The following is a 144,179-nucleotide window of genomic DNA, read 5'->3' as shown; positions in this document are numbered from 1 at the left end:
ATCAATATAACCTGACTGTTCTTGAGGCATAATTTACAAAAGGAAATGTGTCTCCTCCAATCCAGAATTTACAGTTTTAATTCCTCAAAATTTGCAATTATGCGTGTATGTCCGATCCAAAAGCGAAATTGTGTGAAAAGCTTGCCTTTATTCATGTTTTATTTATGCAAAAGTGAAAAACAAAAGAGATTAGCAAATAAATCTATAAAAACTATGTAACAAGACGATCCAGGTATTTGTTCCTTATAATTGCCTACCAGTATGATAATTTATGCTTTAAACTAATTCATCTATAAATATTGTTTTTATGAATGCTAGTTTACATTAAATATTTTTTTCTTCTTCTAATATTTCCTATGAAAAGTAAAACACATGTCTGTATATAGGTTTTATTAATTTATTTTGCTTTATTGCATTGTCGTATTGTGCTGACATTTTTTTGTGTCATGACAATATTAACTTATATTTTAAACAGGATAAAATGATGATAAAATCACACACATATTAAGATGTTTATGCGGGAGGGGTGTTGGATGCTACAACAGCCTGAGCCTTAAAAACTTTATAAGTTTTTTTTTTTTAAATGGGGTGGGGGCGTCTTACCCTTCTAACAGAAAACAACATAATCTGTAGAAGATATGTGTAAAAATTTGTATTAATCCTTTTTAACTACTATATTAATTTCATATAAAAATGTATCAAGAAAGTTTGGTACTGTATTGAAGCAGTAATAACAAAAATAAATTGAGCTGGTTACTGGTAGCGGTAGCAATGTTATTTATATTCTATATATTATATTTTTTATAATTGCTACCAAAGGAGTCTGATGTTTTATCAGTGAAGGAACTTACAATCAATCATCGTATCTGTACTATAAATATCGCTTCATATATGTATGAATACGATTTTAAATAATAACACAATGGAGTTTCCAGTTTCATATCTGTGGAAATAAAGCATTCCATAATTGGTTGGACATGTTCTTTATGTTTAGGCATAGAAAATGTATTTCATACTATTATAATTTATTTTCTTATATAATGAAATAAGTTCACATTTTTTTAGCATATAGCTATCCTACAGTATATACATTGTATGTGATGTCCTTGTTTCAAGTCATTGGCCTCTTGCTGTTGTATTGGAATTGGAGATTGAAAATGAAATTGGAGATATGACATACTTGTCACAGACAACTAGTGACAATACTTGCTGGCTATTGCATGATCATCCATACCATACATATATAAGAATTATGTATACTTTGAATATGTACCTTACATCTTGTTATATGGCCTTGAGGTGCAATTATCTGCAATATGCTCAAACCTTATGAGGTCTTTACAGATCCAAAAAGCAGAATTTGCACTGCATTCTAAAATAATAAACATTGATAACATTGCGAATAAGAATACATAAACAAATTAGGACCTTAAACCTTGCTTGTAAGCGGCTACCCTATTCTGCCGACGTGCGGCAGCGGTAAATTACAACCACAAAATGTCCAAATAAAAATGAGGTGGAAAGGGTCAGCGGAAATAAAACATCGTGTAAAAACATTTAATTGTATACAATTTGATACATTTAATTTGTTTTGTGCTTCTTTCAGGCAACTTTTCTTCCTAATGTTAATACTGGGAAAATATCAGCTGACTGTAATGCGGCAATATAATGCGAATTATATTGTAAATAAGACGCCCAAACATGCCGTAAAGTGGTATAACCTATAGTTGCGAGGGTCAGGGGAGTAGTCGTATTGTAAGAAATTGACATGTCACAGCGTCATCTGTTGTCAGAATAAGGCATAATTTTATGCTAACTTCCGTGATACTAACTTGCAACGTGCTTGATGCTTACATTATAATCATAATTTTAGAAGGTGCAATCGGTGTAACTTGTGATATAGCAAGATTATAAATAGAAGATTAAAATTTATAATAATTGACATAGCATTTGCCACACGGCAAACTACAGAATCAATTCAGTAGTTGGCAAATTGCAATATACAATGACGCAGAAGGAATGTAGATGTAAGCACTAGCAAGCAGCCATTACAGCTTGCATCAATGAAGAAGAGAAAATTCATTACTAGAATTATGAATGTAGCACTTGCAAGCAGCCATTGACAATAATGCAGATGGAAAGTAGCACTTGCAAACTGCTACGTGCATTTTGCATCAATGAAGAATACAATATACGAGGATAGCATTATGAAAGTAGCACTTGCAAGCAGCCATTTACAAGGATGCATAAAGGAGGAAGAACTGAAAATACATGTACATGCATAGAATTTTGTCGGTAATTCCCCCCTCCATACATCTAGAGATATGTGTGTATTTTTGTCAACGTTTGCCGATGTGATTGCAAACATACCACGCACTAGGGGTGAGATCACAAAATTAAACCCCGTCAAATTACCACTTTAGATATTGTTACTTTTGTAGATTTGTAAACACAACAATATAAGTAGCGAACAATAAAAATAATATATATATATATATATATATATATATATATATATATATATATATATATATATATATATATATATATAAAATACGTTCTGCTGTGAAAAATCATCATATCAATATTCGTGGACAAGACAGTGTTAGTAGCAGATATGCAGGAACGTCATTGGGGGGGGCAAGGGGGTCATTTGCCCCTCCCCCTGAATTTGCATGTGCTGTAAGATTGCTGTAGCCTATATACGACAATTAACAAGCCCGTCAAGTTTTGCCCCCCCCCCCATAATGTTCTCCCTCCCCCCCCCCCCCGAAAAAGTTGATATGGCGTCCCTGGATTATGTATTGTGTGGGAAAGGTATATTGCTTAGTGCATCTGGGAAAGTAAAGTACGATTTTGTAAATATTTATACGAAGCTGATAAAAATTTGTGATGATAAATGTTCAGTTTCAAGAGTATAGCAACGTGGATTATAAAGTATGTGCTCAGATGTAATTCACTGTCAAAAAATGAATTTTTTGTTGTAATAATTAATAACAATCTGTTGCAACACTAACTAGCAACGTGCGATAAGCAATATCAATCTGTAAAACTTATTAGGAAACTGTTTGCAACACTTAATAGCATCCTCTAACAATTATTAGCAATATGTAATTATCAATAATAATATGTAATAGGTAATAGCAACCTGTTGTAACAATTAATATAAATGTGTTGTAACAATTAGCAGCAAGAACTATACATGCATTTTAATCTGAGCTGACATTTTTCGTGAATAATTGTCATGCCAACTATAAACAAACAAAAACAAAAAATACACACAATATGCGATATTAGTTATTCATCTGCTTTAATCTTTAAAATTGTATACTAATTTAGAATTGTATACTAATTTAGAATTGTATACTAATTTAGAAGGTTACATAATTAAAATTTGTTGGGTTGTGTACTAAATATAAATCACTTGTTTAATCGCAACTTTGATATTTTTCATACGTTTACCTTCATTTTCTTCAGTCTACAACATTTGTTTACTGCAAAAAATTTATTGGAAGAATAAACAAAATAAATTACTTTTCTTAAAGCTTTCCTTGACATAGTATAATTATTTTTATATCCATTAATATCAACTGTTGTATGAATATAAAATGAACTAAACGATGATATTATCTCATTACAGAGATTATGCCAAGTAAGAGTATGTATGTATGTATGTTATGTATGCATGTATGTATGTATGGTTTTATGTATTTATATAAGGAAACTCATGTATTTATGTATGTATGTATGTATGTATGTATGTATGTATGTATGTATGTATGTATGTATGCATGTATGTATGTATGTATGTATGTATGCATGTATGTATGTATGTATAGAGAGATAGATAAAAATTCTTCTATGTATGTATATATGTGTGTGCGCGCGTGCGTGCGTATGTATGTATGGTTTTATGTATTTATATAAGGAAACTCATGTATGTATGTATGTGTGTGTGTGTATGTATGTATGTATATGTGTGTGTGCGCGCGTGCGTGCGTGCGTGCGTATGTATGTATGGATGTAAGGAAACTCATGTATTTAAGTATGTATGTATGTATGTATGTATGTATGTATGTACGTATGTATGTATATGTGTGTGTATGCGCGTGCGTGCGTGCGTATGTATGTATGAAAGGAAACTCATGTATTTAAGTATGTATGTATGTATGTATGCATGCATATATGTATGTATGTATGTGTGTGTGTATGTATGTATGTATTCATATATGTATGTATTCATGTATGTATGTATGTATGTATGTATGCATGTATGTATGTATGTATAGAGAGGTAGATAAAAATTCTCCATAGATTGATTGACTGATTGATTTACTTTACATTTTCGCTATTTTAAACCTTTATGGAAAATGTGAAAAATAAGTGCCTACAATGTCCATTCTTTCATTGATAGCCTGGATTTAGTAATGCAGTATCATGTCTGTAGTGAGAGTTTTACAAGGTTATGTTTTTGAAAACTTTTTATCATAAGATATGAAATATTCCCCGAACCTTAAAACAGCTTTACCTCTGACTCTTTTAGTTTACTCCATCAAGTCAGAAAAATCTATTTGCAGTCCCTTAACTATCCCATCTTTCAGGTTAATTGCGCTAACAAATAAGTTGAACGAAGCTGTCAAGAAAATCATTAGTGTCCCTGATTTATGGCCGGTTTTGCGAGCCCATTTTCAACACTGCTCGGCAATTAGGATTTCTCGTCACCAGTGACTAAAAACCTCGAGTTTGCATGATGTCTTTCTCTAATCAGAGGATACATCTGGATATGGCTTCAAAGGTTGCCGAACTTTGATGTCTTCTCATACGTCCGCGCACCTTGGTGGTCCTTGCCCATCTTTAGCGCATTGGACGAACTAATGATACTGTACACGACGAGAAACGATACGGCACGTGAGCAAAGACCGTTAGCGTATTGTTTATTGGATGTGACAATCAGTTAACGACCCCGTTAAAACCAATTAAAGATGGTATATTCGGTTACATTGTATGAACTGATAACAACTCACTTAAGAAGAAAACCATTACAGTTTTGGACGTAACAGATGGCCCGATACCAGTATTTCACACGTGGTGTGAAATCGCTGGATGTATGTTCTTGGGAGGCAAAACAAAAGACGTTTTCAAGTACATATTTTAAAGCACACCTGGAAAAATGATACTGATTTAAATAGACACTTTTATTAAGAATCTTAAATAACTCAATAAAATAATTGCTTCTTTTCGCAAGCAGCTAATCAACGGCGTTAATATATGTCTCGAAACTGTCAGGCATAAGTTGCAACAGGTATGTATGCATGTATGCATGTATGTATGTATGTGTATGTATGTATGAGTGTATGAGTGTATGCATGTATGTATGTATGTATGTATGAGTGTATGAGTGTATGTATGTATGTATGTATGTATGTATGTATGTATGTATGTATGAACATACGTACGCACATAGGTATTAACGTTTAAAGACACTTAGGCACAACAGTGTGCATATGGTGCCAGTTAAAAGTATTAGAAACGTAGCAAACTGCACAAAAACATAAGGAAGATAAACCCTTCCAAATAAATGTAAACATGAATTACTACAAGATAAACAAGAATAGATCCATATTGTACATCTGTTAAAGGCATATATAGATGAAGGTTAAACATGTAAATCTTTAAAACATATGGTCAAAAGTTTATATAAACCAAATTCCCTAAAAAAAGACTTGCTCTTTGATATATTAACATGGAAATAGCCATACAAAATTATTATTGTGAGGTATACGCAAACGCTACAAGCGTAAAATATCAAAATTACAAAATTATTTCAGTACAGACACTGTAAGCAAGTGAGAAGATACATTTCTGGCGGCTAAAAGGAGACCAGAAACTCTAGGGTTACATACAACACATCTGCTACCAAATGAGAGACCCTAGTGTGGAGAAATGTTGAATGATGTAATGGGATATATATATATACACTTTAACATATTTAAGCACTATCACACGGTGGGCCAGGAACGTTGAGACTACATCTAAAAGGGGAAGAACCACTTCTAAAATGGATACACTAAACGTTAAAAAAGGAAAATCCTAAAAGCAATTGAGGCTCTTGGACCAATCACAGTAAAATATCTTTAAATACATCTAACATGAATGCCATCTGAGATTCTTATAGAGGCGGCGCAAGAAAGATTTCAAGAAACATTCGGCATCGTAGTTAAAGAAGTAATAATAGAATCATACAACTTGTTTGCGACATTACAAAGAAGAGTCAAAAGGGGATAAAAGACACACAAAAAAGACAAGAAAAAAGTAAAATCACATCTAAATCTGAAGATGTCCAGAAAGATGGCGACACAGCTGGAAAAGAATGAAGAAATCATAAACAAGCAAAACCAAAGAAACTTAAGGAAGTGAAAAGAACTTTGGACTGTGCGAAATGCCATCTTACAAACCAAGATCAGTGAAGTCCCAAGCGCAGACAAAAGTAAACAGGAGACAAGAATGGAATCATATCTAGATCGTAAAAGAAAAGAAAAACTAACGAGAGAGAAGAAAGTATGAAAAATGATGATGAGAATATATATATATATATATATATATATATATATATATATATATATATATATATATATATATATATATATATATATATATATATATATATATATATATATATATATATATATATATATATATATGTGTGTGTGTGTGTGTGTGTGTGTGTGTGTGTGTGTGTGTGTTAAACCCGTTATAAAAGAACATACATCATATTATTGCTTTAAAGACCATGGTATAGTCACTTAGAAACTCACATAGGGAGGAACTGCATGAAAACCATACCAACAGGACGAAGTACCTGAAGGGAGGGGAGTACCTATCATTGAAACCCGAAACACAAGAAAATTTGAGACTTGGGAACATACAGAAACAGAACAACCTCACAGAATTAACATTTTGTGGAACAATTCAAAAACAAATTATTACAAGTTAAACATAAATATGCCTTTTGAATCCTATTTGAAAAGTCTTTTGGTAAGAATCGAATAGAACTACAATTAACTATTCAAAAAGCAGGCTTTAAAATAAACACAATGATGCCTTTTTTAAACTAAACCTAAATTCAGAATTTATATCTAAAGCAGTTCGGTAATTCCAAAGTTTATATGAGGGGAGATCTCTAAAGATCCAAACAGACATATATGCTTGGACAGACAGTAGCGATGTCTACAAAAACACAGAAGAAGGGTAAAACGGGGGTCAAGTGTTATATATATATATATATATATATATATATATATATATATATATATATATATATATATATATATATATATATATATATATATATATATATATATATATAAAACGTTAAAGTGGGTTCAGTAAATCCAACCCAGTTAGTGAGCGTGTGTTTCGGACACATCAAAAGAGCTGCCACTATATAACATAGACTGTAAGTAAAATGAGTGAAACAGTGAAATACATTGATGTTCCTGCGCGAAGACAAACTATCTGGGTATGACATAATTCATAAAACTATTAATATAATACTCGATCTGTCACCACTTCTTCTTTTTTCTTTGGATCCAACTTGTCATTCATTGTTTATCAATTCCAAATTAATATTGTGTGAATATTTATGACAAGTAATAATTTTCCAATTAAATTCATTGGATTTGATAAATCTGAAATTTTGTCCTTTTAGTGTACATCTATAAACATAAATATAAGTTTCCAGATAAAATCTAATACTTCACGACCTTTTTGTTTTCTTCTTGTGTTTGGTCTTTTTTAATCACAAAAACTTATACAAATGAAACTAAAATCTACTCACCTGTTATTTGGTATTTCCTTCAGGTTTATGTTTGATTCTGTCACACCTTCTTTTTATAGTTCCACAGTTGGCTAAATAGAACCAATTTTCCTGTTTCTGACTCAATCATTATTATCACCCACTCTGATTCACGTGTTATCATAAACACCACTTGACTTTTGCGTCGTAATTGCATTCTGTGTGTCCATCCCCAAACCAGAAATAAAAAACTGACGGCTCTGTGATCTTGGCCTTTATAAAAGATGGTGGGCGCGATGAAGACTATTACAAACCCAGGATGCGAGAAAAAAATTCGTTAAAAATGTCTTAATAGTACCAGCCTCAAAGACGACGGTATCAAAGGCTTCTTCCTCAAGGGGATGCTGAATTACCGTATACATACGGTTGTAGACCGGACTGAATGTGGATAGTATAAGCACAGATAATCCGTCGGAATTAATTTGGGATTTATATATATATATATATATATATATATATATATATATATATATATATATATATATATATATATATATATATATATATATATCATCTCTCAATCAGATGGCGGTGAATGCAATCTAGACCAACTCGTAGAACAACTTAGTTTATTCGATAAAATATTTATCTAGCGGATACGATTGATTGTTGTTAATTAACACAAAATTAAACAAAACTCCGGCTCTCTCTCTCTCTCTCTCTCTCTCTCTCTCTACTCTCTCTCTCTCTCTCTCTCGTGTTGTGCCTTTTCTGAATTATTTGTGACCATGAGACAGTGTCGTAATCCAGTCTTTTTGGAAGTCTTCGATTCCATGGCGGTAGGAGAGCAGTATTAAACCTTCCTTAATCACAACGACCGCAATCTCCAAAAATTCTCCTCTATGGGGTAATATTAAACGCTAATGAACTATAATGAATCAGTTTAGGATATCTATGGGATAAAAAAAAATCGGTTGAATCAGATTATGTGTCCATTAAAAGGTCAAGCAATTTCGTGGAACTCCTACAAATAGAGACTGTAGTTCTGGGTCTAACCAATAAAATTAAGGCTCAGCCTGTCGGCTGGCATGTATGGTAGCTTTCTGGTGGATACGATGAAATATTGGAACCCTATAAAGAAGACTGACTCTGTTTGGTTCAAATAAACATCCTCTTTTACGAACAGTATAACTTTCATGTGTAATATGATCTAACCGTTGAACTCTTTGTGGATGAAGAGAAGAAAGATTGTATTTAATGTCTGGAAAATGTATTCAGTTAATCTAATGATACTCTCTCTCTCTCTCTCTCTCGCTCTCTCTCTCTCTCTCTTATGGAAAATCGTCCTATATTGTAAAATATCAATGTTCCTGAAATAACGTTATATAATAAGCCCACGAAGACTCGAAAGCATTTTCTGTTATTCTATATGAAACCCATATTGTATTGTTTATTCTTTATTATATATATATATATATACATATATATATATACATATACATACATATATATATATATATATATATATATATATATATATATATATATATATATATATATATATATATATATATATATATACATATACATATACATATATATATATATATATATATATATATATATATATATATATATATATATATATATATATATATATATATATATATATATATATATATATATAATGCTATTAACGTTAAAGAGATATAGTTTGAAATACAGTGTAATAATTACAGACGCACTTACAACTATAATTATGGGAGGTTAGAAATGTTTAGAACAAAAGCACGCAATTACTTCCTGAGGATAACGTAATATAAAGTTCACACTGCAATTTAACATGGAACAATACATCGTAATCTTTCTGTGTCCGTGGGAGTGTGTGTGTGTGTGTGTGTGAGAGAGAGAGAGAGAGAGTGAGAGAATAGTATCATGTCGGATAGAGTTATATCTCATGCCCTACTTGGGATCGAAACCGGATTGGCTAATTATTATGGTCATTACCTTGCCTGATCACACCAAATTCCATAACCTTTCTACTATGCCCTAAAGATGGGTGGAATGGCCGTGATTATGGGTATTCATGCATAGCAGACACACACATCTGGCGGTAGTTAACTTGCTTCTTAATAGACCATCAAATTTCTTTGAGAGAAATCAAGGCATCTAGAAGTTATTATCGTAACTTACATATACTGAACATAACGTTCTAACCCATGGAACCTACAGAAGGGAGCGTGATATATGAAGTGATCAGCACAGAAAAAGAATATGATCATACTGGGTTTTAAGCGATAATTCATGTCATGCTGGGAATTGAAGCCGGGTGCTTGAGTTAATCACTCGTCAGTTTGCCTACACGCACAATAACCATACCTTCTCGACTAAGTCAGCATGCCCCAAAAGGGAAGGGTCTTGGTCGTGAACGTAGGCATCCATTTGTAGACGATGGGAAAGAATCTCTCTCTCACTCTTATATATATATATATATATATATAAGCTCATGCGATGAAAAAAGAAAACGTTAGCAGGTCAGCTTTTTAAAGATAAGGAAAGAGACATTTTTGCGATCTTGATATAACGTCTTCTTCAAATGATATGATATTTAACCGCTTTATTGTGAAGTAGGTGTTAACGGCGTGTTACTATGACCTTTATAAATGGAATACAGCATACGTTATTCATTGATAGGCCCTGGGAATTCAAAGGTGACTTCATACGAATATCTGAAAGGAATTTTCTCGGACCTATCCTTCCAATACAAATAATACATGTATCATTTAGTGTATCTGGCGATGAACTCATTTTGTACGCCTTGATGATCTGATATCGTCCACATTAAATATGCTGTGCAAATGGGAGACTGGGGAGCCGGAAGAAAGTCTTCACTCCAAATGACAGACGAGGAGCCCGGATGAGGATTAAAAGCCTGTGACATACACTCATTAAAATTCTTCATGGTATGCTTGTAACGAAATATATATATATATATATATATATATATATATATATATATATATATATATATATATATATATATATATATATATATATATATATATATATATATATATATATATATATATATATATATATATATATATATATATATATATATACACTTTATTAGAAATACAAACAACAAGAACAACGAGAATGTGACAATAAACAAAACAAAACAAAACAACAACAACAACAAATACCCCCCCCCCCAAAAAAAAAATCCACAACAACAATCGGTTGAAATGAATTAGCATTACAGGGCCGGTTCAAGTCAAGTGTAAGGGGGGTGGGGATTGTGGGTTGGTTGGTTCCAAAATTTCAAAAGGGTCCTGACATTCCTCAAATGGGCAACAGACTATGTGTATTTTTCACTCATAGTGTGCATAAATGTTTATAAACGTGCACAAGAATAAAACGATTGTCAAATTTTAAGTGACAGGTGGCTGTAAGTGTGTGTGTGTGTGTGTGTATTTTTATAGTTTGTTTGGATTGTTTGGGCGGAGTGGTAGCTTGGGAGGTCGGGAAACCCCGTCCCCTATGCGGCCCTGGCATCGATACATATTTAATAAGCAACTGAGATATTGTTTAGTATTACAATAACCTATGCCATTGAAGTCTAAGTCACATTTATAGAAATCACTATTAATAAAAGCATTAAATAATTCCAGAGGCAGACCTGAATAACTCCATACTATAGGGTATGACAAAATGACAATCTAGAAGTAAATGAAGTATGGCGATTGTGACGCTATTGTTGTTCACCAATTGTCAATCAGTTTCTTCTCATATCTTTAAGTTTATTTTTTTTAAATTTGGATCAAGATTGTGTGACTAGGTATCCGATAATCCAGGTTATTCAACGGCCATGAAACTCTTCATAAAACATGATGCACGTATGAAATATCAATTTAAAAAAGAGAACAATGATATCAATTAAGTTTTAATTATTTAAATATGTGTTAAGAGTTATTTAAAAAAGTAAGTTCCAAATATGTATTTTAGCATTTTCTTGTTCCATTGCAGACCCACGACAGACGACGGAGGATTTCCGACTCATTAGGTACATATACTTTAGAGAAAAATAAACGCAAAGTACAAAATGGTGGCCTATAATGTACATCAGCGGAAAGTGCCAGAGGCTTGATGCCTTTCTGACAATAGTAATATTTATTTCTTTTGTTTCAAGACAGGATAATGCCGCAGTCTGAATTACATAAGATGATTGAACGGAAGATAAGTTATAAAATTTATAAATTCCACTCCATTATTTAGATACTTGAGTTATGCCCTTACTTTGTACAAACGATTTACAAGACAAATATATTAACATACATCAAAGAAAGAAAGGAAGGAAGGATAAATAAATAAACCTAGACAACAGTTTACCATGCCTACTAAATTATTAACTTTGTTAAATTTCCAAAAAAAGGGCATACGATGCTCACAGAAATCATAAAGCGTGGATCATTCAAGGGAAGTAACCAGTGTGTGACTTCCAGAAGACTGAAAAAATCGTTTTCCTCTCTTTGAAAACTGAAGGAAATTTTAATTGTAATTTCATTCTAGGTAGAAAATGGAACTGTGAGATGAATGCAACGACAATTAAAATTCACAATATGTAAAATTTTCAATCATTCGTCTGATATAGTAAGGAAAATGTTGCATTGGAATCGTCTAAACACATGTTTCAAACGTGGCGCATGTGCGACCATTAGTCATTCGTCTACAGGATATGGATATTTGTCTGTGGGATATGAGTGAAGTCAGTTTGTCTTTGGGCTATGAGCAATTGCATTTGTCAATGGGCCCTGAGTAAGTACATTTGTGAGATATGAATAAGTACATTTGTCTCTGTGACATGAGAAAAATACGTTTGTCTGTGGGATACGTGTAACTATGTTTGTCTGTGGGATACAAGTAAGTATATTTGTGGGATACGAGTAAGTACATTTATTTGTGGGATACGAGTAAGTTCGTTTATCTGTGGGACATAAGTAAGCACATTTGGCTGTGTGATACGAGTAAGTAATTTTGTCTGTTGGATATAAGTAAGTACATTTATATGTGGGGTATGATAATTACATTCGTATGTTGGATATGACCAACAACAATTGTCTGTGCGATATAAGTACAATCGTCTGTGGGATATAAATAAGTACATTGGTCTGTAGGATATGTGTAAGTACAATGGTCTGTGGGATATGTGTAAGGACATTGTTCCGTGGGATATGTGTAAGTACATTGTTCCGTGGAATATGCGTAAGTACATTGTTCCGTGGGATATGTGTAAGTACATTGGTCTTTGGGATATAGGTAAGTAGATTGGTCTGTGGGATATGTGTAAGTACATTGGTCTCTGGGATATAGGTAAGTAGATTGGTCTGTGGGATATGTGTAAGTACATTCGTCTGTGGGATATAGGTAAGTACATTGGTCTGTGGGATATGTGTAAGTACATTGGTCTGTGGGATATAGGTAAGTAGATTGGTCTGTGGGATATGTGTAAGTACATTCGTCTGTGGGACATGTTAGTACATTGGTCTGTGGTATATAGGTAAGTACATTGGTCTGTGGGATATGTTAGTACATTGGTCTGTGGGATATGTGTAAGTACATTGGTCTGTGGAGTATAAGTAAGTATATTGGTCTGTGTGGTATAAGTAAGTACATTGATCTGTGTGGGATGTTATAGAAGAAGTATTAAGGGTATCAGTACTCGTAATAACGACATTATTTTCAGCAATGAAAGGAAAGTGGAATTATATATATATATATATATATATATATATATATATATATATATATATATATATATATATATATATATATATATATATATATATATATATATATATATATATATATATATATATATATATATATATATATATATATATACATACATATACATACATACATACATACATACATACATACATACATACATACATACATACATACATACATATATATATATATATATATATATATATATATATATATATATATATATATATATATATATATATATATATATATATATATATATATATATATATATATATATATATATATATATATACATACATACATACATACATACATACATACATACATACATACATACATACATACATACATACATACATACATATATATATATATATATATATATATATATATATATATATATATATATATATATATATATATATATATATTATATATATATATATATATATATATATATATATATATATAATCCTTAAGTTTTTCATGGACACGAGTTTTATGATGTGCCCTATGATAACATTAATAGTATTATTTTACTGTCGTAAAGTATTCTTGAATTTATTATTATTATTATTATTATTATTATTATTATTATTATTCACGATTTATGTAGCGAATTTCTTTTTTGGCGTATTTGGAATGGGATGTGTGTGGCATGAATATAAAGTGTTGCATTATATCCTTGAGCAACAACATTTTACAAATGTTAGCCTTACTTACTTGCGGTTATTTAGAGCTTATTGAATTTTGTGGCGTAAATCCGTGTGCGCATTAATCTTTAACTAAGTTTCTAAATACAGTGTTATTAAAGCCAGGCATGGGCACAGAATAAAATTTTATATATATATATATATATATATATATATATATATATATATATATATATATATATATATATATATATATATATATATATATATATATATATATATATATATATATATATATATATATATATATATATATATATATATATATTAATATTATATAACTTTGAACCCTGTTGGCCTTAGAGACTCACTGGAAACAAACTACTTTTAGAGACTGGTGTTAATCTCCTGAACAATCGGTATCTGAGTTGCACAATGCCGAAATAATTTACGGATTGAAAATCTCCATGAAAGCAGTTTTATTTATAAATAAGACCTCCTACCTTTTAACTTCTCTTAAGGGTGTTTTTATTTTATGAAAAGTGTTTCTTAGACACGTATAAGCTATAAACTTCTTGTCACATTTAAATAAGATAGGCTTAGTTCCCTTTTTCATAAAACCAGGTTATAAGCAAATAAGGCTTTCAAAAAGACACTGGTGAACAGAAAACCCCTCAACACCCCAAGTATCTCAAATAAATGGGCTGGGTGGATGGTTGGAATAGATAGAAAATTTGAATTCCAGCTCTAACCACTTTAAGCCGGATTAAATATTTTTTTTAAAAGAATTCCATCTTACTAACACATGGCCCTAGCATTATTTTCAGTTTTTTTCTTCCTCCAAAATACTCGTCTAGGGGTATGCTTACTAGTTTCAAATGTTATTGTTGCAATAACGTTTCTCATCAAGATGTAACCATCCACTGTTTATAATTTTTAAATAAAGCTGGTAAGAAAAGTTTTATTATTAAACAGATCTGGCTCACAATGTTTAATATATCGACACATTTTTCTGAAAATATGTCGTAAATAATTTGATCAAAAAGAGAACAAGTTCTTAAGTAACAGGTAATATTAGTATTCATAATATCACAACCATTGATATCGGATAAATAATTCGGATGCGTACACGAACAGAGATTATTTATCTACCAGCAGATAACTGAAAAATTAAAGCAGCACTGTTTTATGCATACTGTACAACCAGGAAGAGAAAATTGGTATTCACATGCTTTCTAAATTATATTAATAATAACTGACTAAAATAGCCCAGATGGTACAATCGCTGGATTTCTAAACCAAGGATTGAGAGCCGCGATATACGTTCCAAATAAGATGAAAACATTATTCAACTAAGAAACGAGAAATGATACTTGGAGTTGTATTATTTGATCACAAGTCATTCTTAGGATCAGATATTGAATTGAATACCTGTTGCAATTCTATTGTCTTAAACTAAGGAACAGAGAAATGCGAAAACCATCATGTTTATTGAATTTTAACTAACAATTTATTTCCCTAGAATATAACAGTCACAACATAAATGTAACTTACAATATTATGAATTAAATGTCAGATAGTCCTAAAAGTTGCATTACAAGTCAATAATTATAGAGTGTTACGAAAGAATTTAAATGTTGTGAATTCCAATATTTGACGCGAGGATGTGTCAGTAGTACTAAATGTGATGATATGCTAATATATTCATGTATACAATGATATAATAGAGAATGTCCCTGAATGAATTCACAATAATCCCAAAATAGTGATTTAGTCCGAAAGGATCAATGAGTACATTGCAATTTCAATGAATAATTTAAATAAAAATATCCTCTGAAATTATAACTGAACACAACTAAAAGACTGATTCCGCTTTACAGATTTGAAAATAAATAAATAATTATGTTGACCACAACTTTTATATAGAAAACCAAAGAAACAATAAGAGGATGAGGATGTGGCTCATTTTCCCATGAAATTTGTAAACGAGGTTAGGTTCACTTACTTAAAGTTTAGCAAACTACGCGGCAAAGATCAGGTAGGCCATGGTTTCTTCTAGTGGAAAACCAATGTCCTGAACTCAAATCCAAGTAAACATGTTTACAAATATCATCTTAAAGTATTAATCTACAATGATGGACAGAATTTAACTGCGTAATATGCTGCTTACAAATCTACAATCATGGACTTAAGTTAAACACACAATATAGATATACATAACATACCAACGTAAGACAAAAGAATGCACTAATTTTGAAATAAATTTCTTTACAAACATGAATAAATTAGTCCATGGAAAACAACTGGAATTCTTAGAAAGAGGACCAAAGTAAGAATGGAGAAAACCACCCTAAAGTAAAAAATATTGTTCCTTTGTTTGACGAAGTATAATATGTGAGGATAGGTTAGTAGAAATGAAGAAGAATAAAATAACAGTAGTGAACAAAGCTAATTTATGATGGCTTTATTATATTAAAAGTAAGAATATGGCAAATGCATAACATCTACTACAGCAAGCTGCAAAACCAAAAATGGAGATAAAACGAAACGGTTACTGATGGATACGAATTATTTTCTACTTATTTATGTGATGTGAGGTGATTTGGATTTTTAACGTAGCTTTAACAGTTTTTCAGTCATATCGCAACGATGTCTGCAATGTGGCAGTTTATAGTGATGTCTAGCACTCTTGCATCATGCTGCATACATGTAGCACGATGTCACATTATTCTGACACCAGGCCAACCAGTCCTAACACTAACCTCTTAATGCTGAGCGCCAAGCGAGGCAGCTGTTAGTACCATTTTAGTAAGTCTTTGGTTTGACTCGGTCGGGGATCGAATCCACGACCTCCCGCATCCGAGGTGACGCTCTAACCACTAGGCCACTGGAGCGGTCACTTGTTCATGTAGAAACGTGTAACTTTACTACGCATTTAAAGAAGAACAATAAATTGGACGGTATATGTGATTACAAAAAGATAACGTTTGGCATCCCAAAGTAGATTTAAGAATACTAGGCTTAGTTACCAAGATGAATTGAATTGTAGTTCAAAAGTGGGTGATGAAAAAGAATATAAAAATTGAAATCCACAAAAATCGTTTATTTAATCAAACTATAAATTATCAAAGAATACTTTAATAAGATCCTACCATCACATGATATACAATATTACTTAAATATATGCATCAAAGTTTTATGGCTACAAGAAATATTTCATGGATAAGATTTTAAAAAAACCCCACTTCTATTTAGTTTCTTTCAATCACCTTGTAAACAAAAAGATATTTCAAACTCATTAACAGTTTGTTTATTCTATTTTTCTTCTAGCATTTCAACTCTTTCATCTTTCATCACTAAGGACGACATTATTTTCCGCAATAATATTTTCCCCCAAAATGGCGCTAAAAGCAGTAATTTTCGAAAGTCTTTTATTACTGAGTTGTACGTTTGACCTATTAACAACGCGTATATTCTATAGTATCTATCACTTGTTTGATAGTGTTTGTTACCTTCTATTTTGCAATGTCAAACTTTGTGCAGCCATCAACAGAAAATAAAGTATTTTTCCCTGATAAACATTAATTAATAACTCGCACCATTTTTCTAATTATTCCAGAGGATGAATTAGTATATGATTGTGTCTATCGAACCATTTTGAAAGAAATGCTTGTTGCAAGTAAATGTTTGATAATAATAATAATAATAATAATAATAATAAATATTCAGTCTCTCTTAAATCTACTGAATAAGTTGGTTCGCAAATTTCGTAAATCATCATATTTTTATGCTCTGAAGGTCGCTCAAGTACACTGTTTATTTATGAGAACAATTAGTGAGATAATAAGGCAAGTTCGAAAGAATTTTAGAGAACTAGTGAAATTAGTTTGATCTGCTCATATATAATTTCAAATCTCTATCTTTCTAGTTCTGTCTTTTGGAAAATAAAGAAATTCTTACCAGATATATTGGTTATGATTTAATGTTTAATGATATAAAAAAATTGGGGGACCTTAAATTTAGCTTCTACTAGATCCTAAATATTAATATTAAAAGACTGCATCGGTGCTAGATTTTAGGATTTTTGTATTGTAGTTTTGTTAGTTAGCCAATAGTTTAAATAAATTTACCACTATAATATACGATCCTTGATCAAGGTCTTTTCTTCCCCTCCCCAACGCTTTTGATTTGAAATATATTAATTTACCAATTATACTAAGCTTTTTGTCTTCTTTTTCTCCTAATCAATTGTTATTACATATTGTACACTTTCTGAATATCGAACGTGAGACCAAGTCATCGAACCTTTTCTCTCTGACACTTTATCTATATATTAATATTGTTAAATTTTACATAGTAATTTGTTACGTGCGTGCTCGTTATACACGTTCACCATGTTGTCCGCTGTAGAACTTAAGGCTTGCTAGCTTTGCGCTCTTTCGCTTCACTTACTAGAAGATCACTTTTGTTATTGTTGTTCTAAATATTTTTCCCAGCATCAGAACGAAACGAATATACATCTTCCGTGTGTCTATGTTTAATGATCTTTATTGCATGTGCGTTCCTTGTGGGATATTTGATAATTTGTTCTCTTTCATGTAATATATCATAACCATAAACAAGCATGGTGGTTATAGTCGATGTGATATTACTGATCTATGCATGATTCTGCTGTTCATCAACGAAATATCTCTTACATAATCAAACTGTTGGCACAGTTTATACCACTGTGAATAATTTATCTTTCATTACCCTTCCACAGGTATCAAGAGTTCCAATACTTATCGTGATCTGTCAATATTTTTACTACGTAGCATCAATACGCTTTTAAAACTCTTTCTTGGCAGATCAAATAATTAATTTCTTAGAATTGTATTAGCAGACACTTCCATATTTCTTTTCTTGTATAGTGTTCATTAAAGAAAGAAAGACCTTTTTTATGTTTTTGTTGTTGTCTTGGGTATAACGCCATTTTTCAGCAAGCGATACATGGCCAGCATAACTGGTGAAAGAAGACTTGGGGAAAACCACGGTAAGAGCCACCTACTCACGGAAAACTACTGGCTAGCTTTCTTACATACCCAAATTGCCCAAGACCGAGACTCGAACCCACGCCGACAAGGGTGAGATAATAATAATAATAATAATAATAATAATAATAATAATAATAATAATGAGGACTTTGTATAGCGTCTAATCTTTAGAATCTCTAAGCTCGCGCCTTACAACATTAGACAACACCTATAAGATAAAAAACATATATAATGATATGATTACAAAAACAAACACTATGAAATTAGAAAACATATTAAACATACTAAGAATATTTAAGGTAGGAAACATTATTAGGTCTTTAAGTTTGTTCTTGCAGTCGAAATAAGTGAGTTTTGAGGGCACTCTTGAATTGGATCACTGTGTCTTTGTGTCTAAGTTCAGTGGGCAATTCATTCCAAGGTGCTGGGCCCTGGTATGCAAAAGAACGTTATCCATATGACTTTGTTTTCATAGTGGGAATAATGAGTATATGATTGTCAGAAGAGGAGAGTAAGTATCGTGCTGGTGTGTACACATGGGTGAGGTCAGATAGGTATGTTGGACTAGAGTCCGACAGTTAAACGTAGCACAGAGAACAAATTTTGTGTTTGATTCTGGATAGAATGGATAACCAGTGTAGGGTACAGAGCAGTGGAGAGGTGTGCCTTGATCGTGGTTCTCTAAGTATGATCTGTGCAGCTGTGTTTTGAACTTTTTGAAGTTTCTGGAGTAGATATTGAGATGAACCAGACAGAATTGAGATGGCAGGGATTGGTATTCTCGAGAGATTTAGACCGCTCCGCCACCCGGGGAACAACTTTTTCTATACTTTTTGTTAATAGAGGTAGCTATTATATCGAATTTATTTGTATCATACGGAACCAAAATATTCTCTTGTTTCTAATCCTGGCTAGCACTAGATTCGTACATAAGAAAACAATGAATTAATGAAGATGATTTACACCGTGTAAGTTTAACATTTTACATATGCCGACATTACATGTTAGTTTTGCTTCTGTTTATTTAATGAGACAAGCTTCATTTTTGTATAATGTTACATGTTTAGGCTCTTTAAAACAGTAACACGAAAAGAGTGAAGACAACAAGGTTTGTAAAATTTAACAAATAATTTTCTTCCCTTGAAATAAAGGTGAAAAATGAGAAAAAGGCTTTACTGTTTTACGAATCAAATCCAAAAATAATCCAAGAACTAAAAAATAGAAGTCCTCGTAATAAAAAATCCTAATGAAACTGAGTTCGAATCCCGATGAAATCCAAAATGGAAGGCGTTGTACTGATGTGTCAACAGTTCTTTTCTTTTAAGCACAAAAATTAATATTGAAGTGTTTGAATTCCTTGTGAATTTCAATAAATGTCCTTGTCCAAGAATTCTTTATGAGCACATATATATTTTCAGGGAAAAGAATCACTCGTAATCCACAAAATAGAATTTCAACTCAAACTGGTCACAACAAAACACATTTAAGTGTCAATGGTTTACAGCCCGAATGCCCAAAATGTTCTATAGAAAACAGTTATACACTAATTTAAGACACAAAACAGATTCCCGTATGAGGGTCACATGACCACCCTTCTATGACAACATAGAAGGTTTTTACATGCTTAACAGCACGTACTCCCAGTATGGCCTTGACTAAAACAAATGATTTTTACTCTGGGAAAGAATTTAAAATTGTTTACTTCAACTGTTATTGGTTCAAAATGAAAGTCAGGAACTAGGTCAGCATTAGATAAAAAGTTTTTATTATTAGTTGCTTACGAAAACAGTCGGATCAAATAGAACTGAACTGAATTTCTGGACAATATCAAATCCAGTAAATAAAGTTACATTACAATAGCATGTTATGGAGTAAAAACAAATTAAAACTAACAAACAAACAATTAAATCAAATATAAATTAAATCAAATATACGTATCAATAATAAGAACATATATAATTTACCCAGTGTAAACGCTAGTTTCCATCCATAACTATTCTGCTTATAAAAAGGATGGCAAAAATCACGAAGGTTAGGTTGTCTAGCAATATTTAAAACAGCGTGGGGATCAGTGATAGAAGGATGTATAATCATTCAATTTATTTCTTGAGTAACCGGTCTTTATTGTTATGGTCTGAAACCATGTAACAGAAAGAAGCAGAAACAACTAGTTTAGCCAAATCCACAAATAACTTGTTCTCTAAGTTACAAGAGTGAAAATGTTAGAGACACTTGCAATATTGTGAGTTGAATCCCGAATAATACTAAATGTCCTATCAGATGTTTAAAAGTATGGAATGTTCTGAATGAATTCAAATAGTCTTGAATGTCCTGATCTATGGCAACGAATGTCTTTGAATGAGTTCTCAATAATCCCAAAGGAATGGTTTAGTCCAAAAAGTCAATGACTACTTTGTAATTCAAATGGATGATAATCCCAAAGCAGTTATTCAGTAAACAAATCAATTAGCACTTTATAATTCAAATGAATAATTAAATTTGTCTTTACTAGCAAACTATATCTGAGCACAACTGTAACTGATTCCACATAATGATCATAAAACAAGAATAAATAATTGTTTATCAAACCTTTAGTTAAACATATTTCACGTGGCATTCGTCGAAATAGAATGTACTGAAAAACAAATAATTTCCATGGAAAAATCCACTAACTTTAATTCAAATTCTAGTAAACATCATGTTTGCAACTTAAAATTTTTACAAAAGTCAGGTAGGCAAAATCTATATTCCCAACCCTCAATAATGACAATCATGACAAACGTTATGTATGCAAAAAGTTTATCCACTCTATCTATCCACAACCATCAATCACGGATAAAAGTCAAACACACAATATAAATTAAATATGCGTAAAATTTCATCTAGTGATATTGAGAGAGAGAAAAAAAAGGGTCGATGTTCACATAATGATGAGCCAGCTTTTAAATAGCATGTAAAAGTAGTAATCATACTCAGTCTTACTGCAATAAGTAAGATTTAATGCGAAATCATCAATCATACACTTACTTAGCATTTTCAGTTTGGGCTACTTCTTTGGCCTACTCATTGGCGAGTGTTTCTGAAATTTCTCTTCATATGGTATGAATGTAATATGACGGTGCGATAGGGTTTTTGGAAGAACGAACATTTACTGAGCTAGAATTTGAATTTTATTTCTACCTACTGGTTCCTTTAAATGCAGTAATACATTCACTAGGACACACTGAGGCAGCGGACCCAAGCTAGCCTAGCGATGCTTGGATTACGAGTTTGATGCAATTCAGACTGTGTTACTGCAATTCTACATTTCAGTTCAAACTAAAAAAGAATTAGAAGCTTTTGGGAATTCAAACCTAAGGATAGTACAATTTTTTACAAAATGAAAATCTATGTGTTTATGGTTAACTTAGATAAATTTAGACAGTCTTACTGCAATAAGTAAGATTTAATGCGAAATCATCAATCATACACTTACTTAGCATTTTCAGTTTGGGCTACTTTGGGCTACCTTGGGCTACTTTGACTACCTTGGGTTACTTCGGGTTACTTTATGATATTGATTTCCAGGCTTAAGAACATGTACGGGTACCTTTTTAACTAAATTTAATTTTTTTGTTAAGTGATCTCTCTCTCTCTTTATATATATATATATATATATATATATATATATATATATATATATATATATATATATATATATATATATATATATATATATATATATATATATATATATATATATATATATATATATATATATATAACCACAGTTCTTTTCTCTGTAATACCGGTGCAAAATCTCAACTACAACAAAGAATAGCTAATGTATTATCTATACTTACGTGGCATCCATAGCTTCATTCAGACGTATTTACTCAATATTCAATCCTACTCAAAGAGTCTCAAACTTCCTCTTCAAAGCGTGTAAGAACTTACATAAACCTAATATTTGGGAAGAGTGAGTTTATGTCAATAAAACTGGTTTAAACGCTCTTGATGGCATCAGATCCTATTGACCATATTTCTCATAATATTCAGACATCTTTTCAATGATCAACTCTGATACCTCTACTGTCAGCATGAAAAGTTTGTATTTTCATAACAGATCTTAACGGTTGAAAAACAACTTCAATTTCATCTGCATCTGTGCCGAAAGCACTAGTTACAGCCTTTGTTACATTTTCCAATACTATCATTGGTGGTACCATATATTCTTTCACCACACTAATTAGTTTAGTACATCACATTGCCGGATTGAACCCTGTGGGACCCTTAGACCCTTAGGCAGTCGAAATCTTGCCACCCCCGCCTCGCAAATTATATCCTAATACTTTTTATCAATATTATTTTCATCCGTTGTCGCGCCCCTAGGCTGGTGCCCACTCTGCCTTTTTGGTAATTCGGCACTGGTATACCAGTACTTCTATTATCCGATATCAAATTTTCCGACACAGAAACCTTCATTCTCTGTTTTGTAGTTTTCAACACTGGTCCGCGTCAACTTCTTTCGCTTCCTACATCAATATTATCTTCATCCGTTTTAATAGTCAGCCCTATAACTTTCTTCACTCCCCAAATTATCATTTCGACCGAATCATAGAATATGAATTACACAGAAGCAATCTGTTCTACCACTAATAGCACTTGACATTTCGAATTCCACTATCTGTCCTATATGATCAAATTTGACCAATAATAAATAATGTCAGGATTAGAGTTACTTCAGCTTGAAATATTGAAGTATTTGTTCTTTATTGTCAACATCATATAGTTTTCTCTCTAACCCAATAGGCGTCAGTGTCAACACCATACAGTTTTCTTTCTTACCCAATAGGCGTCTGTGTCAACATCATACAGTTTTCTCTCTAACCCAATAGGCGTCTGTGTCAACATCATACAGTTTACCGTTTACCCAAATATGCGTCTGTGTCAACATCATACAGTTTACCATTTACCCAAATAGGCGTCTTTGTCAACGTCATAGAGTTTACCATTTACCCAAATAGGCGTCAGTGTCAACATCATACAGTTTATCATTTACCCCAACAGGCGTCTGTGTCAAGATCATACAGTTTTCACTTTTCCCCATTAGGCGTCTGTGTCCACATCATACAGTTTATCATTTACCCCAATAGGCGTCTGCGTCAACATCATACAGTTTACCATTTACCCAAATAGGAGTCTGTGTCAACTTCATACAGTTTGCCTTTTACCCAAATAGGCGTCTGTGTCAACATATAATTTCCATGTACACCAATAGGCGTCTATGTCAACTTCATACCGTATCCCCCTTACCGGCAATAACCATCTGTGTATACACCCGACCCCAATTCTTAATGTATAGGCTTGAGCCTTAAACATGACTTCATTAATTAATTATTTGATTATTTGTATAAGCAATAAATGAATTATATAATAATTATGACGAAGTTAATTCGTAATAAATGAGTGTATAAATTCTACCTAATAAAACTTGAAACACGTTGGTTGGGTTGTTGAATAAAATATTTAATTTACGCTCGAACTGAGTCTTGTCCGAAGCGAAACCACCCATATATTATTCATCATATGTCCCATCGACCATTCGGTTTCCCTGTTTCAGAAAGTTTCTCATTAACAAATTCTTCTGTCATGGACAATAAATCCGTAAATGCGTAAGTACACTCACGTCAGTTCATGCCACGTATGCTAATTGGACAATGAACAATTCACAGACCCGGACGAATGTACAAAGTTCTTGTGTTATCCCCATCATACTGTTCCTGATCATTATGGAATCAGTATGAAATGGTAAAATATATATTGCGTGTACTAAGGCTTCTCAAGCTTTAATCAGAGGAATTCCATAGGACAATACAATAACGTGACTTTATATTAATGTTTTGCATAGTGTCACAATAATGTTCTTCGCACGTGTAAAAGAAGTCTTTCTACGTTGCATGGAATATTATAATTCCTTCAATGCATATTTATCATATTCATATATTAAAGTCGTAAGTTTATATAAAGAAATATTTCGTTTTTTCTTGCTTGTTTGTTTTGAAATTCGTACTCGCTACTTAAGTACTATACGCAGTTAATCAGTAATGAAGTTTGAGAGAGAAAACCGGAAACAAAGGCTTTTCAAGAGGACCTTTCTACAGATGTACCACGTCACCATAAGAGCTCACTGCGCTCGTTATTATTATTGAAGCCATTTTTCGCAAGGACGAATATGCTATAAAGGTCGTTAAAAAAATTAAAATATATTCTAGTAAGAAGAGTTTTACTTTCGTTATTTTCTTTATTTACCCTTTTGATTTTTATGTTTGTCTAATGCTTTACCGTGTTTTGCAGAGTTAGAATTTATCTGTTCTCACCCCTGAGGACCATAACAGTGTTGAACATATATTTACAGCAACAGTTTGCTATGTGAGGAATGCATCTTGATTTTTTTTGTTCATTCCTTCAGGTGTCGGAGTCTACTTATTACTGCAGTCTATTTGTCGTTTTGTGTTTCGATTGAACATTTGCTGCAAATAATAAGTGGTTTGCAGGTATCTGTTTCTATCATTTTCTGCAACAAAATTATAGGTAGTTGGCTCTCTAAACAACACAGGCGATACAAATTTGGAATGGTTAAAAAATCACGTCATGGAAAAAAATGAAAACATTCCTCCTGAATTACACAAGATTGCATACCACCTTCGACATAAAATTTAACAGTTTTATCCATGTTCCAGCATAGCGTAATTTCAAAAAGAGTATTTCCTTGCAAAAAAATTCTCCTTTTTGTCTCAAATATCTCAAAGCACAAAAGATTTACGTCTGACATTTGCTGACTAGGAGAACAAAAAAGTTGGCGAGTATTGTCCCTTAAATACAATACACGATTATCAGATACACAAAAAAATCATCTAAAAAGATACTGCTGAGTGGAATATTCACGAAACACGGCTATTATGTTCCTCTTGTGAGGACGGTACGTCCTTCTTCGTTTCCGTCCCTTGTTTCTATTGGAGGGTGTCAAAGGTCAAATGTAGAAAATATCAATTTAAATGTCCTTTTTTTCTAAATATTGTTTTTTCACCAGACTTTATATTTGGAAGTTCTAGCTGGAAGACGCATGAGACATATTTGACGCATGATAAATATTTGACGCATTTCGCAATATGTCCTATGTGTCGCTGTCCTTTGACGGGTTTGATTACTTGGGAGCAAACGGTGTATGCAGTAAAAAGTATGTGAACTTGCGATGTGGAGCCTTTGTAGTTGCTATAAAATTTGTTTAAATTATTCGGCTGGATCTGCAGTCTGTTACCAAAATAATGAATTTAGTACAGGTGAAATGCCACAGCTCATAAATCTAAACTGGTTTTGAATTTATGAACCTTTTTCAATATGGAGTCAGGCATTGGAAATGCATATAACGTTTTGTCGAAATGATTCTATAAGACATTTAAATTTGAAAATCAATACATCATTTTTGTTTGAAAATATTGTTTTAAATATCAAGCAAACATTGATCAGAAGCTTATATGTGATATTCACTACATATATTATTTGTTATGATTCGTAATTTGATTGTATTAAATATTAATTAATTTATAATATTGACGTTACCGGTACAGGTAATTACTTTTTGTCAGGGCTTTTTGTATCAGCACTGGAAGTCAACATTATCTTCTCTCTTTCAGGTCTTTTAGGATATAGAACATCTTTTGTTTTAAAATATTTCCAATCTCTTTGGCCAAATTTCTACTCACTTTTGTACAATTCCATCAAGACTCAATTAACACCTTCTTGTAATCATATGCAAAACTTATTTATAAACTGTTAGGCACAAAATATTGATTCCAAGAGTTAATCAGTCGGCTTGATTTGTTACAATAATGACAATATTTGACTTGGTAAGGCAATTCTGGGGCACCTCTGAGTTAGTATGGTAATTAGAGAGGTATCTGAGTTGGTTTGGCAAATATTGATATTTTCTGTCATATGAGTGGGTATGGCAATTAAGGAAATCTTTTGAGTTGATATGGAAGTTAGGGATATCTTTGAGTCGATACGGCCGTTAAGGACATCCTTGGGTTTGTATGGCAATTAAGGGACATCTTTGAGCTGATAAGGCAGTTAGGGGTTTCTTTGAGTCGATATGGCAGTGAAGGACATCCATAAGCTGGTATGGCAATTAAGGGAATCTTTGAGTTGATATAGCATTTATGAATCTTTGAGTTGGTATGGCAGTTAAGGATATCATTGAGTTGGTATGGCAATTAGGGACAGCCCTGAGTAGGTATTGCAGTTAAGGACATCCTTGAGTTGATATGGCACTAAGGGGCAGCTTTGATTTGATATGGAAATTGAGGACATCCTTGAGTTGGTATGGCAATTAGGGCATCTTTGAGTTGGTATGGCAATTAAGGGCATCTTTGAGTTGGTATGGCAATTAGGGGCATATCTGAGTTGGTATGTCAATTAGGGGCATCTTGGAGTTGGTATGACAATTACGGGCATCTTTGAGTTAGTATGGCAAATAGGCTGTACAAAATATATCATAAATTGTTTTTAAAGCAATTACATTAATCAATATTTGCGTTTGCATCTTACGTGGCAATTTGGAACGATGAGGACTTCCCAAAGCCGTGCTAGTACATCGGTCTTTCGTTGTTATCATTTCAAATTTCATTTATGAGGTGGAATGGAAATTAGGGGCATCTTTTTTCATTTGTCATTGTAATCTTCTTAAATGAATATTTCGGAAATTTAATGATGCATGAACCTAGCGAAAATCTCGAACGATTTCTTCTCATTTGCATCATGTAGTGTAGTTACAATAGCTGTGTGCAATATATCAAGTGCGTTTGATTGTTTCTAGGTACGAAGGAGGCCGACATATTACTTAGGTTAAGAAATTGCCAGTCTATGAGGAAATGTGCCTTTCTCGCTCTTCTAATAATCTGCCTTAATTCCCATAGCTTTGATGCGTTTTTGATCGTCAATGTTTTCAAGTTTCATCCTTTTGTGATTTAGATTGTTCCGTTTCCTCTCCTACACCCTTTAAATAAATGTTTGGCCTTTTGAGATTGCATTGCACGCTGTGCAGCTTATTCGATTTCTTAATAAGTATATCTCATAGGTTGCATGTCTTCTCTGGCAAGAATTATTTGTTACTCTTTAACCCGTTTTCCCTTCTTCCCTTATTACATAACAATCTGTAACGTACCTCAAGATGAATTTTGTTTTGTGCAGTCTTGTGTTGTCTTAATAAGCCTAGTCGTTATATATCAGTTTATGTTCACCTTATACTGCCGATAAAATACGAAAACAAAAATCAATTATCTTCACGTCAAATTTCGATATTAATTGATATTCTGCATTCACGTCTTTATCAAACGCAGGATATCACGATGGGTTTTGTGGTTTTTGTAAAATAAATATATTACATTAATTAATATGTACGGTTACATCTTATGTGGCAATTTTTAACGATGAAGACTTCCCAAAAGTCGTACTATTTCAGAACAATCTTGTCGGTCTTTCGTTGCTATCATTTCAAAGTTCAATGACATGTTTTTCTTACTATTACCATCGTTGTTTACTATCAGAGAGGTTTTTCAGTTTGAGCAACCAGCGAAATGTAAAGTTTCGTTATGTATTTCTTTATGGGGCCCCGGATGGCTAAGTCTCGGGTTCGGCCAATGCGGGTATTTGAGAAAGCTGCCAGTAGCCTCCTGTGGGTCGGTCGTTCTAATCGTGGTTTTCCAGGACTTACGGTACTAATTCATTTCTCATAGTAAACCTATGCAACCACTATGATATTAAAAATTCAATAACTTAAACTTTCTGAGTGTTCATGATCAAACCCATATTTATTAGTATAGATGAAACCTGGATGTAAGCTTCTGTGTTGAGGAAAGGATATGAGCAGCGGGAATAGCTGGACCTGCATGTATTTAAATCACGTGCTTTCATTCCGCACCAAAGAGTCAGGTGCCAATTTTAGTAATGAGTATTCCAAACTCAAGACTATTATATGACTGAAATGCCATAAATAAAACAATGTCTCTGTTGTTTTTCACTTACAACTAGGATAAACTCTCAAAAGATTCTTTTTCCTAAAACATAACTTACATTATTAACCAATCCTGGTCAGACAAATCCATATATGTTCTATTTTATGTTCACCCATTTCCAGTCTGGTTCCCATTTTTCCATATCGTTAGTACCGTGTGTCATCCAGAGTTCTTCCTCCACTAGTTACACTGGCCGCCATGTATAGCCTATCTTGCCCTGAGAAATGACATTAAACCAAAAACATCAACAGCAATTCTTTAGACACTAAACATTTTCCATGCAAATGTTTGCTTTCGAGGTTTTACGCTGTGTATAGACCATTAGACTAAATAGTTTCAGGGACGTATACTTTATTAATAGAATGTTTTAACAAGATGCAAAACCTAGTATTTCTATTACTCTTCTAATGAGATTGTGTCGATAAAGCTTTGCAATTATGTACAGCTTTAAATGTCAAATTCGATCTGAAACTGTAGACCGTCAGCTCATCATTTGCAGCACCTCGTGACGTTTCTGCAAAATTCCATCTTGAAATACTTCGATGGAGATGATGCAGCAAGAAAAGAGGAAAATCGCTGGAAGCAGGCGGAGAACTCAGTAACACAGTAAAACAGTACCATGTCTTTACAATATGATGGAATCAGTAATAATAATAATGATAATAATGATAATAATAATAATAATAATAATAATAATAATAATAAACTATCTTTAACGAGGATAACACATTTGGTCATGCTGACCCATCTGTCATGTGGTCCTCAGTTTTTGTAATAAAAAATAAAAATAGAAAATCATGCACATAACCATATATCGTCGCACACTCATTCGTACATATTTGGCATGAATGACTATGTGTGACTATACTGGGAAACATACAAATATGTATTAATTATGGATATGATTTTAAAGTTTTCTATTCAGAGCTTTTAATGTGTCATTCCAGCTGGTCTAGAAGGAATTTCTTTAATGATATTTTAAAAGAAGCAAGGGAAGTTGAATTACGTATCCTCATTGATAAGGAATTCCATACAGTAGGTGCTGATACAGAAAATGAGCTTTTGTAATGATTGGTTTTCGACCAAGGAATCTGGAGATCGTTGTTAGTCGTCGATCGGAGATTACGCTCAGTATTTGATGATCTTAGTTCAATTATGTTAGATATATAATCTGGAGAAAGACCGTTTAAAGACTTGTATGTCATGATTCCTTTAAAATAAAGAATACGTTTTTGTATAGGTAGCCATTTCAGACGTGAAAACAAAACATTTGAGGGAGTCATAACAGGAAGTTTCAGTATTATTCGGGCTGCCCTTTTCTGGAGTCTATCAATTCTGGACAGATTATAATTGATGTGTTTCCCCATATGGGTGGTTATCAGAGTTTAGTGAACCATGCATGCTGATAAGAAACAACCAAGATTAAAACTCGTTCTAGTTTAATCATTAGCTTGGATCTGGAGAAAATACAGCTTCACATTTTTTAATGATCTTTCCAAGTCTCGTCTATTGACTTTGACTCCATTGATGTTGAGCTTAGTTGGAACGCTCTTCCATGTCCCATAGATTGATGACTTACAACTATCAAAAACAAGTTTGATCTCTTCCATGTCGCATAGATTGATGACTCACAATTACCAAAACCAAGTTTGATCTCTTCCATGTCCCATAGATTGATGACTCACAATTACCAAAACATGTTTGATCTCTTCCATGCCCCACAGATTGATGACTCACAGTTACCAAAAACAAGTTTGATCACTTCCATGTCCCATAGATTGATGACTCACAATTACCAAAAACAAATTTGATCTCTTCCAGAAGAATACAAATCCTAAAAGATACGTACAATTTTTATGTTCATCTTTAGTTAATAAAAACGTATCTCAGATGTATTCAATACTCTACTATAATTTCTGCTTTTTTACTTAAATTATATTTCATTCTTCTGGCTAACTGATATTCAAAACAAAACCCTAGCACCATCTTTAAAAAGTTACGTAATAATTTTATCCTTGAAACGACTCCAAGCTTGGTATTAAAACGATTTTAGCTCATGGTCTTCCATCGTTAATAACTCATGGTCTTCCATCTTTAATAGCTCATGGTCTTCCATCTTTAATAGCTCATGGTCTTCCATCTTTAATAGCTCATGGTCCTCCATCTTTAATAGCTCATGGTCCTCCATCTTTAATAGCTCATGGTCTTCCATCTTTAATAGCTCATGGTCCTCCATCTTTAATAGCTCATGGTCTTCCATCTTTAATAGCTCATGGTCCTCCATCTTTAATAGCTCAAGGTCTTCCATCTTTAATAGCTCATGGTCTTCCATCTTTAATAGCTCATGGTCTTCCATCTTTCATAACTCATGGTCCTCCATCTTTAATAGCTCATGGTCCTCCATCTTTAATAGCTCATGGTCCTCCATCTTTAATAGCTCATGGTCTTCCATCTGTAATAGCTCATGGTCTTCCATCTTTAATAGCTCATGGTCCTCCATCTTTAATAGCTCATGGTCCTCCATCTTTAATAGCTCAAGGTCCTCCATCTTTAATAGCTCATGGTCCTCCATCTTTAATAGCTCATGGTCTTCCATCTTTAATAGCTCATGGTCCTCCATCTTTAATAGCTCATGGTCCTCCATCTTTAATAGCTCATGGTCTTCCATCTTTAATAGCTCATGGTCTTCCATCTTTAATACCTCATGGTCCTCCATCTTTAATAGCTCATGGTCCTCCATCTTTAATAGCTCATGGTCTTCCATCTTTAATAGCTCATGGTCTTCCATCTTTAATAGCTCATGGTCCTCCATCTTTAATAGCTCATGGTCCTCCATCTTTAATAGCTCATGGTCTTACATCTTTAATAGCTCATGGTCCTCCATCTTTAATAGCTCATGGTCCTCCATCTTTAATAGCTCATGGTCCTCCATCTTTAATAGCTCATGGTCTTCCATCTTTAATAGCTCATGGTCCTCCATCTTTAATAGCTCATGATCCTCCATCTTTAATAGCTCATGGTCCTCCATCTTTAATAGCTCATGGTCCTCCATCTTTAATAGCTCATGGTCCTCCATCTTTAATAACTCATGGTCTTCCATCCTTAATAGCTCAAGGTCCTCCATCTTTAATAGCTCATGGTCCTCCATCTTTAATAGCTCATGGTCCTCCATCTTTAATAGCTCATGGTCTTCCATCTTTAATAGCTCATGGTCCTCCATCTTTAATAGCTCATGGTCCTCCATCTTTAATAGCTCATGGTCCTCCATCTTTAATAGCTCATGATCCTCCATCTTTAATAGCTCATGGTCCTCCATCTTTAATAGCTCATGGTCTTCCATCTTTAATAGCTCATGGTCCTCCATCTTTAATAGCTCATGGTCTTCCATCTTTAATAGCTCATGGTCCTCCATCTTTAATAGCTCATGGTCTTCCATCTTTAATAGCTCATGGTCCTCCATCTTTAATAGCTCATGGTCTTCCATCTTTAATAGCTCATGGTCCTCCATCTTTAATAGCTCATGGTCATCCATCTTTAATAGCTCATGGTCATTCATCTTTAATAGCTCATGGTCTTCCATCATTAATCTCTGTTCTATTCCAAAAGCTTGCTCGAAATCAAATTGCTGCCTTTATCGACTTCTAGAACGATCTATAAGCGTGGAGTAGCATGTGTTACTCGAGGTGTTAGCCGATATGTTTACTAAAGGAACATAAATAGCATTGAGGAAACATATTCAAGATGTGGATAAAATAATTCTAGGAATATTGTACAGATGAATTTAGCTGGTACAGATAGATACAAATGACTTCCATGGCTTTTGGAATATTTGACATGACCATCTGACTATAAAGTATTTTTTTGTTAACTGCAACTGTTTTTTTAATCCATCTGCCTGTCTCTCTGTCAAGCTTTAAATGATGCATAGTTAATTGAAGACCTTTGATGCCCATGTCTACGAGATACATGATTACAGTAGATTCGTTTAGAACAGCCATCCATATGGTTACCAGACCGTTCCAGTAGCTTTTGGGTTTATAGCGTCCGCTTCGGATGCGGGAGGTCGCGGGTTCGAACCTCGGCCGAGTCATATCCAAACACTCATAAAAAATTATACTAACAGCTGCCTCGTAAGTCGCTCAGCATTAAGAGGTTAGTGTTAGGACTGGTCGGCCTGGTGTCAGGATATTGTGACTGGGTGGGACATCGTGCTACATGTCTGCGGCATGATGCCCCAATGCTAGACATCACGATAAACTGCCACACTGCAGACATCGTAGCGATATGACTGAAAATTGTTAAAGATACGTTAAAAATCAAAATCACACTCACACACACAAATCCTATGGTTGCCCTATATAGATATACATTACATGTACAGTACACCGTACCATCACTGTAGGGAATTGTGATGAAAATGGCATTTACAAACATGAAATAATTTGTCCGACCTTGATGAATACAGTTATGTTCTACCTGCATTAGCACGTTGATCACGCATATGTACAGCCCACTCTGTCTCAAAATTTTACTAGAACCCAAATCTAGCTCGAAAATATTCAAACCAATCAACAGGTTGAACTCGTCTGTTTCGAACAAGATGTTTCATCCTGGAGAAACAGTTGTAACTCGAAATGATGAGCAATGTTTTGAAATGGTGTGTGTCTATGAGTACCGAGGCGGGTGGGGATAAGGATGTTTTATGATGGTGTGTGTGTGTGTGTGTGTGTGTGTGGAAGGGTGAGGTGGAGATCGGAAATGCGCTTCGTTTCGTTTACAACAACACATTATGCTCAAGACAAGTTCATTCAACAAGGCTGTTCGATATCTAGGTCTTGTGAGTGAACAAATATCCCATTCCAACATACATCACGTGATCAGCTTGATAGTGTTTTGACCCGTTTCAGATTTTTGATATTCTAGTGTGTGAAGTACTGCGTATTACGTCATACACTGTAAGCATGTAATGTAAGCAGCACATGATGGAATTTCTAACACAACAAATTAAATTTTTAAAATCTGTGTTTAAAAGTACTCATGCACTAGAAGGATTAAATACGTCATAATTTCAAACGTAACTCTAATTAGTATTTGTTGAATAATTTAAATGTTTTACTCGTAAAAGATAGACATTATTCAACTTGTTTTAGAAGTGTATTTTGAAATGAGGACTCATGCAAGATTGTCTAATGATGATATATCTATCAAATGAGGACCGTATGAAACTCTAATGACGAAATATTTTTAATCGAAGACTCTTTAAAAATCATCTAATGATGTCACACCTTTCAAATGAGGACTCGCGTAAGATCCTCCGATTATTATATGCCTTTGAAATGAGGACTCTTGTAAGATCCTCTAATTATGACATGCCTTTGAAATGAGGACTCATGTAAGATACTCTTAACGTCTCGTTTGAAACGAAGAATCTTGTAATATCTTCTAATGATGATTAACTATTCCCAAGGAGAATATGAATTCAACGTATATTCATATCCCTTCTGGACTCAAAGATGTCTTGCACGAAATTCTAGTTATTTTCATATCTCATTTGTCAAATGGTATCCACGGCATGCCGTGTGGGGATATATTGCGACACATGCCACGTGGGTATGAATCATGACATATCCTCTTGGAGATGTTTATGAGGAAAGTCGTGACAGTTAGTCCATTTCTATCTTTACTTCTTGTTTAATTTTCAGTCTGTAGAAGTATTTAATGCCGTGTTTTGATTCATATGAGAGGAATCGTTTATTTTAATTATTCATTGGGATTACAGAGTGCTCACATGACTGTTTGAACTAAGTAATATTATGGATTACTGTGGATTCATTTAAAAATTTCTTGCCAATGCCATTGTGATACATAAAGACTGTTTGCAACCGATCACATTCAAGGCTGTTGATTCATCAGCACATTCAAGGCCTTGAATTCATTCGGAACATTCATTTTGTTTTGACTTGTAATATATTTTTTATCATTATTTTGGATTTTTTATGTTCCTCTTATATTTTTATTTTAGAACTTACAGAAATAATTTTTTTAAAAGTTTTACGACATTTGCTGTTTTTGCCTCGTTTTTTATTACTTCATTTAAGACATATATTCGTAATATTACTAAGGATTTTTGTGGCCATCGTTAAGAAGCTTTAAATTTATAGTTCCAAATAAACTCCTGACCTTGGCCTCATTTATTGCACACATGACATAAACTCAGGAAAATAGAAATCAATGCCAGGAAAACAGAGAAGGTGAAGTAAAATTTTCCTATACTCAGTCGAGCGTCACTAATCTAACTTTTTTTCCCTGTACAATTAGATAAGGCATTTTCTTTGTAATATGTTTAAGTATCTCATTATTTGGAACGGTATCAATCACTTGAGAAAAGTTTGCATGCCACGACTTTTCGTTTCATGTATTTACATATTGCATGAATTCCTGTTATTATGTGTTACATCATTTACACAAAAGTCTTAAAAATTCTGAAATCTAATATTAAAATTCATCACATACATACATACATACATACATACATACATACATACATACATACATACATACATACATACATACATACATATTTAAACAAAAGTCATTTTCCTATTTTCATACATACATACATACATACATACATACGTAAGTCCACGTTTATTTACCGGGGTTGGTATTCATCATTTGTACTTTCACATATATTTGCCTCGTACGTCGTACGTACGACTGTTATACTCTTTCTGTCTCCATTAGCGGGCACGAAATCTGTTTTGCTCAACCTCATTCGTTTAAATTTTACTTCTTTTATCGCGTTTATGCTTAGTTTTTCAATGCTCATCTTACCACGCTTGGCTGCTCAAAAGAGAAATATTCTAAATGTCTGTGACTAACATGTAACCGTTGGTGGGCTTGCATTTATTTGACTTTTTCAAAATCATTATAATGAAGATTGCACTTAGGCTCTTCAATAGTACGGTGTCTTACCCATTTCTATATCAAAGGCCTGTAGTAGCTGTTTTCTGACATCAAAAGGAGTCTTTTTTATGGTTTGTAGAGCTTCTCTTAGTCCCGTTTCTTATCCTGTGTAGAGGCTAGAAGTAGAAGTTTCAACGGCCCTTCACACAATAACAAAAAGACTTAATTTCAAAAAGATTCTCTCTTTAGTGATAGAACCTTTATGATTTCTGAATGAGTTTATTTAAGGCCAAGCAGGTGTTGACGTTATTGATAAATGTTTACCCATTGAAGAATCTGTGGTTATGATACAAAGAAAACGGCGTCAAACATTGGAATGTTACACACTGTTATTATTATGTGATGAATAGGCAATCGATTGCTAAAACAACATTGTAACAATATTCAACAACTTTAGTAACAGCACTGATTATAATTGATTTAAAGTCGCTTTAAGCTCTGACGGACTAAGGAATGCACCGGAAAGGTCGCGATACTTGCGAACGCCGGAATTGCGTCTGGGGCTAGTCTAACTCAACTCGGGTACCTTACTCGATTGCTATTCGATCCACTCATCACAAAGAATCAGGGTATTTGTCAGTCTGACTAATTAATTCATGGCGTTTAGATATGGGACCGTTCGATATGCAGTCATTCATAATACATCGGCAGTGTTTCCAGACATCAAAGACATATACCAGCGACTGAGACGATTCCGGTTTTGACTTATAGGATGGACATATATCATCCTTTCATTGACTGATGAATGCGCTCTTGTGTATCCGACATCAGGATGAACACCGTGAAACGTCGTTTCTAATTAACTCATATACAACGACCATTCAAGTTCCATTCAACATCAAAGACTATTATATCTGGCCATTATAACGAATATTGAGTCACACCCATATAATTGCTATTATTCGGGATCTACCTCGAAATCTCGCAATCCCATTTGTCGGGTAATTGGTGAACAACAAAAGGAGGAATATGTCATTGAACATTAATGAGAATATACACCAAGGAATCGCATGTCAATTGACAATCATTTTCGAATCGTTCACATGGATAGATTGTTACACGGCGAATGTCACAAGGAATGGATATCGTCACAACATGACGGTAAGTGACAAATTGTTTCATTATTTTTGCTTATAGTTTCGATTTTTTAAATTAGTTTTTTAAAAAAAATATTTTCACTTGCTTTCACCCATTTTTTCTTCATAATTTCCAACACATACAAAAAAATCTATCAATTCATTTTTAAGGAATATATCGTGCTCTCTATCCACGCACGATACTTCGAACTATATATTTGTATTTTCTTATCTACATATTTCGGTTTCAAAATTTGCTTAAACGTCAAAGGTGAATATACATATAAGAATGTGTGTAGATTGGATAAAAATAAGCTATCTCAATGGGAAGCATTCTTTGCACCTGTTTAAAAAGAAATACAAATTCCCCAAAAAGCTTTGAATTTTAGGATGGATGCGATTCTTCATGATAAGGATTTCACAATTTACTTTACATTAGTGACGTGATACTATACTTCCACAAAAGATACATTCCATTTACTTGCACAGTTTAGTGAATGTAATGCTGCGCTTGATTGTCATACATGCCTGATTCTCTTTGCACAAAGAAACAAACAGATACAGCATTAAGCGTAACACACGTAATAAGCTATATACGATATTTTTCCTGCAGTTGTAATATCGTTGCATAAATGAACTGACTCGATTTAATTATTTCTCGGCTATTCATACATATTTTAATAGTTATGAGGTGTTCTAAGCTGGTGATAACTCTTTACCATGAAGCTTAACTACGCGATGAAGATGACGATGATGACGATTTTGATGATGACGACAATGATCATAATTAGGTTATTAACTCTAAATAGATCTAAAATAAGTGACACGGTAAATAATAATTTTAAGTTTCACTTTCATATTTATAAATCACTCCGTCTATCTTTGTTTCTGTCTGTCTATTTGTCTGTCTGTCTCTCGCTTTGCTACTATGTTGTTTTCTGTCTCAAATATTTGGTCGTTTCAAGTGTTCGAGATTGCAGGAAATATAAGGTCATGCATCTGTTTTCGTATTCTGGAAACTTCGTGAGTACGAAATTCTATCTCACACTATTCTGGAAACTTCGTGAGTACGAAATTCTATCTCACACTATTCTGGAAACTTCGTGAGTACGAAACTCCAGCTCACACTCAAAGTCCAAATAATTTCACAATCTATAACACATGCTTTTTTTTTCCAACTCGGACCCATCTAATGTAGCTCCGAATTTCCATGACATATGTGAATTCAGAGTAGTTTTGCACTTGAACTGTTGACTTAGTAGCTCATAATGTTTCAAGACTACTGGTTCTGAATTGTGTGTCATTCCAGTCATGCATATTACTCGAGTGATCAATGTATGTCGTTTCAAGGATTCATTGTATCTCACGTGTAGTTTCGAGGATTCACTATATCTCATGTGTAGTTTCGAGGATTCACTATATCTCATCTGTCGTTTCGAGGATTCACTGTATCTCATCTGTCGTTTCGAGGATTCATTGTATCTCATCTTGAGCAACGTTTAAACATCTTAATTTAGTTTCTGTGGACGCTCTGTATATGAAATATTAGATCGGGACTGTTGTCTGTTTATCACAGTGTGTTGTATTTTTATTTCATTCTGCACATTCAAATCGACGAAGAAATTATGTGCCTATTTCTTCGTTAAACAAGAGAAGTCCATAAACAAATACACACGAAGAATCAAAATTCAAACAATCATGTAACGTATCGCCTTTTATATACTTATTTTGACTGTCAATAAATATGAACTTTTTACATGAGTTCAGGGAAAGATTGATATTTTGATCAAGAAATGCTGCTTTTCATTCTTTAAAGTCAAAGAAAAGCAAATAATTATGCTTTGAATTTAAGTATGATAGTGGAAACATTAAATAAAGCTATTTCCATGAACCCTTTACAGGAGAATGAATGGATACGTATCAGAAAAACTGTGTATCAAAGTATATTAATGTAATTAAGTTTTGCATTTGGTAACATAAAATTCTAAGGAGTGACTGGTGTGAACGAGTATTTTATTTTGTTGTTGTGGAAAATATGTTCCGTTATAATATATATGCCTCTTAGCTACCCCATGTAAACACATTTGCGTTGCTGTATAACAACGCTGAAGGATCATCGTACCGAAGAAAAAGAAAGAAAGAGAAAAAAACAACATGCATTTACTGTCAACAGTATGGGATGCTAAAACTTAACACATAAATCGAATTATTCATTAAAAACATATTACCCACGAGTCTCTCCAACAAAAATAAGAGTAACATTTAATTAGTGGATACAAAAGCCTAACACTGGTTTCCGATCCGACCTTCAGGATAATCGTCCGACCACATAACATATCTGCTTTGATCTTAATATCACACAATTGTACATGTTAGCGATAATTGGTTACCTCTCTAATCTCGTCGTTGAAACTATTAATTATATTATTTCGTTACAGACGGGGATAGGGCATCATGTAAACTAGCCTATATAACGACGTATATTTTTATGGACGTGGTGCATTGTTATTTGATTGACATCTTGAGGTGGATTGGGGGATGCGTGGATTGGGGGATGCAGCTGAGTACTGATCTGATTGCTTCTTGAGAAATCCGTCACTAACATCTCATCAACTGTGTCATTGCTTTCAATAAATCAATTTAGTTTCATCGACGTCATGATTATAAATCAATTAATGGGAAAATAGATTGATATTTTAATAACAAGTGGAATGTATGAATACAAATAAAGGTTATATGCGTATAGGGAGGGAGGGATGTAATAAACATGTGAAGTGAACTTCTTTCAGATATTCGATGGATGGACGGATGGATAGATGGATAGACAGACCATTAACCATTAACTGTTATGCGTACCCGAAGATCTTGCTGAAAGTCATTTTCAAAAGATAGTTATTGGAGAGATAAAGCAAATTTTATATGTGTGTGTGTGTGTCTGAAGGTGGGTACGGAAAATTCCCACGGTCGCAGTGACTCAGTAAAAAGAATACTGCACAATAATTAATGGGCTTATCATGACCAATCAGATTCAAATAAAGTGATATGTTAACATGTTAAAAAAATGAAAATACCATATGTAAAATGTATCAACTATGTGATAAACGGAACGTGGCCAGTTTATCGTACAATGAGTTTTTCGTATACAAATGAAATTAAAAGTATCGGTCAATGAATATAGTACTAAGGGGGGATCCATAAGTAACAAAGGTTTAAATGTCAGCTGATATGAGTAAATAAACTCACATTTCTTTTGAGAAGAATTTCCTCAAATGCTGTCCGGACAGAAAGGTATTCAATCACAGCATTCTTCCAAATGATATAATGCAATAATATCCGGTCACAAAACATCAAATCTTGAATCACCATTATACACAATAACATCTTTATTGTCTCAGTTTGATAAAAACGTATGGATTCAGTAATTATTCTTCCACAGGAATATCCAACAACTGGGTTGCTACTTTAGTGGAATCAACATAATTTAGATTTAAACATTGTAGCTACTTAAAGCGAGCGAACAATATGACATAACACAGGAATTCCCATTGGCGATCCCGTGTGGAAAAACGATGTTGCCCGAATACAATTTTCTTTTGTATTCTTTGAATGGTAATTGCTAAAACAATGTACTTCTAAAATGTTGCTGGTTAAATAATTGTACAAACAAGAAATTCGATTAAAAGGTTTTTGTAATAAACTGAAGGCGATGCAAGCAGTGAGGGTTAGGCTCGATGAAATGGAAAGATAAGAACTTCAACAGAATTACTCGTGATCTATTTTTATAATCCCCTATGAGTGATAATAGTTTCAAATCAACGTGTTTATCATACATAGTGGACTCCAATGAGGGTTGTAGTCATAGAAACCAGGAATTATCGGATGAGGAGCTGTCCCATTGTCTATGGTTCCTATAAGGAATAGCACTCCGATTACTATGACCCCAATGCCACTTGGAGGTAGTCCTACTGGAGACCAATCTCCATGTATATGTAAAACAGACCTACTGATGACTGTTATACAAATACTCCAGAAGCAAGTGGACATGATGCAAAAATAGATAGACAAGCTAATAAATGAGAACGTTAAATTAGCTGACCAGAAGGAGCATATCAACAAACATTCACAAACCATTGCCTCCGTTCTTATTTCTCATAGTAAAAGGGTACTGAAGAATTGCCAATTGAAAACCAAATGCAGTTTTACAACTCTGCCGCTGACTCACAGGTCATCAGTAGACTGCTAAGTGAATGGGAGTGTGATATTGTTTACAATTACAAGAGTTTTTAATGGAAGGCTCGGGACAAGTGATGCAACATTTATTTGGCAAAAGAGACAATATCCAACTGTCTCCTAAAGGGGTAGAAAAGCTGGTAAAAATATAAATGCAGTCGTTCATGTAGTCTAGTCTCATCACAACCTTCAACTGTCGCTCTAAACCTAATGTAGGTCGAAATATCTATAGACAATATGGTCAGCCACATCGATACAATCAGTAAATTAAGGAATATGATTAATATGGCGAGGCCAAACATTTTCGTGAATGTAGGAGTTCTGGTGATTCAAGGTATTCATGGAAAGATGGATCAAGTGAAACTATTGCTGACCTTTCCCAAAAAATAATATACATTTGTTTGGACTCAAGAAAGAAACAATGTTAACAGTAAAGCATGGTGAAAATTATTTTTACACCAACAGCTACGACAAACCTTTTAGTAAGGATCGGAAAGAAGGACTCCTTGTGTATGTTAAAACCAGTACTTTTCCTAAAAGAAGGGAAGTTCTAGTCATATAGGGAATATGCTATAGATCACTTGAGTAAAAGCTAAGCTCTGTTTAGTTGGTTTTGTGCACAGACCCCCATCATCATTTTCGTAAAGCTTTTGATTTTGTCGACTATGAAAGTTTGCTTGAAAAACTGAAAAATCTATCAATGTAATGAAAACGTCCAAACTAGTTCACTGCTTACTTAACGTATATGGTACAAAAGGTATCTTTAAATAGTCAATGTTCTAAGAGTAAAAATTTCAAGCGTGGAGTACTACAGGGCGCTATCCTTGGGCTTATGTTATTCGTTGTATTTACGAACGGCTGACATCATACGATAGGAAATTCAATTTCTTCCACCGAACATTGTGCAGATGACACTACACTATCTGAGTCAGGTAATACCAAAACCGTACTTGAAAACAAGTCACGAGATGTCTTTAACAGCACGGTGCAAGGAAAACCGCTTGATTATAAATACAGACAAAAAACCTCTACTAGTTACAACGAAACAAAGAGGCTATATAGCGACAAGCTCCAAGTTCTGTTTGACAATGTGAACCTTAATATGACCTCTCGTGATAATTTTGTGTGCATATTTGTAGATAATGCTCGAACTTGGTGTATTCATATTAAACATTTTACATAATACAGGTGGGGCCCAGAGTCGCCGAATGGTCTAAAGCGCTCTCCGTTACAAATCACTGTCTGTGTGGGTTCGAGTCTCGGATTAGGCCAATGTAGATATGTGAAAAATCTTGCCAGTAGCTTCTCGTGGGTCGTTTGTTCTTTCCGGAGTTTTCCCGGGTTCTTCCTCCACTATTAGTACTGGCCGCCATGTATAGCCTATCTGTGCTGAAAATGCCGTTAAATCAAACAACAACAAACAACATAATCATAATATAGCTATAATTTATTTCTCACCTTTGGTAAGTTAGAAAAATCAAAAGATTCATTCCTTTACAGTATACGACCAACTTTTATAGAAGCTGTATTCAGCAACATTTAGATTATTGTAATGTATTTTGGGATAAAAATACATCTAATTCAATCATAAAACTTTTAAGATTTCAAGGATGGCACGTCATTTTATTTTAGATCAATGCATAGACAATTTCCGAGACGCAGTGAATAATATACATTAAAATTTTTTTTTTAGAAAGAGCAAATTTATGTATAAAGTATCAAGAAAGGCCATTCATGTCTACCTAAGCAACATCTTTCATCAAAGGAATGCTGATGGTACTCCAAATGTAAGATCTGTTAGAAGTAAAAATTACATTACATCCAGGCCAAGGAAGGAATTGTTTAATTGTTTAATAGTTTTCCCTATACAGGTCCACTGGTATGGAATAACATTCCCGGTGACACAAGGCGGGCTACTAGCATTTCTTTTTTTTCATAATCGGTATTTTAAATGGATGAAATCTTAAAACAGCCGAACAGTTGTAGTAATATAAATACCTTCTACTTTTCTTCTACTTAGGCGTCTTTTTCACAGTTCAAGTTTTCAATACAGGATGATATTTTATATTTTATATGTTTTTATGTTCACAGATGATTGTGCATATATGTTCCGGGCTTGAAGCTACGATGTTAGAATCACTTCGTTCTTTAGTGTCAAGCCAAATTTATCACATCGTGTTCTATATACTGTCTATATTGTACATAACAATGAGCTAGAGAACTCAAGATAGATTAGGTCAGTAAATATTTAAGTTACCTTCTCTAAATATATTCTTTATTATTATTATTATTATTATTATTATTATTATTATTATTATCGTATTTTTATTATGGAAATTCACGAATTGTATCAACTTTTTTGAAAGCTCAACTGAGAGTTAAGTGAGTGGGTATTTAGCACCCCCTCCATGACCGTATGTAAATTTTTTTTAAATAGATAAATGTTAAAATTACAGGTCGTAATTGGTTTTCTTGATTCAAAATGTCAGAAAATTGAAGGCGTCTGAACTATAAAAAAAACTAACGATACTTTAATGATTATTGTCTTTCAACATGGAATCCATTCTTGCATCTGTCAGTAATAAAGCTAAGTAAAACAACGCGAAACAACTAGAGAGAACACGACTTTACCATGGTTGGTAACAGATACTGAAACTTCCGTGCACATTTTCAATGCCACATATAATCACCTATGTTTTATTTAATTACCAGCGTCTATACCATAGAGCGAAGTTTGATTAATGTGATATGTCCTCTGTATAAGGCTAACTGATAAAGCTATGTCTAATGTTTTTGTGCACGACGCATATTACTAAATTAGTACAATTAGAGATAAAACTGGAATAAGTGGCAATCCAGTAGAAGCAATAAAAGGGATGACTTAGCAATTTGAATTGGGCTTGACAGATAAAGTAATGGAGAAGTAAATGTGTAAGTAGCTGACTGTTATACTAACACTCCAGATGCAAGGGGACATCTGAGAAAGATCTTTCAGCATAAAGAACGATTTCTTAGGTGTAACGGAAAGAAAATTTAATGAAACTCTTGTCATCCCTAATTTGAGTCGTCTTGAATTTATGCGTAATTTTTCTTTACCTAAAGAGGAAAATGGAGAGTAGAAAATGCAGTTCATATATATTCTAGGTGAAATACTTGGAATATATATACAAAGACGATAAAGAATCATGAATGTGAAAGGTAAATCATATGGGGTTTAATAAGTCTTCAAATGACAAAGAAAGATTCCAACTTAGCTGGTCTCGTGAAATCAAGAAGACTAAAAATGGTCACGTGGTCTGAATCCTAATTCAGTATACACAAAGCATATAAGCATGCCACTGGTAAAACAAAAATGTCAGTTTGTACTATAGATTTAACCAAGGTAAAGCTTCAAATGAGAAAGAAAATAAACAAAACACCGTTTGCAGCTCATAAATATGTGTTTGTGAATGTATTATGTCATTCATTTATGCGTATCTTCGTTCTCGAAATGAACTTTTTAGTATTTCCATTGACAGTGTTTCGAACGTTTTATAAGGAATCACTTACTTTTTCTTTCAATGCTTGATTCAAAGTTACATTCGTTACTTGTCATACTAATATTTGAGTCGGACCTTATGTTGGTAGAAACAAATTCCTGACGTAATTGGTTTTAAAGTACTCTTTTTGGGCCTACAAAATTGTCGCGGTTTCCTGATATAAGTAAATTTTTCAGCATTCCATTTTCACGCAACTGAAACGACTCTTTATCTCTTTTGTTTAAAAAGAAATGTGCATTAGAGTTAATTGAATTTCTCAGATGCGATCCTCTGACGAAAGAAAATCCTGGGAAAAACACGCAGCACCTGATTACAAATATATTTACAGCACATCTTTTAAAAGATACAAAACGGAACCAGAAAAATAGGTGCTTATGGTTGCTGTTGTTTGTTTTGTGTTTAACGCCATTTTCAGCACACAATCGGATGAATATGACGGCCAGTATACCTCTTTGTGGAAGAACCCAGGAAAGCCTGGTAAGAGCCACCGATCCACGGGACGCTACTGGCAAGCTTTCTCACATGCCCACATTGGCCACGCCCAAAATTCGAACCGAACACCCAGGGCACATTGCCTACGATAATTTGCTCACAAATTAAAGAATGTACGCTGAGTTTTTAAGAGTATCATAACAATATTGCAGATTGCGTCTACTTACTGATCTTCTTCAGGTTGTGTTTTCTATTTAGTAAAGAGAGGGAAATTCGCTTGCTGATACAGGTCGAAAACCATGGTGAAAAGGCGTCAAATTTTGTTAGAATTTCTTTACCTTCATTTATGTTAGCATTAAAATGCGTTTCATTAAAATACCTAAATCTTGTGATTTTGTGTTCTTACCAGTGAGAGCCATGTTTTAAATAGAAATCGGTATCAAAATCGGAAGAACATAAAATTCTTTTCATTATTTTGTGAAAATTAATTACAGCTTAATACATCTCACTCGTAAAAAATGCGATTTTTTTGTTTCTATTCTTGCAGGACATGGCATTAAATGATTATGTCAAACTATTATTCTATTGCTTTTGTTACTTTTTATATTTATATAATTATGTTTTTGTCCTCAGTTTACTCCATCATTTGACATATCTCGTGAAATCATTGCATAAATACACAACTTTCTTCCTTGTGAGAAACTTTCATATGAAAAGAAAAATGCGCTATACAGTGTTCCATTTAACATTGTTCGATACAACCAGTCATTGTTGACTTAAAGCACCGGGTTTTCCAATAATACGTCTTTGTGACTTGAGTATGTTTGTATGAATTTGATGTATATGACGTTCTGAATTTTGGGGAAACGTAAGTCATGTTGAAAAACGAATATGCTTTGACGATTATGGTAATGACCCAAGTGTAATTGATAAAACATGTAAGTAGATATATATCGGGCATAGAATTCACTAAACTGGTAGCACATCAATTTTAAAAATTCCTCATCTGGCACGTGCTCTGGTTTATGAAATGGATCCAAAGTTCGATCGTAGGGCTAGATTTTCTTTAAACCACCGCTTAAGTCTTTTCGGTGTTATGGAAAAACCAACAATCCGTAAATAAGCCATAGAAAAGTAAGAAGCAAATACAATCACTACAAAAGCTAACCTTACCTTAGATCCTGGCCCTTGGGTCATTTTGCAGGCAATTAGAGCCCAGGCGAACTTGGAAATAAATCACCTCCAAGCACTTCATACTCGAAGTCAATGAGATAAGTTCTCAGTATTTCGTAGGGACAGATGAGTGCAAATGAAGTTCATTTCCCTTTACTAAGGTGAAATTTTTAGCCACTTAATTCACAAGACGTAAACGCAAACAGAACTCTGCACCCCAATATTGGCAATAGGAGGAAACCTCTTCGAATAAAAAAGCAATGAACTTAGAGTCACTCATGCACGGATCTAAAAGAAAACGGCAGAGATTATTCTTGAGGGAAATTTGATCGGTTACATTGGGCGTAAGATAGCCTTCGCTTTTGCCAGAAAAGGCGATGAGCCATACACATTCTTTTCACTGAGCTTTAACCCATGGTAAAGTGCGTATTGTATTCGAATTTCTGTCCTATAGATTTAAACACTAAGGAAAACTGGCAAAGGGTTGAAGAAAAGAAAAGCATGAAAATCGCAGCAAAGGTAACTGTTTGGCTATCTGTGTTTCACACAATTAAACTTCTTAATCATCTTAAAAAAATTAGGGGTAATTAGGATATAGTTAATTATATTCCCATGAGGTATATTACCCTTACTATCTTTTAATCAGTGCTAAGGACATCCTAGACACACTATATAAATCAAAAGTCTTCAAATTGGACTTTTCATACAACGAAATGTCAATACAGAGTATACGTTGTCTTTATCGCACACCTGAATATCTTTTCCATCTCTTCTGATGGAATTGTACCCATTTTGTACTTTTACTGATATTGCCAATGCAGGTAAATATTTTAAATGCAAATTAGCACAGTTAACTTAGTAGATTAAACATCTTAATGGTGGACATTTTTTAAGCTGCACCCCGAAGGAAATGTTAAGAAGAGCTAAGGCTGATTTCGACTAATACAACAACTTATTTACAAGATTCACGTGGAACTTTGAGAAGTCTATTCCAACCATCAATACCAAACAATTTCCGTTGTTTGAAAAAAAGAATGGGGTAATTCTGATTATTATTCTTGCAAACAAAATTTAAGGAGCCTCGTGAATTGGCAACCCACACCCACACTTACTTGCATTCAGCTTTCAAGCAGAGTCAATGATACGTGAACTATAGGTCATAATGACTTTATTTTAATGGAGGCTTTTATACTCGTAAACAGGAATATGCACTTAACACCTCTTGGTGTCTTTCGAGTTAGTGAATCTTTGATAAAAGGATTCAGCCAAAATTCTCCTGGAGCTAAATTAAGGATGTGGCAAAATTTGAATGCTCATGCAGGAGGTCTATCACGACGGCGGAGTTATGCGCCTGTGCTCTGTCGTAGTGGATGTACACATCGGGTACCGGTGCGAGGGCGTTTTTAGAACTTTTGGCTGCACTATGGAGACACATCAAAATCGAGTGACATTAGCGGATTCAGGCACAGGTACCTGAACAAAATATAAAACTATCTTGATGGTCTTAGGTCGTCCAGCGTTTTGTAGTCTCTGTAGGTTTTCTCCGATCCAAACTTAATTACTTTGTCTCGATTTGTATTCAGAAAAGTAAATAAATGTTTCATCTCCTGTGACAATCTCATTTAAACGTCACTATTTTCTTATTTGGCGAGTTTTACGATTTCAACCCATTTCTCTTGTTGGATCAACAGTCAACAAATTAGGGATCCCTCTTCGCACAAACCTTTCTGAGTTTAAAGTATTCTTCAGTGTATAAAACACAGCTGACAAAGTAATGAACGTAATAATAAAAATGCCCGTAATAATAAAAATGTCTTCCACTATGTACCGAACATATTCGTAAATTGTCCATTTCGCAGCAGCCAGTTCCAACTCACTAATCGCAGATGACGTTCTTCCAGAATGTGGGTCATCTTCCATGGATTCGCCGTCATCTTTAAAACCATAAAACCATCTCAAGATTGCAAGTAATGGCAACGAATTACATCCGTAAGCTTTATCCAAGTGGGCTTTGATATCAATAAAAAAAAATAAAAAAAATAACAGAGGAGCCCCTGATTTTATTGTAGGCTCTTTGCTCAGGAGCTGAATTGTTCTCCTTCTCCGAAGTTTAACGTAACTGTCATTTTCCTACGTTACGTCGCACGCATATATCTACAGGTGTTTAGCAGTCTGAACATACAGTTGCATATTATTCTATAGAACGTTATTCTATCTTTGGTTCGTCATTAAATTTATTGACAGATTGAAAGATACCCCCCAAAAAAACAAAAACTAACGAAAACAACCCCCAAATAAACACACAAAATATTCAGAAATTTTCAAATACCCCTCGCATGCTCTCATTGGATGGAACAACTTCGTTTGAACTTATACTTAACAACTGTAGCCAAACGTACTTCGCAAAACAGACATAATAACATTTAGTTTGATTTCTCGCGTAAAATACAATGTTCATTAAACTGGCTTCTACTGGGCACTAATTGTTGACTGCAATACATGCACCGTATATGTTACTATTTCGGAGATAAACTTTTCTGGCTTTTCCATGTTGTAAAAAAAATTAATCTTCCAACCTACATTAAATTTTTTCAGTGCGTTTCCGGTACATTGATTTAGAACGAGAACGGCCATGTCCGTTTTTCTTTCTCTGTGGCTCAGTTCCAAATTAACGTTCAGATAAATTTTGATCCAACAATGTGGAGGAATGTCTGTCGTTCCGACTGTAATGTAACCTGAGTATGTTACCAGCATTATAATGAGTTAATCTCTTTTTTTATCCTGGTTTTAGAGATTGCCCAGGCCTTGCTGTAGCTAATTGGCCTTTTCTTTAGTTGGCAGGAAAAATGAAATTCTAATATAAGTCCCTAAAACTAGTTTTTGTTTTGTTCTTGTTTTTAGCCTATTTTTAACCAAACATTTGACGTATGTTTTATTAGATAAATAAAGAGAACAAAATATTTTGGTGGTTTTCATATCCTACCAATAACAACCTTGCCATGAGTGGGTTGCTACTTATAAATTTATTCAACCGATGTTATGTTCAATTAGATCATACATTGATGAACTGAAATAAAGAGTTTAAACCTGGACATACCGGACAATGTTTTTAAAATTATACATTTCTGTACCTTTCTCTCAAGTCAGAATGCTTGGACATTTTTAAAGACATGAACTGTGTGTAAAAAAAATATAGGCACGCTCCACAAATACAGAATTTTGTAAAGACGCTGCCACGTTGTAAGTAAAAATATAGGCACATTCCAAAACAAATTGACAAACTGCATTCCACAAAAGCTATTCCATGTTTTTATTTTCAGACAAGTTATAAAATAAGCATTGAGGTTTGAAGAAAATTGGATTTTGAAGCTCTAGAAATGATATTTGTATGGTGAATCATTTCTCAAAGCTTTATCGGCGAATGAGTAATATTTTAAAAGATAATTGTGCTATTTCCAAATAATATTTAAGGTTGTTTGACTTTTTAGATTATTTTGGGAATGGCCATATCGTATTCAAAAACTATCTGACAGCGTTCAATTAATCCATGTTATTTATTCATAATGCAGTATGCCATATCAGCTTTTATGGACAAAGATGTTGTACTTTAGAGGTACTAAACATGGAAGAGTAGTAATTAATAAATGTTACCATCCACCGTGGTTTCTACTAAAACATGTTCCAGTTAGTGTCTTTGCTTACTTTTACATGCATCTATTTTTAAAAAAAATTCAAGTTCGCTAGTTGTGCCGCATATATTTTAAGTTTATTAAAGTTCGCTAATTATGCCCTATATCTTAAGTTTATTCAAGTTCGCTATTTATACGTTCTATTCTTATATGTATAGAAGATTTATATTACGTCCTTTGTTAAGTGTTTTACACAACACTCTTTTCGTTTTAGTTCCGTCATATTTTTCTTATATTCATGTATCTTGTACATGTAATGTGTGTGTATCTGACGGTCATACCCCTGAAACACAACCAGACAATATCACGAGCATACTCTCTTTATCGCCAATTTTCATTACCTTCGATGGCAAGCACAGATACTGTTATCATCCGGGCATTTATTATGATTCATGCTAAGTCTTCTTACTGATATGAAAGACCTTTTTAAATTCTCGACAGTGACATCAAAGACATTATTTGAGTCTCGACTGTGATATCAGGGACATCATTTGAGTCTCGACTGTGATATCAAAGACTTGGAATCTAGACACTGTTCTGTCAAAGAATGTATTTGAGTCTCGACTGTGATACCAGAGACATCATTTGAGTCTCGACTGTGATATCAAAGACATTATTTCAATCTCGACTGTGATATTAGAGACATCATTTGAGTCTCGACTGTGATATCAAAGACATTATTTGAGTCTCGACTGTGATATCAAAGACTTGGAATGTAGACACAGTTCTGTCAAAGAATTTATTTGAGTCTCGACTGTGATATCAAAGACATCATTTGAGTCTCGACCTGATATTGATATTTCATTGCTACCCGACTTTAGGCATTCATTTTTTTCAATGGTTGAAGGCATCATTAATTGTTTAAATGGTTGAAGGCATCATTAATTGTTTCAGTGGTTGAAGGCATCATTAATTGTTTCAGTGGTTGAATGCATCAATGTTTCAGTGGTTGAAGGCATCATTAATTTTTCAGTGGTTGAAGGCATCATTAATTGTTTCAGTGGTTGAAGGCAACATTAATTTTTTCAGTGGTTGAAGGCAACATTAATTATACATCTGCCGTTTAGATCAAGCATATTGCCGTGCCTTTGTTTTAAAGAATTCAGCTCGGTTTGATGAGAAATGGTTCCCCATAAAAGTTCATCGCTTGAGTGGTCGCATTCTGGTCTGTGATATAGCCAAACATATTACTTTACAGGACAATAGAATTAACATATTATTATATTACAATATTTTGTGTATACGTGTTTTGTTTGTTTATACAAATGCAAGACACTGAAATACTGGTAGAGATTGATACTTAAAAAGCTACACCACGTTAAACTGATGAAAGTAAGGATCAAGGTAAAAAAATTCCCACGATAGTAGTTCTCGAGACTTCTTTTACGTTGCCCAATTACTGTTCCACTCAGTTAACCATAACACAAAAGAGATATCAAGCAAATATCGATACGTAGATTATGAATTAGAAACAACATTTGTAATTCCGTTTAAAAGTTGTTTTTTTCCGTGAAGTGCACATTCGAGCACCTCCATAATTTTTTGTTTAAATTGAGAAGCTTTTTTTTGAGATTATGTGGAGAAATCTGTTTGGAGGTATTCCTTTGCACTCAAAAGTTAAATCATGTTTCAAAATTGAAAAAAATATACAAAAACAAAATTGGATTAAATGACCCGATGATGCTTTATTTCCATTAAAATCGAAACGGTAATCTCACTTTTGTACATTTAAATCAGAGAGGATTTATTAAAAATGTACCAAAGGAATCAGCCTCATCTGTTTTAGGTTCAAAAACTAACCACATTATAAGTGGCCCTTGCCCTTTCCTTCCAGTAGACATACCTTTCAAAAATAAAACTAGCGCAGATCTTATCGAGTTTTTGTTAAAACATGATATCACAATGCAAATACTTCCAATGTGATTGTAGTCAACAAAGCGCTGAAGCTTTTAGTCTGGTGGTAATAGACTGTGTTAGTAACTTTTCATTTCTTTTTCTCTTAGGTTCGGGATGTTTATTTTGATACTATTATTAATACTGTCCATTGCACATATAGTTTTATGCCCATGTACTGAAAGCTAATTATTCTGCAATAGCTTTCAGACAAATCTTTTAGGAGCTTTATTGAACTTATGAGCTGTATCGGTAGCCAAATCGCTAATGTTAAATTGTTCAATATAATTAAGAACGTTCAAAGTGCATATACAAGTTTGCTTCTTTCCTTATTCTGGTGTGTTGAGATTAACTCAACATTTCTAAACTTGCCGTCGCAAAAGTCTCTCTATCTCTTTCTTTTATTTACAAATAGTTTTAGTTTATTTACACCCCTCAAAACACACGATCAGATACAAAACAGGTCAAAGCAGGCGATGATGTAGATATAGTCAAATCGGAGGGTGTACTGTGTCCTCTTTGTGGCAGCTTCATTCAGTGTCAAAAAGATTGTATCGCGATTGTGTCTTCTCGCAACGTTTGCGATCTAAAAGATGACATTATTATTTTGCTAATTCACCACTTGTTCCTCTTGTATAGTCTCGTAATCCTATAGCCTTACTAATGTCTTACTGAGAGAATCAAAATGAACGAAATGCTATGATAATTTTCAATCAACCCTGTGGATGGCTCGTGTATGAACAAACGAGTCTTTTATCTCCGGACAAGAAATAGGTTAACTTACAGGCTAAGCATGAGTGTACTTAAATAAATCAAGCTAGATTCAGGAGCTCCTATTGGATCGGGTCATGGCTAAACTGAAAAAAAAATATCATTTGGTTTCTAAATGCTTCCTCATAAAATAAAGTATTATTGTATTGACGATGATACATCAAAGCAATTATGATAAGGGGATAGATAGATAGATAGATAGATAGATAGATAGATAGATAGATAGATATAAAGATATATAGATAGATAAATAGATAGGTAGGTGGACGGACGGACGGGCGGGCGGGCTGGCGGACTGACAGACAGATCGATAGACATACATACATTCATACATACGTACATGCATACATACATGCATACATACATACGTACATGCATACATATATACATATACATATATATATATATATATATATATATATATATATATATATATATATATATATATATATATATATATATATATATATTTAGAGAGAGAGAGAGATAGATAGATATACATACAGATTGACAGAAAGACATACAGATAGATAGATAGATAGGTATATAGATAGATAGGTAGGTAAGTAAGTAGGTAGGTAGGTAGATAGATATACAGATAGATAGACACACACACACACACACACACATATATATATATATATATATATATATATATATATATATATATATATATATATATATATATATATATAGAGAGAGAGAGAGAGAGAGAGAGAGAGAGAGAGAGAGAGAGAGAGAGAGATATACACACAGGCTGACGGAAAGACATACAGATAGATAGATACGTATATAGATAGATAGGTAGGTAAGTAAGTAGGTAGGTAGATAGATATATAGAGAGATAGACACACACACACACACACACACATATATATATATATATATATATATATATATATATATATATATATATATATATATATATATATGTATATATATAGAGAGAGAGAGGTATACACACAGACTGACGGAAAGACATACAGATAGATAGATAGGTATATAGATAGATAGGTAGGTAAGTAAGTAGGTAGGTAGGTAGATAGACATATATATATATATATATATATATATATATATATATATATATAGAGAGAGAGAGAGAGAGAGAGAGAGAGAGAGAGAGAGAGAGAGAGAGAGATTGACAGAAGGACATACAGATAGATAGATAGATAGATAGATAGGTAGATTGTCCGCTAGCAATATTGCATGACGTTATGGTGGACAAACACTGTAATGGAACAGAAAACAGCAAAAACAAAGACGTTATTTTTATTAGCTTCAGACTAATATGCTGAGATACGTATCGCAATAGTCTTTAACAAAGTACATTTATCTAAAGAGGTATCTGCCATTTTCTTTGTCCGCGTACTAACAACGTGTGATTGAATTAAGATTAACCACCTCATTTGTTGGCGCGTTATAATAACTGTTAGAATAAACGTAATTAAGTGTAATCTCCTTATAATAACTTATAAAGTCATTTTAATTACTAATAGGATCATTATAATTACTTATAAAATAACCTATAAAATCATTATAATTATTTATAGAACCATTACAATTACTTATAGAATCATTATAATTACTAATAGGATCATTATAATTACTTATAGAATCATTATAGTTACTTATAGAATCACCTATAGAATCATTATAATTACTTATAGAATCATTATAATTACTTATAAAATCACCTATAGAATCATTCTAATTACTTATAGAATCGTTATAATTACTAATAGGATCATTATAATTACTTATAGAATCATTATAATTACTTATATAATCATTATAATTATAAAATCACCTATAGAACCATTATAATTACTTATAGAATCGTTATAATTACTAATAGGATCATTATAATTACTTATAGAATCATTATAATTACTTATAAAATCACCTATATAATCATTCTAATTACTTATAAAATCACCGATAGAATCAATATGATTACTAATAGGATCATTCTAATTACTTATAAAATCACCTATAGAATCATTATGATTACTAACAGGATCATTATAATTACTTATATAATCACCTATATAATCATTATGATTACTTATACTATCATTTATAGAATCATTACAATTACTTATCAAATCGTTATAATTACTTATAGAACCATTACAATTACTTATCTCGAATATTATAAGTTGTGAATGATATAAATGCTTTATAAATTGTATTCCTCAATTTGAATCATCCATTACCTACTACTTTATGAAGAAAATTCTATGTCGAAAGAAAATTATTAGCGCGCAATTAAATTTTAAATGCAAATTTGAAAAATATAGATGATCGCTTAACCTTGGCAGAGATCATTTTTGATGGGTATTGTCTCATCTTCATGGCAATTCCTGTTTTCGCCTTCATGTTTGACCGATCTGAAAGAACAAGAATTTTGACGAGGGTATTAGACAAACTTCAAGACACAAGCATGAAGATAATGATGATAACGATGACGATGATGAGTACGATGCCGATGATGAGTACGAATATGTCAGCGATGCTGGTGAACAATGATACAATTTTTAATTTACCTGTAAATATATGCAGTCATTATACTTGTACAGGTTAAATGTAACAAAACGTGTGCATATAGGTGAACGTGATACCTACCCTAACATAAAATGACCGACAAAAGAGATCTTACATGAGTGTTCATTGGATGTGTGATCTATTAAATGAAAGAAATAATATTGCAGCTTACAGCAAGTAGTTATTTATATTAATCAACATCCTCATGAATTAAGTGTCTAAAATACAGATTTTTTATTTTCTGTTTATAATAAAAACTCCAGATTACACGTTACTCAGTATTACGTTTACCTTGCAATTTGTTGTTTTTATAGTGTGAAAAAAAATACATTTTTATCGCATGGCGTTGTGATGCAAATAAATGTGAAATAATAACATACATTTTTTTCTTGTCCACGGGAGATTAATATTTACCTTTGCCTTAAATGAATGCAGAAATTCATGCATGTAGAAAACAGTTTCGCTAAAATGGGTTACTTTCATTATTGTGATTTTAGTAATATTTTAAGTAAACTAAATTAACTTGAGAATCCGAAAATGAAATATTTTGATATTGGTATGGCATACATGGGCAAAACTACATACGCAATTTGTTCCGAGCGGGCGGAAAGAACGAGTTTGATGCGGCGTAGTAATGTCGCGGCCATCAGATCGAGACTATGTTCCTACTCTGTATCCAACGAGTTCTTTCCCCCGACTCGGAACAAAACACTTGTATGGTTTATATTTATTACATATCCCTATTTTATTCACACATTCTTCAAGCCTTTTATAATATATTTATTACATATCCCTATTTTATTCACACCTTCTTTAAACCTTTTTATTGTATACTTTATAAATAAAATTAATCAGGCATTTGGCGTTTTATGAAAGATAATTGAACAACCCATCTCCATGTACGCACATGGATTAGGCCTAAATTTCTACTGCGGAATTACGTCATTCGTCTGTCTATATTGCAAATATGGTGATTAACTTTGAATTTTTACAAATGTTGTATGGGACATGAGTAGATTTAATCGGCAGTCACCGGCAAGTCGGTTTTTATCATTTCTTCTCAAATAGAACATACGTACCACCAAGGATACCTTTTCTTACACTCTACTTAGTGAATAGTCATTTCTATTTTAAAGCAAATTTCAGGGGAAATTTTACAGTCTAACATTAATTAATTAAATTCAAATTTATCCAGAAAGCACACGTATTTACATTCAAGCGCTCTATTTGTATGTTTTCATTTAATACAAGTAATTGTTTAAAACATTTCTTTTAAAGAAATGGAAGATTATGTCTCTTTCTAACATACGCACAAGATTTTTAATATTCATTTAGATATGATTAACAGGAAAATTCTTTACAAAAATATTGCAGTATTGTTCTGTTTTCCACTTCAGACTGTTACAATAATTTAAGATGTAAACATGCAGTTAGGTCTGTGCGACCCAGTAATGAAAAGTCTCAACACGTTGTTATACGATGTAAATATTCTAAAATTTGCGTCATAATCAGAACAGCTGCTGCTCTCTGCGATAGTCCACCTTAATGTTGCAAATGTTTTCAGTTTTATCCTCAGATCTGTTGAATAAGTTCGTTTCATCTGTAATTTTAATAGACAAACTGTAAGTCCCTCCACTTAAACTTGCTTCTTCAAAAATATAATTCCGCAGACTCAGGGGTGCCCGCAAAATTATATTTGGGGTGGGTGCGAACATGTAGCCGTCAGCTATTACGTTTTACGGATGTAGGCCAACACATGTCTGGTGGCGAAATCCGCCGGTTGGGGGAAGCGTCCCTCGCCCTTGCGCCTATATGCGGGATCCCATGCGCAAACTATATTTTCGAAAATGAAGCTGTATTTGAATTTAGCTAATTTTGGTATTTTAGATGATTTACATTGTGGAAAGTCTCATGGCAATCAAACATGGGGTAAAGTTTTTCTTGAAGTATGGGTCATTTCTAACCATGTCTTGAATCTTGACATGGCTCTTTGAGTCTCTCTTACTTTATCTGGATTTTTTTTTTTAAATTTCAATACAGGATTTCAGGGGTAAAGTACTCTCTCTCTCTCTCTCTCTCCCTCTCTCTTTCTCTCGTTCGCTTGTTTGCACACCAGCTGAGAACTTATTGTCAAACATTCTGTCCAATATATTACTGTCCCACCTCAACTAACGTTAATTTCTCGGCCTAGATTCTGTGAAATTCACATAAACTGCCCGTTGCTATTTATAGTACCATCCCGTTATCCCCAGAGGCAAAAGCGGCCATTTTCACCAAATATCACTGCATTACGATCGAGTGCTGGCATTTTTGAATAATTACAAATTTACAGTAATTAATCATTCCGGATATTTTATGAGTGGTCTATTATTTAATATTTCAAGCTGTAAAAGTAGTTCCGTACTGTGTACGCGATACGGAAATTTTTGGTGTGCGATACGGAAGTGTGCGATACGTAATTGCAGACTGAACATCTGTATCGAACGCCACATCAGCCGTGTTAGAATAAATGAATATGCAATAATACTGCGGGATGCACGATACTGTTCTCATGAACACTCGACATGAATACTCAATGATAGACAGTATTTAAATGTGTTTTTTCTATTAATATCTTAAATAGATAATTCGTAGGAAAAGGGGGAGTTCACAAGAAACAAATTGGAAGTCCATACGAGATTTGACTAATTAATTATATTAATTTATTTCTCAAAAGCGTTTGATGCTTTGCTATCGATTTCATGCTAATAAGTCGTTACATGTCTATGATATCGTCATCAGTTTCATTGCACATTGAATTTTTGAATGTGTCAATGAATTATTGTGAATGCAGTCATATTTGGTGAAAATTCATAATCGTTTACAACCGTATGCATACTTGAATGGAATGTCTATGGGCTAGAAATTGAGAGAAGTCAAAATGATTATTTCATGATCTGCTATTCTAAAAATTATTTCGTTGATCTTTTTTTTGTATATGGTGTATATGGTATATGGTGATGCAAGATGTAAAAGGATAATTGAAAAACATTACTTTTTAAGTGTTTTAGCCTGGTTTCTTTTTTTTAACTTTTCAGAGATGCTAGCTGTAAATAGAAAAATATAGATATTAATACAAAAGATATTGCTGTCATCGTTTCTTTTTTTTATTTACGCTAAATGAAAACTCTGTTGTCATGGATATTTTATTAGTTCAAAAAAGTCATGACTATTCATTTAAATTTTATTTAGAAATTCTAAATATCTTTTTAATGTCATAAAAGAAAATACAAAGTGCATTGTTTTATGTAATCAAGTGTTTCATTTTTCTATATTTGTTTATCTCAGTCTGCAAGTGAACTTGTGTGCATATGAATCAATGCTACTATGGAATGATGACTCGATCAAAGGATAAATTAAGTGGAACATGGTTAAATCGAAGTTGACAAGATCAAAAGGAAGGACTCTAAATGAATGGATTGGTTGATTGCCTAGTCAACATCACGTCATTAAGAAAAACAAACAGTAAATGTGAGGATTTCATTGATAGAATTTGGCGTTTGATTTTTGTTGTTGATTTGTTTGTTCTTGAGACTAGACAATTTCAAAAATAGAATTGTTGTTAATATCGAGACAGAAAAGGCTGCATAGTGATTTTTTTTAACCACACCGTATATCACGATGATCAAAAATGTTTCGTCTCCAAGCTGAGGTTCTAATTATGGGAAAACAAATTTTCTCGACGATAATTATTTCAAAATACAAAACTCGTAGGTGAGATATGAATTAGTTGTTAACAAGTAACACAACTAATTTATAACATATCTTCTTAAATGTACCCTTCTACTCCTCATTCTTGCTTGTTTGATGGGTTGTTCCAGCAGTGTTGTAGATACGTACGTTAAACAACAGAGAACTTTCCAGAAACACTTGCATTGCTTTTGTTTTGCTATAGCCTCGCAAGGCAATATCTGCTTGATTACACAGATTTATGACGTAATAGTTCTTAAAATTTAAGGTTAAACAAACTCTTTATTAGCTTAATTGTAAATATTTTACAACGATCTCCATACAAACATCCTTCTTTCGAAAAAAAACCCAATAAAATATCAGCAATTGATCAGTCATCATATAGTATAGTTTACGCGGTTAGCCAAGATCGATCCAAAATATGATCGTATAATACCCATGTTTTGCTTTGGTTCAAACATACTTAAAGGAACTTAAGCCCAATTCGGCACTGTTGCATCACTGGGAATGCGTCAATGAATTATTGTGAACACGAATCGTTGTGCAAATACTTAGTACGGACCGCAAATAATAAAGTAGCCGCCATTTTTGCAAAGTCACACTTTTTACCACCTCAATAGAGATTTAAAGGTCAGTGGTCAAAATATGTGATATTGCCGTGAAAGGAAATATTTTAGATTCTTCTTTTATTCAGCTGACTAAGTTTTCAATTATGTAAACAACGTTGTTTTCCTGGCGATTGAAGTCAGTATGAGAGAGTACTATCATCGCCCACTCGAACAAAAAAATATCGGTACATGTCATGCGCTACAAACGTTTCTCTATAAAGATCAAGATTCCAATAAACAGATTATAGCAAACAAACATGCTTAATAGGATCTTCATAAAGCCATCATTTTATTTGACTGTGCTAGGATCTAATTTACTTTTCATTGTAGTGATGAAAAGTGTTTCAAGACTTTCGTGCTGACGACTAATAAAAATGTCTGAAAGTTTTAAAGAAATAAGTTAATTATTGTAAAACAATGTTCTTTTTATTTATACACAAATGATAAACTATGGTTTTTTTAGTTGTGGCTATTATGGAGAAAAGGACATTTTCAAAAGATAACACACAATTAAATTGATTTTGCATAGGCAAAAAAATAAATACTGCTAAATGACATTTCAACACACAAAATCATATTTACATTATTTGTGTCAGTGTCATTACTGATCCATTTGACTAAAGCTCTTAATCAATAGCACAGGTTTTTCCTCTTGTCTTGTCTATTAAAGAAACACCTCACAAAAGATAATTTGACGCAAGAATGACGCTCATGGAAATGTTACAATTACAGCCTTGACGTGCGTACCTTCTTCCATGGGTGATAAATGCTTATTTACAGATTCTAAAGCATATTGTGTCATTAATTAGCAACATCTGCTAAATGTCGGTAATCACCAAAATCTGTTTTGATAAAGATTTTCAATATTTGCTAAATAAACAGTCATCACCAATATATATGATGTCTATCCTATAAAAGTTTCTAAATAAAGACACGCACAGAGTTGGCATTTATTTATTAATTCGCACACAAATGTATTCATATAGTGATACAATTTTGCAATGCATGTTACAAACAATATGCTATGATGGTAAACGTACAGTGTAAGTCACAATATAATATAGTCATATATTGATATTGTTATATCCACATATGACAATAAAGAAACTGGACCTGAACAAAAAGAAAAACCAAACATACACAATTTTTGTCAATTAAGAAACACAACATGTAGAAACGTACGTTCTTATGAGTACAGTTTTATTATATTGCTGATTTGCATATCAAGTTTCAGTCATCTGAAGACAGTATGCTAACATGATGTATGATAAATTTAATTTAAACACCGTATGCAAGTATGCTGTATCATCAATTCAATATGAAAACAGTGTGCTAGTATAGAGAATGAAAAATTTATTACAAACACAGTATGCAAGTACAGTGTGTCATAAATTCAATATGAAAACAGTGTGCTAGTATAATGTATAAAAATTTATTACAAACACAGTATGCAAGTACAGTGTGTCATAAATTCAATATGAAAACAGTGTGCTAGTATAGAGAATGAAAAATTTATTACAAACACAGTATGCAAGTACAGTGTGTCATAAATTCAATATGAAAACAGTGTGCTAGTATAGAGAATGAAAAATTTATTACAAACACAGTATGCAAGTACAGTGTGTCATAAATTCAATATGAAAACAGTGTGCTAGTATAGAGAATGAAAAATTTATTACAAACACAGTATGCAAGTACAGTGTGTCATAAATTCAATATGAAAACAGTGTGCTAGTATAGAGAATGAAAAATTTATTACAAACACAGTATGCAAGTACAGTGTGTCATAAATTCAATATGAAAACAGTGTGCTAGTATAGGGAATGAAAAATGTATTGCAAACACAGTATGCAAGTACCATGTGTCATAAATTCAATATGAAAACAGTGTGCTAGTATAGAGAATGAAAAATTTATTACAAACACAGTATGCAAGAACCATGTGTCATAAATTCAATATGAAAACAGTGTGCGAGTATAGAGAATGAAAAATGTATTGCAAACACAGTATGCAAGTACCATGTGTCATAAATTCAATATGAAAACAGTGTGCTAGTATAGAGAATGAAAAATTTATTTCAAACACAGTATGTAAGTACCATGTGTCATAAATTCAATATGAAAAAAGTATGCTATTATAATATATGACAAATTAAATATATGAAAATCGTAATTAGTATGAAGTGTTGAATGAGAAAAAGGAAAACATACACAAGAGAAAAAATAAAACCAAATTACATATATTTATAGCGGATAGCCAATATTTGGTCTTTCTGATACAGTTTTTGGTGTCTGAATCAGCTTTTGGTGTCTGAATCAGGTTTTGGTGTCTGAATCAGCTTTTGGTGTCTGAATCAGGTTTTGGTCAATAACTTGACCTCTCTTAGACTTTACGTTATTTACAGCACATTTCCATCATTTATGTCCTTCCCAAGTGAAAGAATAAAAAAAAATATCTTCAGAGATAGAAATTAATTTGAATCCTCTCAGATGTGATTGCAATTCTCATGGAGCATAGCCTAGTATGACGTGTCTCGTTGAAAATATATCATCATCATCATCATCATCAGTAGTAGTAGTATTAATAATAATAATAATAATAATAATAATAATAATAATAATAATAATAATATTATTATTATTATTATTATTATTATTATTATTATTATTATTATTATTAATACTAGAATTAATAATAATAATAATAATAATAATAATAATAATAATATAGTATTGTTGTTGTTATTATTATTATTATTATTGTTATTATTATTATTATTATTATTATTATTATTATTATTATTATTATTATTATTATTATTATTCATGGAGAATATCGATTTTGAGGCAGGATTCAGCAAACATTCTCGTCATTCATACGTCAACCGCGAGGACATTATTTGAAATAAAACAAAAGTTTATATATAACTTAGGGTCATATTCATTGTTTGTATTCAAATCAATTTTTTAAGCAGCTTGCCATAACCTTTTTCTAAGAAAATGTTATATTTCTAGTTTTCTAATTGCTCTTTAAACTATGTATTAATGCATGTATTTTGAAAACACAGGCATTATTTGTAAACCACGTGAATCGTTTATTTTTTAAGTGATACGGTGAACCACTCCAATAGTCAATAAGCAAATATTTTCCATTCAAATTCTATTAGGGATACAGCTTTGTTCTGTATTTCAGTAATATATTGAAATGTTTCTTTGAATACTAGTAGCTGCATAATAGTTGAATGTATACGCAAATAATTAGAACAAATTAATAAAGCAAATTGTCTGCTGATGCGGTATCTCAAAATTTCAAAAAAGGCCGCCAATAATAATACTTTTATTACATCACGTGGTGTTATTGCATTAGGGATTGTAAGAACGCGAACTAGACACTACGCTGACACGGCCCTGTTTAACCTCTTCATTAGACACCTTGTGTGAGCTTGGCAATATAGAAAGAGGCGACTAACAGACAGGATCCACAGTGGCTCGGCTGTTAGCGTGCCGGACTCGTGACCGCAAGGGTGTGTTGAAATCCTACTATTGAATCAGCCCGGGTCGGCGACTGCGGCGCGTACTTGGGCTAGGCGTTGTACTCAGACTGCTTTGGTACTAAATGACCTACTCGTGTTATTCTGTTGTAAAACACCAAACCAAACCAAATCTTCACTAGAAAGACCATAAACAATTACGGAAAGCACAGAATCGGAATCGGGTTTCTTTTGGATATCTGCGATAGTATAGTTCAGTTACTGCTTGATATCACAAAATAGTGGGAATACAGCGTGACCATTTGATATATTGAATAATGAATACTGAACATGCCATGATCTTTGTGAATATTGAATATTGAATATGCATTCCTTTATGTCATAGAGAGAAAAAACTGACATCATTGCCTTATTAGGAAAGAAAGGGGTAATCGAGTGATTAGACAATTATATGGCATATTTGAAGGACACGTGTTTTTGTTTGAATCGAATCGACATGGAAAGGCTGTTAGCACTGAAAACTAAGTTGTCATCGTACTCGCTTTGTAGAAATTGCATACAGTTTTGGACCTATTATTGTTTTACTCATTCATTCATATATATGTATTAGGAAAATAAATACGATTATAATAAGACACAATGTGAAACTGTTTCAATTCTCAAGGATCAAGAATGTGTTGTTATCATATGATTAACATCTTGAAGCCTAATGTAAAATTCCTCAGAACTTAGATACTGACTATGAAATTTCTTATTAATTTCATATGATAATCATTTATAAATGTTTTCTGTCCGTTCAGCGGTGGGAAAGAGATGGAAAAAGTTAACCGTCGACCTAAAATTTGGAACACTCGCGATAAAGAACGTAAAAGATCCTTAGTTAGTTTATTAAATAATATCGCCCCGGAAATAAAGAATGTTGTACTTTCCAGTGTGTATTGTAATGCATGTATCTTGAGCCTGGCCATTCCATTCGGTAATGTTGTTTCAACGTCCACTTTGAAGTGTTATAGTCTGCAGGGTGCGCTTGAATGTGTATCAGACGGTAGAGATAGGTTTGTATGCTTTTTAAATACGGAGAGAGAGAGAGAGAGAGTACACGGTACTAACTACTAATAGATCATTTATGGTAATTCAATGCCAATGGTAATATGACCTGCTTAGATCAAATTCCAGCACCGAAACCTATCCATCAACATGTCAACATCAGTCAGTGTCGTGTAAGTGATAATTTGGTCTAACACTATCAACACGCTCTCTGACATGTCAGTAGTATACATTAAATGAATATATTATATATGGGGCTTGTGGATTGTTAATGATATCAGATTGAATCATGCATGGATAAGACCTATGATACATTTACCGGATTCGTCGCTAAAGTATACAACATATATTCTAAGGCTGCAATCTCAAAATATAAAGATGTTCTTCGACGTTGTCGAAAAACAAGGATACTGTGCTATTCAAAGGGTTAAAGAAGGCATGAAATTTGTACTCGTTGCGCCATTGTTTTACAGCTAAACAATGCATAACATGGCGTACTCGAACAGCGTGGTAGATTTGATTATTAAGCAAAATGTAAGAGAAAGCATGAATAACACGAGATACAAATTGCTAATCTGACCTTTACGATTTTGTAGCTTACAATCACGCCAACCTTGTCGTATACATGATGAATTTCTGAAGCTGTGTGATTGATGGATGAATGGGGTGGATATCGAGGCGACAATGCATTGCAGACGACATGGTGACGTGATTGAATGCTAATAATAATGGACGTTATTCCATGTTAAGATCTTTTATTGTGTCATTAGAAACGAGTTCGATCATTTACAGTCTTAAGCTTCGAGTGAAACAGGCAACAAATGCCAGAAGAGAATTGATATTGAACCCATGACTTGGTTGACATCGAAATATTTATATCTAAGATGAAATGGGGCGTACATATCTATTATGCTCACGACCGTTTTTTAACAGCTATTTTCTGTGTGGAGAAAGGTTCCTACAGTTCTAATCTCAATTTGGATATGTAATGAAAAACGTACACCTGTTGTACTTAGCAATTTTGTAATTGTCGCAAACAACTGGAATTAACATTCTCAGTTTCGGTAGCCGTTTTACGGCACTACGGAAATTCTCCAGGGATCTGCACAAAAGAACCATTATACTTGAGGCAAGGAATTAATCTGTAATTCCTTATCTCAACAAGTGTTGAAGTTTATTGAAACATATTCAAAAGTTTTGAGGAGAGCTTTGTGAAGTTAACATAAAAGCTAGAATAGAAAGACACCTTTTTCATATAAGCTTCTTTCAAACAATTTTTCACTTTTCGCCATTTTCCCATTTATAGGAAAGTTTTGTTTCAGGTGAGGGAAGGGCCTTCCATTTAAAGGTTATAAAAATAATTATCGCGACCAGTGTTGTGACCTTTATATATCTGGCCGTGAGCTTAATATATAATATTTACAATGCGCTAACGAGAAATCATATTAATGATATATGGAAGAGTATGCGCAAAAGCTAAGATAATGTGCTTTTATACCATTCTTAAAAATGTATCTCTTTCAAATCGATACACTGGAATATATTTTCCAATTATACAGATGCAAATGAATCGCGTTCCGTTTTAACTGATTACGCCCGAAATTATACATGAAATAATATTACACAGAGGAAATATGTATCAAAATTTAATAAAGTACACATATTTTAGTCGAAGATACCTTTCCTTCAGTAACATAAAGGTGGTTTGAGCAGAAAACCTGAAGAAGCAATTTTCAATTAAACGGAAGTATCACACGCCTATTATTAGAGCCTAGTTCATAACCGAAATATGCGCACCTTTTCTTAGCACGAAATTATGAACTATTCATATATCTATTGAGCGTCAAAACACAAATTGTCAAAACTTTGAGTAATTTGCATTTTAACATTTTTAAGTCAAAATAACTCTTCTGAGCCTCAATATCGCATATCTACGCACGTGGCTTAGAAGTTTTATTCAGGATACAACAAGTTTTGAATTTGCAGTGAATATTAATTGTTGACACAAGTGTCTTAATTTTATTGCAAGATAATGCTTCCCTAAACAATCTTGGACTTGACTTGAAAATGGTGTCTTTATCTTCTTATGCTACACTTGGATTTGAAATGGCTGTTTCATTACAAACGACTGTTTCAAAGTGTTTTAAAACTACATCAAACAGAGAGAGAGAGAGAGAAAATGTAACATCTATGTAACGAAAGTGGATCACAGTTAGAATACATAATATTAGATTAAGATTATCTAATTTGCACGATTTGTTATCTATCACTTGGACCGTGGAAGGATTTAACAGATTACGGTATTTTTCGAAGGTAGCCAAATACTTCGGAATGCGCCTTATAGTCGGGCAGACGCTCACACCGTCCCTCCGTTTTATTGGAATATAAACTGTTTCTCAGGAAACTCGGACTGTTTAGGGTGATATCCTAATTTGAATTATATGTAACACCTTCTTGCGCTTTAAACAAGCGCCAACAAACTTAACCGCTTTACCAGATCATAATGCAAGTTAACAAAACCTGGAGCATGACAAAGGATTGCGATACTTTAGAAGGAACAACATATCGATTTCATCGTCGAGACCGGGTGAGTACACATTATTTCTCTTGTTAAGTACAAAATAGTTGTAGATATTTCATTTCTAGTCAAAGCCTTGAATGGCATTAAGATAATTCCATTTTGTTACATGATGATTGCTGTAGACGTCGAAGTATAAATGTAGTATAGGTACAGATTTAGCAACATTATTCCTCTTTTTCATTTCTTCTTTGTCTTACACTATCTTCCTGTCTTTCGTTCTTTTCTCCTTTCTTTCATGGTATTTATTCCAAGGAAAATGGGAACATCGGTAGCGGGTTATCAAAGAACGTATCTAGATACAGTGTATTCAGAATTTGGGGGAAGAAGAAAAAGAAGAGAGAGATTAACAACATTTATTATATAAAATCTGCGTTTGCGACTCGTTAATTATTTACATTATTCAGATGTATTCCAATCGCAGTCTGTAAAAGTACACACGTTTTAGGAACATGTGCGCCACAAAATATTTTCAGTAACTGATCAGCTTAAAGATTCCATTTAGGTCTACATTTACATACAATAAAAAGCAAAATGAATTGAACCGTTATTAAAACTTATATTTATTGAAACGGCGTTTAATTTTCTAATACTATAATTTATCGTAAAATAATATACGCAGTTTAGTGTATGTAGGCAAGACCAAAACCATTCAACGAGGAATGAATTTTATTTAAGTTTTATTCATTTATTTTTGATCAAGAAAGAGGAAAACCTTCGTTTTCTTGATTTGTAGTCTGAAATGGCAATGGAACACGAATATAAACACCAATCAACTCGACAACTAAAGTGTATAAATGCTAACATATTTCGTTATTTACGTGACACTTATTTTTGTTTGGGGGGATGGGTCTGTGGCTTTATTTGCGTAGTATGTCAGTCAATAAGACAGTCAGTTAATTAGGTAATGATTTTTGTGATACGTTAGTAATTAGTCAATTATTGCATGATGTTTTAGTAAGTCATTTGTCAGGTGATTGCTCTCTCTCTCTCTCTCTCTGTTTGCTAAATTAAATAATTTTAGAAAATATTGCATGTCAAATAAGACTAAAATTTTTTAGTTCATTATTAAAGAAACTATATAAGCGGATCATAGTTCTTGTTTAATTATTTTCTGTGCTAACATCATTTGATAAACTACTGTCTTTAGATTACCGGTATGTGTTCTGAGGTTCATTATAACTTGCGTGATGTATAACATGAAATGATATTTCAATTCAATTAATTTTATTAAAGCAAACTTACTGCAGTATGCGTTTTAGGGATCCTAGCAAACAATTGTCATTAAATAATTGTAAATATCAACAAAGATCACTGCAAATAAATAAGTGTTAAACAAATGTATTTAACTAATAATCAACATACCTATTTATAGTACTCTCCTACTCTCTTTCGAAACCAAAACCTTTAAGGATATACCAAATACACAATGCTTAGTCATCTCATTCGTCATTTATGTTCTCTCCAACATACCCATTTATAGTACTCTCCTACTCTCTTTCGAAACCAAAACCTTTAAGGATGTACAAAATACACAAGGTTTAGTCATCTCATTCGTCATTTATGTTCTCTCCTGATCATCGCTAGGGTGTCTTTATCACTGTCATCTTGTACGCGTTGTAAAACAAACGGGAGAATCATTACTAACATGGGTCGCAATATATGAGCAGGAGAGGCTATTTTCAGACAACAGGTGTCATGCATTTTGCCGTCTTCCATAAGCTCCGAATAATTTTGTACATTTCTTTAACTTCGAGATTCTTTCCTTGCAATACATACATATCAGAGTTACGCATTTGTATCTTCTTAATTTAACAAAATGGAAATATTACAACTGGACAATGCATATATTGAATGCAGACATTTTTTTTCTACTGGCAGTGAGCAGTCTGTTGTTTGCAATACGAACAAGATGACAATGTTAGGGGCCAACTGGCGACGATCAGGTTAAAAAGTATAAAATAATGAAATAACCAAATTTTGTGCTATTTAAAAACCTGTGATGCTTTTGTTTTTTAAAATTGGTGGGGTAGGGTTAAAAAAAACTGCCAGGAAAGAGAACATACATACACACATAATGTTTATGCCGTCTGTTTATTGACAAAACAGAATGACAACAACGCCATAGTAAAATAAGTTACATTAAATTTGAAAGTTACACGGAAGGGATGAAGGAACTAAGAATAAATGAACAACATTGACCAATCCAAGATATGGATAAGACGATGATGAAAGAGGGGTGTATATACGAATGGTGGTCAATAGAGATGTGTATATACAAATGGCGGTAAAGAGAGGGGTGTATATAGGACACACAGTACTAATGATATGGAAAAATGGGAACCAGCCTGGAAATGGGTGAACATAAAATAGAGCATATATGGGTTTGGCTGACCAGTTAGTAATGGAAGTTATGTTTTAGGAAAAAGGAATCTTTTGAGAGCTTATCATGGTTGTAAGTGAAAAAAAACCCACAACCCGTGCCCCCCCCCCCCCCCCCCCGAGACATTGCTTTATTGATGGAATTTCAGTCTTTTAATAGTCTTGAGTTTGGAACACTCATTACTAAAATTAGCACCTGACTCTTTGGTGCGGAATTGAAAGCACGTGTTTTAAACATACGCAGGTCCAGAAAATGCCGCCGCTCATATCCTTTCCTCAACAGAGAAGCTGACATCCAGGTTTCATCTATACTAAAAAATATAGATTTGATCATGAGCACTAAAAAATTTAAAGTTATTGAATTGTTAATATCATGGTGTTTGCATAGGTTTACCATGGGAACTGAAGTAGTACCGCGAATCATATAGGAATGGCGGTCGAAATACTACTATATGCAATATAACGCATGATATTTCACAGAATACGGCGAGATCATCGACGTTCAGTCGTTGTTAGTTTAATATAACTTAAGAAGAACAAGCTGACAGTTCAGTGTTTGAGATAATAAATGCTCAGTAAATATTGAATCTGTGCAAACAATAATATTACCGTTTAATTTTGGAATCATATTTCTACAAACATGCATTATTATTATTATTATTATTATTGCCACAATGACGGCGGATAAAAGGGACAGTATAAATTGGGATGTTGACGTTAGTATTGGTTGTACTTGCTTTTACTGTGATACATGACTGACAATGCAATTATCGACAGCTATTTAAATTTCAGACTCTGTGCTTTATATTATCTTGCTGGCGATATTTTTAACTGTTGCGGAGAGAGAGAGAGAGAGAGAGAGAGAGAGAGAGAGAGAGAGTCAGTCTTGTATTTTAAACCTCGAACAATATAGTCTCTTAAACCCGCCACTGTTGTAATTACAAGTGTACGCATGTGCCCACTAAGCACTTGCTAAATTACTCACGATTATTAGATACCCAATCGCAAATGAACGCTTAATATTGCCGTTTTATCGGTCCACTATGTCAACCCACCACTTCACCCGACTAACAATATTAATATTGTCGATAGGAACGCCCCGAGCCTATGTGCACAGCTGATTTATTCCTACGCCAAGAGATAAAGTTCTTCACTTTTGCTAAGTTCAGTTGCATTTTGCGTCAGTTGTTAAACAAGATATTAGTTATATGATAAAGCTGAAAGTTTATGGTCGATCACAGAGAGTAATATGTTGTTATGTCTGGCGAATTTTCCCCCCAAGGCGTATGTACCGTATGTACCTAATTTATCTAAATCACGGATCCGTTCGTTTTTGACTCGGGAGTTCCACCTTTGCAGTGTTTTTGATAAAGCTCCGCTCATTAAACTAATGTATAGACCGAAGATTTGTCCGTTGACTGTATTTGACTGAAATCGCATACATACAGTGTATATTTATGAGGGATAGACATAGACAGCGAGAGAGAGAGAGAGAGAGAGAGAGAGAGATCTTACGATCACAAAGCTATACTAATTTGTTAAGATGGAAATTTCGTCAAGAGTAAAGATATATATATATATATATATATATATATATATATATATATATATATATATATATATATATATATATATATAGAGAGAGAGAGAGAGAGAGAGAGAGAGAGAGAGAGAGAGAGCTGTGGCATTAATATTGTTATGCTTTACATATTTCGTGTAGGGATATGAAGACACAAAAAATCAGAATAAAAATTATATCAAAATATGGGGTGATTTGAAGATATAAACTAGACATTACTGAGCTATAGTGTATGTATTGCTATCTCGTACAGAGGTACGACAACACTAAAATTAAAAGTTCAAATAAAAATAAATTTTAGTGACAGCACTTTACCAGTCCAAACAGATTAAACAAGATAATTGTATTATTGTGTAACACCACATCTCGTGTAGTGATACTATAACATTAAGAATTAAAATAAAAATAATTACTAGATCAGCCAGACTAGGAGGAAACCACTTCATGACTTAGAAACCGTTGCTGGACCAGCATGATTGAGTGGCAGCTAATTTCTCTCACTTTACAAACATAAATATAACCACAAAGCTGATGTGCGTTGTGTTCAATAGTTCTAATGGCCATGACAGAAATAGTTCAGGAGTTTAGCTTGCAAGCAACAATTAAATGAGCTGTTTAGATGGGATAATCCGATAAAGTGTTGTCAAAGTTAGTTGTGTGTCGAAGATAAATATTCAGTGGGGAAAAAGTGTTATTTAAAAGTCTAGTGCGTTTCGAAGATGTTAATCAAATTAGTGTTTCACAACTCGTCCAAAGTGGAGATTTAAAAAAAAATGGCAGTGGAATCAATGAATTGCAATATGCAAAGAAATAAATAACTTTGGAACAAATACCACTGTATTACGGAAGTCCTGCTCGTAAAACAGTTCCCACTTTGAGGAAAGCAAACACGAAGTCAGCACCAAGCACTAAAACAGGCCGGACAAGAGAGCAATTGTTACAAAGCAAGGCGATATAATAGGTATAACGTATTAATAAGAAATTAACTAAATATCCTTAAAGACCTAATCTTTTTCAAAGACAATAAATACAAATGCCTGAGGAAATAGAGCTGCGATGATTGTAATGAGTCGTTTGAACCTATGACTTCCTAATTTCTTTTCAACGTTTGATATCTTCGCATCCATTATACGAGACATAAAGACACAAAAGTACGAGTGATTCATCTCTTTTACAATCTGTATCACTGTCCTATTTTTGAATTGCTGTGACCTTAAACAATCAGGAGAGTAAAGTACGTATAAAATCTTGTTGCAATGATAATTATTATATTTTGTTTTTGAAAACTGCCAGTCAGATAATCTTTGTGGTTTCTTCTTAATCAGGCGTAACATTGGCGATGCATTTTTATCCAAAGTATCAAAAGGGTCTTACGCCTGTGTCTTCTTTTATCTTGCAACTTTTCAGCAGATATTTTTTTTTGTTTCAGTACCAAACTTAAAACATGTTTATTCTGCCATTTTTTATATCTTAATATAACATTCAAGTGAGACAATTAAAATAATATATGCTAAAAATTCTAGCTTTTTCAGGAACCGCGTTGGCTTAACGATTAGAGTAATAGATTTGTGACCGAAAGGGTGTGGATTCGAATCCGTCAATTGGATCAGTATGCGTCAACTACTGTGGTGTATCCATTGGAAGGCACTTTACTTCAATTGTCTAGGCACTAAACAGATTATCTGCAATGCTCTGCATTAAATAAATCTTCTAGAATATTCTTTTATTTGCTGTGTATTTTAGATAAATTTCAATCGACAGAAACTCGACCGTAAGAAATTAAGGTTATATTGTATGATTTTTCACGCTACCTTAGGGATGTTAGCGATTGATTTTCAGTTATTATATTATTTACAGAAGTAAAAACAAAGAGATGATATGACCATATCTGATTTTTGAAGATAAATGGATTTGAAAACATTTAAACAGACGTTAGTCTTGTGTTGACAGCGCAGTCTATGCTTGAAAAGCGATGCGTATAATGCGAAAAGTATTGCATGTGCTTTCCATTCCGACCATCCACGTGATACAAATGCACACACACACACACACACACACACACACACATATATATATATATATATATATATATATATATATATATATATATATATATATATATATATATATATATATATATATATATATATATATATATATATACACATTTTTGTACCGGTATGTTTTCCTGTTTTGCACTCAACATACAGACTTGTACATTATTTGAAAATTCAAAGAAAAATTACATGTTCACTTTTTGACTCTGAAGTAATTAATTAGGGGAGAAAACTTGAAATAGCTACAAGAGGGATATGTCTGATATTTAAAGATAGTTCGCAATATATGGGTTAGTCTCAAAATTCTCTAAAATTAAATCAGTCGAAAAATGTCTCATATGTAGGGCAGATAATCCATAACCAGTTTAAATCAACTACGGTTGCTGACGTATGTCATTCAACTATCGTATAAGGCATTCAAATAAAACGCTGACTAATCCAACAATCAGCCAGATGTGAATCATTACGCGGTGCCATTATGATTGGCAGCGTTTGTATGACAAGGAATGATCACCATGTGAAACGTTCAGGAACGTTTTATTTACTATACTACGCATTTAATTTGAAATGTGTTAGAACTTCGACAATTTTATGCACATTTTATTACTAGATTTTCATCTTTACTTGATAATTCATTTTCCAGTTGCTACGAAAGATAAAAGGAGATATTTAAATAATATTTTTAAACTTTGTGATGGCGAAGCATTCTTCGTTTCTTCGAGGTTTCAGTTCTTATGGAAACAGATTGTGACGACAACAAGTAGAAAGTAAATGGCTCCATAGTACTTTATATTTATTGATATTCCTAAACATTTTTCTCCGAGTCAAAAAAGTTCCCACATTCACAGTCGGACCCAACAATTGTTCACCATTGAATTCGAGTCGCGCCTTAATGTATCTTATCTACGGACATCATTTCCATTGCTCAAAACTGTGCGTGCGTACAATAAAATCATTTCCATTGCTCAGAACTGTGCGTGCGTATATTAAAATCAGTTCCATTGCTCAGAACTGTGCGTGCGTACAAAAAAATCATTGCCATTGATCAGAACTGTGCGTGCGTACAACAAAATATTTGCCATTGATCAGAACTGTGCGTGCATACAATAAAATCATTCCCATTGATCAGAACTGCGTATGTGCAATAAATCATTGCCATTGATCAGAAATGTGCGTATGTGCAATATCATCATGCCCATTGCCAGAAATGCGCGTATGTGCAATAACACTATTGGCATTGCCAGAACTGTGCCTATGTCCAATAACATCATTGCAATTGATCAGAAATGTGTGCATGTGCAATTAGAACATTGTCATACGTGTATGTCACGTGCCAAAACAAGTAAGTAAACAACGAACAAATAAAACAATACAAGAAAAAGAACTTAAGGGAAATTTGATACGAAAGATTATCAACAAACGTTGCAAACGTTGCATTCGGACAGAGAGACTACCAATAAAGACAACAACAGAAAAAATACTCCTGCCCCCCCCCCAAAAAAAAAAATATTTAAAAAAAATAATATAAAAATAAATAAAATAACAACAACAAAAAATACCCCAAACAATCAAACAAAGAAAATGGTTACATTTTGACCACAATCTTACATAAAAAACACGGGACATGAAAGATGAATAAATGGCAATTGAAAGTAAGGAATTATCTCGGCATGCATGTTGTGTAGATTTGCTGACGTCAGCTACTGGCTCAGAATTATCAGATATAATCAATAGAACACAAGATTGAATTTGGTGCCGATATGAAGCAGAATTATTTAGCGTTCTTAAATGATCACACTCAAGACAGCAAACATTATTTGTTCCTTCTTAATGCCATTTTTAATTGTGTTATCGTTTTGATGTTCAAATGCGCTTGTTTATTAGTTTAAAATGGGGGACATTATCCATAACGTTTTTTTTGTGTTTATGTTTACACATATTCCGCTATAGTTTTGATTTTGATTGAAACGTTAGCATACACTATACTAAGACTGCGGTTAGTCTTTATTATTATTATTATTATTAGCGTTGTTGTTCTTATATGATGATAATAATACTACTAATAATAATAACAACATCAACTACAGTAATCTTTATTTGCAATACATGCCCAAAATAGATACCAAATAAGCATGAAGTACATTCAAATGGAGGTGACCAGACCTAACATTGCCAGCATGTTAGATTGATTATAATATATAAATACAAATGTTTTGTTCTGTAATAGTGACAAATATAAAACATTGTCATAACTGATTGTGAATTCATAAATTACCAAGAAAAAGTATTTAAAAAATAGGATACCACTAAATGTATCAATAATATTGTTAATGCTAACTTGTACCATTTTCAATATTCCCATTAAATATTTCCCATTATATTTTCACATTAAATATTTCTCATTATACTTTTACATTCCATATTTCCCATTCCATATTTCCCATTACATATTTCTCATTGCATGTTACCATTACATTTTCCCATTACATTTTTATGTTACATATTCCCTGTTTCATTTTCCCATGACATATTTTCACATTGCATATTCCACATTAAATTCTCACATGACATATTTTCCATTACATTTTTGTATTAAATTTCGCATTACATATTCCCCCATTACATTTTCCAATTTCTTTTTTACATTACATATTTCCCATTACATATTTCCCATTATAATTTTAGATTACATTGTCTCCATTACATGTTTCCATTCCCTGTTTCCCGTTACATTTTCACACCACATATTTCCCATTAAATTTCCCACTACATATTTCCCGTAAAATTTTTACATTAAATATTTCCCATTATATTTTCCCATTATATATTTCCATTACACGTTCCCATTACATTTTCCCATTACATATTTCCCATTAGTTTCACATTACATATTTCCCATTTCACGTTATATTTTCCCATTACGTAGTTTTCATTATATTTCCACACTGCATATTTCCGATTACACTCGTATAATTTTTTTAATTTTATTTTTTTTTTTTGGGGGGGGGGGGAGTAGGCATATATGTAGTGGTTAGTTATTCGGTTTTAGGGATGTAGGCCAAAACATGTTTAGAGTGAAATCCGGGCGCCCATGCCAGGCAATTGGAATAAGGTATGCTTACTCAGGGACACACTATGATAGCCTAACCGGGCTGATCCGAAGGTAGGACAGATTGGTATGCTTACCCAGGGACACATTCTGATAGCCTAACCGGGCTGATCCGAAGGTAGGACAGATTGGTATGCTTACCCAGGGACACACTATGATAGCCTAACCGGGCTGATCCGAAGGTAGGACAGATTGGTATGCTTACCCAGGGACACACTATGATAGCCTAACCGGGCTGATCCGAAGGTAGGACAGATTGGTATGCTTACCCAGGGACACACTATGATAGCCTAACCGGGCTGATCCGAAGGTAGGACAGATTGGTATGCTTACCCAGGGACACACTATGATAGCCTAACCGGGCTGATCCGAAGGTAGGACAGATTGGTATGCTTACCCAGGGACACACTATGATAGCCTAACCGGGCTGATCCGAAGGTAGGACAGATTGGTATGCTTACCCAGGGACACATTCTGATAGCCTAAGCGGCTGATTCGAAGATAGGACGGACTGATCGACGTAGGGATACTACGTACAACTTCATAGTGAATTGCAAGATAGCAGAGCCGCTTACTTAGTGGCGATGGTGAATAGTGTTCATGGCTGCTAACTGAAAATCATTGAATGTATCCAAATTTGCCATTTCATCATGGTCTGCAACACACTTCTAATGTACGTCTTGTACTTAGAGCCAAAATGAACTTAGAGCCAAAATGAACTTAGAGCCAAAATGAACTTAGAGCCAAAATGAATGCAAATAAAGAACAAAAACAAACATTTTTATTTAATATTATTTACTATACCATTATCAGCATTTTCATCATCGTCGTTTGGCTTCTTTTATAATGATCTCCGTTCTATCTGCATCTGCCTAGTGTATTATCTGCCGTCTGATGTCTGGCTGGGTTTAGTACTAAATATCTGTTGTGGTGATCATATAATGATCATTGATGCGAAATGTTTTCGACAAAGTAATGAAGCAGAAGGTAAACCAGTTGCTGCATTCCAAGAAACTTGCAACATTTTCCGACTTGTTTCTCTACACGCGAAAAATCTTCCTGATCAGGTGACACCGTTCGTGTCAAGAATGATTAGGAACTTTTTCATGAAACTATGTTAATGATAAAGGAGAAACTTATCAGGAATTGCATGCTTGCCATTCAGTACAAATGTAAATGATTATACAAGAAAACGAATATTCAACGAACAACGTACGAAACACAGATTAAAATAAACAACAACAACAACAACAGCAACAGCAGAAATAACAACAACAAATACAAACAACAAAATAATCCCGACCATTCCAGCAGAGTCTACAGTTTCTATCAGACATGCGTGTGTCTAATTTGGGAAGTCTAACATCCACGCTGAATTGCTTTACTCCCAACCATTCACGTCCTAACTTCGAGTACCACCCAGGCCTTATAACATCAAGCATGTTTTTCTTTTCCCACCCTTTGTTGTGTCCTGAATTTTCTACATGAATTTTACTATTTCTTAGCGAGTCATAGAAGGGTGAAGAAATTGAGACATACATGATCGGATTATAGTTATTTATATGTGGGAGTTTTATCACGTGATTTTTTACGGCTACGTTCCGTGTAGCCATAAAGTAATTTAAGTGTCAAATATATGTAATAAGATCACGTGATGATGTCACACGATTCAAAAGCACAACCTCAGAGGTTCGATACCGATTTTTCTCCGTCTTTTAAAAGCCAAACTTAGGAATCATTCGTTATGTGAAAAATAAAATCGTATCGATATACTCAATATTTAGGAAAGAAATCAGTTGTGTTGATTTATTAAATGTTTAGTTATTGTGGTTTCATCAATTTAATAGGAAATGGACATTATTTTAAGATTTATTTTGTTTAATCTCTACTCAATATGTAGCCATGTTAATGAAACTCATTTATAAATTCGACACCCGTGGAGATAACATTCCTGTCATGGAATTTTAATACCTAGATGCAATCAATCACGGGTGATGCTTTACTTATACCATCTTGCTGAATAACATTAAATCAAAACAATGAAATTTATTTTCTCGAAGAAGAGCGAGTTCTCAGTAGTTGAATCTCGTAATTTATTACACGTCAACATTTGCGAATTTTTTCATGATTGAATGATGCATTCATTCCAATGCGAATAGTAAATATTCTGCAAGTTCCATGTTAGGTCGATCACATGAAACTAGTGTTAAAAATGTCCTTGATATCACATTACCTACTGTCATTCCATTTGCTGTAAAGTAGGTATAATTAATGTACGCGAGGCTCCTTGTACTTTTGTAGCGAAAATAAGCACATGTACATGCGAACCAAATCACGCCCATTCCTTTCCATCACTGATATAAAAAGCACATCCGAACCTACTACTGGAGCCACCCATGCATATACACGTATCTTTTTTTGTTTTAAAAAACTAATGACGTCACATGCACGTCACACCATCATTTATTTGTAATAAGAAGTCAATAGATTCGCCATAATATTCAGTAAGTTTCTGTTACAATCATACTAGAGAACATTGTTTAATGAACATGTGCAAAATAATTCCATAAAGGTGTGTCCATGCTGTTGACATTGTTCATTTCTGCTTCGCAGTTACTCAACATTTTCCGGCGACTTCGCCCTTTATACGTTGTAACAATCCATCAATATATTTCCGAAATGGATGTTGGTGGAAAAGCCACGATATATGTTCCAAATGACACACACACACACACACACACACACACACACACACACACACACACACATTTCTCTTCTACATAAACCAAGGATATAGAGCATTATGCTTGTGTATTGTGTATTAATGTGTACTAGGATTGGTTGAATCAACTGCGTGCGCGCGTGTGTGTATGTGTATGTGTGCGCGCGCGCGTGTGTGTGATCTACAGAATGCAAGACTGATCTAGAACTGGATTGATTTTATATGGCGATTCTCAAAATATCGTAATACTATTCAAAGTTAGACCTTCATTCCAACAAACAAACCATACAACTTCTATTTTTAAACAAGACTAATTATGTTCGAAATAATAAAAGTCCTAATATCAACCACGCACGGAGAGAGAGAGAGAGAGAGAGAGAGAGAGAAAGAGGCGCTTATAGTTAGAGCTCATATTTCATCATGAACATATCAAATTAATTTATCCAGCTTTATTTTGTATGGCTTTTAATCAGCACATGAAAGGTTATGTAGTTCTGAGACAATGAAGTAAAGTAAATAGCTCAGAGATACAGACAAACTACAGCAGTAGTCCAATCTGATAGGGGCAGGATTCGCACCCTTCATAGCTGGCTAAAGAGTTCGCCAAGCTAACAACTGAGAGAGAGAGAGAGAGAGAGAGGTTGATACTAATGTTTTAAGTTCATTAACCTATCCGATTATATATATATATATATATATATATATATATATATATATATATATATATATATATATATATATATATATATATATGAGAATAATAATACAAATAAAAATGAAACCATTAACATAACCATACTTATTCCTTTAAAGCGATCTAAAGTCATGGCCGCTATTCAGGTAAATACATTATATTTTCAAAGTACTTTGTAACTCCAATAATAACAATAGTAATAATATGACAATGCTAAGTATCAATACAGTATTTCATATATATATATATATATATATATATATATATATATATATATATATATATATATATATATATATATATATATATATATATATATATATATATATATTAAGTATAGATACATTAAGTAAGTATAGATACGTGAATTAAAGTATAGATACGTTAATTAAGTAAATATATGTTAAATATAGATACATTAAATTAAGTATATATACGTTAAGTATAGGTATAAAAACTGATATACAGACGTAAAAACAAGCAAACAAAAGAGTGATATAAGCAGACATTTAGCAAACGTAAATAAAATGAGAAGAATGCATTACGAAAACAATTGAAGCTTTCCGAGCAAAGAATTTATTGAGCAGATCTTTCGTCCTATGAAGAGTCCAGCCTGAGAATAAATCTCCCACGTGCTTCCTTAATTACATTCAGTTAAACTGTTGGGGTTTTTATATGACTTGTGTAACAGCTGGACTCGGTGTAATAGTGACCTAAATATGTTTAAATCAAAGCGCGTGTCTGGCTAATACATTTGAATGTAGCACGGTTTTGGATCAATCAAATTCGCAGGTGAAAGAGAACACGTAGATACGTTTCTTCCGTCGTTTGTATGAGCAGAATGAATGTGAAAATATTTCAAGCCCTTACCTCCCTCGGAGAATTGATCTGTTTTCCGTGAGTTATCAAATATAAAAACTAATATGTTGAGAATTTAATGTCCTAAGTTTATTCGTGGTAAAGCAAGAAATATATCAAACCCGGACGACAATAAAAAGTATGGGAAAAGGCGGGTAGTTGTTGTTGTAATCGTTTTAATGAGAAGCCGAATGCAATTTAAAATTGCAACAACAGCTTAATTTGTTATAATAATAATAATAATAATAATAATAATAATAATTAATAATAATAATAATAATAATAATAATAATAATAATAATAATAATGCCACTATCCATCATCAGAGCTGTATTAAAAATAGTATGAATCAATTTAAATAGTGGAAGAATACAAAGTGAGCGTATATTTTGAGGGGCATAGAAATGAATAGTTGTATAGGTGAAACAACATTATTTATGTTCACAGTGAATACTGCACTCAGAAATATCGTTGTCATTCAAGTTTGTTAAAAAAATGGTCGACAAACTGATTACTGTATTGTCGAAAGCACAAGTTATTCCAAACCAAAATTACAATTTCTTTTTACAAGTACCACTTTTATGTCTGCATTAACAAATGTAATTTACAATAAACATATACATCCTTAACTTCTTATTCGGAAAGCCTCTATGATGTGGCAAACGGATCATCAGTTTATCTCAGAGGAATGAAATTGACTCTTCAATATGCTACTAAGGTATTCATTAATCCATTTAACCCTGCATTATACAACAATTCATTTAACCCTGCATTATCCAACAATCCATGTAACCCTGCATTATCCAGTAATCCATTTTACCCTGTATTATACAGTAATCCATTTAACCCTGCATTATCCAACAACCCATTTAACCCTGCATTATCCAGTAATTCATTTTACCCTGTATTATACAGTAATCCATTTCACCCTGCATTATCCAACAATCCATTTAACCCTGCATTATCCAACAATCCATTTAACGCTGCATTATACAACAATCCATTTAACCCTGCATTATCCAACAATCCATGTAACTCTGCATTATCCAGTAATCCATTTTACCATGTATTATACAGTAATCCATTTAACCCTGTATTATCCAACAATCCATTTAACCCTGCATTATCCAGTAATCCATTTAACCCTGCATTATCCAACAATCCATTTAACCCTGCATTATCCAACAATCCATTTAACCATGCATTACCCAACAATCCATGCATTATCCGATAATCCATTTAACCCTGCATTATCCAACAACCCATTTAACCCTGCATTATCCAGTAATTCATTTTACCCTGTATTATACAGTAATCCATTTCACCCTGCATTATCCAACAATCCATTTAATCCTGCATTATCCAACAATCCATTTAACGCTGCATTATACAACAATCCATTTAACCCTGCATTATCCAACAATCCATGTAACTCTGCATTATCCAGTAATCCATTTTACCCTGTATTATACAGTAGTCCATTTAACCCTGCATTATCCAACAATCCATGTAACTCTGCATTATTCAGTCATCCATTTTACCCTGTATTATACAGTAATCCATTTAACCATGCATTATCCAACAATCCATTTAACCCTGCATTATCCAGTAATCCATTTAACCCTGCATTATCCAACAATCCATTTAACCCTGCATTATCCAACAATCCATTTAACCATGCATTATCCAACAATCCATGCATTATCCAATAATCCATTTAACCCTGCATTATCCAACAACCCATTTAACCCTGCATTATCCAGTAATTCATTTTACCCTGTATTATACAGTAATCCATTTAACCCTGCATTATCCAACAATCCATTTAACCCTGCATTATCCAACAATCCATTTAACGCTGCATTATACAACAATCCATTTAACCCTGCATTATCCAACAATCCATGTAACTCTGCATTATCCAGTAATCCATTTTACCCTGTATTATACAGTAATCCATTTAACCCTGCATTATCCAACAATCCATGTAACTCTGCATTATTCAGTCATCCATTTTACCCTGTATTATACATTAATCCATTTAACCCTGCATTATCCAACAATCCATTTAACCCTGCATTATCCAGTAATCCATTTAACCCTGCATTATCCAACAATCCATTTAACCATGCATTATCCAACAATCCATGCATTATCCAATAATCCATTTAACCATGCATTATCCAACAATCCATTTAACCCTGCATTATCCAGTAATCCATTTAACCCTGTATTATACAGTAATCCATTTAACCCTGCATTATCCAACAATCCGTTTAACCCTGCATTATCCAACAGTCCATTTAACACTGCATTATCCAGTATTCCATTTAACCCTGCATTATCCAAAAATCCATTTAACCCTGCATTATCCAGTAATCCATTTAACCCTGTATTATACAGTAATCCATTTAACCCTGCATTATCCAACAATCCGTTTAACCCTGCATTATCCAACAGTCCATTTAACCATGCATTATCCAACAATCAATGCATTATCCAAACATCCACTTAACCCTGCATTATCCAGTAATAAATTTAACCCTGCATTATCCAAAAAGCTATTTAACCATGCATTATCCAACAATCCAGTTAACCCTACATTATCCAATAATCCATTTAATCCTGCACTATCCATTAATCCATTTAACCCTGCATTATCCAAAAATCCATTTAACCCTGCATTATCCAGTAATCCACTTAACCCTGCATTATCCAGTAATCCATTTAACCCTGTATTATCCAATAATCCATTTAACTCTGCATAAAATATAATATTTATGTCCAAATAACGAAACAGGTATGTTCAGAAACCAAACTTCATTGCACCTTTTTGAATACGAATTCGCCCACAATTAAAACAGCAAAAATAAATGTTTCAAATATTTCTTAAACGCCACCGTGGTTATCAAATTCACCTAAATAATACCTGACCTTGGCGCATTCAGAAAGACTTTACAATCCTTCCTTTTTGGGAATACATTTTAAGTAGTAAGAGCCGCCTGTATATCCTTGTGGAAAGGTGGTCCGAACTATGGAGAAGGCTCTGCAGCATTCCATGGCACAATTACAAGCCAATCACCAGATATAGCTTTGCTCTTTTACTACACAAATACATCCACAATAAAAACTTTGAACTACATTGAAACCTCTCAAAACACTAATTATTCTTTCTGGATTCCTGTTTTTGATTGAAAGTCTTGCAGAAATATGGCAACCGTTTAATATCCAAGATAGTACAGAAACACGATGCGCTCATAGAATCAGGGAAAAATATTCAATACTGTTGGCTGCGTGGTCACATTCACGTAGAGGATAAGGAAATGGTAGAAGAAGCAGCCAAACTGGACCTTTATTCGTCCATTTCCAAGTGGAAGATTCGTGTATTGACTTTAGATATTTTATAAATCAACCTGTTTGACATACTTGATAAAATATGTAGAATGAAAACTCCACAAAGAAACTTAAGAATACGAAGCACAAACTAGCATATACAACAAATCGGACACAAGGGGTTGTACTGCAGAGACTGCGTTTCGGACACACATACCTGACACGTACATATCTCCTAAAGGGTGAATCTCGACTGGAATGTGTACCCTGCCAGTATCCACTGACAGTGGAGCAAATTATTGTCTAATGTGTAAATTTCCACCTTTTGTGACAGAAGCGTCTTGACGTGAAATATTTCAAGAAACTGTAACAGTACGTACCACCAGAGATGTACACACACACACACACACACACACATATATATATATATATATATATATATATATATATATATATATATATATATATATATATATATATATATATATATATATATATATATATATATATATATATATATATGTATCTGTGTGTGTGTGTTTATTTTACTTAATTATTCATTTATTTGGATGCTTTATTTTTCTAAAATTTTGTTTAATTCCATGGTGTATTTTTCGAACTTATCCTTTTGTTGGCGCTGCATAGCCACGTTTATGCTGTGGTACCATGTGATAGGACCTACAAAATACGTACATGCATCTTATTATTCCTTCTTCTCTCTTTCTATTTATGTCATCGTCAGTATTTTCAATTACAGGTAAACACTGTTACTCTAGAGATTATAAACTGACTTTTACTGTCACTTAGAAAGATACTACCCGGATTTGTGAAGTCAAGAATCCTTTGACAACTCAAAATGAACACCTGTCACAAAATATGGAATGGGACTGTGGGTGATTTGGCTTTTGTGATCATAATTTTATGCGCATCACAATTAGTTAGCATTCAAAACCGAGCAGAAACAAGTCACATGGTATAACTGACCTTATTAAATAAAAATGTCACCCACCGCCATATAACGAAAAGCTTATTATATACTTGTCTTTCTTCAACGTGGACATTAGCCGTTTACATACATACATACATACATACATACATACATACATACATACATACATGTATGTACACACGGAGAGATAGGCAGATATATATTCATACATATGAAAATGGCACTGAACACTTAGATATGGTTTCTTTATCGAAATAGATAAACGGTTCATAAATCTCATGAATCTAACCCCATCTATGTGACACGTTTGACTATTTCTTTGTTGAGTTCGCCACTATGTACAGTTCTTATACTACAAGTACGATCTTAGCAACATTAGTTCTTCTTTAATCCATTACCGTTGTAAGCAACCCCTATCCTCGCCTATTGATGTGAACCTTAGAAATATCTGAGAAAACTGGTTTTCGGTTCTTTATAGTTTACTACGAAAAGGTCCTCGACTCAGTTCTTTTTGAAACTTTTGTAGGTTTCACTTTACATCTTCATTATTAATGAGTACATGTATACATTGTCCATTATAAAGCATATCGGCTTTTGTTTCTTTTCTTGTTTCTATGGAACGCCAGGGGGACTTCCTAGCACTAAAAATATTTAATCCGTAACCTAGTGCAAACAACCTCATTTTCAGATGCCTCAGTAAACGAAAAGATTCATGCAGCTACCCAAATAGCGGACTGTATTTGTGTTTCCAATAAAGCAGCCGCAAATCGGAACGAACGTCTTTGATCCAGTGTGGTAAAATATCCGATATCACGTGATCAGCCCAGTCTGAACCGAGTTGGGTTTAAAGTTTGTATATTGCCGGATTATATCTAGAAGGAAGGCCCAAAATCATGTAAACAATGAATTAGACAAGTTTGGGGATATACTTACTGGTTACTGACCTTCATTTTAATTTTTTCTCCTTAAGCAGACGATAAAATGTAAAGTTCTCTAATGATGCAAGCGCAGCCGATCTCTGTACAGTGTAACCTCGCTTATCCGATATAAACTGATGTTACTATGTCGGAAAAAAGTGGTCTTAGATTAAATGGTTTCAATTTACTAATGAATTTTAGGAAATCCTTCCCATTTATAGCCTCGCATAAAACAGATTGTGGATAAATAATTGCCAAATAAACGAAACAGCACTGCATTTCTCTTCGTATTCGTTTGATAATCGGAGACTGCGTCTTGTTTCAGACAAAATGATTGTAAGTTATTATATGTAGTCTGTCTGATATATCGTGTGGATTAGTCGTGGCGTGTGGCCAAGAAGATTACTTGTGGGCTACGTCAGTAGCGTACTAAGGGTAAATGACGCTAGATGCGATGACGAAGGCTCAAAAAAGTTTTGACGCCCCATTACCTCAGGCACCCGTGGTTTTTAGCACTCCAAGATCTCTGGCGGCCGGGGCAACCTACCCGTCCCCAGTCCGTTTAGTACTCTACTGGGCTACGTCAGAGTCCATCTTAGATATCAGACTAGAATCATACATTAACCTCTTAATACCCAGATTTATCGTTAGGAAAAATAACAAGATTTCTAAACATTTCCTCAAGGAAAATCAAAAATATGTTGCATAATTATATTCTTCGATGAAGTTTCACAATTTCATTCCTAACGTGTATAAATATAATTGAAAACAGGTTGAAGTCATTATGTAACAGTTGGATAGTATCACAATATTACAGCACCTTTTCATATCGACGGCAAATACGGACTGATTGCGTACTCTGGAAAAAACTTCATTCAGTGAACGCCTATATTCAATATCTGGGGCAAAATTATACTACATATTAATGCTTTTATTGCCGTTTTAACAAGTTCTCGACGTTCGTCGGAGGTATTCCATTTGAACTACATATTCACATTGTCTCGACGCAATATTTTAACAAATTAATATCCACGTGCATACCAGCCTATTTACACAATGATCTATGTATCTAGTTAGCTGGATTCACGTCCTGTCGAACACGTAACCTCTACGCTGTCGCAGATTTATACCTTCGTGTACATATACACATTTAACTAGTGCACCAGCCACCTTATCTCTATATCGCTATTTCCTTTCCACTGTCATCTGCTGTATATCATCATATCATTGTATTTATCATATAAATGAGATGCAAAGATCTGCATCCACTTCAACATACCTCGGAAGACGGCTTTTGGTAAACCGCACATTAAAATAACAAAACAAAACAAAGCAAAACAAAAAAATCAAAAACAAAACAAGAACAGATTATTCCAAATAATAAAACGAAAACGTTAATTGATGGTGCTTCCATTGCAGAAAGCGTAGAATGATTGATTGTGTGCATATTTTAAGCCAGATTCGACTACTTTTCTAACGGTGCCTGATTTATTTGGCAGAATTACAAAGTTGCATACTTATAAAGAGAGATTATGGACCCAAGTATATCATCCTCGAATTATGGTAAATATTAGCTTTTAGCCAAGTTTCTTTATACTGAAAAGGCATATATTCGTATGTGTATGTGTGTGTATGTGTCTGTCTGAATTACTTCATTTGAAACTAGATACAAGAAATTCCTTCTTGATCAGCTGTCACGAGCTATTAAAATCTACATCAATACACATTATTTCATTTCGTACACATATAATGCTATATGTTTGTGTGAAAACTTGAATGTGTGTAAGTGATTTGTTATGGCATATCTGTGAGAGAACCTGAATGTGTGCAAATGATTATATTATAAATATGTTGATTCATTTGCCCATTATAAAGAGCGCAATTAGATGCTCATAAAGAACACACACAGATGCTCATAAAGAACACACACCGATGTTCATCAAGAAGACACATTAATGTTCATCGAGAATACATACCGATGTTCATAAGGAATAAACACCGATGTTTATAAGGAACAAATACCGATGTTTATAAGGAACAAACACCGATGTTCATAAGGAAGAAACACCGATGATTATAAGGAAGAAACACCGATGTTCATAAGGAAGAAACACCGATGTTCATAAGGAAGAAACACCGATGTTTTTATGGAACAAACACCGATGTTCATAAGGAAGAAACACCGATGTTTATAAGGAACAAACACCGATGCTCATAAGGAACAAACACCGATGTTCATAAGGAACAAACACCGATGTTCATAAAGAACAAATACCAATGTTCATAAGGAACAAACACCGATGTTCATAAGGAAGAAACACCGATGTTCATAAAGAACAAATACCGATGTTCATAAGGAAGAAACACCGATGTTCATAAGGAAGAAACACCGATGTTCATAAGGAACAAACACCGATGTTCATAAGAAAGAAACACCGATGTTCTTAAGGAACAAACACCGATGTTCATAAGGAAAAAACACCGATGTTCATAAGGAACAAATACCGATGTTCATAAGGAACAAACACCGATGTTCATAAGGAACAAATACCGATGTTCATAAGGAAGAAACACCGATGTTCATAAGGAAGAAACACCGATGTTCATAAGGAAGAAACACCGATGTTGATAAGGAACAAGCACCGATGTTTATAAGGAACAAATACCGTTGTTCATAAGGAACAAACACCGATGTTTATAAGGAAGAAACACCGTTGTTCATAAGGAACAAACACCGATGTTTATAAGGAAGAAACACCGTTGTTCATAAGGAACAAACACCGATGTTTATAAGGAAGAAACACCGATGTTTATAAGGAACAAATACCGATGTTCATAAGGAACAAACACCGTTGTTTATAAGGAAGAAACACCGTTGTTCATAAGGAACAAACATCGATGTTTATAAGGAACAAACATCGATGTTCATAAGGAAGAAACACCGGTGTTTATAAGGAACAAATACCGATGTTCATAAGGAACAAACACCGATGTTCATAAGGAACAAATACCGATGTTTATAAAGAAGAAATAAAGATGTTCATAAAGAACACATACATATATTCATGAAGAAAACATAACGATGTTCATAAAGAACACACATATGGTCATAAAGAACACATACAGATGGTCATAAAGAAAACATAAAGACGGTCATAAAGAACAAATATCGATGTTGATAAAGAACAAATACAGATGTTCATAAAGAACACATACCGATGTTCATAAAGAACAAATGCAGATGTTCATAAAGAACACATTCCGACGTTCACAAAGAACAAATACAGATGTTCAGAAAGAACACATACCGATAGTCATACAGAACAGATAACAATGGTCATAAAGAACACATATCGATGTTGATAAAGAACAAATACAGATGTTCAGAAAGAACACTTACCGATGTTCATGAAGAATACATAAAGATGGTCATAAAGAACACATACCGATGGTCATAAAGAACATATAGAAGATCTCTGAGTTTGAATCAAACGAATATCTCAGGGAACTCAGGGAATACTTTAGAGATTTTACGAAAAGAAAAGTATTGACAGCCATCTCTAAAGGTATTGATCCTTGACAGAAACATTCTCCTAAGTTAGAAACGCAGAGTATGCAACACACGAAACTGCTTAGTGGAAGTATTCCACCCCTACCCTACAAAGCTACAACACATAATCTGATGCTGTTGGCAACTAATCGACCCATCTAAAGAGCTTATTGAAGGATGTACCTGTGGTTATATACCGCAGACCGAAAAATATCAGAGATTACCAATTTGGAGTACAAATTAAATTAGGTCGTACCTCCGAAACAGGCACATGCAAGATGTAGAACAAGCGCTGCCTCGTCTGCACACGTAGGCTTGTACCTCAGAAACAGGAACAAGCAAGATGTAGGAACAAACGTTTCCTCATCTGCACACGCATGCATGTACCTCCGAAACAGATACGTGCAATTTGTAAGGGTTAACAATGACTCACATGCAGACATATGCATACGAGTAAAAGTGTCGAAAGTTCGACAAGAGATGAAGATTCAATATCAACAAAAACAGGGGATATTATAAAAACAAATATAAGCTACCTCCTGAAATGAAAATAACTGTGCAGTCCATTATGTTGGCGAAAATGTGGACTTTAGGAAAAGGACGGACAGGCACAAAAATGACATCAGTAAGATAATTAATACAAAATAATCATTACCTTTTGCATGAATGCTTGATGCACACTTTATTATTATTATTATTATTATTATTATCATCATCTTTGGTACTAAATGCTTGACACGTTGAAATTGTCTTTATTTGCATACCTTTTATAGCAGTTTCCTGTTTTAGCATTTATTATACATAACATTTTATCAAGGATATAATTCTGGGAGTAGACATTTTACTTAATTAAGTCACTGTTGTAACCGTTATTATTCGCTGTTTCAAGCCTATCACTCACTTGTTTTTCATTGTCTCTACTTTCATCACTTCGCGTTTCTTTATTTCAGTTCGGATCCATTAATTGCGTGATTATCGTCAACCTTGATTGACGTAGAAATAAAATACCTTTTTTTTGAAGACTGGTTTTCCTACGTTTTGATTTTTTATTTCTTCATTTAATATTCCTACGCGATTTGTAACAAATTTATCTACATATTTGCAAGAGACTATATTTCGTGTCGAATGTCTCTTTTTTGTCTTTGTAACGGTTTCTTTGTTTGTCTTTCTGATGAAACGCTGAGAAGCCTTGAAATTCAGTTTTGTGTCACATATTTACTCCCGTTTTCAAAATTTCTAAACGAATGAATGATCAATCTACCAAGAGACTTTGTAAATCAATAAGGTTATAAACAAATCAACATCGACGTAGACAATATTTTGGGATGTCCTTGTCTTTACCATTATTGGTGTGGGGTTTTGCAGACCACACCATATTTGCACGACTGTAGTCCTGATAATTGATGGTTTCAAAAGAGCTGTAATTGACTATATCACGGACTAAAACAGTCTATGTTTGTTGCAATCAAGTAAATTTGTAGGCAACATCTAAAGAATGCGTTTCTTACGTCTGTTAGTATCTAACACTTCACAACATCAACCTATTGCGTTTCTAACGTCCGTTAATCTAACGTTTTACATTAACTTATTGCGTTTCTAACACGCGTTACATCTAATGCTTTACAACTTAAATTATTTAAACTTATGAGAAAGAAGACGAGCAATGCAGAAAACCTAGTCACTTATAATATCCCTATTTAATCTTTTTTTTATTTTATTTTATTTTACTCCAGTACCATCGATATTTTCCTTTGTTTTTCTGTATGTCACAGGGCATGTCTAATGCTACTTCTACATTCATTCCCTTGAATTATGTCTTCATATCTATGTGTAATTTACATACATACATACATACATACATACATACATACATACATACATACATACATACATACATACATAATAGCATAGCATACCGGTTGCGGTCAATAAGTGCGAATCAGTCAAATATATATTAGGTTTCTAGAAGGACTTGAAGAAATTGAGTTTTCGCCAAATGCAAATTAATTTCATACTTCAAAGACGTTGAGAAATATTCATAAATGTGGAACTTTTCTGCTTCGGTAACTGTACCATGGTAACAGCTGTAACGAATCGAGCTGTTGAAATATGTGAGGATATTTTCATTTTGTGATCTGTTTCGTCATGCAAAAAAAGTGTAGGAATTGTGGGTGTCCATACGATGAATGCATTTTATTTGACACGTGTGATTAAGTGTGCAATGTTTATAGACAAAACAACTTTTCTAGAATGAAAGAGGATAAGACTAATTGGATATGAATGGAGATGATGACTATAGTACCCCTACATAATTCTATTAAAACATGCACGTCAGGAAAGATGGATAGCTGAGAGAGAAAAAAGAAAGTAAACAATTTTGCACTGTACACAGTCAAGCTGTGGGATACCATTAGATTCTCAAAACAATCTAATCAACAAAGTGAGTCCGAATGTGCCTTCCATATCCATGCCGCGATGACACAGATTCTCTAAACGAAACGATAATGAAATTGCTTTCCAATCTATCGGTTATTTACATTCCTCATTTAGTTATTTCGTATAAATCATTATTCATTTTCGGGTTATGTCCCAAGTCTCTAAAGTTTGTCGCTTCTTTTATACCTGGATACTTATTTCTCCGAACAATCGTCCGTTTCGTTAGGATCATGTGCTGCTAATTAGTCACATCTGCTATGCAATATAACTAAGTTGGAAATAGCGACTAGTTTTGAAATCATTATTTAAAAGTGAGATGCTTGACATTATCTTCATGTAAGCATTTCAGCAGGAGCTCAACAAGTCATTATTAAAAGTAAAACAGGAAGAACTCTTCTTTGTGAAGAGTAAAAAAAGAATAATATTTAATATTTCTTTTCATGCTGCGAAAATGTTCATAATTGCATATAGCTGCATATAATTGCACACAATTTAGTGTAAAGGACCATTAAAATATGGTAACAAGTAATGGAACCAAATGAAACTTTATGACGAGGTAATTTGATGGTTTTTGGCGGGAATCCAGTCTAGATGATAGATCTCAGATGGTGTACGGGGTCATTTGTTGTGGACGGAAATGATGTACATGTTTCCATTTTCCATGCCAAAATCTTCAAATTGTACGATAACCTGGACTCTGATGGCGCTTAAGTTCATTCGAGAAGATAACGTGATCAAAAGTTTAGATAAAGTACTGTAAAAATGGGACCTGTTACGTTACAAGTTAATGGATTGAATGACATTCTACATTGCAATCTTCGTTCTTTAAAAAAATAGGGAATTTACAATATATTTATGACTCGTTTGAATGAATACAACACAGCTTCAAGTGCACCCAGGTGTTTTCAGCGGCTAATACAACATGTTGAACAACACAATTCTAGCTGTACTATGATGTCTTAAATTATTGGCACAATATTTTCGATACACCGGGTATAAGTCGATAAATATTAGTAAATTTTAATGTAGGAACTACGAATATTTGTTTACGATTGTAGCAGCATGAAGCCGGTTTGGAATTGGATTTAGTGACGAAACTGAAAGCAATTTCGTGAATGAGATGTTTGTTTATAATGTAATTTAACGATGAATGAATCTGACAACAAACTCGTGCTCATAAGGTCCAACAATTGATTTCACAACGATGAGCACGGAGTTCAAGAACTGATATAAGGAACATATATCTTTCCCAAATTAAACTAATCAGAACATGCAGTTTCAACGAGTAGTCAAATGAGAATCAAGATATGGAACTTAACATATATGAGTGATATATAGATCACAATTCACGATTAATATATAGAATTTATACACAAATATGAACAAGGTATGATTACATCACCAAGGGTATCAAAGTATAGAATTTGCAAAGAAATATGAATAATGTATATTTCGTCAACAATTAATATGTGTGTATCATTGAATTTCGCTCATGTAGATATTGAATTATTGATTTCATTCGTAAAGTGATATTGAATAATGCCGATTAAAAGGCAGTTGACGACCACGACGTATTTCCGGTTCCAGAGCTCTCGTTGAATATTCAAGGAGCCACCACGCATTGCCCGCTCCTACTAGTCTACCGAAGGATCCCTCAAGTGCCTCCCTATTACACGCTGATTTGTTGGTCCCGAAGCTTTGGTCCGTCGTTCTAGTTAACCAGTAATATCCTCCTAGCTAACATGGCCATTCTTATGTAACGTGTTTAGGCTCGAATAAACAGCAACACGAAAAAGAGTGAAAACAACTAGCTTTGAAAAAATTAACAAATTATTTATTTCCCTGGAAAATGACTGTAAAAATGAAAGAAAGATAAAGGAACTTACAGTTTTACGAATCAAATCCAAAATAATCCAAGAATAATGCACGATTAATATTTTAGAAGTCCTAATAATAAAATGTTCTAATGAATTCAAGTTCGAGTCCCGACGAAGAGTCCAAGATGGAAGGCGATGACGTATGTTGTATCATGTACTGTGTTGAAGTCTACAGTTCCTTGTTGAAACACAATAATTAATCCTCCGGTTTTGGAAATCCAAATAAAATTTTTAACAAAATGAGAATTTCGTATGAGCACATGTATTTTCCAGGAAAAAAGAACTAATCTTTTAGAATCCAAAAAATTAAAATAAAACTCAAAAACTCAATACTGGATACATCAGAAGAAAAGAACTTGACATCAAGTGTTTAAAAGCCCCAAAAGTCTGAGATCTCTCTCTAAACATCAATATTAATCCTACGTATTTCGTAATTTTGGAAATACCTAATTGCGAAATAGAGGATCACGTGATCATATTTAAATATAAAAATCACTTAGCCCCTGTATGTCCTTGATAAGAACCAATCATTTTACTCCGAGAAGAAAAGCTGTTTACTTGACCCTCAATCAAGGCCAGAAACCAAGTAAAAAATAGAAACTGTGTTTCTATTATTAGGCATTTATGGAAAGATTCAGGTCAAATTGAATTTTCTGGAAAATATCAAATTCCTAGTAAACAAAATTACATTACACTGACATGTAAAGAAAATAAAAACATTCCAAAAAACCCACAAACAATCAAATCAAAACACGAATTAAATCAAATATACGTAACGACCATTCACCGCAGGATACGGGTTGCACAAAAAACTCCAGGAGTTCTAAGACTCCCCGTCAACCATCAACCCCCGCCCTACAGCTACGATTGCTCCCGTAAAGTGGACAGCTTCCTGATAAAACTCGATGTATTGTGAAGAGACAGCGAGAATTTACTCTGTAAGTACCCTCGTTATGGTGGCTGAAAATCCACATTCCAAACTCCCTTGTAATCTGGTCTGTCAGTGTATGAAGTTTGCACGTGCAGCAAATGGTGAACCGAACTCAGTACTCTGAAATTACTACGGCTAAAAGTAAACCAACCTCGGTGGAACGCAACAAAACCGGAATACATATTGCTTACGTCGGAGGCATAAACATTTTATTCAAAAACGATTCCTTGACGTTGAATATTTTACGTACATAATATCAGCGTGGCTAAAAGTCTTAGCGATACTGGTGGTAATTTTGCTAATTGCTGAAATATTCAGATTTTCAATAAATACTTGAGCAAGCACTGAAAGGTTCTATACGTTCCAACAGGACCTACCTTACACATCAAAGGGTCCAAGTTTTCATACAGCGTTATTGTAAATATATTGATAATAATGATTATCGTTCATCGTCTTCGTCGTCTTAAACGTTATCGTAACAATTTTCTTCTTGAACTTTATTGTCAGTCATATTCATATTTATTACAATCATGCATTACTAATACTAATACTACTACAAGCATAACAACAACAATAATAACGCCAATAATAACAAATGGTCCAGGATCCCTTTCTTGAAGAATTGTTGTTTCTTTTTTTCTTCTTTATTTTTTTTTTTTTTTACAAATCATTGCATGTTATAGCCTTGATCGGATTGAAGAATATAACTTTCAACATTGCTCAATAAGAACATAGGTCAACTACCATCATGTTCATCGCATTTTGATGCTTTATCTAAATATGCACTTTGTTTGCCAATATTATGCATGTCTACATGTGGGATGCAAACAACATATTACATAGGGTTCTCCCCATTAGAACGTCACTAGAGAATACTTTATTATAAACTCTATACATCATAATTTTCCAGATAATGAAGAGACTTCATCACACAAATAACGTAAACTGAATCAGCCCTTGCCATCTGACCTTAGTTTTCATCCAATCACAATTTATGTTACAAATGAAAAGTTCTTTGTGAGCGGTTGACACAAAAGTTCAAGCTCAAACTTAAATGCAGAAATGTCATGGTCTTCATGCTTGATTTCCTTTAGAATCCTTTCATGCCTACTAACATTGTTTTCTCAATTTAATAACAGTAATCATCATAACATTAATAATAAAAACCGTAATCATCATAACAACAAACATTATAAGAGTAATCATCATAAAAGTAATAATAAAAACAGTAATCATCATAACAGTAATCATCATAACAATAATCATCATAAAAGTAATAATAAAAACAGTAAGCACAATAACAGTAACCATAACAGTAATAATCAAAACAGCAATCATGATAACAGTAATAATCATAACAGTAATCATCATAACAGAAATAATCATAACAGTAATCATCACAACAGTAATAATCATAACAGTATGCATCATAACAGTAATCATCATAACAGTAATCATTATAACAGTATGCATCATAACAGTAATAATCATAACAGTATGCATTATGACAGTAATAATCATAACAGTATGCATCATAACAGTAATCATCATAACATTCACTTTCTTAGAAGGATGTACATCCAAAGGGATATTTATATGTTCATATTGTATATTACTGATGGTTTTACGCTCATCTTCAAAACTGAAAAGTCTCAGACGAGCATAACAACTGTTCCAATGGCCTTGTAACAAATCGAATCACTGATATATGTGTGAATGTCCACGTGTTTCGTTTGACCAAGCAGTCGTATACAAGTCCAATCAGTCAACTGCAAGGTTTCTGCTACATGACAAATACAATTTTTAACTTTTTATAACTTCGAAATTCATCATCGAAATTTCACATTTCCACAACATATTTGAAAGTGCGCTTTCAATGAACATAGTGAAAACGTCGATTTAAAGAAATACGTGTGGTTGCGGTAATTAATGAGATAAGCATTTTCATTTCCGAGAGATTAATTAAATATGGGTTCTCTCCGTTGATTTTGGGGAACCACTAAAAGGGGCGAAGGAAGAAAGAAAATGTGTTTGTTTTACTATTCTCGCGATGTAGAGAAAGTTTACTTATACATACCTGTCTTTCGCCTACTTGGATTGAAATTTGTTTTCGGTCCTTATTGGTAAACTCTTGTATTGACTGAAACAGACAACAGATGACAATGATGGCCGCTTTATGCTTATGAAATACACGTAAAGTAGCAGAAAATTCATTATACTACCCGTTCTTGAAACGCAAAAGCAAACTTCTTATCATGTAGTCATTACTATTTTCTGAAAGTGCACGTTTGAAATTTAAAATAGGAAGAAATAAATAATTATCGGCTTTAATTTGTTTTCTACAATATACATCTGACGTTCAGAAAGCGCACATTGGCATGCAGATCTAGCAGTCTTAAGAGAGATGCACATCAGTCGTAAGGCCTTGATATGTTCTTTCCAGGCCCAAAGTCCTCATCATTCGCATATTAAAATAACTAGCGTTAATAGTTTTTTTTTTAAACCTTCCCTAAGATATACACATTCTTTTTCCTCGCAATGATTACCACTGGTGAAAATCCGGGGAATTCCATTGGTTTAAGTTTTGAACCCTGTGCAGGAAGTGCGACACTCTAGGGCGGAATTTATAAACTGGCATAGCGTATTTTGTACCACATCGTACCACTGAAATATAACCAAAACAGTTGCGCACGTCGTTAGATTAACAGTGATACTCTGATAAAAAAGTCACTAAATGTGACTATTTATTTCGATAGGGACTGCACGTCTCTGTTAAATTTATGACAAAATAATTGATGAGGAAAAGTGGATCAGAGACATAACACTTTTGTTGGCTGTTACATTAACTCATCATGTTCCCTGTTTCTAGATTGAGATTACAACATATTCGTTTTTCAACAAAGTACGTGTAGCACACAGCGAAAAGAAAAATCCTTGAAGAAATAAAACAATTTGGATCTTCAAAAATCTGTTTACTGAAACGTGCCAGAATGCACTGCCTTGCCTACATTGGAAGAAATTGTTTATCCAAGTACATTTCAAAATCAAATGTACTTCTTAATTTTCGAAGCTTAAGTGCAATATATTTGTTTCTATTTCTGCACATTTGTAAAATCTTAAGGTCTTTGGGTCTGGAAAAGCCTGTCGCCTAGTTGAGATTCTGGCACAAAACTCGATGGAAAGCTATACATCATGCCTGACACGTGATTGGCTTTCGAATACATGCCAAGTTCCTTGTCAAAAACGGAATGTCTCTTTTTTATGCTATCAACAAATAGGCTAATTCAGAAAATTTGGCTTATACAAATAAAATATGTTACTTTTCTCATAATCTATCAACTGCTAAGAGGATATGTTGGATTCGGGAGAAGACGACAGGAACAAGCCCTTCAATGGCCCAAATCTCGAAGAAGATGCACTCCCTTCCTCACAATTGCCCGTTAAATTATAGATATGAACTTAATTTGTGGCTGTTGTGAATAGAGAAAGCGAAACCAAATGCTTTGGCAAGTCCCCAACTTTGTAATGCCCAGACGGATAGGTTTTATAGTGTCTTGTTGAAGAAGAACTCTTCCCAGTCCGCCTGAATCAACTTCTGGCCTTGGCATTCACTGATTATTCGCGTAGTGAATATTGGAGCGCTTATATCTTTTATCATAAAAGAGTACCCTAACGTACATCAAATCATTCATAACAAAAATAGAACGGTGTTATTGTCTGTGTTGAAACGTTTTAAAAGGCATGTTTAAAGTTTTACTTTTCTTCACGGTTCAGTGAGCATCAAAATCAACCAAAGGAACAGCATCTTGTCGACCAAAATGATATGCTCGTGATAAACTTTTAAACCCAAATGTGAACCTCAGTCGTCGATATTTCTGAATTTGTTATGTTCAATGTAATGAAATTTGAATCATAGCCCACCTTATTCATAGCTATTGACTAACATGTTCAATCTTATTTTGTCGCTTTGTAGATTTAGTATCATTTCTTAGTCGTGTGTGTGTGTGTGTGTGTGTCTATCTTCCTCTGTGTGTGTATATGTATGCACAGTGGTTCCACACTAAGTAGCCACTTAGTATACCGCTGAAATTGTTAGAACCCGGATAGGTCATTGCATCCTATTACGTTGAGGTTTATTTTATTATTGCTATTTTTATTTCTTCATTTGATTTTAGTTCATGGCACATGAGAACCATTTATAATGCGATTTCACATAATACACTTTTTTGTATTTGTATGTACTGTTATGGCACATGCTTGTTGATATACTCCTCATTATAAGGCTTCTTTACTTACAAAGCATGTCATTTTTATAGCACGTATTACTAGCTTTATAGAAGAATCGCGCAATATATTGGTATCTATATATGTAGCTGACAAAAAATAAAATGATCATTAACTTTTGGCTTTAGCTTAGAACGGCAGTTGAATGTAAAGAATATTACTGTACACAAGTGAGGATACAAAGTAACAAAAATCCCCATTTTCATATGCATATGAAACGGACATTAACAGGTCAAAACAAAGTGCATGTACGGTGAATTCATTTATATTTTTAAGTATCAATATTCACGTTCTTTTTCTCCAAAGATTTAAACAAAAATATAATTTTCTCCATATTTAAATTCTCTAATTTGGAAAAGTCCATATAATTTATACTAAATGGTTGTTTTAATTAAGTGGTTTGTAGTAAAGACAACACCATAAAAACTGGTACCCCACGAAAAATGGTAAGGGTAAATGTGGGCGGCCAATGGTAACTTCGTGAAGGGCAGTGATGACCGAACTGGAAGAAATGGGACTTTCCTGGGAAGAGGCACAAACCATTGCTCAAGACCGACCTGGGTGTCTGAAGTTAGTTGCAGTATTATGTCCCAGATGGCATGAAGAGGACTTAACTAACTCGAAAATTGGTACCCCACGAAATGTAATGAATTAGGAGTACACAATGATTAAATAAATGAATCATTCGCTAATGTAAATTTTGCGAATACTTAGATATAAATAGATTCATTCCTTATGTTTTGGGAACCATATATGAGGACGAGTTTGTTTCAAATTCTCAAAAGTTTTATTTAAATAGGATATCATTGATGCTGTAAATATTTTAACATGTATACTTACAAACGTCACGGAAAATAAGACAGAAATAACTATTGTCATAAAAAAACTAAAGAAGGTAAGGCGTCTTGCTCATGAAACAGGTTACACGCGCACGTGCATGTGAACACATACATGCTTTTAGGACAGGTTGGACAAAGGTACAGATAAGCAGGCACTTAAATACATCTATAGTTAACTTGAAGATAGTCGAATTTATTTTTGAAGAAACAAGTACTGTAGTCTTTATGACAACATAAATTCAATAGAGTTTATAGAAGGTTTAAAATATAAAGATTTCGCATGAATGATGCCATTTGCGTTTGAAACGTAACGGCCGAGTACTGTCAAGTGATTTTTCATAGTGTCGCTGTTTACATTCTCACAATTTTAAGCGAAAACCATCAACCCTTATTTGGCTACACGAGTATATACAGTAGTGGTAGGGTGTATTTGTAACCATAAGGGAATTGTTTCGTACCGGATGACATACACAGAAGCTATGATATCAATAAGATCTAAATGTACATTGGATGGGCGAGATACCGCCGGAAGAGGGAATCATTTAATGTTGTGAAACAAGTGTTGTTAAATTGTCTACTTCAATTGAAATCGAGTCCCATCCCAAATTGTTCGTTATACACTGTTCAGGCTTGCAATGCCAACACGGTCTTTAAACTATGCCACTAACAATTTTGACCAGTTAATGAACCTGCTTACTTTTTTCTTTCTAGCCCAATTTTGTGTGTGATCAAATTAACTGCACTTGATTGCTATTAGGACCTCAATAAATTATTATTATTATTATTATTATTATTATTATTATTAATGGTAGGCTTCATAGATGCTAACATACATAGGAAAACAAATGTACTCTCGAAAGGATATTTAAAGCACACAAGTATATATTGTTTGCACATATTCAAGAAAGAAAACTAAATTAAAATTGCCAATGTGTAATCTTGCTACAAACATTTATGCCCGGATGATCAGTATCACACAGGATTTACTTACAATGATGTACTTTTGTTTTAAATAGGAAGATGATTTTACTTACTAGAATAAATAAATTCAGTTTAAGTGCTTAGCATCATAACGTTTGCGGTTGTCTATGATTTTCTAGTAATATGTGTACTTATCGGTTGTATGAGCGTATATCTCTGACTTTTTAGTAATATGTTTACCTATCGGTTGTATGAGTGTTTTTCTCCGGTTTTCTAGTAATATGTGTACCTATCGGTTGTATGTGCGTCTGATCCTGTCTTATTTTGGTACATTGTTCTGTCCTTCCTCTTCCTACACGTTGTCACTAACACCGGAAAATGTCGTTTAAACATCTACATGCATAAAGGTTCGGACATTGTTTAGTAAGTGCAAAGGAAGGCTTGATAACTAGAAGTGGTAAATTGCGCTATAAGTTTAAGTTACGCCATAGGTTTAGAAGAAAACATCCATGAAAAATGTGAAATGATGAAAAGGACGATTTCTATCGTGCGACATTATGGCATAGAAAATTCGACTTATGCTCTTTCATGGCATACTTAAATTCGTTGTATTGATTTAATTATCGTTCCTCCTTAAATTCCTTTACCACGTGATTACGGTCAAAAATTCTTCATCTGCCCTAAACAATAATCATACTATATCCCGTACCCTTTCTTATGATTTTGGGTAAAATTATCTCTTTTGTTCATCATTTTCAATATAAATATTAGTGTCTTTATCTAAACACGAAGACCGCACACAGGATATAACAGCCATGTCTGTTTCAATATTTACCAATCAATGGTATTCTTAAACGTCCCTTTATCTGAAGAAAAAAAACATACAAAATATTTTAATTTTTTTAAAAGTTGTCATTGCCCACAAGTTATGTTTGAACATAAGGAAAATTCTAAATATCAAAATGGAAACATTTTAGTTTCACGATATATTTGTGTTTTCAATCATTTTCTGGTATCAGTGGGCATTGCATTTCATCAGTATGTATATATATATACCAACTCATACTGATGTTAAAACCGTCTAAGCTAGATCACCATCTTTGCTGTCACGTGCATTATATGCTTAGTTAGATTCACCTACTGAAATGTTTACGATTTCATTTCATTTGAGTACTGTCTATGCTGGATAAGTCTATTTCAAATATCTATGCTGGATAAGTCTATTTCAAATGTCTATGCTCGATAATAAGTCTATTTCAAATGTCTATGCTCGATAATAGGTATATTTCAAATGCCTATACTCGATAATAAGTCTATTTCAAATGTCTATGCTCGACAATAAGTCCATTTCAAATGTCTTTGTTCGAAAATAAGTAAATTTCAAATGTCTATGCTCGATAACAAGTCTATTTCAAATGTCTATGCTCGATAATAAGTCTATTTCAAATGTCTATGCTCGATAATAAGTATATTTCAAATGTCTATGCTCGATGATAAGTCCATTTCAAATGTCTTTGTTCGAAAATAAGTAAATTTCAAATGTCTATGCTCGATAACAAGTCTATTTCAAATGTCTATGCTCGATAATAAGTCTATTTCAAATGTCTATGCTCGATAATAGGTCTATTTCAAATGTCTATGCTCGATAATAAGTATATTTCAAATGCCTATGCTCGATAATAGGTTTATTTTCAAATGTCTATGCTCGATAATAGGTCTATTTCAAATGTCTTTGTTCGATAATAAGTCTATTTGTTCGATAATAAGTCTATCTCAAATATCTATGCTCGATAATAATTCTATTTCAAATGTCTTTGTTCGATAATAAGTCTATTTCAAATGTCTTTGTTCGAAAATAAGTAAATTTCAAATGTCTATGCTCGATAATAGGTCTATTTCAAATGTCTTTGTTCGATAATAAGTCTATTTCAAATGTCTATGCTCGATAATAGGTCTATTTCAAATGTCTTTGTTCGATAATAAGTCTATTTCAAATGTCTATGCTCGATAATAGGTCTATTTCAAATGTCTTTGTTCGATAATAAGTCTATTTCAAATGTCTATGCTCGATAATAAGTCTATCTCAAATATCTATGCTCGATAATAATTCTATTTCAAATGCAAAGTGCACACATAAGCTGGTACACACGGTTTTAAGTAAAGTGTCATGATGAAATTTTTAAAATTGCTGGAGCCGAATCCTGGATAATTTGTCTAAACAATTCAATGTCCGTATATGTGCATATGAAAATAAACGAGAACCGACCCCCATACTGAATTGTTTAAATATTTCTTTTCACTGACGGTATCAATTGGATCTGAAAGAAACACATTTTCCGGGCTCCTATCATTTTATAAAATTATCATGTTAAATTATTCTGCCGCATTTTTCGTGATATAAGCACTACTATTTGGGATTTTTTTACACGCTTTATTATTGTAAATTAGACGGGTATACACATAAACTTGATGTAACAATGTGATGAGAAATGAAAATAAACACAGGGATGATTGTATCTACTGTAAACATACCCGTTTTTACAACCTTAGCAGTTTGGAAGTTTTGCCCAGCACAAGCCTTAATTTGTCTTACATCAAAGCAGTCGTGAAAGAGTCATTAATACTTAATGTAGATAGATAGATTGGGCTAACCCGATCCTTTATCACACAAGAGCTACACACTTTAACCACCAAAGGTGAAGATCTGTTTTATTCATAGACGACCCCTAACGTTACAAAGATATCATAATTAGGGTCTGCAGATAGAAGGATTGTATTCGAGAAATACACTTGGAAATAAGCTATTATGTCGAGGTGTAAAGCATCGGGTATTGTGATGTCAGACACTGTTTATCACTGTGATTTCGATCACTGGTTTTCTTCGTGAAATGTATGGTCCCGTCAGTGGAGCTTCCCCAATGGGACGATGTGATAATAGCAAAAGATATATGTTTGTGTACATAGATTGTACAATTTTTTTTTCAATCTTCTCAGCCTAGGTGTAGAAATTATAACGTACAACCGCTGATGATATTGTGTAGCATTTTGATGCTGGAGCGAATATGGATATATGACAAGAGGGTATTTCATTGGAAATTCAGAGTATACATGCGTGAGACGCACATACGTGTGACCGTATTTGAAGATGGTGTCAAGATCTAGCTGTGACCAAGTATGCACCTTGTTGTGGGGTGCGACGTATCTGGGTCAGATTTTGTTCGAGCTTTTGACACCAATATAATACCTTGCGGAAAACATCTCAGGATTCCGTGTTGTGAAGGATATAGCTAAACATTTTACTATCATTTATTTTATTGGATTTGTAATCGTTATAACGATGCGGATATATTTTATGGGTGATTGTACGTTTCATATCGAAATTCACTTTGTTATGGAGCAAACCTTCGCCGATTTATGATTGTCATATCGACAATACAGCTGAAATGGATATTAACGTTACTCACTGATAGCTGAGAAAGAAATTGCGAGATAATCATTCCACTAAATAGGTTGGACATTTCACGAACAGTAGCGTCATCATACAAAAAAGAAAAATTTACAGTGATGTAAGTCTCAAATTTATCTCTCTCGTATATACATGCATGTATTCTGAATTTATTGTCCAATAAATATAAAAATGAACCCATATATGTATGAAACTACTTAACACGAGAATTAAACAAAATTGTCCATCATACCTTGTTTCAATATTATACGAGACTGCAGCAAATATTGGTGGAAAACGACACTCGGTCTCGGGATTTCTGAGCATAATGTGAAACTTCATTACGAAACGAACCAAATATTCTTTGCAGAAATAGTGTATACACATACATTTGGAAACCGGTGTCATATATTGGAGAATAGTGATTTTTGTCCTTTAAACGGACGATGAAAATATGATTATTTTTATGAAAAGAGATGAATCTGTTTTCATTTAATGTGATGATTTTCATTAAAGTGTAATTTTTGTCCCTTTTAATGAGATGATTTTGTGAAGATACCGACGATACAGTCTGTCTTAGTTGTCTTAACATATTTTAGTTTAATGTTGTGGACTGAGAGATAAAGATCCGATTGAACTATCTGCTTTCACACCTACATACATACGTATAAGTTGATTACTGGAAGGCATGTGTGGCCAATAGAGCGAGCAAGCTGGCTGTACTAGTGTGTTAAAATTCCTTGTTTAGTGAGTCGTAAGAGTCATAGATCTCACACAAACTCAAAATTTCATTTCCTACATTACACGTTTCACTAGGAGAGAAAGAACGTTTGTATGAAGCTTCATTCTTTACCAAATGTTTCTGTCGCAGCCAAATGCTTCAAGCTTGTTCTCTATTGCTTGTCATATTGGCATAAAAAGGAATTTTACACGCACTGGCTGATAACACGTCTCGTGCCATCGACTGTGTAATAATTCGCAGATCAGGCAAATCTTTCTTAGTACTTTTATCCACTGTGTAATTTAATCGAGAACTATCTGTACTTTTTTCAGATGTGGCGCTCGTCGAATAAGGAAGAGTTCGACATGAGGAGATAGTAGCCAAAGGAATTCAAACTTGAGCGGAACAGAGCTCTAGGTTAGCTTGGCATACCAAACCGAAATTTATATTGTTTCACTTTGTGCTAAACCAAGTCTGTTTCAAAGGCCGCCCTGGGTGCAAGGAGATAATTCACTTAGTGGGAGACTGATTTGCATACACATTCGTTGTCATGGAAATACGTGCACTTTTCCTAAAGCTTAATTGGAAAGAGATATTTCATTGCAAAATATGATCCACCATTGAGGATATGGTATGTAAGGAGTCGAATGCGAAACTATATTTCCTTTGTAAAATGACTTTCATCTGATTGACAAGTCGTTCATTTCAGTATGTTGCGCAAATCGAGCAAGTTGATTAAGTGAAGTTGGTACTCAACTTTGAGCCAAGACGCTATCGTTAAATTGACGACCGGAAATCGCTGGCCTGTGTTTTTACCATGCTGATATGATGGTAGCAATTAACGAAACAATTAATAAAGATGATTTCACAATTTTCGTCAGTGAGGAGACTTTAACCCTGGATGTTATTATCAAACGTTCACTTTACATCATAGGGAAGTGAAGGGCCCCTAATTTCTAACAGTTTACAAAACATGAGAATACAGGGGATCTGTGTGTGTCTATACTTCTATCTAATGTTTCCTGCTAATATAATTGGACTATGGTGGTAAGTAATGACGGAAATCTATGTCTATCTGTCTGTCTGGTTACTGTGTGTCCAACATTCCAAAAATCGATTTAAATATCTTTACCGCTTCAAATCGCTTCAAAAGTATGTTATATGTATTTATGTGTGCGTGCGTGCGTGTGTGTGTATTTGTGTGTGTGTGTGTGTGTGTGTATTTAGGTAGATGGGTGGAGGTAGGTAGCTCTTCAGATAAATATGCCTTAATCGATAGATTAGCTATCTATCTGTCATGTACTTGAACCGATTTTGGAACAATATGTTGTCATTTTCTTTAATCTTGTCTGTTTCTAACACACACTCTCTCTCTCTCTCTCTCTCTCTCGTTATATATATATATATATATATATATATATATATATATATATATATATATATATATATATACACACACACACATCTTACCTTCTAACCATTTATCTGCAAGCCGATCTATCTGTCCATTTGTTTGTCTGTCTCTCTGTTCATCTCTATAAAGCTACTTTTTGACACTTGAAAGCGGTTAATGTGCTGACAATGCATCGAAATATTATAATAAATTAATAATATATCGGGAGGAGAAATGACACTTCTATTTTTTTAAAGAACAAAATCTTATAGATATTTTTGACAAATTCACATTAATAAAATTTGCACTGTTTGGCATTTATGTTTCTACTGGACGGTGTTTATCATGTATATACCTCGTCAATGTCTCTTTTTAGACAATAAAACGTGTCTTTAAACGGATAAACAAAGAAACAGATAAACAAGGGCTCATTTGCACAGGTTCCTTTATGAAAATAGGGCTTATCATTGTTGTCCTGTATGAGAACCTGTCCTTAAATTGGAGGTGTCCCTTATTTCAAGCTTCATTTTATTCAGGTTAATTGGTAATTCAATTTAACCAGACATCATCGTGTGTGACCCGCAACAACACAATAAAATGAAGGAGAAAAAAATACAAGTACACTGAGTTTTTGGACCCTGATATTTCTGGGTAACATTAGTTTTTTTTTGTCCTGATATTTATCGGTGACTTGTTCTAATATTCATACGAATGCTTTGTAATGTTCGAACATTGATACGACATTCCGCAGATGAAGTTACCTATTTTTTTCTAATCAATCTTTAACAAAAGACAATCGAAAGACGGCCAATTCATTTTCTTGATACTTTCCTATTAGGATAGGAGGATACATAAAATCAACTATCTTTAGACAAAAAATACTGAAAAATTGACAGTTATATATATATATATATATATATATATATATATATATATATATATATATATATATATATATATATATATATATATATATAACCCATTATGATTTTCAGTAATGCTGATGTTCATGATATTTGTTACAGTATATGTACGTGTGTCTCTCTTGGTGTAATTGTTCCTCTTAAGTCAATCAGGTAAGGTTCTGTTTTGTAGACAAAGACATCAATAAATGATCATTACATCACCTAAGGTAATATATGTTCATCATTACTTTGATGATTGGCAGCACCGTCTCTAGACAGAAACGAGTTGGAATGGTTCATTAGCGGTAGGCGAGGCGCGGTTGTGAAAAACGCTTTGTTTCAAATGTAATACTATAGACCCATCAAGCATTGAAAAGATAGCCACAAGCAGAATATAACAGACCATTTTTGCTTGTCCCTGTATTAGATAATGAAGAAAACTATTGTATACGGCTGGTATGGATTTCATTGGGCAACAATGAAAGGTTCAACAGGTGGTAGATACAGCTGGAAAATATAGTAACGTATATCGCAAATAATCCCTGCTTTTGTTTATCATTCGTATTTTTCATCGGTTTTTTTTTCGAGAACGGTAAACTTTCCCGGTATGCTTATTTTCGAGGGCAGTTTGCTTTTCTCGTAAACTTATTTTTCAGGACGATTTTCTGGTTGTTGTTGTTGTTGTTGTTCTTTTTATCGAGAAAGACTTGTTTCCTTGTAGACATATTTTCTATTAATACTAACTTTCCCGGTGGACTTATTTTTTTAAACCGGCAGACTTACATTAGTAGACGACATACTAAACAGATAATAAGACAATATATCTGTCTATCTATCTATCTATCTATCTATCTGTCTGTCTGTCTATCTGTCTATCTATATATCAGGTATACAGTATTATAGTTTCACACTTTATACTGAAAAATCGTCAATAACGAATAATGCATTATTTTTTATATTATTGATGCATGATTATCTTCTGAGACTTGTGTATATATTGTTTGCTGTGTATGGAAGCGCAACTTAAATAGGATATCTTTTAAATGCTTGTGTTATGTTGCTAACATGATTAGCAAATGCAAAATAAATGCAAAAACATCTTCTTTTTTTCCTCCAAAAATTTCCTTTGAAGAACATTTCAGTGATATGACTTTGTGGATCATTTTGTCGTAGTCAGTTTTGTCGCTTATGTTGTTTCCTTTCCCATGTGAAAATCTGTGTTCAATGAATTATTGAGCAATCTCCCTTCGTCAGTTAATATCTGAAAGGACATATTTTGGCCCGATTCAGGGGTTGCTTTTCAAGAAAGCTACGACGTACAGATAACGAGATGATGATAATGATAACTATGACGAGATATTATTTAGTAATGTCAATGTAACAATTCACTGGGAATGATAAAAATGACGAGTAATGTCAATGTAACAATTCACTGGGAATGATACAAATGACGAGGTGTTGTTTAGTAATGTTAATGTAACAATTCACTGGGAATGATACAAATGACGAAATGTTGTTTAGTAATGTCAATGTAACAATTCACTGGGAATGATAAAAATGATGAGATATTGTTTAGTAATGTTAATATAACAATTCATTGAGAATTATAAAAATGACGAGGTGTTGTTTAGTAATGTCAGTGTAACAATTCAGTGGGAATGATAAAAATGACGAAATGTTGTTTAGTAATGTCAATGTAACAATTCATTGGGAATGATAAAAATGACGAGGTGTTGTTTAGTAATGTGAATGTAACAATTCACTGGGAATGATAAAAATAACGAGGTGTTGTTTAGCAATGTCAATGTAACAATTCACTGGGAATGATAAAAATGACCAGGTGTTGTTTAGTAATGTCAATGTAACAATTCACTGGGAATTATAAAAATGACCAGGTGTTGTTTAGTAATGTCAATGTAACAATTCACTGGGAATGATAAAAATAACGAGGTGTTGTTTAGCAATGTCAATGTAACAATTCACTGGGAATGATAAAAATGACCAGGTGTTGTTTAGTAATGTCAATGTAACAATTCACTGGGAATGATAAAAATAACGAGGTGTTGTTTAGCAATGTCAATGTAACAATTCACTGGGAATGATAAAAATGACCAGGTGTTGTTTAGTAATGTCAATGTAACAATTCACTGGGAATGATAAAAATAACGAGGTGTTGTTTAGCAATGTCAATGTAACAATTCACTGGGAATTATAAAAATGACGAGGTGTTGTTTAGCAATGTCAATGTAACAATTCACTGGGAATGATAAAAATGACGAGGTGTTGTTTAGTAATGTCAATGTAACAATTCATTGGGAATTATAAAAATGACGAGTAATGTCAATGTAACAATTCACTGGGAATGATAAAAATGACGAGGTGTTGTTTAGTAATGTCAATGTAACAATTCACTGGGAATGATAAAAATGACGAGTAATGTCAATGTAACAATTCACTGGGAATGATAAAAATGACGAGGTGTTGTTTAGTAATGTCAATGTAACAATTCACTGGGAATGATAAAAATGACGAGGTGTTGTTTAGTAATGTCAATGTAACAATTCACTGGGAATGATAAAAATGACGAGTAATGTCAATGTAACAATTCACTGGGAATGATAAAAATGACGAGGTGTTGTTTAGTAATGTCAATGTAACAATTCACTGGGAATGATAAAAATGACGAGGTGTTGTTTAGTAATGTCAATGTAACAATTCACTGGGAATTATAAAAATGACGAGGTGTTGTTTAGCAATGTCAATGTAACAATTCACTGGGAATGATAAAAATGACGAGGTATTGTTTAGCAATGTCAATGTAACAATTCACTGGGAATTATAAAAATGACGAGGTGTTGTTTAGCAATGTCAATGTAACAATTCACTGGGAATGATAAAAATGACGAGGTGTTGTTTAGTAATGTCAATGTAACAATTCATTGGGAATGATAAAAATGACCAGGTGTTGTTTAGTAATGTCAATATAACAATTCACTGGGAATGATAAAAATGACGAGTAATGTCAATGTAACAATTCATTGGGAATAAAAAAAATGACGAGGTGTTGTTTAGCAATGTCAATGTAACAATTCACTGGGAATGATAAAAATGACCAGGTGTTGTTTAGTAATGTCAATGTAACAATTCACTGGGAATGATAAAAATGACGAGTAATGTCAATGTAACAATTCATTGGGAATAAAAAAAATGACGAGGTGTTGTTTAGTAATGTCAATGTAACAATTCATTGGGAATAAAAAAAATGACTAGGTGTTGTTTAGTAATGTCAATGTAACAATTCACTGGGAATGATAAAAATGACGAGGTATTGTTTAGTAATGTCAATGTAACAATTCACTGGGAATGATAAAAATGACGAGATGTTGTTTTGTAATGTCAATGTAACAATTCACTGGGAATGATACAAATGACGAGATGTTGTTTAGTAATGTCAATGTAACAATTCACTGGGAATGATACAAATGACGAGATGTTGTTTTGTAATGTCAATGTAACAATTCACTGGGAATGATACAAATGACGAGATGTTGTTTAGTAATGTCAATGTAACAATTCACTGGGAATGATAAAAATGACGAAATGTTGTTTTGTAATGTCAATGTTACAATTCACTGGGAATGATACAAATGACGAAATGTTGTTTTGTAATGTCAATGTAACGATTCACTGGGAATGATAAAAATGACGAGGTGTTGTTTAGTAATGTGAATGTAACAATTCACTAGGAATGATAAAAATAACGAGGTGTTGTTTAGCAATGTCAATGTAACAATTCATTGGGAATGATAAAAATGACGAGGTGTTGTTTAGTAATGTCAATGTAACAATTCACTGGGAATTATAAAAATGACGAGTAATGTCAATGTAACAATTCACTGGGAATGATACAAATGACGAGATGTTGTTTAGTAATGTCAATGTAACAATTCACTGGGAATGATAACTATACGCTACGCTGAAGCGAAGTTACTGGCTCTGATTTTGTTACATCTCAGTAATTCGGGGTAAGTTGAAGAATCTCTTTAAATGTTCAGGAAATAATGTATATTCCATTTTTTATATTTGATTGCTTACAATGAGCTCACGATTTATGGCTTTTTAAAATGGTTAAATTGAAATGGCATCTTGCAGTTATTCTACAACTGAAAAGGATCTGATGTTCATAATACACAATTAAACGCAATTAGTAATTAAGGTAGAGAGTAAAGATAATATCACTATCACGTGATACTCTATTATAGTTGCCTCCCTTCAAATCACTGTCCACCATTGTTAGGGTTGCACACACACACACACACACACACACACACACACACACATATATATATATATATATATATATATATATATATATATATATATATATATATGGGAGCGTCTAATTACATAAAAATAGTGATTGTAAATTTGATCACATTTCATTTTTCTCCCGTATGTATGTATGTATGTATATATGTATGTATGTATCTCTCTCTCTCTCTCTCTCTCTCTATCTATATATATATATATATATATATATATATATATATATATATATATATATATATATCATAATCATAATGTGTCATTGTGTAAAAATAAAATGATTTATAAAAATTTTTGTTTCTATCTTGGAAAAATGTACAAAATATACCAGCTATAAAGTATATTAATACGACCCTGTCCCACGATAATTTGTATTAATACGACCCTGTCCCACGATAATTTGTATTAATACGACCCTGTCCCACTATAAATCGTAGTAATACGACCCTGTCTAACGATGATTTGTATTTCTATGACACTCTCTCACGATAATTTGTATTTCTATGACCCTGGCCACATGATTTCTTTGAATAGTATATCTAGGATAAATTGTATTTTATTTGACATGTTTTATGATATGTATCACTTCCGTTCTGTCAGTGATAATGTTAAGGAGGCTGACCCAGTATATATTGCAATGCAATGACTGCTTTTCAACGTGTCTTAAATTATGGAATCCATGTTCTGTGCTTCAACAATAGTGTTGAATAGACATTCTATTCATAACCATAATTTACGATTGCAAGACATTCCTGAAAATTTATTATTATCACCACACCTGGAAATATAATGTATGGGCTCTAAAACACACCGCACAAAATGCTACAACTGTACACAACGCTCAAAGACATTTTTGTGCGTTCTGCATAGACACAATTTAACCATATTTTCTAAGCATGTGATATGTGAATATTGCAAACGGGCTAGACATTCAATACGCAGGGAAAACCCGCGGGTGGCTTCTTTGCCCGGATGATAAGCATACTACAGTTGCCAGAAACAAAATGTACTATCTCCCACCCGATAAGAGCCAAACAGGGACTCATCTCAAAAAGCTCATATACATAAATATGAAATAATTGATTCACACATGATTATTCACATGAGACACCTCTCTCTCTCTGTCTCTCTCTCTCTCTCTCTCTCAATGAATTAATTTCCTTAAATATCAACACGTAATTACGATCATAATTATGCTTATTGGTACCACATACATGTATGTATGTATGTATGTATGTATGTATGTATGTAAATGTACACGTAGTGAATAGAAATGAAAACAGGAATTGTACAACCTTGCCCACATCTACTATTAAAAGCTCAATAAATCGTTTTAAGATTTTTTGGCACAACACATTGTATGTAATCTCTATCGAAGAATGAAGTATGAAAACTGTCTGTCCTAAAAACAATACAAAGATTATGTACCCAAGAAAACTAAACCTAGGGCCTCGTACAAAGTATAGCAACATGACACCTGTGATTTGTATATTTTGCTGTCTTTCCTAGATAGAATATGACGATGTAAATAAGAGCAATTCATGCAAAATGCCAGAAATTGAATATAATATTTCATTTTATATCCGAATATTAAAAAATCCCGATATTTTTCAAGGAAACAAAATGTACATTCTACTAAAAATTGGAACAGTACATACGACATTTGTATAGGGCCCCTGCGCAAGAATCACACAAACAATTCCATATTTTAAGAACAAATCGCCGAGACAAGGTATTGTGGCTATATCGTATCGAACACACACCAGACTCGAATATACCTGCTGAAGGGTAAACCTCGACAAGATTGTAAACCATGCAGTGTTCAATAGCAGTGGACGACATTGTCGTCGAATATGAAAACTTCCATCCTGCGAGACATGCATTATTTTGACATGGACAGCATTAATATATTTACATGACGATGTACCACCTGAAATATTCTTCAAAATAGTCACTATTTGTGACCTGTAACTGTAAGTTATAAATCGCACTGGTACTAAATTTAGTTCAACGTAGTTTCCTTTTTGGGCAGGTAAGAGTCAATTATAATGTGTCTTCACATCATTCAAAATTGCATTTTGTGTGGGTTTCTTTTAAAAAAAACTATCGTAATGTTCTTCACCACAAAGATCTCTCATTGATAATGTGGGTAACTCTTATAAGTCCCTTGAAAATCAATATGTACGAGAACAATATGGTCTAGAGCAATATGCCTGTTTTGAAAAATGTTAGGTATGGCGTGGTCCTTTTTTTAAAAGTGGAAGAAAGTGTACAACATTTATCTTGCTGCTTATATTTGTGAATCATGATTCGCCGCAAAACGAATACATCCCTCTCTCTCTCGTATATATACATACAAAACTTCTGGACAAGATTTACTAAGAATGTGGACATTCTGGGTAAATTAAAACACCAGAAAGTGGACATTTGGGGTAGGTCAAAACAAGAAAATGTCGACATTTGTGGTAGGTATAAGTGAATATTTATGGTAGTTCAAAATACCAGAATATGGACATCTGGGTACTAAGCGAATGAAAAGCATTATGGACTTACCGTCTCAGATTGAAACAACATTGTTAAATACCGGGTCCTATTGGTCACAAATAATAATAATAATAATAATAATAATAATGTACCTTCAAAAACGTGACATTTGAGAGTCTGTGGAACCCTAAAGCAGTGCCCTATATTTTGTTTGTTTAAAAAGCGCGTTTTTAAGAAAATTTAAAAAACAAACTGCGTTCATAACACAATCATTTAAAGCGTTTCATATATGCAAACGTTTATTAATTGGTTATTTTGTCAACAACTTTGTCAAACGTTTCAGTCTCGAAGCATTGTCTAAATTCAGAATAAAGATTGCAGAGATATGCCACAGTGGCATGTAGGAAAATGAAGAGCATTTCAGCCTCCACTAAATACCTGCGGAACTCATCTAACACATGCAGAAGTTAATACGTCAGCAATGTTCTCTTTGCGGAACATATTATCGATTAAATTCTCTTTAACCTACAGCAGACACCTATTCCTCATGCCATTCTGTACAAATAGGTGTGACTAGCTGCACAGCATAATGTCAGAATCGTTTTCATCCATATGGTATGCCGATTCCCAAGACACTACCAAGGGATGTAAATATCAACACATGAATGCCACAAAGATTGACAGTGGCAAACAGTGTATTTGTCTCCGGAGTTGGCATAGATGCAGTCATTTAAATTGTGTCACTACGGAGTTGGCATTGATACAGTCATTTAAAATGTGTTTCACCGCAGCTGGCACAGGTAGGTGGCACAGATACGACCATTTAAAATGTGTCACTCCGAAGCTAACACAGATGCGACCCCTTAAAATGTGTCATTCCAGAGCTGGTATAGATACGACTATTTATTATCTGTCACTCTGAAGCTGGCACAGACGCGACCACTTAAAATGTGTCAGTCCGGAGCTTTTCATACACGCGATCATTTAAAATGTGTCACTCCGGAGATGGTATTGATACGACCATCTAATATGTGTGTCACTCCGAAGCTGGCACAGATGCGAACACTTAAAAGGTGCGCCATCCCCGAGTTGGCTTTGGTAAAATCATTTAAATTATGTCTTTCCGGCGTTGGAATAGATGCAGACATTTAAAGTGTGTCACTAAGGAGTTAGCATATATATCATCATTTAAAATGTTTCACTTCATAGATGTCATAGATACGATCGTTTAAAATGTGTCACTCAGAATCTGAATTCCCTGTTTATCACAAGACAAATATCATACAGTAGCTGCTCTCATTGTCATTTTTTATTAGGATTTTGAAATTTTGATTTATTCCTTAACGAACTGATTTGTAGATATGCACTATAAATTAAACTCTTATACCTTTGAAAAGGAAAGGACAATGGGTACAAAAGATACAACACGAATATCTAATATGCTATTTTGAAAATACTTCTTTGAATGAACGACAATGTCTTTGTCATACCAACAGCATAAGCTTGCATTTCAGTCAAATTATACAGCGCAATTATTTGTATCAATCCCATTAGATCTGTAAATGCCTTCCAAAGTTATCTGCTGCCTTCAGAAATCTTTTAATATCATGTTCGGTGTCCACCTGCAACTTTACTTCGATTGAATGGCTGTAAATGGTGGATGTCATTTGAACAGAAACATGTGTAAATTAAGAAAGCCAGAATCAATCAAAAGCAAACTTCTCTTGATGTAAAGATGTTTTATATGAAACACCCCACTGGGAGTCAGGCTTATTAGATGATAGGTAAGACGACTATACAAATACTAGATATTTTCCACCTATAAAACCCGTGCTAAAAGTCTCACTTTCTAATGGTTGACTTATCAAAGATAGTTGCCAAAGGTAATGCAAAGGTGTGTGAATACAAAGGTAGAGCAAGCAAGCGTACATAATTATGGAAAATGTCGATAGACACAATTTACTGGGGGCTTAGTGTTCCGTAGAACGTTCCAATACATTCTGAAGTAAACTTGACTATAATCTTATTCTTCAATACATATGCGCACTGTACCTTAGGATACTTCTTTTGACAGATATATATATAGCATTCTAGTCACGTATATTCGGGGAATGAAAGATGCTGATCTCAACAATGAACTTGTTATGCTTGCGAAAAAGATCCTTGCTTCATTAGCTGCTCCAATATTGGCTGGTTTATCAAATAACCAGACCTTATGTTACCATTAAGAGTTGTTTCGTCTAGACGATCGTTTTTAAGAAAGTGGACTGCAAAGTCTCGTTTAAATCGATAGCCTACATTGACACACACGCGCACACACATTCTTCTATAAAATTGCGATACCAAGTAAATGCTTCTCTCATAGACATCAGTTTTATCCAGTATTTTTATCTTTAACATATATAATCAATTCCAGTAGTAAAACGTGTTAAGGAATAATGTATAATTCGATAAGATAAGAATAAGGTGATTATGTTTTTCAGGAAAGTCTTAAGCTTATCCTATTTGATTCATTTGTTTTTGTTTGCAAATGACGTTATTGTTCTCTCAATGTTTTTAAAACTGTTATCTCGAGTAACTTTATTTGGTTTTATTTGGAGTAAAGTAAATAATATTTTTGAACACCCCCCCATATATATATATATATATATATATATATATATATATATATATATATATATATATATATATATATATATATATATATATATATATTCGATTACAAGTTAGATCCAATCATCCAACTGAAAACGTCACAAACCCAGATCTGCCGCGACATTATAGGCGGGCAAATCTAGTTCTGTGCAGATTTTTAGGAGTAATGAGCGAAATAAAGAACATAGACCCTGATCTGCTGGTGTATTATCAGGCAAATCAGGCTCTATTTTGTTTACAGTTGGATCCCACTTGTACGCTAGTATATACGGTAAGTACAAACAACTAATGTCTTGAAGGATATAAGTAAAATATGTTAACAAGGACACCATTACCTTTAAAAAATGTGTACAAGAGTGTTACTATTACCCATAAAATATGCCTTACACTATCATCATTACCCATAAAAGTATAACAAGGTCATTATTTACTCATTAAATATGCCTAACAGTCACCATTACCCATAAAAGTATGTATAACAAGGTCATTATTACCCATATAATATGCATAACAATGTCAACATCACCCATAAAAGTATGTATAACAAGGTCATTATTGCCCACAAAATATGCCTAACAATGTCACCATCGCCCATAAAAGTATGTATAACAAGGTCAGTATTACCATTAAAGTGTGTATAACAAGGTCACTATTACCCATGCAATATGTATAACAAGGTCAATATTTCCCATATATATATATATATATATATATATATATATATATATATATATATATATATATATAACAAAGTCAATATTCGCATTAAATATGTATAACAAGGTTACAAGTATCCATAAAAATTATACATAACAAGGTTACTATTACCCATAAAGCATGTGCAAAACGGAACTATTGCTCATAAAGATATGTATAACTACTTTACTGTTATCTTTTAAATATCCGTATAACAAGGTCACTATTACTCTATAAAAAAATCGGTCTAAATGAGCGAGTAACTTCCTCTCTCTCTCTCTCTCTCTATATATATATATATGTGTGTGTGTGTGTGTACATATATATGTATATATATTGCTGCATCAAACTTTAAAATATTGTACGTTGATGTTAACTATATATGACTTACGTTTATAAATATTCTTATTTTTGTAATACATCGTCGTCTTTCTTTTCCATCATCATCATCATCTTATTATTATTATTATTATTATTATTATTATTATTATATAGGTAATGTTCATTGCAGCGTTATTACAAACTTTATTGTATATATTACATCTACATTAACCATCTGTTTTAGCTGAGTGGTATAACATTAGACTGCTATAAGTTGTTTTCTAAGTTTTTCACCCGTAACAATGTATCAGTACCTTCAGTCAAGTATCTCAACTTTTAGAGAATAATTGTACACCTGCAATTTGTGATAAAAGAGTTCAAGGAATGCTGTGACAGGTTTTCGTCGTCAAGTACCTCACGTGATGCTCAACATGGTGCCATCAATATTTGTTATTACCGTAGTTACTTTAATGAAACTAATTCGATCACGATCACTAGACATTTATAATGTAATAATTTTGTTCAACAGTAGACAGTTTATTTGATAAAGGTTATACACTTTTTTATGCAATTACTGTTTACAGCATGTTATAACCAGAATAAAACTAGTGAAAACTAGTAAAAAAATTACTTCACAATTTTATCTTAGTAAATGAATGACATACTTGATTATTTGTTCTTTTGTCGGCATTATCAAAAACCAGAATTAAACTATCATAAAGACCATGACCAATGCAAATCTATTTCATATTATATCTCAGTAAATGAATTACTCATTTGATTATTGCTTGTTGTGTGTACATTTTCAGTTTATTAACCTTGTATTAAAATCAGTGAGCGAAGCACCATACATTCCTGATTATATGATCATGTCTTGGCCATAGATTCTAAATAAAAAATAATATTTTTTTAGTGTGTAAACATTAGTTTGCATAAGACAAATATGATAATGGCCTACGTGGTGAAAAAGAATCGAATACCAAAATTTATACAGCCGTTGATTAAAGCGAATTCAAATGCCAATGGCGTTGTTTTTGAATGATATCTTTAACAAATATGGCACGTTAAATGTGTATAATAACATTGTAACCCATCATTCATAAATTAGCTCTGGAGTGGCAAGGTGGCGATTGCTGTATTGATTGTACTGTTTTACTGGTCCCAGGTGGTAAAACTTTGGTAAAGGAAATGTATAGTAGATACATGTATGATAAGTGTGGGCAAAAGATTTAAGGTACAGAATGTGAACGGATCCATTAAAGTGCCATTTTGTGTTAGCGGACAATCGGCTGGATGATGGTTTTAAAACGAATCATTTAAATGCAGAAACAAGTAATGCCATCAATGAATTGCTGTATGAGATAAAGGCCAATATAGGAACAAGCAAACCTAAAGACAGAAGACATGAATATGGAAACACACACATACGAAAGGAAGAACAACACATCTATGAAATATTCGTCTGGATAAACATTTAATAAACATTTAATAGTTTGTAGGTAAAGGAATTCTTTGTTGCGGATACAATGTCATGTTTTTTTGTGTTGTTTACTTAGCATCCATTCACCCTATTAGTCACGGTGTATGTAATTTTCTGATTATAATAATTTATTGTCCATAAAAGAAACGAAATAAAATCTTCTCAGAATATTTCTGAACATACATACATACATACATACATATATAGGTCAAGACCTATACATCAATCAAAATTTAAGTTCTTTATATCTTTGTTTAGGGGATTATATTTGATTTTACATAAAGATGAGAATATCAGCTTTTACACGTTACTCCGAAACAATTTGTTTGGTTGCTTTCTAACGACACTGTCAGCACACTATTTTCTATCATACGATGACGTGCCCTCTATGATCAGTGTAAGATCTAATTGTTCCCCAATGACCACCACCATGTTGAAAACCGTATCAACATGCATGTAAGAATCTAGCTTTGGACATTATGGGATAGGTCGAAAATTAAGTTTCCTATATACCATCCTCTTTGCCCATCAATACCAATGTGTGGGCCCTTTATTTATATGGACTGGTACACATCTATTTTTGGAAATCTCCCATCCTCCGAGTGCAATAAGTCTAATGTGTCATTATACATTAAATGTGTTGATGAAGCTACTCCATAAATCAACCAAACAGTTTCTCTTAATGATAAACTTTAGGAATTTACTACCGCTTGCGGGCGTAAACTGCACTTGACAACTCAGTTTTCATCAATTATTGCGAAAACGCCAACGATGATTAATACACAATTGGTTGTATTCCCGATGATAAAGTTAGCAGAAATTCGTCACTAATCAAATAATATATCTTGACAACATGCACACTTTTTAAGTCATATACACTTGTTCATGTAAGGAAACATCTTAGGCCAATCCAGGTTAGTCACCACTGATTAAACCCTATCCCTCAAATAGCTGATAGGTTGTTGAGCAAAACAGAATTTTGACAGAAAATGTAGATTTCATAGGTATGAAAAAAGTGCATGGCATATTTGTAGATTCTGAACAATTGCTTCCATATTAACAACTATTACATTATCGTATATATCAAAAGACACCAGAAGCCTATCTTAAGGGAAGTTTAAGAGCTGTTTTTTCTATTATTACTTTATTTCTCTCTCATATGTATTACATTTAGTGCATTATTACATTTATTACATTTCAGAAACATTGATAAAAATCCTCATACATTCGCTTGGATTATTACTATTAAACTCTTAGAAATAAATTACTTTTACTACTACAATATGTGTGCGTTTGTCTGTGTGTGTGTATTTTGAGCAATTGTAATTCAATCTTCAAAGGCGATGATGAACTGCAGGTCCGTTACGAATAAATGAATACATATATATTTGTGTATGTTGCATCCTTATCGTATTATGTACTTTAAAATAGCTCATTTAAATGTTATGGTTTTCTAACAATTGAATTTGTTGGTGAAATCGGAATTGAAGATTATGATTAAAATACCTAACATTTATATGTCTTGTAAGCGTACTCAAATTGTCTAATGATATCGTAACGTATTTTCACAAAATTTGCAGCAAAAATTCCAATCTTATCTTCATCTGGATGCTGATCTACATGCAATTTAAATTGCAAAACTAAATTAATTTTTAATTGGTTTACAACTCGGGGATAGTCTTGTATGAACTCCCAAGCATCTTGAAACTTCGCATGTCCCTTTAATTCGTATTTGTTCTAATACTATTAATTAATTAATTAAATACGTAATAATAATTTGTTCTAATAATATTAATTAATTTCCGAGAAAACTAAGCTCATGTATATATATATATATATATATATATATATATATATATATATATATATATATATATATATATATATATATATATAAGCTCATATATATAAATGCGGCCGACATATAGTAGAAAAGAAAAGTCCATACTTTATCGAGTTCTTAAGGAAAACATGCCAGTTTGTAAGGGAGAATTCTATTGTTTTGTTTCTTTATTACTATTGTTTTGCTTCCTTCGAAACGTTCGTTGTGAGGGTTCTAGCCACAAAGCAGACATGTGTAGTAAAAAGTATTTGCTGCAAATTTTAAAAAGAATTGTACTAACTGTCTATAATTAAATTTAAAATTAAATAAAACTAAAAGAGAATAAATAAAGCAGTATTACCAGCATAGCCTTTCTTTAAAACGATAAAAATTTCAGATATTCAGTGATTTTGTTTTCTCAGCTGGCAATACTTTCCCGAATTATGAAGCCCTTATTTTTCTCCGTCAGAAGTAATCATGATAAGAGTCATTTTCAGCTTCAATATTCTGTGCAGACCAGTTTCACTTTAAATTATCTTGTTCTTTATAAATGGATAGCAGTGTAGCACAGCAGTTAGATAACTTCAGTATAACCATCAACTAAACCGTAACTGATGCTGCTGTTGTTGCCAGTGAAGACGATACGAAACTAAACTTATCTATTTCCCTTTCTACCGTTAATAAAGGGCTGTGGGCAGTCCACTAGTGATGGATCCCAATCGCATTTGCAGAAAAAGCCGCCGTCTGGCTGGCAAACAGAGAGAAATCTGCAGGACAGAGAAGGAGATAGTGGAAGAGGTCGCCAATGGGGTCAAACTATCTTTAGCAGAGTGCCAATACCAGTTTAGACAGAGGAGGTGGAACTGTACGACTGTGAGGAAATCTTTTGCTAGAATTCTAAGAAAAGGTAATTTGTTGTTTCTATCTGGGCTTAGCGGCTTTGGGGCATTTTATTTCAGTTTTAATATGGGTTGTAGAAAAGAAGCATATTGTTAATTTGGAATGATAACGTAACCATGATTTCCTTTTAAATGTGATAATGCTTTAAAATTTTATGAATGTGTCTGGGGATAAAATATTCTTGATTGTACTATATGTAATGCATGGGTCTAAAACGCAGCTATATAAAGAGGTTGGCCTGTGTACTGAGAACATATATCCAGTCACCATTATACACTGAATGGCTGTTACTGCTTATTTTGTTCGAAAACTGACAATTTTACCTGCAGAGATTGTTCTGGTCATATTTATTATTTACTTAATATATAGCTTCATACATGGACATGGCAATTTACGAAATGGGCTACTTGGATGAAAAGCGAGGATGCACGAAACGTTATGGTGCATTTTCTGCTTACGTAAGCGTTTTTTTACTTTAAGAAATTACAACTGAAGTCGTTTTCTTACAGAGCCTGATGTGGGCAGACATGTTCCTAATTTGTACACGATTTCTTATCAATCCTTACTCACAATCCACAAAATGTAAATTAAAGCTTAAAGTCAATAATTTGACATTGTGTCTAAAGAATATATTTGAGATCAGAGGATCTGAATAAATGCATATCACTAAGCCTCCATGGGATCAGAGTCAAACGAGACAATACAGGACAGAACGCTTTTCTTGTCGAACGTAAAGGTGGGAAATCGGTAGTTGCAATAAATCTTCTCTGAATTAACCGACAAAATACCTAAATGTGAAATCCGTCCCAAAACTCCAGATTTACGCAAAGAAGTTGTTCCTATTTATCTCATAGTTCTTTTTGTTATTGGTTTGGGTTTAACGTCTTTTCTCAGCGCAAGATATTCTACTCCATTATAGATGGAGGAGGAAGAACCCGGGAAAATCGCGGTAAGAACCACCGACCCAAGGGAAGCTTCTGGCAGGCTTTTACACATACCCACATTGGCCAAGCCCAAGACTCCAGTCCAATCGGACACACGTGAGATGTCAGTGATGGGTTAAGGCAAGCGTTTTAGACCACTCGGCCACCTGGGGTCCCATAACAAGTAATAAAGAGTTGGAAACTTAAGGAACAAAATCTTTAGATTCTCAATAAGGAATTACAGTTTGGAAATTGTGAGCATAACCAAATGGCCTAAACGACAGTTCTGTACGTACTGGATTTTTAAACTGATAAATTTACCTGTAAAAAATACTATAATACTGAATTTATTTTAATAGGTTATGGTTTATATATAACTTTCACTATGTAAAGAAACTACTTTGTCACTAATATAATGCTTTTCTCGCTGGAAAAATGTTTAGAAGCGTTTTTATCTGGTTAGTGATGTCATTAAGAATAGATGATTAGTGATTTCGTGTTTGAAGTAACTGAAAATTGCATACAAAGACTTTTACTTCCAGTTCAAACACAATAGGTCAGTCCCCTATTGCACAAGGGGAATAACTCAAAAACACCTCTATAAATAAGGCAAATTTTCTCCATGCATTCTCTAAAATGGTTCGACACTTAACGCGACATTTACTGTTTTGAGAAATCATTTACGAAAATAATTCAATAAAAAGGCGAGAGTGAATGGTCATTTAATATAAGGCATCCCAGGTCACGTCAAAACTACAACCTAATATAACATAAATTGTTTTGCATTATGTGTCCAAAACACAGTATACGAGATTTAAGTATATAACAAATATAATTGCATTCATATAAACATAGAACAATTATAAGCGAATTTAAGTGCATTAAAACAATCAAATCTTTCAAGACAAAATGATGAAAGTAACATCCAGTAATTATATGTAATTAGAACCGTAAATGTAAACTTTCTATGAATTGTGTAGCAGCATATTGCTCTACTTAACTAATATTCTTCTAGATTGCTGGTCGGTAGGCGACCGAGTGACAAAATTTGCAAGGAAAATAATAAATAGAAAATCGTTACCATGGCGATGCTCCTAATTGAATTGCCTCAGCTTGGAACACAGGCTTATGTTGCATACGACACAGAATTAGAACACAGGCTTATGTTGCATACGACACAGAATTAGAACACAGGCCTATGTTGCATACGACACAGAATTATAACACAGGCTTATGTTGCAGACGACACAGAAAGCGCAATACTCGTGGTACTAGTGACAGGAACCAAACAGCGAAATCGGCTAATATTTTTGTGTTTCCATTAGTTCTGTATATTTTTCCTTGTTTATGTTACCACTGCAATCCAAGAATATAATAACTGAATACAACCAATGAAACATGAATGGACTTACCATTCCTCTATCGAAGAGTTTTAAAGAACACGCAAAATCCTAGTCCCGAAAGCAATGCATAGCTTCAGAACGAATAACACACTCTGGATACACAACAAATGCTTTTTACGATTCCAGTAGAAACACATTCTCTTTTCCCTCTGTAAATTCCGCAAAAGAGGGTAATCTGAAGATCAAAGGAACCGCATCTCTTCATCTTCGCCGGCAGCTGACCCGGTTGATGATAAGTAGAGAGATAAAATTACACTTCAAACAGCTACAGATTGGCTTTTCTGTTTTCTTTCTCCGTTTTTCACTGAGAATATTATATAAATTCTTAGACGATTTCAAATAATCTCAAAACTCATGCAAAGCGGGTTGCCAAAGGTCGAAACTTCAAAGCGATTGGGAGTAAGTGCAATAGACTATTTGTCGAAGCATATCTTGAAAAAAGTATAAAACCTTGATTGAATGGGTCTCTAAAAGCTGTATTTGAAGATATAGAGAGGTTGGAAAGCACTCCATCTTGGCTAATGTAATCCGTTATTTGAGGTTACAGAAAGGGGGAGCTGTGTGGCTAGGTTCTTAGGAAACCGGAAGGAGAATAGATGACATCATTAAATCTAAACAGTTGACAGTTGTTAATGTAGAATGAAAGCATAAAAATGTGATTTTACAGTATGTAATTTAATAGCAATTTTGATTAATTCATATGTGGATTTTACAATTTTATTCTTTTGATTTTGCAAAATGCAGTTGAAACTGGAACAAATTTACAACACATCGAACCTCCTGTGAGTCACCTGTAACCAGATCCTTGGAAAATGTAATTTAAGATGTGGTTTCTTTAAGCTTGATGTTTTTCACCTTAACTAATGTACTAGTAGCAGTCTCTTTCAAATTAAGTTATAATTCGTCTCTTATGGTCTTGTACCCACGAAGTTATTTCTGATTATGCATAAATGTTCCGATTCCACATCCGGAGCTATACATTTCAATGCCTTTATCCATGATGGAATTCAGGATATCACTAATGTTGAACGATTTTTTCTACAGTTTGTGCATTGAAATTAAAAATCCAGATAGTGTTCTCAGTAACTAAGACCTCACTTATAAGATTGCACAACATGGGCTTCAGTGTTTCCCAGAACCAGAAGTTCTCATTTGCAATGGCGATATGCATTACCCGACTAAAAAACAACAGACCCCTTCCCCCCCCCCCCAAAAAAAAACCAACACAAACGCAGATGCTTGCATGTATTGGTTCAAGTTTTCATGAAACCCGATTTAATATACGATATGTCGGACGCACGTCATGCTTTCAAGTCACTTGTTGTGAGTGAAACACAAACGTTTTATTTGATCCAATCCAGCAGGCTATACATGGATGCCACCTTCGTCTAGGGTCAAAGGTAGGAGGGGTAATATGGGACGCGAACGATTTACTCGTGTCTCTTTCCTTGAGTTCCGGGATAATCGGAATGTGTCGTCTGCGTGTCCCTACATACGTCTGCGTGTCCGTACATACGTCCGTCCAGAGAAATGGATCCTATACTCATTAAGGAAGAATGATATACTTACTTTTTTCAAACCATCAAACAAATATAACCAAGAAACTAAAGTGTTGATTACCAGGAAATATCACAGACTGACGAATATACGGACAATTTGTATGTCTACAAAAAATATTGATATATATTTCAAGTAAGTTCAGCATGGAGCTTAAAGTTTGCAATGCAGGTTAAAAAAAATGATTATTTTTGGCATGTCTTCATTAAATTTATGTGGGTTGTAATACTTCACTGGTATTTGGTCTGAACTTTCTGGAGCCTGCATTTAATATAATCAGGAAATAACAAAAGAAACTCGAAGAGAATAAAGAGTCTTCCGATGTTATAATTTGCATACCCAGTGTCTCATTTTCTTGAAGGTCACAGAATCCTACATAAAAGAATACTTGAAAATTGTAATGCGCGTTAAAAAAAAATTGACATTGCCGTATCAATATCAAAAGCTGCTCTTGCGTTATATTGATACAATATGCCCGTATACAAATCAAACATGTACATTCTCTTTCAAAATCCCCAAAATCTACTCACTGATGCCCATTGTAAACATTAACCCATTCGTAACTCTGCATCCTTCCAATTAGCTTTAACTTCCCGTAAAATGAAATTAAGTCCTGGTGTAAAAGGAGACTACAGTCTTAGTACAAGTTTTTCTAGCCTTTGATGTAATTCCCCATACAGACCCCTGGAGGATTCAACGCTAGTTCAAAAATAACATCAAAGGCACCTAATCTGTGTATCTATCCACACACAGTTAAGTTTATGAGCATTCTGTTCATACATCTGACAGCAGGAGACTGAAAAAAGGGCGCAGCATGGATGGTAGGCAAATCACCTTACTGAATTAAAACAACTAGTTTCACATTTGGAGCTAGATGTAGCTGGAAAGCAATTAGGATAGGTGCAGCGGGTTTAATGGGGCAATGGTATTCTTGTATAACGGTTATTCCTTCCTTTACACATCGCTTGGATTGTTGTACAATTCAATTATTGATCCACAGGCTCAATCGTAGATATAAATATACATGTGGTTCATGTATACCTTCTACTATCTTTATAGTCTAGAGACATCTCCAGTAACACAATCATCTCTCTTCTTCCTCTGTCTCTCTCTCTCTCTCTCGTTCGCAACTGGGCCACTGTTATCTGAAGTAGCCAAGTATATTCATAATGAATCTCAATTCTCATAGATATCTTGAAATCTGGCCGTAAAAAAGACTTGTTATATCTTGAAAGCTTGCGTAAACAAAAGTCTTGTTATATCTTCTTGAAATCTGGCCTTAAGAAAAACTTTGTTATATCTTGAAAGTTGGCCTAAAGAAATGACTTGTTATATTTTGAAAGCTTGCTTGAGGTAATGACTTGTTATATTTTGAAAGCTTGCTTGAAGAAACGTCTTGTTATATCTTCTTGAAAGCTGGCCGTAAAGAAAAACTTTGTATCTTGAAAGCTGACGTAAAGAAAAGTCTTGTTATATAGTCTTGAAAGCTGTCCTAAAGAAAAACTTCTATCTTGAAAGCTTGCGTATAGAAAAGTCTTGTTATATCTTCTTGAAAGCTGGCCGTAAAGAAAAGACTTGTCTTGAAAGATGATGTTAAGAAAAAACTTGTTGCATATTCAAAGCTGGCCTAAAGAAAAGACTTGTTATATCTACTTGAAAGTTGGCTTAAACAAAAGACTGGTTGTTATATCTTGAAATCTGGCGTAAAGACTTGTTATATCTTGAAAGCTGGCGTAAAGAAAAATCTTGTCATACATTTTGCATTTAGATTCTTATTTTGCGAACATACTCTCGTCAGTCATATTTTTGGACACGTTATTAATAATTTTGTTATGGAAGCTCAATTAAACGTTACTAATTCATATAATAGGTCTATTATTGATATTTGATTTGGTCACTGAATACCATTTGAACTTGATGTTCTTAGCTTTGATCAATAGTAGTTCTAGTATTGATGCCCTCTCGACGTTGAAGAAATCAGATTACAAGAACAAACGTCTATTAAACCATTTAGAAAAAAAACTACGAATATAAACAGCGTTTCATGATACAAACATAACTTTATTCCAACAAGCATAAACATTCACGAGAAGGCCATATTAATGTATTCTGCTGCATTAAGCCATCCCTATTCTTGCATTCCTTTGAAGCTAGAGGAACATATTGCAATATATGTGTAATAATGTATCTAAAAGCGATCGTGTAATCTCAAGAGCTCAACTTTCTTTTCGCACAAAGGGATTTTAATTTGACAATTGACACTGCATGGCGGGTATTACTGCATTACATGTAAAATAGTCGTTGCATTGTTGTAATCCATAAAACGTATGTAAATGTCTTCCAGTCATAGATTTCGATATATTGTTCAATAATGTCCTCCCTCGTTATAAAGCTGTTATTGGAGCCATATAAGTGACCAGCTTCATAAGCGATGGAGTCTTAGATCGAGCCATGTGTATATATCGTGGGGAAATATGGTACTATGGTATAAACCAAATCCAATTATCGGAAACGCATTACTAAATGTTTCAGTATGGGAACAATGGAAAAGTTAAAAAGGTGGCCTGCAATTCCCTCTATAAAAACTAAAGTTAGCAAAACCTAAAGATGTTAACAATAATGTATAGTCCGCATATAAATTAGAGATAACATCACACTTAGGTATTTGATTGACAGTGGCTAAACCACGAGTATGCAAACGTGCACATTTGGATCAAGGGCGCTGCTCTAACTGAATACAAACGATTTATCAAATAGAAAAACAATTCTTTGTTATGACAAGGCCATCTAAGGCCCCAATCTATCATCTAACGATTTCAAAACAATATAATCTGACACTTGAAACATGTAAATGATTGTATGCCAATTCACAATGTATTCTCATGAACTAACGAAGGACCGGTACGGCATTATGGTCAGGTTTTTTTTGAGCATAACCAATATAGCGGTAATTATAAAACTACTTTATTATTTTTATTTTTGAAGTGCACTTTGCATTCATTTAACCGCTGTTTTAATAAAATAATTAAAAATAGTTCAGAGAACAAAGTCTCAGTCGTACCTCAAATGCAAGAGCTCAGTTCCACAATACGAATTGGTTGTGATACACTCGTGAGTTTATATATATATATATATATATATATATATATATATATATATATATATATATATATATATATATATATATATATATATATATAGTTTGTAACAAAAGTCTTTGCTGTCATGTCTGGATTTTCATTAACAGCATTGCTTGATAAATAAATATGACTACTTAAGTACAGTTTATTAGTAAATTGTGATGAATTAAACTATTTACTTTAGCAACGTTGTCATACACCTTATTCACACACACACACACACACACACACAGATGTAAACGTTCTACGAAAAGATAATTATTTCTAAGAATTTGTGGGGTTCCCTTTCCTTTGAAATTATTCCTTATTATTATTATTATTATTATTGTTGTTGTTGTTATCATTATTATTATTATTATTATTATTATTATTATTATTATTGTTGTTATTATTACTGTTGTTGTTGTTGTTGTTATTATTATTATTATTATTATTATTATTTCAGATACAAGGGAAACAGCGTTTGTGTTTGCGATCACATCAGCAGGAGTGGTGTATGCAGTTACAAAATCGTGTAGTGCCGGGAAGCTCTTACAGTGCTCTTGTGAAAGCAGTAAACGTGATATGGCTACAGATGGCGAATGGGAGTGGGGTGGGTGTGGTGACAATGTAAACTATGGATATATTAAGTCCAAGGAATTCATGGATGCTAGAAGAAAGAAGAAAAGAGGAGATATGACTACGCTCATACAGATACACAATAACGAAGCAGGAAGAACTGTAAGTTGATGCTCTGCGGAATTTTGCGATCGATGAAACAATACGTACCTACCTACCTACCTACATACATACATACATGTACTTACCTATCTACCTACCTACCTACCCACCCACCTACCTACCTACCTATCTACATACATACGTACATACATACATACATACATACATACATACATACATACATACAACCTGTGACAGTTAAGAAATATTTTAAGTTACAATCACTTTCAAATACAGTCACATAAAAATAACCATTTCTGAATGCATGAGTACCTGTAAATTTGTAGGTGACTGTTTATTCCAGAAATTTGTTGTTTTTTTTTCAGTAAAAGATGTTTGCATGCGTTACATTTATTTTGTACATGTCTTTGGATATACGTGGGATTGTTAAGAGTAAGAAAAAGGATACACTAATGCTATTTCATTCACTTTTCCAGGCAGTGAAAAACTATATGCGCACAGAATGCAAGTGCCACGGATTATCGGGTTCATGCACGTTAAAAACATGCTGGAGAATGATGCCGTATTTCCGCGATGTAGGGAATCGCCTTAAAGAAAAGTTCGATGGTGCTGCTAAAGTGATCTTATCAAACGACGGCAAAAAGCTTTTACCGGATGGAGTAACGATAAAACCACCGGATAAAGAGGATTTGCTTTATTCCGAAAAATCTCCGAATTTCTGCAAATCTAGCAGGAAACAGGGTTCTTTAGGGACCAGTGAACGGGAATGTGATCCCAAGTCGCAAGGGGTCGAAGGTTGTGAACTCTTGTGTTGTGGGCGTGGTTATTATTCGAAACAGGTAACGTTTAAGGAAAACTGCAAATGTGAATTTCATTGGTGTTGTAAGGTGATTTGTCAAACATGCGTTGTGGAGAAAACGTTACACTATTGTCTGTGATTAAAGGAGTTCTTAGTTCTTAATGAGCCGACAAACACGTGGAATAGTTGCAATCGGTACAGTGCATATGGTGTGCGAATTAACATCAGGACTCATCTTTCAGATCTGGTGCAAGAAAAAAATTGTAAACCTTTAAAGACGGAGTTGACCTAACAACTCGAGCAAAAACTAATAGAAAATATAGTTTGCATATTTAGCAAAAATGAAAGTCACGAGTCATGAAACATATTTTTTACAAAATATGTATAAAGACCTTGCGATGGTACGCGAACTCTGACATTATTGTGGAAACGACAATATATTATTTTCATTTTTAGACAGCATGGCTTCCACGTATTTGTAAATATTTAGACACAGAGTTTCTGTCGGATAGTACACAACGTAAAACTTCTTTCTAGCGGGAACGTTGTGACCAGTTAGTGTACGACAATACATGTGCGACATCGATAACGCTTATCGTTTTATCTATAGGTATATTTTGACTTTATACCGACGTTGAACTCGAGGAAATTAATCTTCTTTTAGTTTAATTTCACTATATTTTGTAATAAGAATGCAAGGCCTTCAAAAGGATTTACTGTTCCAAATAGTGTACATGTTTCGAAGACAATATTTTATTGACACTATATGCTTGAAGTCTAAATCACCTTTAAAAGGTATTTTTCTATTATCCCCCAAAACTATATTAGCACAAACATATCAGAAAAATGTGCAGTGTATTTGATGCACAGACACTGTCATATTTCCATATAGGCCGACTAGGCCCAGGTCTAGCACATCACATTTTACTGAGTGGCAAAATGCCAGTGGCATTTATTTTGGTTTATATTTTTGAAATCGCTGATGTCAACATACATGCAGCGAAGACGGCTATAATAAGATGTGATGAATAAGGTTCGCGATTTGCGACATTTCTCTTGCTGCCGCCGCTCACCTCTATGCCATTGCATGGGAAGGGCACTTCTGCATGGGCCTACAACCTAAAGGACTCGCTATTCACATACAAAATGTTTAAAATTATTTCATTTGGCAATATTTTATCAATTTTACCGTCCCTTATACCAATTAAATCTTCATTATTCATCTGTTCCATTTCCCCACCCACCCCCAAGACAAACAAACAAACAAAAATAACTTTCAGTTTTAATTAAAATCAACATCCAAGGAGGAAATATAATAGAAAATGTATATGAAATTTATGTTTCCGAACATATGCTTAACCCGTCCAACATATTACAAGAACTCTTACCTTGATTTCAATCAAGAATGGTCTGACAGCGGTGAATGCGAGCTATACTTTCTCAAATGCTGCTTTAAAATGTATGAAGCCACAGTTCTGATCATCGAGTTGTAAAGAATTTATCATTTGATCAAGACCTTTCAAATTCTTGATACAAACCTAGTATTTCCTTATGCAACAGAACCAACTAACAGACACCTTACTGTAACAAAGCATTTACAGCAAGCTTAAAGTGGTTATTTGTAGATTCATTTGAATTATTTTTTGAAGTCTATAAGATATATATATATATATATATATATATATATATATATATATATATATATATATATATATATAATACCTTTGCATTTGAAACATTTTGTGCCAAGGTGATAATTTGTTATAGTAAGAAATATTTTGAATGATCACTAGCTATGCAAACGAACATTTCATATATTATAGCATAAAATGCAACCATTATAGTTTCTAAGGACTTAATGCCATTGCTTATATTCACATAATTCAGTTGTTTTCAACTATGTTATATATCATCCTTCATCATGGATTCAAAAAATGCTGGAGATGGGAAACTGGCATCTATGCACATTGGTTTCATTTTGTTGGATGATATAGGCAATGATACAGTCACTGCAGTCAAGATACCATGATCCAGTTGATATAATCTAAAATTTCTTTTCTACCTGGGAAAGCACGTACATGTATATTGCTTTTAATTAGAACTACCTGTGTTGAGTCCTGTGATATTACTCGTTTAAGATTTTTGTGTTGTCTCTTTGCCTGCCTGATTCGTTTCAACCTGCAATAAAGGTCATCTGCGTTTTTTTTTCATCTTGACCGATTGTATTAAAAATGCTAGAATCAACGCATTTATACATTCTAGAATCACTGCAATCAAAAACACAAGAGCCAGCGGAACAAGGATGTTGTGGAAAAAGAAAAATCCTACGTCCATATAATTGGGGAAGCATTTACATCTTTATTGCTTTATTGTAAGGACTGAGATGTTTTGATTTTCACTAGACTGATGACTTCCTAACAGTGTTTAATCTTAAGTTCAGTTTTTACCTGGTAAAGGCATTTGTATGCTCATTATTTTGAATAAAAATATCCTAACGAGGGCTAACGTATAATTGTTTCTCAAGCATACGTGGCTTTTGTCACTCTAATTCGCTATAATACGATCTGAATACCATTCTGCTGTGTCTGTTTCATACAAAATTGTAACATTACAATATCTAGAGGTCGATGACCTCCTTTCAGAAAGGAGTTTTCAGTGTGTACATTTATTTCTGTGTAAATATTGCCAAACCATGTTTCTACTCACATTATTAACCAAGAAGATTGACTGCATAAGCAGCCTTGGTCTCACACCGATCGAACACCTGCTGGTTTATATATATGCTTATGAATAATAATAACAATAATAATAATAATAATAATAATGAGGACTTTGTTTATCGCCTAATCTTTAGAAGCTCTAAGCGCTTTTCAATATTACAAAAACACGTATAAGATAAAAAAAACAAAAAAACATATATAATGATATGATTACAAAAACAAACACCATGAAATTAGAAAACATAAAAAACATGCTGAGAATATTTAAGGGTGGGAACATTATTAGGTCTTTAAGTTTGTTCTTGCATCGAGAAAATTGAGTTTTGAGAGCACTCTTGAATGGGATCACTGTGTCTTTGTGTCTAAGTTCAGTGGGCAATTCATTCCACGTTGCTGGACCCTGGTATGCAAAAGAACGCTGTCCAGATGACTGTTTTCATAGTGGGAATGAGGAGTATACGATTATCAGAAGATGAGCGTAAGTATCTTGCTGGAGTATACACATGGGTGAGGTCGGACAGGTATGTTGGACTAGAGTCTATCAGTGAAACGTAGCACAGAGAACAAATTTTGTGTTTGGTTCTTGATCGAATGGATAGCCCGTGTAGGGCACAGAGCAGCCAGGAGGTGTGCTCTGATCGTGGTACTCTGTGTATGATCCGAGATGCTGTGTTTTGAAGTTTCTGGAGTAGATATTGAGATGAACCAGACATAACTGAGTTACACTAGACCAGTTTTGAAAGTACTAATGAACACACAAGTGTTTTAGTGGCATCAGCTGAAAGATATTTGCGAATGGAGCTGATGCGTCTCAGCTCAAGATATGCAGCCTTGCATATGTTCATGACATGTTGGTGCAATGTGAGAGTGCTGTCCAGAGTAACACCTAGGTTTCGTACTGGTTGTGTAAATTTAATGTTGGTGTAAAGGCTTCCTCTTACTTCCCTTTGAATATGTCACTCTTGTTCACAATTTTGTCAGCTATAATGGACAAGACATTTTGTATGGCATGTGTTTAAGCATTATTCATTAGGTCAACATATCTGATAGACTTGAAACTGACAAAAACAGGTAAGACATATACATATCAAATGTTCTCAGCATACATTTAAACGTTGGTATACGCCTCGTTGTAAATAAATAATCAGCCGTGAAAAGTTGCCTCCCTTAACTTGATAACTAGGTGACTAATGTAGGACAAGGGCCATTATTGGTGTTAACGTGTGTCTCTTCAAATGATTTTGTTGTTCATTGTAACTTTATTTCATAAACTCTTTTGCGAAATAAGAGACACGGTAATGAATAAGATGTGTAACTTACAAAATATCCTTTATTTTATTTTATTAGATCATCACTGAATTAATTTTTAGGAATGAGAGACTATTGTATGGTATTGTAGGGATTTGCGTGGAAAGAAACGCATTCCTCAGTTCTTCGTGTCAAACACCATACTACTCCTTCACCTTATATACAAATGTTAACGTTACATAAAACCCATGTTCGATACCGTGTTCATACTTCTGCCCTATTTAACTGTAGTTAAGCTGATAATATCTGTTTTCCTAATCGAAAGAAAGATATATCTGTAAAAAGGCGTATTATTTTAATAGTAACCTTTAATTTCAATTGAAGAGTGTTTAAAAGGAGAGTAATGCTAAAATGTTAACTGACACATGAAAATGTTCGCATTTATCCAATAGTGGCCAGATAATATCTTCCCTCTCTCTCTCTCTCTCTCTCTCTCTCTCTCTCTCTCTCTCAGTCTCTCTCTCCCCAATTATTTCTGCAATAACACCTTTTTGCCTTGCAGAAATACGTGTATGTGCGCTTTTTCATGCTTACTGCTAACGTTACTTTGAAATCAAGCTTGTACATGTGAACAATTCAGCAAAAGATCTTGTGAAACAACTATTGTTGTTTTCCTACATAAACAATTCCACAATTAAATCTTGTTTGCTTTTTTTGTTTTCTAAATTTCGTTTATGCCCCACAGTTCAAACAATGTCCAAAGAAGTCAGGTTTTTATTTACTTGTCAAATTCTTGACATATACCCTTATGGTGCATGAACATATTTCGCTGAAGTAGAACAGTAAGGGAAGATAATTATTTGACGTACAAAATAATAGGGGAAGATAATTCACTGAAGCACAACAATAATGGAATGTAATTATATTGTCACGAAAATTTATAGTACATATAATATATAATATATAAAGTGGAACATAACGGTACATCTCATAAATACAAAGGAACATAACGGTGAAATACAATTTGAAAACACATTTATGTATCTCTTTGAATGTCTGTTTGTCTGTCCCTATATCTTTATATATGTCTGTCTGTATGTTATAAAAGGCAACGATGAACTTAACCAAAAATGTTCTATTCATCTTATTCTGTGATATAGATGTGCCTTCGTTTTCCTTTAACCTTTTGTTTTTGAACATTCTTTGAACTTTTCTGTACAAGTTCTGTATTTAGTCTTAAGGTAGGATCTTAGTCATACAACGTAAGACACATCACCCGATATTTTTTTTCTTCCTGGGGGTGATGGGTCTTACTGCCTAATAACGGCGCTGTATAGCGTGTTTTGATGTCGACTAACAGTGTAATGAAAGTAACATTTTCAGGAATATCACACACACCTGGCAACCAATAACGACGCTTTTCTACAAAGTAAAGTTATAATGTTTTTGTCAGACTTAACTTACCCTGAAGTCTTTTCTCTAATAAATTCAAATTTTCACAAAAGAAATGGACCTGATTTCAAGTTTCGTTGGCTTACGTTTCAGTTGGCTGGAAAGCGATGAAACCCGGGAATGCCGAAATCGGGCTAAGTTAAAATATGATTCTTGAACAAAACGAATAAAAATATATTATGCTTATTAAAACTGTAAGCATATTTCGTTTCGTTCAAGAAACATATCCCCCACATGAACCTACTTAAACATACATCGGCATACCTCGACTACCGTCGCCCTGCAACAATTTCAAATGTATGTCAACGGAACATGAAAATGCGTCCATTTGCTAGTGTCATATTTTCTTTCCGCCAGGATAAAGACAGCACAGTAAGTATATTAGTTGCACATAAAATAGTGGAAAAGTGTCAGTATAGGCTGCCAAGTGTGTGAGATAGTCGTGAAAATTTGATTACTCATTCCGATGTCAACTGATATCGGAACACGCTATACAAGGCCGTTATTTGGATAGTAAGACATAACACTGAAACAAAAACAACACGTGCTAAGTCTTACATTGTAGGACTAGATAATACCTCTGTTTAAGATCGGAAATCATTTTCTTACATTATCAGGTTACTACACATTCTAAACTTAATTTACGAACAAATATACTTTATCCGTTTTTACACATACATAAGGAAATTGTTGTTGCATTCGGACAAAAGGCCATCCAGATTTTATAAGTTAGCCCTCATTTTTATTGTGTGTTTTCATTTCTTTACTCTCATGCTTATTTAGTTATCAAGATCACATTCACTGAAGGTCAAAGAGTCTGAAATTCTTATGAAGGTGCATTTGTTTTGAAAGACAAAAATAAAATTTTACTGTCACAGCCCTCGTTCAAGGTGTTGAAGTACTAGAAATGAATGTGTGGTATACATTGGAAACTTTCTCCTTGGTACGATAGGAATAACATCTTGTCAGGCCGATAAAGCAGTCTTTATGACCTCAGTGCGATAATGTCTAGACTAGCACGCGGAGCCGAGAACAAGCTGAATTAGAAGTGAAGCTGAACGTAGAACTCCAAGATACGCCGAAACCATAAACTATATTCTTGTATAAAGTCTCTAACCACGTTAATGTTACAGACGAGGCAGTCTCTCTGACCCACACAATATAACTTCTAGATCAGCAACTGAGGCTTAGATAGTTCTCACTTTTCTATACCTGATTTAAATCTTACTAACAGGTGTTCTTGGAACCGCTAGTTCTCGCACGCGCCATTTCCCGACAAATTTTGTTGTAAAGGGTAACATTCCCTCTACGCCCTCGTGAATCTCAATTGACCATTGTTCTTGGGTTTCTTTTAAATTTTAAGGTTCAACAGTTTTTACTAAGTGAAGTTGTCCATAGTTTGAAATAGTCATATTGTGGTTAAAAAAGAAACTAACAAACATACTTGGCTGAGAGCGACACGTGAAATTATGCGGTTTCGTGTGTGAAGGAATACCAAGATATAGTGAATATGCCAAATAAAGATATAGAATGCAGACGTTTTGTAAGAAAAGTAAAGAACTGAAATTAGATATGACATGATGTAATAAAGCAGACATTTGGAGGGATTCTGGAAACGTTACAAACTCAGATGTCAGGGTTTCACTTTTCCCTTTCCCGTATATTCATCCTTCTGTTTGTCTAGCTATCTGTCAAGTTGTCTCTCTGCTCTCGTATGATATTTTATTATTTCACACATGAATATTTAATTGGAAGAGTTTACTTTCCCAAACGTTTTCTTTTGCAAGTTCACACACACACACACACACACACACACACACACACACACACACACATACATACATACATACACACATACATACATACATACTGAATATAGACCAATAGGAGTCTAAACTTTCATTGACCTTTGTAGAATATAGAACTTGGCCGATTTCTCGGCTCATCAAAGTTTTGTTGAATGCGGTTTGTCGATAATTAAAGGGAGGCAACTCTGGCAGTGAAACTAAATTGTGGATTAAAAAGAATGTAAAAAGAACCTACGTTTTGTTTTTGGTTTCTTTACACGGGACGCAAGTTTTGTTATATTTGATATTTTTGCAGTCTAAGAGTGTCAAGATTGTTGATAATTTATTGTTTTTCTTTTCTGATATATTATTGAAATATTTTAAATTGCTTTAAGAAAAACTACGATGTGATAAAATTTGTAAAACTTCTATAAAAATGATAAGTTTTAAACTGCATTCGAGAACCACGAGGCTCTATAATTAAAGAACAGAATATCTCAAGATCTCAAAAGTTAAATCAAAAAGACTTTTGTTGTACTCAGATTTTCAGACTTTTTTTTTCAGAGACGTAGAGTATCGAGGAGTTTTACAATACAACTTAATTCAAACTTAAATATGAGGGGAGTTTGTCGAGAGATTCTGCTTAAAAAAGAGACTGGCTGTTTCATCGTCGTATCCCTTTTTATTTTTTATTTTATTTATTTATTTATTTATTTATTTATTTATTTATTTATTAATACACAAATTATTTCAGCAAATAGAGGTAATTATATTTTTGTTGAGAAGAAAAGGAAAACTCTGATAGAGGAAATGCTTTTAAATTCAGTCTTATTGGAATCTTTTTAACATTTTATATTTGTAAAATCCACAGGTCCGAATTAATTTTCATTTCATAGAATTATTTCTATACCTTCATCCACGTTTCCTGCTTCAAGGATAAACATAATGAAATTTTCCCGGTGTATGTGTGTGTGTGTGTTTGTTTGTGTGTGCGCGCGCTTGTGTTCAATCATTAAATCATGATTTGTTTCACTTACCATCCTACAACAAGCAAATTAGTGTCAGTCACCTTCCTGCAATTACAGTACAACCTTCCACAATAGTCACCTTCTTTAAACAAGAACCTACCATATCCAACCAGTCTGAATTTCCCTTCCTTCGTTTAATCGATATATTTCCGTTCTCCTCGACAGTCACCTCCCTGACTCACACAATATATATCCATCCAGTCAGTTATTGCTCATCACACGTTTTTGCATGATCTGATGCAGATTTGTATATTAAATTAGGATCTCATATGGACTCACTGGACAAAGATTTATTGCTCCGTAAGTTTTATACAAATTCCGTGCCAAAGGTTGACACAACAATTACCCTTTTCATGTTATAGTGTTCATAAATCGATTACATTATATCGATAGCTTTGTAAAGAAGGCAAATTAAAATAGCATTGTGACGAGGGTGCATGTTATGAGAACATTCTGGGAGACTGGGAGAAAAATACCATGTTCAACAACAAAGAAGGCCTATTAGGGGACAAAACAGCAGGACACTTTGTTGATTCTCTCTCTTTCTTTCTTTCTCTCTCTCTCTCTCTCTCTCTCTCTCTCTCTCTCTCTCTCTCTCTCTCTATATATATATATATATATATATATATATATATATATATATATATATATATATATATATATATATATATATATATATATATATACTTCTGTTTCTAAATACAAATTCATTGGCTCTATGCCTACAGATGGGTGTTAAATTACGTTTTGGTGTGCAAAAGAGTTTTCATGCACCATGGGTATTTGCCTTCGACCTTGTTTTTTGTCGTAATGTGGGGGATGAGCGCATGGCCGAGTGAGTTCAGACACTGTTGCATCAATATATGCGATGGTTGCTGTTAAACGCTGCATTGGTTTCATTCCGACCAGGAATGAATTAAGGAACCCTCTCACATGCTTAACTCTATTGGTTTTATTCTGTTGGGTGCGCATAATCATGTAGTGAAATATACAAGCGTGGTCCAGGGATAAGCAGCTTTTCTCTCCGTTTGCCAATGATCTAAATATATGACTATAATGTGTATATATGTGTGTGTGTCTTTTTGCGTGTGTGTGTGTGTGTGTGTGTGTGTGAACGAATTATTCAAATGGGTTTGTGCTTATTCGTTTTAGCAAGCGAGTAACATGAAGTCCTTACCCTTGACCTTGACCTTGTTGCATCTTCTCTTACTGGCGATATAGTGTCTATATTGTTTAAAACTTCTCTATTGCTTCAATTATATTCACATAACAAAATACAAGATTTCCAATAATGCCTTGAGAGGAATTGTAATGGCAGCAATTAAAGCAAATATTTTGTGACCTAAATCAATATACTGAGACTGGCTTAGGAATAGAATTAAAAAAAATACGATTGAATATGTTTTACTCCCAACCATCCGTCAGAAATTACGTCCTCTGTACTCCATCGTATATTCTATCAAATGCGGTGATGTCTACCGCCGCGGTTTGACTTGCTGTTGTGGTCGGATACGATAAAATGTTTTACAAAAAGTAAAATCTGGAACTTACCACAAAAGATTAGGTCACCAGAACCCTACCGTTTTCTTAAATCGCAGTTGTTTCGGTTATGTTAAGGCGATGAATACGATCGAAGTTCAAGAAAATAAGTCGGGGTGTGGGTGTTATGAGGGCAGACTGCGTTTCATCATTTTGTAAACTCAATTCAGTATGTTAATATGGGATATATTTCATTTTGCAGTATACAAACTATGTATACTTTACCTTATAAACATTTGCTCTGTGTTTATTTGTACAAGTAGAAATATAATATTTGCAATTAACATATATACGAGGCTTGCCAGCTTACTTTTAATTAAAATTATATATATATATATATTGATTGTTTTCTTTTTGGAGGTTCTTGTATCATTCATATAAAACACACTTATTGTTTAAACATGAGTGATTTTTTAATGGAGAAAATAGAGCACTACAACACATCGTTAGCTTCTTGAACACAGTGAACGCTCATTCATTCACGTACCGGCGCATGGATTACACGTACGCTTTCTTGAAAATTTTATAGAAGACACTCTTGTGCCAAAGTGATTTCGTAAAAAACCAAACATTAATTTTGCTAATGACACAGCATCAAAGAAGTTTTAGAATTTATCGACTCCTAGTTGGAAAAAGTATATTTGGAAATATGTGAAAGACTAAAAGAAGAACATCAGAGGAGAGTGATCAAGATTTGCAAAGAACTAGAAGAACATAGAGATGAACTAATAGCTTTGATAAAAGACAATACAGGTGAAGAACATTAAAAAAATATATATAAAAAGATGAAATACTGTCAATTCAACTTAAAAATTACAGAATCTACAGAGAGAGAAAGACAATTTTTCAGGACAACGAGAAATATCATCGTCAGAAATTACCAGGGACAAATAAAAAGGATGTATTCAACAACCAAATGAATCAGTGGAGAGCATCAAGTTAATACATATCAAGAATAAACGATAGGAACTAAGAATCACACACGGAATAAACAACGAATAAGAAATGAAAGTGAAATGGAGTATGCATCGCCAAAATCAAGAAGAACCAATCAACCAAATCACACAGAAGGAAAAAAAAAACAAACAAGAAACCCCTTGCAAAACATCTCCATGAATGATGAATCAGAAAACTTAATAGGTCCAGGCACACAAAAAGCAACCTATACAGATATCGTAAAAACTGGGGTGAAGAAAATTACACAATAATCCGACATACCTGTAATAGAAACACAAAAACTTCTAACTGAAACCCTAAAGGTGCTGTTGCAGACAACACAAATAGGAGAAAGAATAGGAGACTTATTAGAATATTAAACAAAAACAGATGGAGAAAATAAAGGAAAAAGAAAATCGAAAGAGGAAAAGAAACGGTGTTAAATCTAAGCAAATTCTAACCCACAGTTATTATATTCTTCTATGTAAGTGTTTATCATATTGTCCAAGAAGAACCAAAATGCCTGATAATATTAAATTAGCAGATACATTATATATATATATATATATATATATATATATATATATATATATATATATATATATATATATATATATATATATATATATGGAGAGAGAGAGAGAGAGAGAGAGAGAGAGAGAGAGAGAAAGTTATAACACAAGTTGGAAAAGTATAATTTGCCCCAACTAACACTGTGAATCGAAATGGGTGCTAATAGGTACCAGCCTCAGAACCTATTAGCACACATGCCTCAGAAAGGAAGTAATCTAGTCGTGAATATAGATATTCATGCCTAACAAACGCAATGGCTTGGCTTTGTGTGTGTGTGTGTGTGTGTGTGTGTGTGTGCGTCTGTGTGTGTGTATATGTGTTTTACATGAGTGTATGTTGTGTCTTGAACATACAGTTTGTAACGCGAATCGAGCTGTTGTGGTTTAAATGCTGTAAATTAATAATAATAATAATAGCAACAACAACAGCAAAATGATATCTTGAAATGTTTATTGCATCAAAGGGCTGTACAATTCCATGGAAAATATTCGATACTGACTATACTTATAAATACATGTATATGAATTGCTGTTAAAGGCGTAAGCATTGTTCATTATATTTGAAAATATATGCTTATCACATAGCATAAATAAATGAAATGATGAGCATATGAAAATTTATTGAAAGTGTGAAAGCAATGTAAGTCTGGTTTATTTTTCTAATATACTGTACCAGTTAAGTATTTTTCAAAGCATACAACGTATTTGCATAATTAGGTCGTTAGGGTTTGCTTTGCAAAATAATCCGGTTATTAATTACTTATATTCAAAGAAAATATCCATAGTCTCCGATACATATCAATAAAAAATAATATCTTTGTATAAGGGCTTACCAGCACATTAGCACAATAATGGCTATATTGTGCCAATAAGAAATAATATTCTAGCAAGGGAAATAAATACAAATATAAAAATTACCCATTGGACACGCGCCGTCATAGCTTCTGACCCACTGAAGACTCAAGGAACATTTATATCTTTTTTCTATAAAACGTATGCTAGATTACCCCCAACCCCCTACCGGCGTTTGGTATTCTCTGTATGCCAGAATAATGGCATGTCACGTTCCTATCAAAAGTACATACCTGCAAATAAAAATGTATACCGGATTGACTTATTAAATAATTTTGTAAGAAATTTTACAGTTTTTAAAAACATCATTGTAACAATAAAGATATGTTTTCCGAATTTTACATTTTCGTATCCATGTACCTCAGCTTAATGTTATGTGTGTTTGAGAATAAACAAAACAAATTTCTTATCAAACTAATCGAGTCTGAAAGTCGAGGTTTTTATATAAATTTTATATTTCTCATAACAATGTGTTGTGCAAATATCTTCTATTTCTTGAAAAACGTTTAGTCTTGGAAAGTACAGTCTAATAAAAATTCTAAATGGTTGATGAGTTTGGTTTCTAATTTTGAAGCTGATGGCAATTTAAGTCGCTGATTCCACAATGGTCAAACATGAACATATATCTTAAGAAGGAATTATTCATAGCTATCTACTTTTGTGGTTGCAAACCCCTACCCCACCAATGACTTCTTGGAAAACACGGAGTTAGTCTACTTGCCTAAATGTCTCTGTTCGAAAGAGAACTATTTCTCAGTACAGGACTTCGTCACCAAGGAACTAAAGGGTAGATGAATACTATATTAAACTTATATAAACCTTTTTACCTATCACAAGTTAGAAGTATGTCGATGTTTGCATCTTTACATTTTCAGCAGAGGAAATGTCATCTTTTCGATGCGACATGTATATAACCCATATGTACACTCAATCACCTGAAAAATTAAACCAACACTAACTCGATGCGTGTAGATATTCTAACTTTAGCATATAGTAGTAGTTAGCCATAACTAAAACCTGACAATGTGATGGCATAAACGCAGAAGACAAAGTCGGTTGATGAAGAGAGACAGAAATAATGCCTTTTTTTCATTATTTTTCCACCGTTACTTGATATGTTATATTGTACATTAATCAAGGGTATAGTGGTACAAGGCAGTTGAACGACATTTACTCTAGAAAAGTAACTGCGGAAGAATCGAATAGCGTTTATTGATTTAAAAAAAATTAAGACTTTGCTGGAAAGGTTTAAAAATAGATCGAAATGGCAGAAGCATGGGTATCTATTTTTAAATTAGTATTTATATTTTCAATCACTGTATCCGTTCCAAGACCAAAACTTTATTAGGAATAAAATAACAATATTCATTAGAGACAACTACAACAACAAGAAAATTCCCCCAAAATAAAATACGTTCGTGGCCTCTACTTGGAAACAAAAATGCCAACCATTATCCTCTGTTTTTAAGACGATTATTCGTACTTTATACGAATACACACGTTCTTTCTTCACTCAAATATCCCAACAGCTGTTATTTGTAAGAGTTTTTCTTTACCAAAACCAGGTCCGACAAGGGGTGGGTGGGGTGGGAATCAACCGGGGATATATCGCCTAGGCCCGGGTCCATAAAGGAACTCGGGCCGAACAACACTTTCTAATTTTATATAAAAATTTTTTTTGTTTGAACAAGAACTAGGAGAGATGTTTCTTACCCCAGGGCCCGTGATCGCTCTGTACGGCCCTGACCAAAGTTATCTTTCCTGGTCACAAAAAAATGCTCCACCAGTCTCTCCTTCTCTTGTGTAGCTTCACTAAATTCGTGCACTTATCTCTCTCTGTCTTGTCTGTATCGATT

General features: G+C 33.5%; 2 protein-coding genes and 1 long non-coding RNA gene across 4 annotated transcripts in view; 1 reads left to right on the top strand and 2 right to left on the bottom strand.

Annotated features, from left to right (window-relative positions):
* Positions 1-8,073, bottom strand: part of LOC149790744 (protein Wnt-10a-like) — a 91,744-nt gene extending 83,671 nt beyond the window's left edge. Inside the window, exon 1 of the mRNA XM_089972795.1 lies at positions 7,838-8,073. The gene's annotated coding sequence lies outside the window, so the exon portion shown is untranslated. The remainder of the gene's footprint in view (positions 1-7,837) is intronic.
* A 47,080-nt stretch (positions 8,074-55,153) lies between these two features.
* Positions 55,154-124,514, bottom strand: LOC149790743 (uncharacterized). Its single transcript, XR_016423891.1, has 3 exons — positions 123,691-124,514; positions 96,572-96,634; positions 55,154-55,494 (listed from the first exon to the last, which is right to left on the bottom strand). It is a non-coding gene; the product is annotated as an uncharacterized LOC149790743 (long non-coding RNA).
* LOC149790742 (protein Wnt-6-like) lies at positions 66,519-134,856 on the top strand. Of its 2 annotated transcripts, none has more exons than XM_089972793.1 (5): positions 66,519-67,109; positions 105,037-105,751; positions 121,473-121,693; positions 129,155-129,429; positions 129,867-134,856. In XM_089972793.1, exons 2-5 carry the CDS (start codon positions 105,678-105,680, stop codon positions 130,326-130,328), a joined length of 1,032 nt encoding a protein of 343 aa, XP_089828919.1. In that variant the 5' UTR covers positions 66,519-67,109; positions 105,037-105,677; the 3' UTR covers positions 130,329-134,856. The 2 variants fall into 2 exon arrangements, with proteins under 2 accessions (XP_089828919.1, XP_089828920.1); XM_089972794.1 differs by lacking the exon at positions 66,519-67,109 and adding an exon at positions 103,966-104,104.
* The last annotated feature ends 9,323 nt before the right edge of the window (positions 134,857-144,179 follow it).

Source organism: Sinohyriopsis cumingii, chromosome 10, assembly GCF_028554795.1.
Source record: "Sinohyriopsis cumingii isolate HCF-2022 chromosome 10, ASM2855479v2, whole genome shotgun sequence".
Classification (NCBI taxonomy): Eukaryota; Metazoa; Mollusca; class Bivalvia; order Unionida; family Unionidae; genus Sinohyriopsis; species Sinohyriopsis cumingii.
The sequence above is the reverse complement of the archived record's forward strand: the minus strand, read 5'-3'. Positions and strand labels throughout refer to the sequence as shown.

Bases quoted from the DNA above. Each gene is read 5' to 3' on its own strand.
- LOC149790742 (XM_089972793.1), top strand. From the start codon at position 105,678: ATGAGAATACAGGGGATCTGTGTGTGTCTATACTTCTATCTAATGTTT. The intron at 105,752-121,472 runs GTAAGTAATGAC...CCGTTAATAAAG, and splicing joins AATATAATTGGACTATGGTG to GGCTGTGGGCAGTCCACTAG. The intron at 121,694-129,154 runs GTAATTTGTTGT...TTATTATTTCAG, and splicing joins TGCTAGAATTCTAAGAAAAG to ATACAAGGGAAACAGCGTTT.